At 39.2% G+C, this 144,179-nt stretch overlaps 1 protein-coding gene across 7 annotated transcripts; it reads right to left on the reverse strand.

Moving 5' to 3' along the window:
- Positions 1-13,810: 13,810 nt before the first annotated feature.
- On the reverse strand, positions 13,811-120,044 carry PIAS2 (protein inhibitor of activated STAT 2). 7 transcript variants are annotated; one of them, XM_030926004.1, is made up of 16 exons: positions 119,818-119,995; positions 108,335-108,423; positions 105,630-105,738; positions 92,324-92,798; positions 66,354-66,438; positions 58,050-58,100; positions 57,832-57,922; positions 49,182-49,316; positions 46,911-47,016; positions 46,239-46,312; positions 38,097-38,257; positions 35,637-35,770; positions 33,860-34,031; positions 26,230-26,369; positions 20,597-20,634; positions 13,811-18,024 (listed from the first exon to the last, which is right to left on the reverse strand). In XM_030926004.1, the coding sequence occupies exons 4-16, from the start codon at positions 92,793-92,795 to the stop codon at positions 17,842-17,844; spliced, it is 1,842 nt and encodes a 613-aa protein (XP_030781864.1). In that variant the 5' UTR covers positions 92,796-92,798; positions 105,630-105,738; positions 108,335-108,423; positions 119,818-119,995; the 3' UTR covers positions 13,811-17,841. The 7 variants fall into 7 exon arrangements, with proteins under 7 accessions (XP_030781864.1, XP_030781865.1, XP_030781863.1 ...); XM_030926007.1 differs by lacking the exons at positions 13,811-18,024; positions 20,597-20,634 and adding an exon at positions 21,013-23,739 and having other exon boundaries at positions 119,818-120,003; XM_030926005.1 differs by lacking the exons at positions 105,630-105,738; positions 108,335-108,423 and having other exon boundaries at positions 13,811-17,995; positions 119,818-120,044.
- Between the last annotated feature and the right edge of the window lie 24,135 nt (positions 120,045-144,179).

Genomic DNA, 144,179 nt, shown 5'->3' on the forward strand with positions numbered 1-144,179 from the left:
TTCATGACTAACCGTAAAGCTACAGTAAACAAAACAGTGTAGTACTGGCAAAAGGAGAGACAAACAGATCAATGGAATACAAAAGAGAGCTCAGAAACAGACCCCCATAAATACAGTCAACTAGTTTTGTTTCCATTTTTTTTTTTTTTTTTTTTTTTTTGAGATGGAGTCTCGCTCTGTTGCCCAGGCTGGAGTGTGGGGGCATGATCTCGAGTCACTGCAATCTCCACCTCCCAGGTTCAAGTGATTCTCCTGCCTCTGCCTCCTGAGTAACTGGGCCTACAGGCACACACACCACGACACCTGGCTAAGTTTTGTATTTTTAATAGGGATGGGGTTTCACCATGTTGGCCAGGCTTGTCTCGAACTACTGATGTCAAGTGATGCGCCCACATCAGCGTAAGGTTCTGGGATTACAGGCACGGGCCACTGTGCCCGGCCCTGATTTCTGACTAAGGAACAAGGCAATGGTAAAAAGATATCTTTTTTCTAAATGCTGCTGGAACCGGAAATCCACATGTAAAAAAATAAATCTACAGACTTCATACTCTACACAAAAATTAACTCAAATTGGATCAAAGTCCTAAATGTAAGAGTTAAAAACTATAAAACTCTTGGAAGAAACAATGAGGGTAAGTCTTCATGACCTCGAATTTGGTTGGCAGTGGATTTTTAGATATAAAACCAAAAGCATGAACAACAAAAAGAAAAAGGCAGATTTGGAGATTTCATCAAAATTTATCTGTGCTTCAAAGGATAGTGTCAAGAAAGTGAAAAGACGATCCAGAAAATGGGAGAAAATGTTTGCAACTACGTATTTCTTAATGAAGGCCTTTATCTACAATATATGAAATACTCTTACAACTAATAAAGTCAGATAGCCCAATTAAAACATAGGCAAAGGATCTGAATAGATATTTCTCCAAAGAAATATACAAATGACCACGCCGGGCACAGTGGCTCACACCTGTAATCCCAGCACTTCTGGAGGCTGAGATGGGCGGATCACTTGAGCCCAGGAGTTTGAGACCACCCTGGGCAACCATCTGTACCAAAAAATTAAAAAAAAAATTAGCTGGGCATGGTGGAAAAAAAAAAATTACCCAGGTGTGGTGGTGTACACCTGTAGTTCCATCTACTCAGGAGGCTGAGGTGGGAGGATCACTTGAACTCAGGAGGTGGAGGTTACAGTGATTGAGATCATGCAACTGCACTCCAGCCTGGGTGAAAGAGTGAGACCCTGTCTCTAAAAAAAGAAAGAACAAATACAAATGATCAATAAACATATGAAAAAAAATTTCAACATCATTTGATAAATGATCATTAGAGAAACACAAATCAAAACCATAATCAGATAATACTTCCAACCCACTAGGCTGGCTGTAATAGGAAATAGTAGTAACAAATGGTGAGAACTGAAGAAATTGGAACCATCACACATTGCAGGGGGGAATTTACAACAGTGAACAGTCACTTTGGAAAAGCCTGGCAGTTCCTCAAAATGTTAAACATGGAATATATATAACCCAACAATTCTACTCCTAGATATATACCCCACAGAAATGAAAACCTATGGATACAAGCACATGTAAAAGCACATGTATATGAATGTTCACAGCAGCATCACTTATAATAGCCAAACCGTGGAAACAATCCAAAAGTCTATCAACTAGTCAATGAATAAACAAAGCATGGTATATCCATTCAATGTTGTTGTTATTCAGCCATAAAATGGAATAAAACACTGATAGATCTACAGCACGGATAAACTTTGAAAACACTAGGCTAATTGAATAAAGCCAGTCACAAGACCACATATATGATTCCATATGTAGTGTTCAGAACAAGCAAATACCTACAAACAGAAAGTAGATTAGTGGTTGCCTAGTGTTGGGAAGTGTAGTTCAATGAATGGGGAGTGACTGCTAATGGGTATGTAGTTTCTTTTTAGGGTAAGAATAATGTACTAAAATTGATCATGGTGATGATAACACAATGCTGTGAAAAATACTAAAAAAGCAATAAACCGTACACTTTATTTTTATTTATTTTTTATTACACTTTAAGTTCTAGGGTACATGTGCACAATGTGCAGGTTTGTTACATATACATACTTGTGCCATGTTGGTGTGCTGCACCCACCAACTCGTCAGCAACCATCAACTCATCATTTACATCAGGTATAACTCCCAATGCCATCCCTCACCCCTCCCCCTTCCCCATAATAGGCCCCGGTGTGTGATGTTCCCCTTCCAGAGTCTAAGTGATGTCATTGTTCAATTTCCACCTATGAGTGAGAACATGCAGTGTTTGGTTTTCTGTTCTTGCGATAGTTTGCTGAGAATGATGGTTTCCAGCTGCATCCATGTCCCTACAAAGGACACGAACTCATCCTTTCTTATGGCTGCACAGTATTCCATGGTGCATATGTGCCATATTTTCTTAATCCAGTCTGTCACAGTGGACATCTGGGTTGATTCCAAGTCTTTGATATTGTGAATAGTGCCGCAATAAACATACGTGCGCATGTGTCTTTATAGCAGCATGATTTATAATCCTTTGGGTATATACCCAGTAATGGGATGGCTGGGTCATATGGCATTTCTAGTTCTAGGTCCTTGAGGAATAGCCATACTGTTTTCCACAATAGTTGAACCGGTTTACAATCCCACCAACAGTGTAAAAGTGTTCCTATTTCTCCACATCCTCTCCAGCACCTGTTGTTTCCTGACTTTTTAATGATCACCATTCTAACTGGTGTCAGATGGTATCTCATTGTGGTTTTGATTTGCATTTCTCTGATGGCCAGGGATGATGAGCATTTTTTCATGTATCTGTTGGCTGTACGCATGTCTTCTTTTGAGAAATGTCTGTTCATATCCTTTGCCCACTTTTTGATGGGGTTGTTTTTTCTCGTAAATTTGTTTGAGTTTTTTTTGTAGGTTCTGGATATTAGCCCTTTGTCAGATGAGTAGATTGCAAAAATTTTCTCCCATTCTGTAGGTTGCCTGTTCACTCTGATGGTAGTTTCTTTTGCTGTGCAGAAGCTCTTTAATTACATCCTATTTGTCAATTTTGGCTTTTGTTGCCATTGCTTTTGGTGTTTTAGACATGAAGTCCTTGCCCACGCCTATCTCCTGGTTTTCTTCTAGGGTTTTTATGGTATTAGGTCTAATATTTAAGTCTCTAATCCATCTTGAATTAATTTTCATATAAGGAGTAAGGAAAGGATCCAGTTTCAGCTTTCTACTTATGGCTAGCCAATTTTCCCAGCACCATTTATTAAATAGGGAATCCTTTCCCCATTTGTTTTTCTCAGGTTTGTCAAAGATCAGATGGCTGTAGATGGGTGGTATTATTTCTGAGGGCTCTGTTCTGTTCCATTGGTCTATATCTCTGTTTTGGTACCAGTACCATGCTGTTTTGGTTACTGTAGCCTTGTAGTATAGCTTGAAGTCAGGTAGCGTGATGCCTCCAGCTTTATTCTTTTGACTTAGGATTGTCTTGGCAATGCGGGCTCTTTTTTGGTTCCATATGAACTTCAAAGCACTTTTTTTCCAATTCTGTGAAGAAAGTCATTCGTAGCTTGATGGAAATGGCATTGAATCTATAAAATTACTTTCGGCAGTATGGCCATTTTCACGATATTGATTCTTCCTATCCATGAGCATGGTATGTTCTTCCATTTGTGTGTGTCCTCTTTTATTTCACTGAGAAGTGGTTTGTAGTTCTTCTGGAAGAGGTCCTTTACATTCCTTGTAAGTTGGATTCCTAGGTATTTTATTCTCTTTGAAGCAATTGTGAATGGGAGTTCATTCATGATTTGGCTGTTTGTCTGTTACCGGTGTATAAGAATGCTTGTGATTTCTGCACATTCATTTTGTATCCTGAGACTTTGCTGAAGTTGCTTATCAGTTTAAGGAGATTTTGGGCTGACATGATGGGGTTTTCTAAATATACAATCATGTCATCTGCAAACAGGGACAATTTGACTTCTTCTTTTCCTAACTGAATACCCTTTATTTCTTTCTCTTGCCTGATTGCCCTAGCCAGAATTTCCAACACAATGTTGAACAGGAGTGGTGAGAGAGGGCATCCCTGTCTTGTGCCAGTTTTCAAAGGGAATGCTTCCAGTTTTTGCCCATTCAGTATGATATTGGCTGTGGGTTTGTCATAAATAGTTCTTATTATTTTGAGATACGTTCCATCAATACCGAATTTATTGAGTGTTTTTAGCATGAAGGGCTGTTGAATTTTGTCAAAGGCCTTTTCTGCATCTATTGAGATAATCATGTGGTTTTTGTCTTTGGTTGTGTTTATATGCTGGATTGTGTTTATTGAATTGCATATGTTGAACCAGCCTTGCATCCCAGGGATGAAGCCCACTTGATCATGGTAGATAAGCTTTTTGATGTGCTGATGGATACGGTTTGCCAGTGTTTTGTTGAGGATTTCTGCACTGATGTTCATCAGGGATATTGGTCTAAAATTCTCTTTTTTTGTTGTGTCTCTGCCAGGCTTTGGTATCAGGATGATGCTGGCCTCAAAAAACGAGTTAGGGAGGATTCCCTCATTTTCTATTGATAGGAATATTTTCAGAAAGAACGATACCAGCTCCTCCTTGTACCTCTGGTAGAATTCGGCTGTGAATCCGTCTGGTCCCGGACTTTTTTTGGTTGGTAGGCTATTAATTATTACCTCAATTTCAGAGCCTGCTATTGGTCTATTCAGTGATTGAACTTCTTCCTGGTTTAGTCTTGGGAGAGTGTAAGTGTCCAGGAAATTATCCATTTCTTCTAGATTTTCTAGTTGATTTGCGTGAAGGTGTTTATAGTATTATCTGACGGTAGTTTGTATTTCTGTGGGGTCAGTGGTGATATCCCTTTTATCATTTTTTTATTGCATCTATTTGATTCTTCTCTCTTTTCTTCTTTGTTAGTCTTGCTAGCGGTCTATCAATTTTGTTGATCTTTTCAAAAAACCAGCTCCTGGATTCATTGATTTTTTTGGAGGGTTTTTTGTGTCTCTATCTCCTTCAGTTCTGCTCCAATCTTAAGTTATTTCTTGCCTTCTGCTAGCTTTTGAATGTGTTTGCTCTTGCTTCTCTAGTTCTTTTAATTGTGATGTTATGGTGTCAATTTTAGATCTTCCCAGCTTTCTCTTGTGGGCATTTAGTGCTATAAATTTCCCTCTGCACACTGCTTTAAAAGTGTCCCAGAGATTATGATATGTTGTATCTTTGTTCTCATTGGTTTCAAAGAACATCTTTATTTGTGCCTTCATTTCGTTATGTACCCAGTAGTCATTCAGGAGCAGGTTGTTCACTTTCCATGTAGTTGAGCGGTTTTGATTGATTTTCTTAGTCCTGAGTTGTAGTTTGATTGCACTGTGGTCTGAGAGACAGTTTGTTATAATTTCTGTTATTTTACATTTGCTGAGGAGTGCTTTACTTCCAACTATGTGGTCAATTTCAGAATAAGTGCGACATGGTGCTGAGAAGAATGTATATTCTGTTGATTTGGGGTGTGGAGTTCTGTAGATGTCTATTAGGTCCCCTTGGTGCAGTTGAGTTCAATTCCTGGATATCCTTGTTAACTTTCTGTCTTGTTGATCTGTCTAATGTTGACAGTGGGGTGAAGTCTCCCATTATTATTGTATGGGAGTCTAAGTCTCTTTGTAAGTCTCTAAGGACTTGCTTTATGAATCTGGGTGCTCCTGTATTGGGTGCATATATATTTAGGACAGTTAGCTCTTCCTGTTGAAATGATCCCTTTACCATTATGTAATGGCCTTCTGTGTCTCTTTTGATCTTTGATGGTTTAAAGTCTGTTTTATCAGAGATTAGGATTGCAACCCCTGCTTTTTGTTCTCCATTTGCTTGGCAGATCTTCCTCTATCCCTTTATTTTGAGCCTATGTGTGTCTCTGCATGTGAGATGGGTCTCCTGAATACAGCAAACTGATGGGTCTTGACTCTTTATCCAATTTGCCAGTCTGTGTCTTTTAATTGGACCATTTAGTCCATTTACATTTAAGGTTAATATTGTTATGTGTGAACTTGATCCTGTCATTGTGATATTAGCTGGTTATTTTGCTCGTCAGTTGATGCAGTTTCTTCCTAGCATCGATGGTCTTTACATTTTGGCATGTTTTTGCAATGGCTGGCACCGGTTGTTCCTTTCCATGTTTAGTGCTTCCTTCAGGACCTCTTGTAGGGCAGGCCTGGTGGTAACAAAATCTCTAAGCATTTGCTTGTCTGTAAAGGATTTTATTTCTCCTTCACTTATGAAACTTAGTTTGGCTGGATACGAAATTCTGGGTTGAAAATTCTTTTCTTTAAGAATGTTGAATATTTGGCCCCCACTCTCTTCTGGCTTGTAGTTTCTGCCGAGAGATCTGCTGTTAGTCTGATGGGCTTCCCTTTGTGGGTAACCCGACCTTTCTCTCTGGCTGCCCTTAACATTTTTTCCTTCATTTCAACTTTGGTGAATCTGACAATTATGTGTCTTGGAGTTGCTCTTCTCGAGGAGTATCTTTGTGCGTTCTTTGTATTTCCTGAATTTGAATATTGGCCTGCCTTACTAGGTTGGGGAAGTTCTCCTGGATGATATGCTGAAGAGTGTTTTCCAACTTGGTTCCATTTCCCCCCTCACTTTCAGGCACCCCAATCAGACGTAGATTTGGTCTTTTCACATAGTCCCATATTTCTTGGAGGCTTTGTTCATTTCTTTTTCCTTTTTTTTTTCTCTAGACTTCTCACTTCATTTCATTCATTTGATCCTCTATCACTGATACTCTTTCTTCTAGTTGATCGAGTCGGTTACTGAAGCCTGTACATTTGTCACGTATCTCGTGTCATGGTTTTTATCTCTGTCAGTTCGTTTATGGCCTTCTCTGCATTGATTATTCTAGTTATCCATTCTTCCATTCTTTTTTCAAGATTGCGCTGGGTACATAGTTCCTCCTTTAGCTCTGAGAAGTTTGATCGACTGAAGCCTTCTCCTCTCAACTTGTCAAAGTCATTCTCCATCCAGCTTTGATCCGTTGCTGGCGATGAGGTGCGTTCCTTTGTAAGGGGAGATGTGTTCTTATTTTTTGAATTTCTAGCTTTTCTGCCCTGCTTTTTCCCCATCTTTGTGGTTTTATCTGCCTTTGGTCTTTGATGCTGGTGACGTACTGATGGGGTTTTGGTGTGGGTGTCCTTTCTGTTTGTTAGTTTTCCTTCTAATAGTCAGCTGTAGGTCTGTTGGAGATTCCTTGAGGTTCACTCCAGACCCTGTTTCCTGGGTATCAGCAGCACAGGCTCCAGAAGATAGAATATTGCTGAACAGCGAGTGCTGCTGTCTGATTCTTGCTCTTGAAGCTTCATCTCAGGGGTGTACCCCGCTGTGTGAGGTGTGAGGTGTCGGTCTGCACCTCAGTTGAAAATGCAGAAATCACCCGTCTTCTGTGTCACTCGCGCTGGGAGCTGGAGGCTGGAGCTGTTCCTATTCAGGCATCTTGCTCCCAACTCTAAATCGTACACTTTAAATGGGTGAACTTCATGTGTTAGGGAGTTGAAATGTGTCACACCATTAGGGGGGAAAATATACATACATATATATGTATGTATGTTTGAATCCTGACCCTTCATTCCTCAGAATGTGACCTTACTTGGCAATAAGGTCTTCATAGGGGTAATCTAATTAAATGAGGTCATTAAGGTGGATCCTAATCCAGTATGACTCTTGCCCTAACAAACAGGGGAAATTTGGACACAGACAAACATGCACAGAAGGAAGACTATATAAAGAGACACAAGGAGAAGACTGCCACCTACAAGCCAGTGAGAAAACCTGGAAGACATTCTTCCCTATGAGTCCTTAGAAGGAAACAACCCTGCTGACACTTTCATTTCACACTTGTAGCCTGCAGATCCTGAGACAACACATTTCTGTTAAGACACCCTATTTGTGGAGCTTTGTAAAGGCAGCCCCAGTATATATGTAAAGCTATATATGTAAAGCTTTACGTGTGTGTATATATACACACATACACAGCAATCCACATACTGTGTATATATGCACATATATACATGTATACATACGTATGTATAGCTATACACAAATGTACTTTACATATATATGCATAAACACACAAAGGAACATGAATATATACATATACACACACATAAACAACTTATAAGAAAGCCACTTCAAATACAATGGAATAGTTAAGTTGCAAGTAAAAACTGTTCCAGACACCTGATTAGCAAAACAAAAAATCACAGCCCTCACAGAACTTACATTCTAGTGGAATATTAAGAGTTGAGCAAATCAAGGAATGTAGGTCAAGTGGCTGGGGGAAATGCCACTGACCGGCAAGATTATAGCTACATTTCCAGGGCAGAGAGAAGAAAATGGGTTCCCGAAGATAGAAAAAGACGTGTTGGCACAATAACCAAGAAATGGAAGACACTGTGTCAACTGCAGATGTTGAAGCTAGTAAAAATCAAGTCCAAGAGACCTGGCAATTAGGAGCACATTTGACTTCAACACAAATTAATTCCAGGAGTGTGATGGCAGCTGAGATTCTAGCACGTAAACTACTTGCCAGCAACTTTAGGAGATTACCCCTGCCACTCTGCTGCACCAATGTGACAAAACCCCAACCTTGAATAAATCCAGCCTCTGACTTCTTCCACAACTATGGCTTCAACAAGGGGCATTACTGAAGAAAGCTCTACCATTTAGCTATCATTGTAAGTCTACAGTGTCCAACTCACCTCTAGTCCATTCTCTGATTCTCCAGGATTGCTATTTGAAACTGGTTGTTATCCTCATACATCATCCTTACCTCCTCCTTGTTTCTGGAACCAATCACATCAATCACATGGTTCTCAGACATGAAAGTCAAACCACTAAGTAACTCTTTTAACTCTGCCGTTCAAATGACACACATGCCTATGTCCACACCCATCCCTTCATCTGCCTTTGATCTGGATACCACTGAAATTGTTCTTGATGAAATTAACAGATACGGCCTGGTTAAGAAAGCCAAAGGAATACAAAAATTATCATAATTCCTCACTTGTAAGATGCATATTCATCCCTCAACATTTTAATAGGATACATATTGAAGTACTTTCATTGACCAATGAAAGCAATGGGTGATAGTTTAATTAGCATTTTTCTTTAATGTCTTACAATCAGGTACTTAGATTCAATCAAATATGGTGTTGTTTTAAATGAAAGCTTTTTTAAAAAATGGACACTTACCTTTTTAGGTTGTATCAGCAGCTTTTAACTCCACTAACCACTTGCTTCTTGAAATACTCTACTTTTTGGCCTCTGTAATACATTATTTTCCTTCAGTCTCAGCTGATCCTTCTTGATCTCCTTGTGTTCCTTTTCCAGTCTTCTTTCTCACTCATCAACTCCTCTGGATGAATTCATCCACTTTGATAGTTTCAGTGCTACTACCCATCAATTGTGGGGTATGTCTATAGCTTGTCAAATAGCAGGTGGGCATGTCTTTCAGAAATCAGGTCAACTGATTTTTGTTCCAGTTCCAAAGTGTTGAGTCTAATAATGATTTGGGTCAGGTGGCTAGCCATAAGAGACTGAGGATAAATTATATTTACAATTATATTGTATCAGTGTGGGGTACCTGACCCAGATAAGGTGGTCCTGAATACCTAATCTAGAGTAGAACATATGAAGAATTTCTCCAGCCTTTTATACACAGTAGGGTGGGTCTACAAGGAGTTGCTTACACTTTCAGGTTTAATACAACACCTATTCCCACATTATTATCCCCACTGTGCACTGCTCTACCCACCCCTTGTTAATGGCCCTTGCCCCTGTAAGTTTTTGGAGTTCAGAAGGTGAGTATGCTGCCTTCCAACACCTCAGTATCCATCTCCTGTACCAACCACCCTAAACATGCACCTCTTTCTGTTTTTCTCTCTTGGTGAATGCTTACTGCTGAGGTATTATATATTCCAAAGGTATCGAATTTCCAGTCAGCATAAGTCAAGTGCAAATGATTATCCACCATTTCTTCATCCACCAATATTTACTGGGTACTTTCTATGCACCACATATCATGTTAGGCTCTGGGATGCAAGTTAAAAGTTATCACCCCTGCCCTCATGGAGCTTACAATCTAGCTGGGGAAACAGACAGTATGCAGGGATTATTTTACATATTAATAGTGTATGAACAGGGTACTGTGATAATAGGAAATACTTGCTTTTTAGATAGAATGATCAAGAAAGGCCTTTGAGAAAGTAGTTAAAAACTGGATTTGAAGTCTGACTCCTCAATTACCAGCTGCACGACCTTGGACAAGTCAGTCACTCATCTGCTCAGAATCTGTTTCCACATTTGTAATATGGAGATAATCATACCAAACTCAACAAATTCTCATTACTACTAATGATCATGAAAACTCTTCAATGCCTCATCACTGTTTTGCAAGGCCCTTCACGATCTATCTATGCATATTTCTCAATATTCCTTAGCAAACTTCCAGCAATTCTAAACATTTTCAGCCCTCTTTTTGGACAAGCTTTTAATCAATTCACATTTCTCCACATTACTTCTATCAAATCATTGAGGTGCCTCATTTACATGCTCTTGTAGCACCCTATACTTTGCCTTTTACCATTAACATTGTAATCTCCCTATTTCACACCTCTGTTGATGCTACTGGAGCACAACTTTGGTGGGGGCAGGAACCTGTCTTGTGTTCCAAGTGCCTGATACAATGCCTGGCACCTAATATAATCTCAAATACTTGATGACTGAGGCCATTTGTAAGCCAAGAAAAGCAGCAGTAGAGAGGTGAGAGACATGGAGATGAGAGGGGAAGTCTGACAGGGTAAGGTCTTGAAGATGACAACAGGAGACCAGAGTCAAAGGCCCATGTGGCTGGGTTGACCTTAAAGGCCGACCTCATTCTGAGACTGGAAATAAAAAAAGATGGAGGTGGTCATAGGTGGGGAAGAAATCATGCTGATGGACTGTCCCTTGTTTGAATTAAGCAGCAAAGCCATCTTCTGACAAGGAAGTGGTCTGAAAAGAGAGCAATAACATTTGTTATAGCTGATAAGAATGGGCAAAGAAACTATGCTAAGTCATGTCAGAGGATGGATAGGAGACTGAGATTTGTTCAAGGCTGCAATAATGACAGCAGTCTAAGCTGGACAAGTAGCAAAGAGGAAAACAGAAGGTGTGGTTCAGTAGAAGAAAATGTTGGAGGTAAAGTAACCAAAACCTCACAGACCAACTTGGATAAATCACCTATAGAATGCTGAAGATACTGAGAATAATGAACAGAATCAAGGATGGCAAGGAACGCTGTGAGCCAAAGCCTCCAGCAAATCAAGGGGAATGATCAGGCAGTTATAAGACTAGAGGCAGTTGATAGTATAACCTCTTAGCATGAGCTTCAGAGGCAGAGATTTTTGAGAGGCGTTAACGATGGAGTCGGGGGGAAGGACAGTAACCACTGTATCTTGAGATATGTAGAATGTGAACACAGCCCACGCTGGTGTGAGCTGTAGGGGACGGCAGGGCCTCAGGTGGCAGCCAAATTTGTTATGGGCAAGGCAGTGAAGAGAAAAATCAAAAGAAAACGCTAAGATGTAGCCAAGAATGGCCTAGGAAGCGATCAGCGACTAGAACATAATATAGAATGGAGATAAGTGAAGACAAAAATGGATGACAAGGGAGGTTTGTACTTTTATTTAAAAGACTGCAGAAAAACCAGGAATGAGCCTCGTGGATGCTTCCTTTCTGAAACCCCATGCTTAATATTCATCACTGTCTCCCATACCTGATTCATCTTCACTCTAAACTGCCTCCTGTCTCTGTAAATAGTGCCATTAACATCTAAGTTACCCAGGCTTGAAAAATGGATGAAAAATGGACTCAATCCTTACTCATATATCCAGTCACTGAATCTTGAGTCTTCCTCTGAAATGGCTTCAGCATCCACTCCTTCCTTATTCCTCTGGCTATCATCTGAAACCAGTTCTCATGATTTTAAGTCTAGATTACCATACCAGTCTCCTAGGTAGCACAGCTAATTAATGTCACTTCAGTTCAGGCAGAAAGCTTTTGGGGTAATTCTAGGTCAGACTCCCAAGTCCACTACTCATTCACTGTGACCTTCACTGTGACCTTGGAAAACCTATCTAAACCTGTTTCATTTGTAAAATGGGGAATAACACCACTTTCCTCTGAGGAGCTATTCCAAGAACGAGACATTCTTTTACCCTGTTTTACAACAGGGTAACACTCTTCGTCACTTAAAAGAATTACGCTTTGAGAACACAAAATAAAGCTTTTTTAAAAAGCCATTCAGAAATAGGAAGGTTTGGGAAATGATGGCATTTGCCAATCAAGAAAATGTTGTACCTCAAACATCTGAAGATAGCAATCTGTTTTTCCTTTCCCCACAGCTACCCTTATTGGAAACATAAGGGAATAGAAAGTGAAAATAGGCAATGTTTGCCTGTTTTTATAGTTTTTAGCCTTACCACTTTTCAGTTCGGGGACAGAATGCCTTTGGCTCAGTAGACTCTACTGGCTTTGGGGACCTCAGAAAGGCCATAATCGGGCCTACAGGAAGAGGAAAAAGAGCTGACCTCTAAGGGCAGACCTTAGGTACAAGTGGCTTTTTTAAAAAAAGTGACACTTTTGAACTAAAAATGGAAAATGTAGTCTGACAATATTTGTGCAACTTTACAGTGCAAGTAAAATCACGTGAAAAGCCTGGATAGCCATATGCAGGTGTTTCTGGAACATGTCAGATTATGTATATGTGTGTGTGTGTGAGTGTGTATAATTTTTTTTGGAGACAGAGTCTTGCTTTGTTACCCAGGCTGAAGTGTAGTGGCACAATCTCAGATCACCGAAATCTCTGCCTCCCAGGTTCAAGCGATTCTCCTGCCTCGGTATCCCAAGTAGCTGGGACTACAGGCGCCCTGCCATCACACCCAGCTAATTTATGTATTTTTGCTAGAGATGGGGTTTCACCATGTTAGCCGGGCTGGTCTCCTGACTTCAGGTGATCCGCTCGCCTCGGCCTCCCAAAGTGCTGGGATTATAGGCGTGAGCCTCCGCTCCCAGCCCATGTCAGATATATTTAAAACTAAGAAAGCCTGGGAAAATCTCTGCCAAAGATCTTCAAATCAGTTAACCCCGTTCCATAGGGTCAGAAGGGCAGAGTGTCTTAGTGCAGATGCCTGCATAAAGATAAAATATTTCATGTTCTTGGAAAATATGGCTAGACCACTCTTCTCATACCATCCAGCTGCAGTATAAATTAGCATACCCATGTGGAAAAGTGATATGAATCAACAACTACAAAAGTGTTCATATACCCTTGACCAGAAATTCCACTTCCAGTATTTATCCTAAGAAAATAATTTATGCACAAAGACATTCACCATGGCATTATGAGATACAATCTAAACTGTTCAAAATAAGGAAAGGTTTTATGAATCATGGTACATCCATAACAACGGAGTACCATAAAATTAATAATAGTTGACACAGTTTTTAATGACATGGAATAATGCTTGTAGATTGAGGGGGAAAACCCCAAGATACAAATTACACTGAGAATGATGAAACTATGTAAAAATATACAGAAGTAGCAAAGACACTGGCAAGGAATATGCAAAAATATCAAGTGATTTTTTTTCTGGTGACAGAATTATAAGCAATTGTTATACTTTTCTGTATTGTCTAAATTTTCCACAATAAGCATGTACTACTTACATAAACAGAAAAAACAAACATTATTCAACCAGGCAAGCATTAACGAATGGACATTGTATACAGCTTTATTTATTTCTTTTAGGAATTGCAGGTTCCTAACAAAGTGGGGGTGAGGGGGTGTTACAAACCAGTCACTTGGCAGGAACATTAGATTCCAAAAGCAGAGAAATGCTTAATTTTCTTCTACCTGTTTCACCACATTCATGTAGAATTGTAGTAAAAAAGATGGTGAATCAGGTTGAATCATCAATCTAAATGACAACTTAAAGCTCCCAAATCACATGAAGCCAGGACCACTAAATCTAATGTCAGACATGTTTAAACGGTGCACTGCTCTACATTTTTCTATGATGAAAAGAGCTAGAAAATAATGGTAATGTCATTATGACATTCCATGAAAATGGAGAAAATCTTGCAGGAAAAATTAAGAAAATAAAAATGTTTACTAAATAAAGAATGGTCTGGCTAAGTGCTTTTTTTTTTTTTTAAACCAACTGAAGGCCAGAGAAATGAAAGGCATACCTATGAATTAAATTAATGTTTTTAAAAAATTGACTTTACCTAAAATACAAACAAATGTCAACTAATGAATACTTTATTGGCAGAAAAAAAAGACAACTTGGTTGGAAATGGTGAGTGTCTTGGACTGGTCTGAAGGAAGAACATCTGAAAGGTCTGAATGTCAAAGTCAGAACAGTCTCTGGTCAATCCTACTTTGCTTAAAATCCAACATTTTACCTTTCTTCAAATTCCTCAAGACTAAGGAAAACTTGGTTTTATACCAAGAATTATGAATCAACCTATCCTCGCTATCCCTTACATCATATTTTCATTCTAGCTTTTCTGAAACACATTACCAGATAAATGCCATATAACCTAAATTCACCTCAATGCTTTCGTTTTGCCTTTACAATTATCTAAGGACAGATGCCAAGTTTTTATAACTTCAGGCTAGAAAATCCTGAAGTGGCTCACCTAATGGTCAGAAAGTGAGTGAGTGAAAACAGACCTCAGGCACAAAGCTATTTTCAGCACCAATTACACTGTGGGGGATTACCAGAGCAAGAAAAGCCCTTCATAGTTCTCAGTGAAGAAAGATAAAAACATTTTATTTTGGCCGGGCACGGTGGCTCATGCCTGTAAATCCCAGCACTTTGGGAGGCCAAGGCAGGCGGATCACCTGAGGTCGGGAGTTCGAGACCAGCCTGACCAAAATGGAGAAACCCCGTCTCTACTAAAAATACAAAATTAGCTGGGCGTGGTGGTTCATGCCTGTAATCCCAGCTACTTGGGAGGCTGAGGCAGGAGAATCGCTTGAACCCTGGAGGCGGAGGTTGCAATGAGCCAAGATTGCACCATTATACTCCATCCTGGGCAACAAGAGTAAGATTCAGCCTCAAAATAATAATAATAATAATAATAATAATAATAATAAAATTTGATTTTAGGAGACTGACAATTACAGTTCATTTCCTAAGATAATCTAGGTGACAGCTAAGACAACCCCACTGAAAATCCCTTGTATCTGGTTAAGCAGAAATCTGGGATAGCAAAATAAACTACTAGAAAGTTAGGGTCTGGATAAGAAACAATGACCATATTAAAGTCTGATGGCTCAGTAATCATGATGCTGCCATAAGGCCAAAATCATAAAGTACTAATGCTCAAAGACAGATACACAATGCAAGCCCCAACTTCAAGATGATAAACTTCAAAGTGTATTTTTTAAAATGCAAGTTGCCTGTATGAAATAAATTAAAAATTTATATGTAATTTCAGTGTAAAACACCAAACTGAACATTAAAACTGTCCACAGAAAACAGAAAAAAAAATCACAATTACAAAAGCACAGAGGTATCAGTTATAAGAACCAAGTAAATAAACTAATTTCTACTAATATTTTCATTTACTTTATAAAACTTTGTTGATTAAATTGGGGAGTCTCTGACAATCTAAAGGGTAACAAAATAACAAATATACATAATTTCTTTATTAATTATGCCACACAAATCAAGTTAAATTTTTTCTATCTGATTACAGAGTCAATAAAAATTGCATCTGTATTTAGAGCAGCAACATAAAACTTTATGAGAAAGAAATATTATATCTGGACCAAAAAACTACAACATGGTTTGGAAATCTAATGACTAAGAAGATAAAACTGGCAACTATGTGCAACTACTGCTCATAGATTCGGGTTTTTTCCCCCCACATCTTTAAAATAAGCAGCCCCCACAAAGGGATAATCTCTTGAATAAGGAGATGATGTAGCCAAAGAAGGGATGATATGGGAAACCACATGAAATTAAATCAACATAAAAAGAATACACAAAGGCCATGGAAACTTGAGAAAGTTACAACAAAAACAAAACAAAACAAAACAAAACAAAACAAAACAAAAAAAACAAAACCCAAGCAAGTACAAGTAAGCTCCTTGGAGCTGCACCAACTCTTAAGTAGTACATCCCTATTCTAACTGAAATTGATAAGTCCTCACCTGGGCACTTCAGTTTGAGAAATCAATTGGTTGGACTGGCCATTAAAATAAGGACTTCGTTTTTAAGGTAAACCTTAGAGAGAGAAAGCTAAACAGAAAAGTACTAAATCCTTGTGAACTCAAAAATGATTCAGGAAGTCAAATGAAGCAAACTATAAAACTTGGATGAAAATGTTTCTCTAAGAGTAAAACCCAGTTTTCTGTGTGATTTAAAATCAAAGCAACACACTACAGAAGAAAATTTTCAAAGTGCACCCAATATAACCTCAGAGATACCCTGGAGTGTTTGGGGTAGCATGGATTGAGACAGGAAGTGGGTTCAGGCTTATCTTCCCCAACCCTTCTTCACTTTAATTCAAACATTTGTAATTCTCTTTTGTCTTTTGTAGTTTCAGGTAAGATTTTGTTTTTAAAAAATGAAAAAAAAAATCTAATGCTGTCCCTTTTTCTAAGTTTGAAAATCACTGCTGAGACTGAAATTACATTGGTGAGAAATATGATCATCATAAATCTAAAACACATTTTCTATGTCAGTGCTACCAAAATACAAAGTTTCATCAAGTATTTCACTACTATTCTGTAAAATAAATGAGAAAATTAAGTTCTTGGGAAGAAATTAAATTTTGTTATTACCACCTCCCAAAATTTGCTCTTCTGCTGGCTCCAAGATATCAATATTTGATAGTGTGAACAAATTTCTAACAAACATTTCAGTCACACCGTACCCCAAAGACATTTCATTCAATGGCTGCATAGGGTTTCTTTTTTGAGAAGGCAAGCCTCAAATTTATAGAAAACTCTAGAATGAAGAATGTACAATTACTAAAAACATAATAACACACATTATGTCAAGGGCAGAATCTGCATAGTGCTCTTAAACATAATCACCAATGAAGAGTAGCCAAATCCCAGAACTTCACACAGCATTCATTAGCAAACAACGTCAAAGTGTAAATGATAAGCAGGAAAAAAGCCAAGTAACACAAATGCCGTTTTTCTTTGATGGGATCATGAAGAAAAGTGGAACTGCAGGACGAAAAGTGGAATCCAAGCTTTGGCCACGTACTGAAACTTCATTACTTCAATGAAACAGAACAAATCTCCATGGAAAGGACTCATTCAGTAAACATTAATTTCTTTCCATATATTTTTCTTTCCTTCACGTAGGTTAAACAGAAGTTGCTGTCATTCTAGAATCACTGATTACAATTTTTTTTAATTAGAAAAAAGGTTACTTGAATATTTACATAATTTTATTGCTCTTTAACAAAAACTTTTTTCATTGATTTGTAGACTCCATCCATTAACGTATGAAAGTGAAATCCATCTCTCAGGAAGATACAGTTATGGCTGAATGTATCTGATGCTGAGATACAGCATAATTAAGAAAAATCCTTGCATGTCATTTGGTTCTTGTTGCAGTCTTCTGTGTTCACCTCTCAGAAAGCAAAAGAATCCATTTGACTTTCAATAAATACCAAATTGTTAAAAAAAAAAAAAAAGTTTCCACAGACTAGAGATCCAAGAAAAAGCAGTTCTGATGAATGATTCCCAGAATCAAGTGAGTCCTCCTTTAGTCCAATGAGATGATGTCAGGAATGTTACTTCCACTGCTGGTTATGACCCCTGTCTCACTCCTGCTGCTGGATGAACTAACGTGAGTACTGCTTTCATGGGAGCTGGTGGTGGTGACAGACGTACTGCTTGCTGTTAAGGGTGAGGTGAGACTATCCAAAAACATAGGAGGACAGTACTGCTTGAAACAAACAATGATGCCAATGAGGAAGAGGCTACTTGATTTTAAATAAAGAGACTACAAATTATTAGAAATGCACAAGCAATATTCACATATTTAAATCCCGCTGGGATTTAAAAATTGCTCAAAACTTCACATCTTTGGGTGGAAGGTGGCATGAATTCAGCTATTTTACATTATTTAGAGAATGCAGCATATATTCCTGATTCTCTCTAAACTTGAGGAACTTGTTTGCTGACCGCATACAAAGGTAAAAGTATAATGTCAACAATAACTGAAGTCATTTAATACTAAATATTGGCCCTCCAATGACAACCCATACTTAATCTCAGAAAGAATTTGTTACCTAACTGTATTTAGTTGGGTGTCAATTTTGAAAGAACTGTTGAGCTTACACCGGCATTTTTGCTTAATAACATTTTAAAAAGTATTTGTTAGCCTTTCCCGGTGTGAATTAAGTATCAAACAGACCCTTTATGAAGGTTAAGGCTGACCAGCTGAATGATGGCGTTGGACTCCTTTGTACATAAACATAAAATACCTGTGTCATCAGAATTACAACATTCATTCTAAAACACAGACTAGACGGTAGCTAACTATCACAGGATCCTCAGGACAGAAAATTATCTCAGGTAATCACAAAGTTTTGCAATAAATGTTAAAGAAGATCTAATCTAATCTTCTCATGATGCCTGTTTAACACCCCTTTCCTAGTGCTCATATTTCACAAGTTCCCTTACAATCCTGGTTACTGATCCCATCACTGATCCAAACAAGTACAAACCTGAGTGTACTACTCTAATATTAACAGAGGAGTGAAGAGAGATGAGCCAAAAGCATTATATCAGTATAGAATATTTTATGTGAGAAATGACTGCACTGACTTTAGCAAAACAAGAGGTCTTAGTGATATCCTGCAAGAGATGTTTTAAGTTTGTCATTAGTTCAACTGTATGAAAGATCAGTAAGGATATCTGACTCACATTCCCCATTCTCAAGATTATGCAGCTTATCATTAGAGACACTGGATTACGGAAGAGGAATTTAAAAGTCAAGTTGTTTAGACTACATGATTTCCAAGGCTGGTGAATAAAACAGAAACAATAGTCCCAGGTTTAAGTTGCCAGTCAGAGGGACGACAACAAGTAAAATTCAGACTACCCTTCAAAAGAACAAGTTATTCAACGCTTTGGATAGATAACTGTTTTGGTTCATCAATAAAATGAATGCCACACACAGAGTCAAGGGACATTAGTTACAGGGAGAAGAATAGTTCTTAAAGAGCTTCCAAGAAGCTCTAAAGATAGTTGAATTGTCAGGTATTAAAACTCTTTTCTAAAATCAAATCAATTTCTAACTTTCCATTAAAATTGGGGGGTAAATCTAGAATAAAGCCAAGAAACTTACATTTTATTCCTGCTACCTCTCAGGCAGTTTTTGATTGCCTCAAGAAAAAGATACTCATTTATGAAAGTAGTCCTAGATGCTACAGTCCTGCCATCAACAGGCTCTGCATTGAATTCTTAGAAGTATTCAGACTGCAGCCACTTAAGTTCTAACCCTGCATCCCTTATTGTAGATACAATGACAAGAATTAAGGGATAATATGGAGGTCAAGTAGTAAAACCTAAGGATTCTATGGCAAACTGAAGGCCCCACCTCACCCTTCTACTACGGACTCACCAAATAAGTTAGACCACTGCTAAATATACAAAATAGAGCTATGAAATAAAAACCTCTAGGTTCCAAGATAATTTTTTGTAAAAGAACTGGTCACATAAAAATTAGCAATCCTTACATCTGAAGAATCCATTTCCTAGAAAAATACACAGATACCTTTGCTAGGTACCTCTGTTATATATACTGCCAGAAGGAGGTCAACACTGAATGACAAGAAATTCCTCAGTCTGCACATAAATTTCTGGTGCTGTTCATGTAATCTGATAGAGTACTGAAACAGGAGGCTGATACAGGACCTCTCCTCCTCTGCTCTGCCTCTGCTATAAGTCTGTCTGTGCAATCCATGCTCACTGTAAGGTCTTCATGTTGGGACTCTGGGCTACTAGGGTTTCTCATCTTCGACAGAGAAAACAGGGATGATTGACATATAGCAACTTTAAACTGGGGCCTCCCCAAAGTCCAAATTTGAATATCCTTAAAAACAATGAAGAATCAAGCTAATGAGTCAAGTCTGTCTAATCAGGTTTAGCTGTTGATTTTCTATGTACAGAATGTTTTAGCTAAAAAATAAAACTGTATTTGTAAAATTTTAACTTGCAGCCACCCAGAACTGTTTCCATTCATTCTAATCATTCAAATGCTTGTAAGAGATGCCAACTGATTAAGCTAAATAAAACAGAATTTAAAATTTAGATATTAAAGACCAAAATGATAAACTGAAACAACTTTATTCCTTCAAATAAACTGTGAAATATTTGCACAGTACTTCCTTTCCATCAATGTAAGTAATTCAGAGTTGACTGTCCTGATTTTATGCAACTGGTCATTTTTAGTTAGTATGACATAACCAACAATCAAATACAAATTAGTTGCTTAAATTCAGGATACATACCTGGGGATCAACTGGAATAAGGGAAAGAAAATCCAAACCTAAAACAAAAATGCTTTGTTAATAGTTGTCTCATATTTTAGGAGACCAGAATTATTTCCCTAAATCATTTTTATCACAAATCACAAAACATTTGTGGTAAGTGCTTACCACTCTGCCACAGGGAAGTTCTATACCATGATTAGTGACATTTGAAGTGTTTAAAACCCAAAGATGAATATATTCTCTGATAAAAAAAAAAAAAAAAAAAAAAAAAAAAACTAGCTCCCAGAGACTCAAAGAAGTACAAAACTTTTCAGAGAAGGACTAGTCAAAACAAATGTTTCCCCCTTTGCCACTTAAGAGAATGAGAAGCAATAAAAATGATGAGCTAATGATCTGGATTTGAACCTTTAAAAAAAGAAAAAAAAAAAACATACTTAAGCTCTTAAGATATTTCACATTTATTTTTCAGAAATACAGAGGTTCATCTAAGTATCACTTCTTAAACAGATGTCTATTTCAATGATAGCTCTCTGTCCCAGCGGTCCCCACATCAAGAGCAGTACATAGTCCAACGCTCTGCACAAAGCACACACTCAGGAATTGCTGCGCTAACACGGTTATCAAGGGTTACTGGGTTCTGAGCTAACGTAATTTTCTGAACCACAGAACTGTAATTGTTCAATGAGGTTTTAGAAAGAGGAATGTGTAAAAGATTGTCCAGTAATATAATTCTGACATATTCAAATAATAATAATAAATACAATTTTTAGGTCTGAAAAGTCTAGTAATAAACTTCAATGTCTGTTCACCTAGACCTCCCTGTGTGACTAAATTCTCTTTAATTATTTCAAAACTTTAAAAAAGAAACCATACGTCATTAAGACAGGCCAATTTCTATTCAATTCCACGATTTTTATGCTGGCATTCAGAGACACTCTGAATATAATCACCACACAGAGAAAGTCTGACATTATGCTTTTATGCAAAATAGACAATATCAGTGGGGACATTTAAAATATTTACTAACCAGTATGAATTTATAACTCAAAAAATTTAAATATATTATCTTATGATCTCCAAATAATGGTATTACAAAAATGCTTATCAAATGATACAAGCTATAGCACCAATCATTTGAAAGAAATCATTCCAATGATTTCTAAAGCCTTTCTGAAAATTGTTGCTACAGATTTTTTTTTTTTTCTTTTTCGGGAGACACTGAGTCTGCTCTGTTGCCCAGGCTGGGATGCAGAGGTACAATCATAGGTCACTGCAGCTGTTACCTCCTGGCCTCAGCCTCACAAAAAGTAGGGGCTACAGGCGTGTGTGACCATGTTCAGCTAATTATTATTACTATTTTTTTTGTTGTTTTTAGAGAGAGGGTCTCACTATGCTGCCCAGGTTGATTTTGAACTCCAGAGCTCAAGCGATCCTCCCATCTCAGCCTCACCAAGTACTGGGATTACAGACACAAGCCACCGCACCCAGCTTGCTGTAGGTTTTCATTTCATATGTCTGTCACTAGCTTTATGATACGATGGTTTGAGCCAATACTAAACCAAAGAGAATTACAACAAACTTTTTCAATGACTTCTCTATTAAAATAATAGGTGAGATATCTCAATAAGCAGACTTTGTCTTCATATTGATACTATTCAGTAAATCATCTCTCTGCTTCTGCCAAAGAACTCAAAATTTGTCTAGCCCTTGTAATACCTTCAGAGTTTTACATTTTCAATTTCTATTATTAAGTAAAAAAAGTTTATTGGAATGTTATTTATTTTGTTCTGCTTCAAATGGTATAACCATTTTCTTTTTACAGTACCTTCTATCTTTTTAGTTTTCGGTTTTCCTCATATTTATAATAGCTTCTACCTTTTTATAGTTTTTCAGTTTCATACATTCAATCACCTTTAATATTTGTTGTATCTCTCAGTTCATGTAACTGAAACCTTTTTATAACACTGAAGTATTGACGATGGTGTTGGAATATTGTGTACCGACGCCAAACCACTCAAAAATGCTCATTTTCTAGACGTTCAACTATTTCCATTTCATAATTTCAGTTAAAATAAATATGCAAGCTTGATATAAAACAGTTTGAAAATCATATCAAGCCTGTGTATTTATTTTAATTGAAATTAAAAATTGAAGCTCACTGAGGATCCTATTTTCATTATTTCCATTCCAGTTCTTCAGATGTACTGTAATTCTCTTTGATGATTTCATGTGTGCAGTAAATATAAAGTTTATTTAGAAAAGAATTAAGAGATTTACTTATCTGTATCTTGATACCTCATCCACGGAAAATTGAATGTGGTGACTTATACAACACCGTAATAAAATACCTAGAAATTTTTCTAAAATTTTGGTTGGAATTCTAGATTGTTTACCAAGCATTACAAGGGTGCTGTCTATATAAAATCTGTTTAATGTAAATATTTCTCTCACTGAAACCATTTTTTTCTCAAGTACTAACAGTGAAGTTTGGTATAGTATTTTAGATGCTATTCTTCCTAACAAAAAAACGAAATCATCTAAGTCTTCTTGCATTTTACATTTTAAGCAGAATATTAAAACTTTTATATGAAATAAAGTTTCATCAGTAGTGATTAAAATGTTACTGCCTTGTTTCATAAGTTTATTAGCAAAATGCAGTTCTTATTTCACCGTAAGTTTCAATTGCAGCATGTCATATTGATACATTTTTATGCCCTCCTAAGTATTTCATGGTTGAAAATGGTCAATCACTTTTAACTAAAAAGCAGGTAGTGTTAACACTATTTTATTAACACTGATAAAATTTTAATTTTAAAATTTTAAGTGTTTCACTGTGAAATTGACTCATTAGACTTTTTCCCTTATTGATGACAACACATTTTCCTTGAGTCATAAACTTTAACAAAACATAACTGCTACATGATTAAATACGTAAATGTTTAGCACTTTCAAATTTTAATGATACAACTTTTGAGCACCATTCGCACCTGACAATATGGTACTAGCAATAATAAGGCAGTCATATTTTTCCTTGAAATAATCAAGCTGTTTTCCACTCCATAAATACAAATTATTTGTTTTATTTTGTATTCACTGTTGCACAGTATCAGAAGATGTTCCAAGCTTCAGTTCATTATTAATATCATTTCTTCTTTGTTCTCCTGCAGATTCAGAAGATTCATGTTTATGTTTAAAAGGAATGTTAAGAAATGTATTAAAACTTTGTTATCTCTCCATTCTTGGTGTTCTATTTAATATTTTATTATAAATTATTAAGTTTATCAATACTAAAATTCTTCACAGTATGACTAATTACATAAAAATTATGCATAAAAATAAAACCAAATTACTAATCACAAAAGAGCACATTAACAATAAAATCAAAGTAAAACTAAACTATTTAGATATAGTAACTGCTACATAATTAATACATGATGATAAACTAGCAATTCTTCTAAAGAACAATAGATCCTATTCTATTCAGTTATCAATTGGTAAGAAAGCTTTTCAATAATAACAACCAGTATCACCATAATTGTTAATATTGGCTAAATATCAGCCTTGGATATTAGTCTTGTTTGCTCAATACCAGTCTTGAAACGCATTTTTACCAAATACCCAGTTTAGACATATTTTACTGCATTTTTCTCAAGTTTCACATTCCTAAAAAGAAATAAAGTCTTACTTTATGCCCAATTTTTGAAATAATGTAAATTTCCCCCAATTAAAAATTCATCTAGGTTCACAGAACTGAAAAACTAACAAGGCAAGTGATTTGTAAAGTGTGTCTATACTATTGCTAAACGGTAGGATCTCTTTAATGAACAGAAATGCTCATTATCTTTTTTCAGGATTAATTTTTAATTCAAGGTCTTTAGGAAACAAATCCTTTCGGAATGCTTGCTTATAACACATACTGAGATGACATGTAGACACTCTTCCAACTAGCCAATGTTACAGCCATAAAAGGCAGTTAGGAATTACGAATCTCTGCATTTCCATCTTTGTCCCTGACATGAAACCTCACATGTACCTTAGCATCAGACTTTGTATATACTTTACAAATACTTTACAATTTGTGCTAGCTGGGTCTACAAAGAACTTCTTAAAATACCAACTCCCAAATTACATATGGAGTAAATATATTTAAGAAGCAAAAAATAACTTTAAAAGCCATTTTTTCCGATGGGTACTATAAAATGTCTATTCTTTTCCACTAAATTTTATTCACATAATCTAAACAAATTTCAAGAAGCAAAATCATACTGAGCCAATCATCAATTGTTTTCAGTAACACAAATTTTCACCAAGAGGATAAGCATTGTGCTTAAAAATAAAGACCTCACTAAGGGGAGAAAAAAAATAAATCATAGGTCAAAATTAACTTCATAAATCTAGAGAAGAAAATTAGTAACAGGAGAGAATTGTATTCCACTAAAAGGGCCTTCCGAGAGAAGGGAAGTCATGAATGTACTGGTTCTAACTTGCTCAAATATAACTGACAGAAATGTCTGCAAAAGCAATGGCTATGGAGAGAGGGAAGAAGAGTAAAGGAGGGAAGTTTAAATTTTGTAATACGGCCTTGGTTGCAGAAGTCCTGATACTAAGGTAATTCAAGCAACCTTGATATTTTACAGTAGATTCCCCCTTATGTTTTGCCTTCTGTGATTGCAGTTACCTGTGGTCAACTGCAATCATAAAGTATCACATGGAAAATTCCAGAAATAAACAATTCATAGGTTTTAAATTACACACTGCTCTGAATAGTCTGATGAAATCTCATGCTGTTCTGGCTTCATCATGCTCCATCCCACCCAGGACATGAACTATTCCTCTGTCCAGTGGCTCCCAGCTTTGTCACTCAGTAGCCATCTAAGTTATCAGATTAACTATCTCAGTACACAGTGCTTGTGTTCAAGTAACCCTTATTTTAACTTAATAATGGCAACAAAGTGCAAGAGTAGTGATGCTAGCATATTGTTATAATTGTTCTATTTTATTAGTTATTGCTGTTCATCTCTTACTATGCCTAATTTAAAAATTCAACTTTATCATGAATATATCTTTATAGAAAAGAACAGTATATATAGGGTTCTGTAATATCTGTGGTTTCAGATATTTACTGGGGGTCCTGGAACTTATCCCCCATGGATAAGGGGAAACTACTGTACATATAAAAGATATCCCAAGTATTAAGCCCTGCTTTAGGGAAACAGATGGTAGACCCTATCTTTGTAAGAATAAAATCCACAGCTCATAGGAAAAATCAGCCCCAAACAACATCAGTATATTCTGAAGTTTTGATGAGCTATCAAGAAGAGTATGAGAAAATATGCTCCCTTCACCTGTGAGGTTCTACAATAGGTAAATGAAGAAAAAGTCTCTAAGTACAAATTCTCCAAAAGTGAGAATAAAATCTCTAACATTTACTATTCTACTATATTTCTTATCACCAGGAATCTATAGATTGCTCTGTAGTTAAAATAACAACTGGATGTGGTATATAAAAACAGGTAAGACCTTTACATGAAGCCTTCAAATTTCCTTAGCACTTCTATTGAAAATTTCAAAACTATATTGGCTTTACAGATTAAGATTAAAAATAATAAACTGATAAAAAAAACAAAAGAAAACAAAAACACTCCACATACCTGGCAAATCTGATGACATGCTTGATATTGGCGTGTGGTGGAATGGTACTGAGTAGTCTGTTAATGAAGGCGGAATAGCAGCAGGATCAACCGAAGTCACACTGGGCACCCTTACAGAAGATGGCTGATACATGAGAACCCTGTTTTAAATAGCATGGGAAATTACAAACAATCTGGCTGTTAGTTCACAGGAGAGAAGAGCTGCACCACTGGGCATTCTCAGTCGTTTGTTCACTAGTTTCAGCACGACTACATGGCAGCTACTCACTACACAGCACTCCACTCTCCTCTCCTCTCCCACAATAGTCTTCATTTTAACATGAACGTACCTTGGCTCTCAACAGCAACTGCGACATAAGAGCAAGTTGACATTCAAACACAATGTACAGTGCTGGAGTGAGATATAACACTTTCATCCACAAACAGAAACAGACATCACTTTTATTAATGTGTATGTCATAAGTATATGGGTACCAGTGATTTTATCTTTAAATAAATTTAAAACTAACATAGAAGATCCCTAAGGTTTGATTTAAATCAGGGAACCTTTAGAAGTGAAGCTACTTACTATAGCACAACCCAAATTTCTTCAAGTCTAACTTGAATTGTATTAATTATTTGCAATCTTTTCTGGGAATCATCTGAGCAAAATTACCCAGTCTTGCGGCCGGCCAACTTGATGGCAATAGGCCACAATCAGAAATGAGGATGAGTATTCAGGATTTAAAATATAATATCCAGAAATAAAAATGCTGGCTACCAAGATACCACCTACCAGGTAGGTGAAATCCCAAGATAATTTATGATTTTAAAATTAGCTGTTCATGCTACCAAAAATACAAATTAAACATATGTAATAAATACTTCACAACTGGTATTATATAAAAATATATACATATACTATAGAATTACTTTATAATTTCAAGAAGCAGTATAACTAAACATATTTTGAAAAAGTTCAAGCTTAAACAGAGATTTTTTTGCATTCTTTCTATTTAACCTGCATTTTCTCTTAGCCCAGGGTAAACAACTACAACTTCACAAGAAAGACATCCTTGAATGTATGCAGGAAACTGAGCATCGTTACTGGTCTTATGGTTGATGGTGGGAAACTTGAAAACAAGGGGTAAAACATTAAGGTTAGTATCCCAAAGCACTGCCAGTCAACTACCGTAAGCTTAATGACGAAGATACAGAATTCTGTAGCTGGAAAAGACCATTATGAAGACGAAGAAAATGTCTCAAAAACTTAAAGTAGAACCATGGTCACAAAGCTAGACTGGGATAACCTCTGGGCATAATTTCCCTTTCCTGTTATTGCTGATTATTAAATATCAGTAATAAGAAATGATGACAAATTGCGTGACATTCTTTGTACTCTGACAAGCTATTTCATAACCTCAATTTAAATGTCAAACCACTTAAATATGGATATCACTACAATGTGGAAAACAGTCATCTTGAGGATACATATATGGTTGAGTGGGCAACTATGTTAGTCTCAGAAAAGTGAATAAATAACACAGGTCAGAGTTTAGAAATCTTTAAAAACTGATCCATTTAGGAAGCTTATGATATATAATATTCTTGAGGCAATAACATAGCCTGGTATTTGAAAATACATTTTCCTGAGGTAGATAAAGATAGAAGGAAGTTATCTTAGAAAATTCAATCACGTGTCTGTAGGTTAGAATCGGAGATTTCTTGGCCTCCAGTGCTATTCGAAGACCTAAAACCACAAGCAGTATGTGAGCTATGTTAGAAAAGGCACACTCTGGAGGAAAAAGAGAAGTTGGGAGCAGATAAAAGAAGTTATATTGTATCTAAAGCTCGTCTTTTTTGGAGGTTTAAAAACAGTGGTCCTTCACAGGGATCAAAGGAGAAGAACAGGACATCATCACAAGTTTTTCAAATAACATGAGACCACCTCTCACACACAAGAGTTTTTACGAGAAATTGGAGGAAGAACACAGTGGGTAAGGAGGAGAGAGAGACTGGAGTATATATGAGTGCTGGGGAGGGGACTAAAGAAGTGGCTCTGATTATTCTGGCTGTCTCAAAGTATTAATATCTTATTGTTGTTAAAATGTTAACAGGAAGGCTTTTGAAGACCAAATATATATAAAGTTTCATTTAATTTAAAAAGTTTCTACTTAAAAGCACATTTAGAGCCAGGCAAGGCGGTTCACACCTGTAATCTCAGGACTTTGGGAGGCCAAGGCAGGAGGATTGCTTGAGCCAGAAGTTTGAGACCAGACTAGGCAACACAGGGAGACCTTGTATCTACAAAAAAAAAAAAAAAAAAAAAAAAAAAAAAAAAAAAAAAAAAAAAAAAAGCCACACGTGCTGAAGCATGCCTAAGGTCCTAGCTACTTGGAAGGCTGAAGCTGAGACTGCTTGAGTGCAGGAGGTAGAGGCTGCAGTGAGCCATGAATGCTCCACTGCACTCTAGCCTGGACAACAGAGCAAGACCCTGTCTCAAAAAAAAGTACATTTAACCTATCGTGTTTTTTTTTTTTCTCTGCCACTGAAAGAAACTAAAAGACTTTCTGGTACAAGAAAAAAACAATGAAAGTTAGAAAAGAATGTTAGAAAAGGCAGACTCTGGAGGAAAAAGAGAATTTGGGAGGAGATAAAATAAGTTATATTGTATCTAAAGCTTGTCTTTTTTGGAGGTCTGAAAACCGTGAAACATTCTCCCACTCCCCCTTCTCATCCTTTGCTATTTCACACTGGAGATTCTTTTATTTTGATCCTGATTGACCCTTCAACTTGAAATAGACTTACATGTAACAACAATAACAGAGCTCCCTTTCCTTCTCTGACCCCTTGACTTCCATCTACAGAGGAGTCAAGAGAATGTCCCTATACACTTGTCTGTCACAGTAACACCTAATAACTGTACGTGTCCTGTCACTTAGCAACATGAAACTTTACATGATTAAATAGCTACTCCTTACTTAGGCAATACCAAAAGGCTGACTGTCAAAACATGTGAAATGTGAAAATCCAATGGGGTAAAAATTAGTAAATCAACATCTAAAACCTCAGCAAACATATGAAAAGCTAACTATTTAGCGTTGGTTAATTCCCATTACCTGAATGTTGCAAACATTAATACAAATTCAACTTTACATAGAATGGCTTAAAGTAGTCATTAATTAGGATTATCAAATTACATACTGGTAGCAGGTTTTTTGTTATCAGAATCTTCACAAGGACCACATTCAGAAACAAAACGATTCTAAAGCCTATGCAAAAAACAGATATGAGTAACAGATTCCATGAAAAAATGTAAATGGCTATGGATGGTGAAATGATGGATGTAAAAATGTGATGCTATATGGTAATAAAAAGATTTAAAGCTTCTAAAATTTGTTACTACCTCTTCATAGGATTGGTAAACACATACAGATATGTGTATACATTATGCAAGTGTACATTTATATTTTAAACATTTGTAACTTTATCCATAATATCACAGCACAAAAGTGAATCGCTAGAATGCTGCTATATAGCAAATATTAGTATTTTGGATTATATGCTGGATCAGAGAATTGCATGAAACTCACATTTGGCTCAGACTTGGATGTCTGAAAATAGGTTGACAATTTTTATTTATAACCCTGAAGTTCACTGTATGCTCCCACTTTTGCATAAAAGTATAACAAAGATTCAATTTTGCTACCAATTCCTAGTGATTATTAATCTGCAGACATACCGATTTATCCTTTTTATGTTTCCTGTCTTTAGAATACCTTCTTATTAAGGCAAAGCAACCACTCATTTTCCAGAAGGGGCATAATATGCAAAATTATCTTTTCATATGGAAAAACATCAGAGGTTTTCTAAATGTCTTAAGATTAACATACAAGTTTCTTCTGACAGGTATTATTATAAGACTGCATTTAAAGACTCCAGTTGGTATGCAGAGAAAGGGAATAGGACTGCCATCAAAATGGCAATGATTCTCTCTAGGTGAGATACTTTTTGCTTTCTTCTTGGTGCTTTGTAAAATTGTTTATAAGAATAATTTTTACTAAAATAATATACCTCTTAAAAGATAGCTGCTGCCGGGTGCGGTGGCTCAAGCCTGTAATCCCAGCACTTTGGGAGGCCGAGACGGGCGGATCACGAGGTCAGGAGATCAAGACCATCCTGGCTAACACTGTGAAACCTCGTCTCTACTAAAAATACAAAAAAACTAGCCGGGCGAGGTGGCGGGCGCCTGTAGTCCCAGCTACTCCAGAGGCTGAGGCAGGAGAATGGCGTAAACCCGGGAGGCGGAGTTTGCAGTGAGCTGAGATCGGCAACTGCACTCCAGCCCGGGCGACAGAGCAAGACTCAGTCTCAAAAAAAAAAAAAAAAAAAAAAAAAAAGATAGCTGCTTACAGGCAGGCGTGGTGGCTTACGCACTTTGTAATTCTAGCACTTTGGGAGGCCAAGACAAGTGGATGGCTTGAGCTCAGGAGTTCGAGACCAGCCTGGGCAACATGGTGAAACCCCATGTTTACAAAAAAAAAAATACAAAAAAATTAGCTGGGGGTGGTAGTTCCAGCTACTTGGAGGGCTGAGGCAGGAGGATCGCTTGAACCCAGGAGGTCAAGACTGCAATGAGCTGCGATCACATCACAGCATTCTAGCCTGGGTCACAAACTGAGACCCTGTCTTAAAAAAAATTAAAAAAAAAAAAAAAAAGAAAAAGAAATGAAAAAATAGCTGTTCACATAATTTTGGGGCCGTAAATTAGAGTAAGTTTTCCTGATTTCTAATTCTCTATTCTTTCTCATTTGCTTACTATCTTTGACGGCCAAAAAATCCTCTGACAAACTTACACAGCATAGGAAAACCATAAAAATTCTAGATACTGAACTACAAGAAAGGATATGAAAAGGACAACCAAGAACAAAGCCACAAAGGTCTAAGAGTAGGAGGGAATCACAGAGATGATATAACCATAGCATGAGCCTCCACTATGACACTGTGGCAGGTGGCAGCCACTGTAAAACAGAAAATATGATTTCGGGACAAAAGATTAAATTTCCTAGTATTCAGAAAGCTCCAACAGAAAGTCTGTCCATGTATCTTTAGTTCACTGGACCTAAATCTGGTAATAAAGCACAAACTTAATCCAGCTAGTCAATGTCTCCCTTTTAAGAACTACAAGGTGGCTGTCACATAATTTCTTCTCCTGGTTTAACAGCTTCAGTCCTTAAGACCCAGTCATCCATCTTGCTCCAGATTCCACTATTCACCTTCCTGTTCCCCTGCTCTGGCCATACTTATTTGTTAATACCATTCTTAATGATCAGCACTGACTGAAATTCTCTGAGGGTCGTATAGCCTAAAATGGAACAAAACTGGCATGGTATGGATCTTGAACACTATGCTTATTTTATTAATGCTAAGAACAAATTGGTTTTAGTGGTGAACCCTTCAAACCATTAATTGAAACCTGACATTTGAAGAGTTTCTATCAGAAATGGCAATTAATTTACTGAAGGCCTTTCCAACATCCATGAAGATGACTACATAGTTGTCCTTATGACAAGATACATCTTATCAATGTATTTCCTAATATTAAAGCACTCCTAGGATAAACTACTTTGTCACATGTCATTTTAATATATACTTAAGTGATTTCCTAAGACTGAATTCAGAATTTTCATTTATCTTTCTACGTGAGTCTGTTTCTTAAGAGTTCTTCCGTGTGAGTATTAATGTGTATGTATGTCTAGGTTGGGTATTAAGGGCTACATCAGCTTCATGGAATGAACTAGGTAGCTGCACTTTATACAGACTTCTAAAATAAACCTTCAAGTGTTGCTGGTCTAGTTACAAATTTCTACCTTATACTTACCAATGTTAGTTTTTGTTTTCTTTTCAGCCTAGATGAGAAACCTTAACATTTATCTCTATAGTAGCTGACCACAGATGTAAACGATCCTTATTCCTCTGCATACTGAGGTCATTTCAGATTTTGTCGCCCACTGTGTATGTGCCATCCCTCCTGTTTCATGGACTCATCAAACATAGATAAAAATGTGGTAAAGGACAGAGGGTAGACCCTTGTGGCATGCTACCAGAGACATGCTCCAAGATCACAACGACTCATGAGTCAGCATCACTATGCATGACCTCTCAACCTGGCACGAATTCAGCCAACTACAGTATTTGCAACTCATGTTTTTCCACTATATTCTAAAGGATATCATTACAGAGTAAAATCCAGAAACATCACATCTAAGCATTCATTCCCCTGATACTCCACCCCAGTAACCATTTCACAATTAAATCTTCATTTTTTGTGTATTATTTAAATTATAGAGGTACCAGCCAATTTGTCTCAAAGGTGCAATAAATGATTGGCACAACAGGAAAAAAATCCACTTGAAACACTTCCTCATTTTGTTCCACACACACAAAAACCCCACCTCATTCTAATTAAATAGGTAGAAGTAAATATATGCCTGGAAATATTAAGTGTTTTAACAGTAAAGAAGACAGCTGAAAAGGTTTAATTCATAAAATTATAAAAATAAACAATGTTGCAAAAGGAGACATTTTATATAAAATGTCTAGAACAGGCATTACAGAGACAAAAAAATGACTGCCTAGATTTGGGGTGTAAATAGGAATAAACTACAAAAGAACATGAAGAAAGTTTTTTTGGGTGTTGAAAATATTCTACTACTGAATCATGGTGATGATTGCACAGCTCTATGTATTTTCTAAAATATCGCTGAATTGTGCAGTTACATACTTAAGATGGGTACATTTTATGCTATGTAAATTATACCTCAGTAAAGCTATTAGAAAACAAAGTGGACCGAGAGGCTAAAAAGATGACACTAGCACTCCCAAGTCTGAAAGAATGTGTTCGTGGACGGTCAGGAGAACTCTCCTGTTATCTCCTTGTATGGTCCAAAACCTCTCTGAAAAAGCAACTATTGCTAAATACCCAAATCTGATTTTAAATGCAGGTCAGTAATGGTTTCTGCCAGATAACTTATAGAGAATCCATGCTAAAATTCAGGTAGAATGCTATCTTACCCATCCATAGTTTGCCCTGGAGAGGGTGAGAAGGGAAAGGAATCAATTTTTATTGAGAAGTTACCACATGCCTGACACTGAGGCTTTCTTTCATCTCATTAAAATCTGAAAATAATCCTGTAATAGAGGCATTATTTAGCTCCATTTAACAGAACACAAAAAAGAGGCTCAATCAAATTAAGTATTTCATCTAAGATCACAGAACAAGTAAGCGATGGTGTGCCATAATTGGAATCCATACTTGTCAGATTCCCAGTTCCGCACTCCATTACACCAGACTTTCTCATTTGGTCTGAGATGCCAAATTTCCTTACAAACAGGTTCAAGAAAATAACAAAAAGTCTCAGGTAGGAAATAAATACCTCACACGCTCACTTTCCAAAGATGTAAATATTTTCTCCATCAAAATGTGCTTCCTACAAACAATGTGCTTACTTGAAAATATTCCAACTCAACAAAGGCAAACTAAAATAGATTTCTACAGTTACGCCATTTCCCAAAGAGACATTTATAAATCTACCCCAAGAGCAATTAGTTGCGAGTGTAATGAACAATAGTGAACTATAAATTAACAAACCCTTTGGTTGGGCTGCTTTGTGTTTCTGACATAAAGATGCATTTCCTTTTGGCAGGAGGGTCTTCTTCTTCATCAGAAGAGCTTTCTATTGTAAGATCAATAACATCTACTTTCTTCTTGCTTGCCTCACTGGCTACAGTCACTGAACAAGGCTTACTGAGGACGCTTGAACCTGCATGTAAGGAAACAAAAGGAAAAAAAAATCAAAGGTATAACACAAATAAACTCTAGGGGTAGAGTCTAGTATATTCAGTATAGTATATCCTGACAACACATAGCCAGTGGAGCCACCTACTCCAACCCATGGACAGATACCAACTCCCTAACTCCAGACCTCTGTCTGTAAAATGGTTGTTCACCTAGGGAGACAGGTGAGCACTATTCCTTGACAGAAGGTCAGAAGTCTCAAAGTCTCATTCAGACAGAATGTTCTTAGTTATGCCTCCAATACCACTGAAGGATTTGTGCAGCTCCTAATGCTCATCCTGTTTCTGCAGGTCAGCAGTCATTTTACAGAAAGATACGGAGAGTTAGGGAACTGGTCTCAGGCCATGGGACAAAAATGAGTGAGTTCACCAGCTATGTATTCTCACAGACATGTGGCACAGTTAGCTCAGAAACAGATATTTCCATTCTAGCAATCATGCTCATCATATCAAAGAAAGTACAAACTTTTCACCATAAGCCAGAACTGATAAAAACTTTCACCTTGATAAGTTGAAAAAACCCAAACCTCTCACTTAATTTACTCAGACATTTAAACTTTTCTTATGAATTATCTACTGATCACATAGGTCCATAGACTACCCACAAAGATAGTCTCACATACCACACATGTTAACTCACATTTTCATAGAAAAGTATGTTATTATCTGTAATGTATTTATTAAAAATGAAAGATAGTTGATAATGGAAAAGCAATACAAATTTATCAACTAAATCATTCCCCATTTTTCTCAAAGACGACAGAAATCTTGGTCACTGCACTCAGGTTCAGTACCAATCACAGACGAATAATTAATAATGGCATAAATTCTTTTCTTCCCCTTTCTTCTTACTCCATTCATTACACTGTTTGTTAGAACTTCAAATGTAATCAGAACAAAACTGAAATGCAGTGAATAGACTGTTAGATAAAAAGAAACTCTAAGTTCACGTGTGGGTTTCAATGAGATTGTTAGGTAAAAAGAAACTCTAAGTTCACTTGTGGGTTTCAATTACTCAAAATGCCCTCAGTTTCCCTACTTAGTGTGGATAGATGCAGGCAGCTGATGGATAAGTACACATTCTAGGTAATCAAGGCAATGTTAATATTCCTCCCCACAAAGAAATGGAAGGAAACAATTTGTTTACTTTCTGAGCAATTAACCTGTGACCATCCCCAAACCACCAAGGCCATTAATCAATGATGTAGCCCTCTAACCTCACCTCCACTTAGGGTTCCACCTACAGATACTCTAAAAACAATTCTGAAAAACTGTCCACATAAATTCATTTGTGACTTCGTTTTATAACAAACATCATATTTTAAAATGATTTTAGATGAATGTTTCCTTTATTCTACATAGGAAAAATATACTATGAAACAGTTGATAAGACAATATAAACTTCAGCACATTTCTTCAGGAAAGAATAAAAATCATTTGGGGGAAATTATATATAATCAAAAGATTGAGTCAACAAGCTGAATTCCAAACGTATAGTTCTAGGGGCCAAGATTAATGATAATGTTACATGAGTCTCACTGCTTTGCTCTCTGCTGCTGTTCTACACATACTTTCTATTTTTGTACACGGTTGGCTGGATACTTTCATAGCTTCTTTCTTCGGTCTCATTGGACACCAAGAACCATCTTCCTGGAATTTGATCTCATCCACATCAGAACAGTCATTGAGAATTTCCATAAAAAGCCTAAAAACAATTAAGAAGTACACACATGTAATCAACAGCTTTGCCTAAAGAGGAAATAAGAAAGTAACACACATTACCTTGAAAAGGTAAGTAATGCTAGCTGACCCCCTTTTCTTTTGGTAATGCAATACTTTTATACTTTACAACAATTATTACACCCCCTTTGTCCTGTTTTAAATCTGTAACAGGTGACATAATAGTTAAGCAACTTACTGAGCATCACCTGTGTAACTCAGTGAGTATCAATGGCTAGAGATTAGTAGATACCTGCAGCCTCCTAGCTGAGGCTGGCAGTAAGAACAGCCTCTAACACAGCACGCAAAACAAACACAAGCAGACAAAGGTTACTATATAGTAAAATAATTTATAAACTTTAACTTTGAGAAAAAAGGATAATGGGGTAGGGGAAGGATGACACGTGTGAGCCACCACACCCAAGAGTAGACATTTTTAAAGTAAGATTTAATATGTAAGGCTGCTAAGAGAGCTGAGAAGTGGACGATGTTACGCCTGTTGGCATGAGAGTGAGATGATTTACTAGGAGAGAAAAATAGCTTACTCCTCCTGGGAGGCATCTTGATAATAAATAGTAAAAGTCTTAAAGTTATACATTCCCTTTGAATATTTCTAAGAACTTGAAGAAAACTCCACAGACATATATACAAAATGCCATCTTCAAAAATGTTAACATCACAGGGCAATTTTAAATTGAAAAAGTAGAAACAAATACGGAATATCGAGAATTTAGTAAACACATCACAAAATATTAATGTGCAAAGGGGCATGACATATGTAACTCTCAAATGGTTCAAAAGAATTCTAAAAATAGTAATAATCATCTCTCTCTACATTCGCAAATGCATACACCAAAAATGTGTATATGCACACATATTAAGGGAGAAAGTGATACAACAACTGCAGTAGAATGTTAACAACTGAAGCTTCTGGGTCAAGGTTACATGGGAGGTACTTTGTGCTACTGTTTCAACACCTCTGTAGGGTTGAAATTTTTTCAAAATAAGCTAAAAATAAAAACTCAGCAAACGAAAACATTCAGAAAGGAATGTTAAAGTCCCATTCACTCTTCATTCCCCATTCCTCTCCACAGATAATACTCTTGTAAAACTTTTGTTGTTTATTTTAGAGATGCAACTCACTATGTTGCCCAGGCTCACCTTGAACTCCTGGGCTCAAGTGATCCTCCCACCTCACTTTCCTGTGTAGCTGGAACTACAGGCATGTACCACTGTGCCTGGCTTAAAACGTTTTCAAGTTGCACAAGTATCTTTAAAAATCTAGGATACTTTTCACTATATATTGAGTAAAAATCATATGTATATATTAATATAAATCATTACATAAAGTATCATTTCAGTCTTTTTTAATATGTCAATAACAAAGTCATCACCATAGGATGGTCCTGCTAATTTTATTTTCATCTTTTCATTAACTGTATTTTCTAAATCTTACATGGTATATGGATGACATGTGCAATTTTTAAGAAAGTATTATTTGAAAAAAGGTACTAAAAATTAGTTTATGCCATTTTCCAAATTCTGACATGCAATATGATATGAGAGATGATGCTTAGAGTTTGGACTCCAGTCAGAAATACCTGGGCACGAATTCCAGTTTTGAACTTAAGAGCTATATAACGTGTCTGTATTTACCCTATCACTTCCTCTGGTTTTTTGCATAGACCCTAATTGCTACTTCAAGAAATTCTAGGTAAGCAAAATGACATCACATCACAAAGCAAACTTTTCCCTATTTCCTGCAGGTTTTATAAAATATAATCTTGGAAAGCAAAAACATTGCCCTCAACACAAATCATATTCTAGAGATAAAAATGCCACTAACCAGCCGGGTGCGGTGGCTCAGGCCTGCAATCCCAGCACTTTAGGAGGCTGAGGCAGGCGGATCATGAGGTCAGGAGATCGAGACTACGGTGAAACCCCATCTCTACTAAAAATACAAAACTTAGCCTGGTGCGGTGGCGGGCGCCTGTAGTCCCAGCTACTTGGGAGGCTGAGGCAGTAGAATGGCATGAACCCGGCAGGCGGAGCTTGCAGTGAGCCGAGATCAAGCCATGGCACTCCAGCCTGGGCGACAGAGACTCTGTCTCAAAAAAAAAAAAAAGCCACTAACCACAGTTTAAAAAATAAGATTGAGTGTAATTATGTACAAGACAGAAAACACACAAATATCTGGATTTATACTAGAGTAGAATTTATTTAGAATTTAGTTCAGTAAGTTGTACTGAACAAAGGCACTGCCAACAGCTGTTGTATTAGTCCATATCAGCTGTTAAAAGGGATATGCTTACCCATCTAATATTAGACTTTCATAGGCAGCTTTTTTGTCACACACAGGACAAATCCAGGTGGGCTTCTTCTCATTCATTTGTAGATAAAGGGCAGCATCAAAACACTGCAGATGTGTACAAGTCACTGCACGGCATGGGATTGTCAGTCTCATTTTTCCTAACTACAGGACAGGAAACACAAGGAAAACTAGTTCAGAAAGGAGAACGAGCTCAGAGGGAAAGTGGTCAGTTGTAAAAGTCTGAAGATGTCATACAAGATGATGATAAAAATGAAAAAGAAATCCAAACCAGAATGTATTCCCAGGGAGATTAGAATATATTTTTATTCATTGATTGCCCTATGATTTTTGGAAAACTATTTCACTTTTTCAAAACAGGTAACATGTAAATCCAGATTCATATACACTGAAAATATGACTCCTCCTTACCTGGTCCCCAGTTTCCCTATTTAGAGAACCACTGTTATCCATCTTTTGCATGTCCTTCCATAGATGTTCTAAGCATAAACCAAGTGTGTATTTAAAGTATGTTCCCAGGAATTACAGTATACAATACACACTGTTTTCCAACTCACTTCTGTCATATAACTTGGTGACTACTGCAGCACACAAATTGGTATATAAAAAACTACCATTATATGAAGGTATCATAATTTATTTAACCAGTACACTAATGACTGACATTTAAATTGTTTCCAATCTTTTATCACTACAATGCTGTAATGAGTATTTCTAAGATTCCTATATTTATAATATTTATAATTTCTAGAAGTGAAACTTTTGGGTGGAAAGAAAAGGACATTTGTAATTTTTCTCACATTAACACATTATCTTCCACAAAAAGTACCTACTGGGTTATGTATACAAGTGTATTAACGTGCTTTGTTCCACTCAACCTTTCCAATATAGTGTTATTAAATTATTCGATCTCTGCCAATCTGGAAGGTGACAAATATCCCATTATAGTTGTGAACTACATTTCTCTTATTATAAGTGGTAGTTGAGCCTCTTCTTTTACTTCTAAGAGTCACTTGTGTTTCTAAGTTTCTACCTATAACCTTTTCTCATTTCCCATTTAGTTATTAATCTTTTACCTATTTGTAGGCACTCTAGATAAGAAATCAGCCATGTGTGTAATATGAACTGCAAATATATTTTTCATTTATGAAAATTTATTTTTATATAATCAACAGTGTTAATTTTTTAATATACTTTTGATTAACTCTACTGCTGTTAAATTCATACTGCAAATAGTAGTGGTCCACTGGCACCAAGACGTACACAACACCCAGATTTGGTCAGATCAGGTTTTCCTACATAATCCTTCAAACCTCCCCATATATTTCCCTTACAGAAAATATCACTATTTATAACCAGTCCTGCTATTTTGATTGAAAATTTGTTTCTCCCACTAGATCTTAAGCTCCAAAAAGATGGTCTAGATCTCTGCTCACCACTGAATGCCACTGTCCTAGCACAATACTAGCTCATAGTATGTGCTCAGTATTTGTTGACCAGATAGGAGAATGAATGGAGATGGACCAGAAATGGGGAAAAGAACAAACAGGAAATGAAGAAGATGGACCTTCTTTTATGCTATAAAGTTTAAAAGAATTCATGGCAAAATTAAAACATTCTTAGCTCTGCCTGAGAGGCAGGCTTTTTAGGATGTTCTTTATCTTTTGGTTCATCTGTAATTTCTAATTCCTCTAAAATGAACACCTGGTAATGTGGTAATTTAAAAAGAAAACAATTTAGCTCAATCATCAACACAGAAGTAACGTTTATCTAGTTCCACCTACGTGCAAGGTACAGTGTTGACTACTTCACATTAATCTCAAAAACACTTTTACAATTACGTAACAATTATACTAAAAGGATGGTATCATTATCATCCCCATTTTATAAATAAGGAAACTAAGGCACAAAGAAGCTAAGTAATCTAACACTACAAAGTTAGAAAATGGCAGAGCAGGTCTGACCTGGGAAGCTCCAGCCCTGCAGAGTCCACACTCTCATCACTGCTATACTGTCTCTACCTAAGTGTCTAACCAGAGTTCTAAAAGGGATCCTCAAAATTTCTGTGATTCGATCAAGGTATTTGGCACAATATAACTCATCACTTAGAACAGAAAAAAGTCGGAATAAAACCTGAGGCAGTTTCTCTTCTTATGATACATATTTCTATATTTTTCCTGCCTTTAAAAACAAATTATTTCTTAGACTCTTACAGTATGCCCAAGGCTTTTAAATAAATCTCATAAAATCTTCGTAACTCTATGACTCCAGAAAAGCTGGTATTTATATTTCTATTTCTGAAATGAAGATGCTGAAGCTACAAAAGGTTAAAACCACACACTCACTGAGACACAGCTGATGGAGCTATATCACAAATGATCCTCACATCCCAGAGACATCCCAGTTTTATAACATTACAAATGGTGTTAGTTTTTTAATTTAATTACCCTCCTTTTCCTCTTTTGCTAAGTTTTTGTTCTATTAAAAATGAATGTTGACTAAATACCTATTCAGCACCCAATGAGATAACAGGTTTTTAAAATCCTTTCAATGATAAGATGAGTAACTTTAACAGATTTTCCCATTATCCTTTTTTTAAATCACATGTTATTCTTTTTAAATAGTACCAACATAAACATTGGCTAGTTATTTAGAAAGTTTTCACCAATGTAAGTGAGTTGGCTTTTTTACACAATCACTGTGTGGAAACAACTCAATCACTAAACTCGTTATTAAATTACACTATACCTATTCAACAAAATGACCACAATGATTAAATAAGACCAATCTACACATACTAATATACTTAAGATACACTGTTAATTAAAAAACAGCAAGCCATACGACAGTATATATTTTCCAATAAACATATATATAATTATATAGAGAATTAAATCTAGAAAAATCTATCATGCTACTAGTAATGTTACTTCTGAATAGACCTTGCAAATTTAAAATTATCATTTTTACTTTTCGGCTGTATTTGAATAATTTAAAAGTAGGTATTATTTGTCAATTTTTATAATTTTTTCTTTAAAATAACGTTCTAACTCAGCCTACCACGGTTTTAACAGTTATCTGTTCTCATTTGGTTTCAAAACCCCTTTAGACTCTTAAAAATTAAGACCTTGTCAAGCCTGTAATCCCAGCACTTTGGGAGGCCGAGACGGGCGGATCACAAGGTCAGGAGATCGAGACCATCCTGGCTAACCTGGTGAAACCCCGTCTCTACTAAAAAATACAAAAAACTAGCCGGGCAAGGTAGCGGGCGCCTGTAGTCCCAGCTACTTGGGAGGCTGAGGCAGGAGAATGGCGTAAACCTGAAAGGCGGAGCTTGCAGTGAGCTGAGATCCGGCCACTGCACTCCAGTTTGGGCGACAGAGCAAGACTCCATCTCAAAAAAAAAAAAAAAAATTAAGACCTTGGCCAGGCACAGTGGCTCACCCCTGTAATCCTAGCACTGTGGTAGGCCGAGGCGGGTGGATCACCTGAGGTCAGGAGCTCGATACCAGCCCAGTCAACATGGTGAAACCCAATCTCTACTAAAAATACAAAAATTAGCTGGACGTGGTGGTGGGCCCCTGTAATCCCAGCTACTCAGGAGACTGAGGCAGGAGAATTGCTTGAACCTGGGAGGCAGAGGTTGCAGTAAGCTGAGATCACGCCACTGCACTCCAGCCTGAGCGACAAGAGCGAAACTCTGTCTCAAAAAAAACCAAAAACGGCCGGGCGCAGGGGTTCACGCCTGTAATTCCAGCATTTTGGGAAGCCGAAGAGGGTGGATCACGAGGTCAAAAGTTCGAGACCAGCCTGGCCAACATGGTGAAACCCCGTCTCTACTAACAATACAAAAATTAGCCGAGCATGGTGGCAGGCGCCTGTAATCCCAGCTTGGGAGGCTGAGGGAGAACTGCTTAAACCCGGGAGGTGGAAGTGGCAGTGAGCTGAGATGGTGCCACTGCACTTCAGCCTGGGAGACAGAGCAAGACTCCGTCTCAAAAAAAAAAGAAAAAAGAAAAAAAGAGAAAGAAAAAAAAATTAAGACCTCAAAGACATTTTATGTATGTGGGCTATAGTTATCAATATCTGTATATTAGAAATTAAAACATATTTTTAAAAGACAAGAGTACACAAGTACACATTCCATTAGCCATCAGAGCAATGACATCATCATCATCTATAGGTAACTCACATTAAACATCACTTTATGCTCATAAGAGAGAAAGAACACAAAAAGCCAAAATTATGTGTCAATATTATTATAAAAAGTTTTAACTTTGTAGTCCTCTTCAAAGAGTGTCAGGGACCTTCAGGTATCCATGGGCCACATTTTGCAAACCGCTGTTTAGGGATTGTTTTTGTCGTTTTCTTCTGTGCCGTTTCCATCTCTCCTGTCACAGCTTTAAAATTTCCACAGCATACAGAAATGAGAATATCCAGGACTATAAAAGTTGCTGAACCTAAATTTAATCCTACTCTAGTTGTCTTATAAGAACTAATGAGCATTTCCTAAGAAGGCATTTGTTACTGGCTAGCAAAATTTTGTCAATTTCCTAGTGACTATGGAATGTTATTAAAAGGGACCTTAATGTGCCATCAAAATAAATTCTAATTCTAATTTAATCAGATGAAGGTGCTTTTTTGAAATTTATTATTTTTATGAATGACGTGGCATCTAAGTAATGCAACACTTTTTTCCTATAAAATGTTAAGCTGGCATTATCCAAATTCTATTCACTGTAGACTAATTACTACCAATCTAAAGTAAAAGAGTCTTTAAGTTGAAAAGGCCCAAACCGGTGGTTTCCAACTATTTTCAGCAGGACTTTTTTGTTTAAAACATATTAGAATCTCAAGAGATAAAATCAAACCTAGCTTGCTTTTTCTCTCCCCCAGCTACTTAGCCCACCTCCGCAGGACAGAGAGAAAATCACTAGCTGAAATCACCAAAGTGAAACTCCTATGTAAAATTCAGATATTGTGTTCAGAAATATAATTATGCACACTCAATTAGATCCTCTTCAATAACTACTGTGACATTACCTTCCTTTAGTCCCAAAGACAGAGGTTTTAGAATTTGCTCCCACTATTCAGACTCACTTCTACTGCAAATCACCTTACGAAAATACTGTGAAATGTAATAAACACTTATTCTATAACCCTACATTATTATTTTCTCTTGTTTTTGCCAAATAACCCAGCGTTCACTTCTTATCCAAGTGCCTGGGGTTTATTTTTTTCCTTCTCCATTTCCCATTACTGCACCAGATCCCATGTTATCTCCATTGTTAGCCGGCTGGACTCCATTCTGCTTTCTCCAACTGATAATAGGACTGACTCTTTCTCAAACACTGCTTTCATCATCTAACTTCTGTCATCCATCCACCAAATCTAATCAACACACCTGTGTCTGGTATTCTAATTAATATATACCACATATTACAGTTTAGCTACCCAACTTTATGTTAACACTACTACTATAGCCCAAAGAGTACCATTCATTCTTTTCGTAGAAAGTGCTCTGAAAAGATCGACGAACCCCAAGGAAAAGCTCAAAAGACAGTCTCACAAATAGACCTGTTGTCACTTCTGAGCAGAGAGAAAAAAACACTTAAGAAACTTAAAACAAGATTTCAAAAACCTATTTGATCTGTTACTTCATTTCTTCAAGTAACTGAAAAGTTAATTTTCTTAAAATTGGTAATGTTTGAAAGGAACTGCTCCCTATTCTTACACAGAAGGAATCCTAACCTCTCTGATACGCTGCTTTCACTATTATTGAAAGTTTGGCTCATGAGATGGCTTATGCCTGTAATCCCAGCACTTTGGGAGGTCATGGTGGGCAGATCACTTGAGGTCAGGAGTTTGAGACCAGCCTGGGCAACATGGTGAAAGATCTCTACAAAAGACACCAAAACTAGCCAGGTGTGGTGGTATGTGGCGGTAGTCCCTGGTACTCAGGAGGATGAGATGGGAAGATCACTGGAACCCAGGAGGTCGAAGTTGCAGTGAGCCGTGATCATGCCACTACGTTCCAGCACGGTGACAGAGACCCTGTCTCAAAAAAACTTAAAAAGCCTGAGAATCCGTTAGTATGTTTGGCCATTGCACTTGGTTTTGGTTGCTCTCATGTAGAATGGCAGTCTGTATGAAGAAAAATATTTAAAAGATTCTAAGAAAATGGCACTGCATAACTGTAAAACTCCTTAGGTAAGTTGTGTAGAAGACTTTCTTCCTGATACAATAGTTTGACATCTAAAACATAATGGTGACATGAGTTTCCTCCCCTTATGGTGACTATATGTGGAATACAGCTGGCAATTAATGTTTGCTGAATATACTAGGGTTACATAATAAAAAATGGTCAATATCCAACCATTTTTTTAACCAACAAAAAGGTAATTTCACTTCTTTCAATCTACTATTAATTTTAACATGAGAGCGAAGAAAAAGAGAATAACCTGAAGACACTGAAAAGACCTCAAGCCTGAAGGTTTGCATAGAACTTGCGCTCAGAGGAAGTCGTGGGTCCTTCCGCATGCCTCCTAGAGCCTCTGCCACCACCTTCAGGGCTTTCAGGTCCTACCCTACTGGAACTGCACACCTCTTCCCTGCATTTGATAAGAGCACATTCTGAGTATCCAAGCAATCCTGATATCAAAAAATTCTATTTCAATGAAGGCAAGCTCATATTTTTAAGTTAATGAAGATTAAAAGAGTGATGCCTCAAAAAAAGATTTGCAAATACCACTTTCCAGAATAAAAGAGACGTACTTGTAATCAGGACATGTATATTTTAGCCCAATCTGGCAGCATGGTATATTGGAAAAAGAATAGGAATGTCAGAGCACTAGAATCTTTATCCTTGTTCTACCACTAACTGTAATCTGGGTTAGCCAACCTCGTTCAGTCTGTTTCTTCATCTACAAAATGAAGACAACTCCTCCACACAGGTTTGGTAAGATAGTTAAATAAAGAACATACAGTAGAAACTCAACAAATTATTCTCTTTTCTTTCTGACACAATTTCTCCCCATTTAAAAAACTGTACATTTCTCAAAATGGTGGGTAGTAATCAAACACCCACAAAACTACATTATAAATTCCTGATTCCATGACTTTTCTCACCAAGTTCTTCTTAACTGGAAAGGGTTCCCCTCCAATTCATTCAATGTTCCTGATCCTCCCATCTCCTCTTGGTAGTATAACAGCCTAACTGTAAATGAATCTGCTCCATTTTTATGGGAGTTGGTTTTATTTTTCAAACTGAATTATTAACATTCTAAGCAAGCCTCAATATTTTCTCCCACATTTAGCTCAGTGGCAAGTAAACAGAAGGATGTGAGAGTTGCTAACTGATTTCTCCCTCATACTTTCTATGTAAGGAGATATAAAAGAAAAATTATTGTGCAATTTTTTTTTTTTTTTTTGAGACAGAGTCTCGCTCTGTCGCCCAGCCTGGAATGCAGTGGCCGGATCTCAGCTCACTGCAAGCTCCGCCTCCCAGGTTTACGCCATTCTCCTGCCTCAGCCTCCCGAGTAGCTGGGACTACAAGCGCTTGCCACCTCGCCCGGCTAGTTTTTTGTATTTTATAGTAGAGACGGGGTTTCACCGGGTTACCCAGGATGGTCTTGATCTCCTGACCTCGTGATCTGCCCGTCTCGGCCTCCCAAAGTGCTGGGATTACAGGCTTGAGTCATCGCACCCGGCCTATTGTGCAATTTAAAAGACCATTACAAGGACATCCTACACATCCTAACTCACTAAACCAAGAGCATCAATTAGCATTTATCAGGCCCTAGTCACTTTATTTTTCAGTATCATTTATATTCTTATAAAAAGAGTCAGCTCTTAAAATATTTTTATTAATAGCTGTGTATTATCTACAACATTAATTATAACAGATTATTCTAAGCCTAAAGCTATCTTCCCTCTTCTTTGTATTCTTTGCATGCCCAAATAATACAAAGAATTGTGACTTAATCATGAAGATTCCTTAATGGGAAAAGACAAAAGTTCAGAATTCTATCATAATATATCATTTATTCCCACACTTACTTTTATAGGAAAGATAATCATTTATAAAAAGTCAAATTCCCCAGAATGTTTTGTTGCTTTACTTACAGGGCACATCAAGGATACCCGAAGGCTAGTTGTAGCAATTTCACTATCAGGATCTGCAGTAAGTTTTTCTTTAACTTTAAAGAGAAGAGAAAAAAAAAAAATTAAAAAAAATTAAGGGTGACAAAGAAATGGAATTATAGAAACATACAGCATCTTAAAACAAAATGTTAAATATTAATGTATTGAAAACCCAATCACACTCCCAATATAAGTTAAATAAGTATGAACATGCAAATTCTTTGTTTAAATTCTTAAAATTTCTTTTTAAAAGTAAAACTGCTGGTAAGTAAGACTTTCAAAATAGAAAGCTGTGTAAGACTTAAGAACAAAACAACAATTAGGAGAGGAAGCTGGAATGCAGCAGTACCCCGAGCCCCAGCTTTTCCAACACACATTCATCACAGTTTTTATTATGCACTATTGTTTGTTTCCAACAGTTACTAAATTTGTAAACAGAAAATATAAAAATATTCTTATACTTCCTTTGATAATTAAAAACTACTATGTGGTAATGTCTACAATTTTACTCACCAGTAATGTATATAAATTAGTATATACACAAGCTAACAAATATATAATATATTGATGTGAGCAATATTTAAAGCATTAAAGCATCTCATATGCTCGATCTTTTTTTTTTTTTAAATGCTTGGTCTTACAAACGTTACTTACTTAGTGCTCTGGAATGATCAGGGTTTCTAATACCTTTCATTTTTAATCTCTGTAATAACATGGCTGATGTAAGCTGCCGTACAAGATATACAGACATGGAGTAATTCTACAAACAAACAAAAAAAACCCTGCATTAAAGATGAGAGATAATATTCTCTTTGTTTACATGAAATACTTATTTAAGAAACTCTGGTTTCTAAAAATAATATTCAAAATAACTTTCATGGAATGGTCAATGACTGCAAAGGGGACAAAATTCACCAGGCTATTTCAGCGAAAATAAAAGCTCAATCATTTAAAAATATTTCTTGATCATTTATCACTTTAAAACATTCGCTGCTATGGGAACATAGGTTGGGTCAATGGTTTCCAAACTATGGTTCTTACTTAGCAAACCTGGTACCTTAGGGGACACCCTGAAAATGTACCCTCCTATGACTAACCAGAATCTTGCTAACCAAAATCATTCTGCTTTTATTGACTTTATGTAATGGGGCTCTCATATTTTCACTTAAAAGAGGAGTTCCACTGTAGAAACAAATTTCAAATGCCAGTGGTCTGAATTAACACTGCAAACCCAGAGTTCCAAAGTTCTAATTCTGGCAGAAGAGATCACCTGCTACATGGCCTTTGAGTAAATCACTCAAATGAACCAGTTAGCAGCTTTCTTCTGAGAAAAGCTTTGATAAATTAACTCCTGTACCCCAAATGGGTATTTTACTGACAAGCAGCAGCTACTATAGTATGTAAGACACATGAAGATATGATAAAAATTAAAAAGTCAATGCCAGAAAACAACAGTGTCCAATCCCATACCTGTTAGATCTGGCACAAAGGAACCTTCATTAGCTATTTATAGGGCTATGAAGAGATAACATATAATTTCACATAAATGCTAAAAAAAAACCCTATCTTCCCATTTTATTAAATATATTCATTCAATTGATTCTACAATAAACATAATACTCTCAATAGTTGCCAAACCAAGTATTTTAAGTATCTTTTAATGTTCTTTTAAATATCTAAATATCCAACTTATGGTGTAAATTTTAGGTCAATTAATCATTTTAATTATAAGGAAAGAGTATTATCCCCATTACATGGCAAAAGTTTTCAATGTCTACAATCATTTGTTCCAATGTCTGTAAAGTTACTCCCAGCTCTGCAATTACCTTGGTGGTAAAACAAAAAATTCTTGCTATAAATAATGCCTCAATTTCTCCATCCATAAAACAGGACTATTATTCTGTTGAGGAACATGTAATAGGAACACTGAAATTGATGCTTCATGTAATATTAACACTGAAGCTGATGGTGAGAAATTAACTGAAGTCTCCTTTCCATTCATTATTTCAGTTATATAAACAAGCAATTCTAAAATGTAAATTCCTTGTTGTATTAACTGGTATCTCATAATTGACATAATTCATTATAAGACCAAAAATCAGCCGAAAGTCAAGTTCATCAACTTGAAGGTGTAGAGAAAATATTATAATTCCAAATAAATCTTTTTATACAAATGTTCACAGATTATCTGAAATATCAGTTGTTTATATAAAGGCTAGAACAGATTATTTCTAATCACAACATGTGTACATTTAACCATTTCTCCCCCAAACTGATAAAACTTTCTTTGTTCCTCTTCATAAATATCTATCATCCAAAGCTTCTAGTTTATTAAAATACTCAACACAACATTACATACAATTGTGGTTAAACCATTACCTTAAGAAATATAAATATGTATATTTTCTTTCCAGGAAAATAAAGAGACAATATTCAAGAAAACTCAGAATTAAAGTTTTTAACTTTAAGAATCTCCATACTGGCCGGGCGCGGTGGCTCAAGCCTGTAATCCCAGCACTTTGGGAGGCCGAGACGGGTGGATCACGAAGTCAGGAGATCGAGACCATCCTGGCTAACATGATGAAACCCCGTCTCTACTAAAAATACAAAAAACTAGCCGGGCGAGGTGGCGGGCGCCTGTAGTCCCAGCTACTTCGGAGGCTGAGGCAGGAGAATGGCATAAACCCAGGAGGCGGAGCTTGCAGTGAGCTGAGGTCCGGTCCAGCCTGGGTGACAGAGCGAGACTCCGTCTCAAAAAAAAAAAAAAAAAAAAAAAAAAGAATCTCCATACTGCCGCCTCTGAACTGAAAATTACTGCTTTTTAGAGATTACAATCCACAAACAAAAAGAGCTGAAGCCAACAGCTTAAGAAAAAACACAGTGGGTGGGGTCACTGTCCTGCTACCCAAAACGGAGAGCTTTTACCTTCCCAATTTCTGATGCCCAAGAAATGGAAATTTGGTTTGGCACAGCTGAAGATAACCTAACTAAAGATGTAATATTCAAGGGGCGTCCAGGGCGCTTCTGTTCAATCCCATTTTTAGGTGGTGGTGCGTAGCCCTATAACCATAAGAAAGAAAAATTATTTCAAATTATCTGCAGGAAGATTAAACATTTTCTCCAAGATAGATACAGGATCCTGCCCAATTGCGGTTACACTATTTTTATTTTAGCCTAAAAATCATACAGCCCTTATTATCATTATCAACCCAAAACAGGAAAATAATCTTTGAAAAAAAGTTACAAAATATTTCACAAGTCCAGAAAGGTAGGAAAAAAATCCATGTTCCATCATTAAAATTAAAGATGCTGACATTTTGCCACACTGGCTATGAATAGTTTTCCTTTTTTATGGGACACCAAGCTTTACAGATAAAGTCACAACTTTTTATAATGATTCATCCTTAGCAATCCCCATTTCAAATACACGCATATATTGGGGGTGGGAAAGAAAGAAAGCGAACTGGGAATTGAGGGGAAAGAAAGAACAAACTAACAAATTTCATTTTTAAACTTTGGTGAGTGATAAAAATACTTTCCACTGCATTGTCTCTGGGTGGAACAGAAATGGTAATCTTTTAACCCAGGTCAAGGATAATCAGCATTTCAACTGTCATTAAATGAACTTGATGGCTATCAGATAATACTGCTATTTATGCTTTAATCTACTTTTATCTAGTCATCAATCATTTGTTTTAAATAGCAAGTATACTCATTTCTGATTCGCAGTGTATCCAATTCCCAATTACCACAAGACTTCACTCTGATTTTTCAGAGCCAAAATAATGTATTTTTTAGAAAATTAAAATGTCTTAGCTGCAAAAAATCTACATATTGAAAAGTAGATACCATATTTCACTAACACTAGGATGTCATTGATGTAATTTAATTATATACTATTGAGAAAGAGAAAATACTATGTGTATATATAGCAAAGAAATGGAAGCAAAATGAATTAACATATTCCCTTTTGGACATAAGGATCTTCTGAATCACTTTTCACTCCATCATTAATCCATACATTTTTCCACATAACACTCTCCTATGCACAAGTAGGAATTTTAGAGAAAAAAGTATCTTTTAAAACTGTACTTCATTCCACTAATGTCTCAGATTTCTCTGCAAGTCACTGACACCATTAACTGGATCTTATGAGAATCCATCAATGAAAAGTTTTCAGACAACAGCCAGGATTCATGCTTCTTTCTCAAAATGTCCTTAAATTATTTGTTAACTGAAAAGCCAGGAGTACAGCTAACTAGTCACGCCATGGCAATAACATCAAAGTTGTACAAGTGTAGGCAATGATAACACATCACAGCTGACACCTGGTCACCAGCAATTTTAAGACACTTCTGGATTTCAGCAATGCTAAAATATGCACCTTAGGAACAATGAAAACTAGTACTGGTAGTATCACACGGCAAAGAGGACCACACCCTGTCTACCACAACGTGGGAACTGTCTCATAAGGGGCAGGACAGTAATTATTAAATGGTAGTCCACATGGTAATGTGCAATCTATAACTTGCAAAAAATTTTTGAAAATAATTAAAAACGTTTGAGCAGGGGAGTAAAAGACAAAGAGAAGAACTTAAATAACTTGCACTAGAATACGGAAATGAAAGAGAGAGACAGTGTGTGTGAGTGTGTGTGTGTGTGAGAGAGCGAGAGAGAGAGAGTGTAGGAAGGTTATGCCCATCTCAAGCTGCTCAAGCGGAAAAAAAAAAGTTGCTCAGAAAAAAAAAAAAAAAAACTCCTAAGAAAAGTCCTCTTAAAAAGACTCAAAAAGTTGATTCAATGAGTAACAAGTACAAGGATTATCAATACCAGTATCTAGCTAATTCTGAACGAAACTTTGGTTTTGCCTGTTTTGGGCCTGGAAGATAATTCTGTCTGCTGGTATGTCCACTAGTAGGTTAACCAAATAAAAATGATACAGGGTCTGTCAGGAGGATAAAAATAACTCATGAACTAAAATGTGCACTCTGGAAATTAGAATGTAAGACATAACACAGTCTGACACAGTAGAAAAGGGCAACAGAAGCAGGGAGAGTAACACACATGTAAGAATGAAGTGTCAGCAAACTCAGAATCATCTTAGTCTCGCTCAGTGTAGAGCGTTTTCAATCTATTCTATATCCCATTTGAGTAGTGTGACTTTACTGGTAATTCTGAGTTATCTGATAACCTGTATTCTACCTCTAACCATCAGCACCACCCCCACCCAACCATCAATTTCCTGGTTATTGAGAATATATTAATAGTTGGAATTTTATAAAATATAAAGTTTAGCCTTCACACATATTTCTAACAATTTTCCATATTTAAAGCAAAAATAAAGTCAAGTTCATGTGACAGGGAACCAGTGGGGCAAATCTGTAAGCTTTCTAAGCAAAGGCTGCTGGACAGCACCAGCAGAAGACTTTGTGATGGTCCTGTGACACACTCAAGTAATTTTTTATGTTTCATGCTCTGATGACACCCTACCCTACTTGCAACTGTGACAAAAGTTGTCCACAATTATTCTACTTTAACATTTTCCTCCAAATTTTCTAATTACTACTACTTGAATACTTCTAACACAGATTTACTTTTTAACCTTATGGAAATTTTCAAACATACACAAGAAAGGAACAAACAGCAGGGACCCACCAACCAGGTTCAATAATTACCAACATGTTGCCAATCTTGTTTCAAATGCTTTTGGCCCCAAAGCTAATCTGCCCTAAAACACACACGCCACAAACATACACATTTCTTTTTGCCCTTGAGTATTAAACTCAAATTCTAGACATGCCATTTAACCCAGATATTCAACATGGATCTCTAATAAGACTTTAAAAACCCACAGTATTACAACCCCACAAAAATAACCACAGTTTTTAAAAATCACCTAATACCTTGTCTTTCGATTCAGATTTCCCAGGTGCCTCAAAATTTATTTTCCTTTTATCCTTTTATTATTGAAAATTTTAAACATATACAAAAATAGAGAAAAAAGTATAACACATATATATCTATCAGTTCAGTAATTTACTTACCCATGAACAATCTTTACCCAACCCCCACTCCAGATTATTTTAAAGCAAATCTCAGATATATTTTCTATTTTCTCCATATGTAGTTTAGTATAGTCCTTTTACAGCTTGAATCAGAATTAAAAACTAGAGCCCCACACCACAGTTATGTCTCTGAAGTCTCCTTTATTCTATAAACACAACCCCTGCCGTCTCCAAACACACTTTTTCCCCAATGCTGTTGTTCTACTGAAGAAACCAGGACTTTTGACCTGAAGAATGACTTTGCATTTTAGATTAGGTATTTTGCTTCCTCGAAGTATGAGATTTGTTGCTCTACCTCCCATATATTTTTAAAACCAGTAATTAGTTGTATAAGCTTGATTAAACTTGGGGTCAAAATTTTAGAAACAAAAAACTTCACAGAAAATGTTGCATACTTCATATGGTGCCACATCATAAGGCACAGAAGGTTGTTTGCCCTGTTTTCAGTAGTGTCAAGACTGATCAGGAGTTCAGGGGATGTCAGCCTGATCCCTCCACTATAAAGTTCCCCGTCAACTTTTGGCATCCATTGACGATAGCTACCTAGACCCATTACATGATTATGAATTGTGGAATAATGATTTTCTAATTCTATTACCCGTTTGATTGTATTAGCCAAAATGTTTCCATAAAGAGCTTGACCAAATCAACAGCTGGTCACCTTGAAATAAATGATTCTCTTTCTTAATCTTCAGAGCAGTCTGTTAGTGCAACCTCCAGTGGCTTATTTTAGTATAATTATTATAAACACACTTACATATTTGATAGTTTTGAGTCTACTATAATCATTATTCTTTCACATGTCAAAATTATCACTTCTCAGGTAAGGAGGTGCCTCTTCAAATTGGGGTGAGTGCACACAAGTATGTGTTTTAAAAGAAGAAATGTTGAGTTTATGTCAGTCCTGATTCACTGTGAGGCAGGCCATCAGGGTGACTAACACACAGCATCAGGAAACATAAATCCATGAGCTCAGAAATAGAATTTATAAGGTGAAGGGGGCCAGTACTGATAAGTCTTCTGGCTGCACCAAAAGGAACTACTTGGAGATTGTTGCCAGCTGAATTACAGCACATATCCTCTCTACACTCTTTGGGTCTTTCAAAGAAATATTCTTGTCAACTCTTCTTCCTTCCTTCAACCTTAGAGCTACACAAGTTTTACAGACATTTCTCACAAATCGTTTAGAAGAAAAATAATTCAGCTTCTTAAAATAACTCCTAAGCAAAGAGGGCCTTTTTCTTTCTTCTGCCCATTAAAAACATGGAATGTTCTCATCTGGCTGTCAGTCTGTAGAATGGCAGCCCTTGGAGTCAAAGATGGGAGATGGTCTCTGCAGCAGGTTCTTGTCTGTCCACACTGCATGTCCCCATCCCACAAGCCCTACTATGAGCTGCTGTCTTCCTTGCACCAAGGGAACCTGGAAAATGAATGCCTGAAGGTGTTTTGTAAAACTCAGCATCTTGATGTAGGTTAAAAAGCACATATGCTGCTTGTATCACTATTTGATCCTTAACAGTCTAGGGACACGTTGCCATTTTCAAAGTAATACCATTTCCCATTCCTATGTTTACTTTGTACATGCAGTACAGTGGTCAACTGCCACGGGTCCATAAACACTGGATGTTACCGTAAGATCATACACATAAGGACTTCCTCCAGGACATAGACAAATGCAACCATATTCAGAGCTCTAATGGGCAATTCATGACTGTGTCAAGCTTTTCCCTCCAGGATTCATGGTTCAATACACCAGGATCACTGGCAAGGACCACCTATCAAACTTCTTTTGTGGTTTGTTGATGCTTCTTAAAACTGGAACAAAGTCCCTGAGGCTCTCCATGGTGCAAGAGCTCAATATAACTCCTATAGGGCCACAGCAGCTTTCTTCTTCTGAGGCTGCAGCATACTCATGTAATTCTTAAAAACTGCAGAATCTTGTTTTACATTAAAAGACTCCATATTTCATTATCCCAATCAATAGCAATTGTGGATCAAGTGGTGGTTTAAGATGTTTTCCATCAGATGCACATGTGAATTTCTGTCAGTTGTTCTACAGGACTTTACGGAGCTAGGGTAAAAAGACTCTTTGGGAAAGGCAGGCATTTGATTTTCTTTGGGATGGCCCTATAAGGGTCTGGGCAAGTCCTCCCCATTGCCTTCTGTTTTTGAGATATGTCTTTGCAGTTCTCTCAATGTTTCATTTCTTCTCCTCCTTCACAACTGCCCATGGAGCTGCTGCAGGCCCCTAGCTCCAGGCATGTCAGACTCATTAGACAAAGGGTGTTTTGTGTAGTAGTCAATATGTTCATAAATAGGCTAATAGAAGTAATCAAGGGTTAGTGGGTGCTTTGGGGCAGAAATCAGCAGTAATTAAGTAACAATGCCCCCAGAGGAAGTACTCAACTGCCTAATTTCTTCTCCCTCAAAAGAACTGGAAGAGTAACAAACTCCAAGCCATCCTCAGTGGTGCTGTAGACCTACAGAAAGGTATCATCCCAAAATGTGACAATGACTGGTCCATCTAGAAATTCTGGTAACTTCTATGTTTACACATCTGTAGCCACCATATTTTCCAGAGCAATGCCACAGAGTTTAGGCACAACCTCACACAATTCAGATGCAGCTCCCATCACTGGCACAGTCACATGATGATACCGGGTAAGTCTTCAAGGTGAGTCCAAAGATACCAAGAAGCCCTCCGTTGCCTTATTTTTCATCACAGATAATGGGAGGGGCAAATAGCAATGAGAGTCAAAGGTCAAAGAAATCTTAAGAGCCAGGCGCAGTGGCTCACACCTGTAATCCCAACACCTTGGGAGGCCAACACAGGTGGATTGCTTGAGCCCAGGAGTTCAAGATCAGCCTGGGAAACATGGCGAAGCCCTGTCTCTACAAAAAATACAAAAATTTGCCAGGCATGGCAGCGCATGCTTGTAGTCCCAGCTACTAAGGAGAGTGAGATGGGAGAATCGCTTGAGCCTCTAAGAGGCTAAGAGTACAGAGTGAGCCGAGACTACACTAATGCACTCCAGACTGGGCAACAGACCTGAGAGCATTCTTTTTTTTTTTTTTAATTAAAGAATAGAAAAAATGAAATCTTAGCACATCCAGGGCAAAGAAAAATGGATATGAAAAGGTCATGGGACAGGTGCACAGGGATGTGTTTTAATCTGTTTTGCCAGGCTTTCTTTGCCATACATGTAGTATCTTTTTTTTTTTATTTCATTTTTTTCACATTTTTAAAATTTTACTTTATATTCTAGGGTACATGTGCACAATGTGCAGGTTTGTTACATATGTATACATGTGCCACGTTCGTGTGCTGCACCCATTAACTCGTCATCCATTTACATTAGGTATTTCTCCTAATGCTATCCCTTCCCGCTCCTGCTACCCCACAACAGGCCCTGGTGTGTGATGTTCCCCTTCCTGTGTCCAAGTGTTCTCACTGTTCAATTCTCACCTATGAGTGAGAACATGCGGTGTTTGGTTTTCTGTTCTTGCGATAGTTTGCTGAGAATGATGGTTTCCAGTTGCATCCATGTCCCTACAAAGGACATGAACTCATCCTTTTTTATGGCTGCATAGTATTCCATGGTGTATATGTACCACATTTTCTTTCAGCTCTAAGTAGGGCTGCTTCTTCCCTTGGTTCAGATCTTTGTGCAAACCAGCCAAATAAAAGATAATGGCCAGGCACGGTGGCTCATGCCTGTAATCCCAGCACTTTGGGAGGCCGAGGCAGGCAGATCACAAGGTCAGGAGTTCGAGACCAGCCAGCCAACATGGTGAAACCCTGCCTCTACCAAAATTACAAAAATCAGCCAGGTGTGGTGGTGGGCACCTGTAATCCCAGCTACTCGGAAGGCTGAGGCTGGAGAACTGCCTGAACCTGGGAGGCAGAGGTTGCAGTGAGCTGAGATTGCGCCACCGCACTCCAGCCTGGGTGACACAGCAAGACTCTTACCTTGGGTGGGGGTGGGAGGGGAGCGGAAAAAAGAAGATAGCTTCTGAGAATCTGGTTGCTAGTAGCCGGAAACCTGACAAAATAAATGTCCCACCTGGGGAATCATGTATGGGCCATGTAAGCAATCCTCCCTGACCATATCTACTCAGCCTCTGCAATTCCCCTTCACTCCCAGGACTGTCTCAATGGATTTCAGTCTCATACGCATCTTTCATAAAGAGTCAGTCAGTGACGCAGTGTTGCTCAAGCCCTTCAAAATTCACAAAACAAGTATTTCTCAGGTCTCTAAGTCCACAGGCTGTGTATGTGACAAATGAGCCTCCTGACAACCACGAGAAGTCAGATGCCTCTGTCTACAAGACCACGGTCAGTTTCAGTCATGGACTTTCTTCACTTTGGGGCTCAATTCTTAGCACTTGGCTCTGTAGAGCCCAGAGTCCTAGATCATATTGTCTGACTTGCTTGGCTACTCATGAGTACTGCTCACATATTTAGTCCAGAGCCCAGTCTCGTGTTCAGCAGGGATATTACACAGCTTCCTCATTTCCTCAATAGTTGCAGAGTGTCAGCTCTGGTGAAATGACAACTGGGGCTAGTCATGAGTCACTGCTCTCTTAGGGATTCACTTACAGTAAACACACCTCCAGTTTTATAATGCTTGACGAACATGCCATGTTGTGCTATTTTTTTGATTATGGTTTTGCTGGCCTTCTTAAGGAATGGTACCAATTTAGTAATGTATCCAAAATGGAAACCAATACATAGTCCAGTTCTACGTTTTTTATTTTATTATTTTAAGACTTGACTATCAGGATTTGAACAGTCAAAAGCCATCTATTAGGCCAGAGACAGGTTGTATGCATTTACATTGTATACATCCTAGGTGCTGAAGCCCATGTACTCTCTCACTGCTTAAATGTGTTGTCAACCAACTATCATTGCACCCACCCACCACAAGTGAATGCATCATCAAGGCCCAAGCTGGGAATTCTTGATCTCTGTAGTTAGCCACTCTCAGCAGCTTCTGCTTTTCCGCAAGCCATCCACAGGCAGGCCCAGCTAATCTAGACATCCCACACATGCTGTCCTATACATGAAAGTGCCCAAGTCCTTCCCTTCAACCATGCTGTTTGATATGATCCCAAGAGTATTTCACAGCATCCTTGATTTCTTAAGTAAGATGCTCCAGGCTTTAGCCAGGAGCAGTGGTGCACAAGTGTAGTCCCCACTACTTAAGACGCTGAGGTGGGAGGACTGCTGGAGCCCATAAGTTCAAGTCAAGCCTAGGGAACATAGCAGAACCCTGTCTCTTTAAAAAAAAAAAAAAAAAAGATATTCCAGGCTCATCTTTTCCATCTCCTTCCGATCTGAAATAAGCCATTTATTATTTATCCAAGGTGGCATGGGTTACTCTAGTGGAAAATAGTATTTAATCTAGATGCTAAAACTGTTCACTCGTATTCAGTTGTCACTGTTTCTAGGCCTTGTCAGTGTTTATATTAAACTTATATGCAAATCTGGTGAATAAAAAGCAACTTACAGGCAAAGGAAATAGCTTCCCATTTACTTTTATACATAGACTATTTGGATAGTTATCTTCTTGAGGGCAACTTGTCTCTGCCAGGCAAAGTCTGCATTAATAAAAGAAAAAAGTATTCTTAAATAGCGTGCTCAAACATTCTCATGTTTTAAAATTCAGAACTACATGCATATAGTAAGCAAGTATAAAACTAAGATAACAGAAAATTTCAAACTCACCTCAACTGAACTTGGACTGTATAATCTCTCCTACCACCTGGCAAAAAATCCCTGTTGGAAAGAGAAAGAAAATGGGTTAAAAAAGCACAATAAGAATTCTCAGAACAGTCTCACCAGGAGGAAAAAAAGGAAAAGCATTATTTGTATTTTTCTTATTCCCTGAAAGGTGAACAATAGACTGCCAATAATACAAGCCTTAATCAAAACACTGTAATGATGATAAACCTGATTTGCTTAACTTCTAGCCATGTCTTTATGGCAATTTTAAGGTAGTTTCAATGCACAGGAACTTTGATGATGCAAAATTTATTTCAATAAACATCAAACTTGGTAACATGCAAGGAAGCAGACTAAGTTCAGAGAGTTTTAATCAACAAATCTATTTGCTTAGAGCATTCTAATCACTTGAAGACTTTTTTTTCTTTTCTTCTTGAGACAGAGTCTCGCCCTGTCACCCAGGCTGGAGTGCAGTGGTGCAATCTCAGCTGACTGCAAGCTCCGCCTCCCAGGTTCACGACATTCTCCTGCCTCAGCCTCCCGAGTAGCTGGGACTACAACGCCTGCCACCACGCCCAGCTAATTTTTTTGTATTTTTAGTAGAGACAGGGTTTCACTGTGTTAGCCAGGATGGTCTCGATCTCCTGAACTTGTGATCCGCCTGCCTCGGCCTCCCAAAGCGCTGGGATTACAGACGTGAGCCACTGCGCCCAGCTGAAGACTTTTTTTTAAATATAAAGACCTATTCACTGGATATTCTTATTGATGTCAAGTACAGCCTAAGCATTAGTTTTTATAGTTACTAGGGGGATACTAATATAGACCCAAGATAAAGAATTAGTGCCTAGAGTCTCAGCATCTCCATACCATGCAACTTCATAATTACGTATCCAATTAAAGATACAGAACCTCTTACAATTTCTAGATGAGAATCTAATGGTCCCATGTAAAATATATTTCGTACTGAACCCTCCAAACTCTTGCCACGCAACATGGAGTCCACAGGGAAGCAGCACTGTTATTCCTTAGGAGCTTGTTGGAAATGCAGACTCTCAGGCCCCATCCTAGACCTATAGAATTAGAATCTGCATGTTAACAAGATCCTCAGGTGACATGCATACACATTACAGTTTTAAGAGTTATTATCCTCAGCCATTGTCATAAATCTTGGACTCTGTCAGAGAGAAGATCACTAGAGTATAGTCCTTTCTTGAGAAGACTGGAGTACACTGAGCCCTCATGGTGCTCTAACTGGGCCAGTCTTTTCACTGTTCCCAATCCTCGAGCTCCACTGGAAGGCATTAAAGCACAGCAGTGACAACCACCTTAAGTTCTACAGTCCCAAGCTGTACAACATCGTGCAAATCACTTAACCATTCTGTGCGTCAGTTTCTACATCTGTTAAAGATGGAAAATTACTGCACCAACCTCATCAAGTTGATGTGACAATTAAACATGCTAACAACACATGTCAAGTGCCTAAATATAAGATGTGCTCAACACATGGAAGCAGCTGGCTGCTCTGACTGTTTCCACTGCTCCCACTGTTCTTACCAAGAGCAGCTATCTCAAATGGCTATTCAAAACATCCCCATATCCTTGACAATACTGACCTCTTCTGAGCAACCCATATCACTCCACTTATGCAAATCAAGAAACATTTCATATTCTGGGCGCTGGAGCTTCAAAGATAAACATAACACAGTATTTGCTTCAAAGGATTTATATGCTAAGCAGGTAAGACATACAACACGTAAAATAAAATATGGTAAGTGGTACAGTACATTATGAAAAGTAAGTGCTATAGAAAAAGGGAAAATTTTTGTCTTGAAAGTTCAAGGTCGTTATCATAATTAGTCCAATCTAACTAGAAAACAGAGTTTTTTCAGCAGTGGTTCTGCCTACTTCTGCTTAGTGGCTCTACTAGGCACATGAGTAACTGTGGGTATCTAGTACAGTAATTTCCAGCAAAATAGAAAGGCCAGAGATACAGATCAGAAACTTGTTAGCTGGGAAATATGATGTGAAGAAAGAGAAATGACAAGAGATGAGCCTAGAAAGATGGATGGAAGCATAAAGGGTTTTGAACAGCTCACTAAGGAGTTATACTTTATTCTGGCAAGGGAAATTAACAAAAACTGGAAAATACAATGTGCTAAATATCTTCACAAACATTATGAGTAATGACCAAGGCATTTTCTGACATTCATTTTCTGCCCATCATTGTTCTAGGAACTTTTACATATTGGTTCATCAGATATAAAAGAAGCATTTACTATATGCTAAGTACTGTAATGGGTTTTGAGATGATAAAAATGAGTAAAAGATGCTGCTTTCATTAAGAAGGCTGCAAATGCAAGCAATGAAATAAATGCAATGATGCCTTAACAGAAAATAAGTACATGGCAAAGTGAGAAACAAAGGAAACATTAAAGCAAATCTGGAAAGGCACCACAGGGGACGTATGACCTGAAGTGGCCCTTGACACATGGCTCAAGAGGTTTGCCAGGCAGAGTAGAGAGAAAGAAGACGGCAAAAGTGCAAAGATGTGAACACTACGGTTAGCCTAGGAAACACAAACGGGAAAGCCTAGTCAGAGCACAGGTTGTTAGAAAAGCGTAACAGGAGGTAAGATGATTAAAAACAAAACAAAACAACAAAAAAGCAGAGCAAGATGCTGAAAACAACTGCCAGGCAATGGAGTGTGGACTTTATGAGGTACCATTAGAGTGTGTTTAAAGCATCAAAGGGAAAAAAACTGAATGGGCTCATGCCTGTAATCCCAGCACTTTGGGAGGCCGAGGCGGGCATATCACAGGGTCAGGAGATCGAGACCATCCTGGCTAACACGGTGGAACCTCGTCTCTACTAAAGATACAAAAAATTAGCCGGGCATGGTGGCAGGCGCCTGTAGTCCCAGCTACTCGGGAGGCTGAGGCAGGAGAATGGCGAGAACCCAGGAGGCGGAGCTTGCAGTGAGCCGAGATCGTGCCACTGCACTCCAGCCTGGGCCACAGAGCAAAGACTCCGTCTCAAAAACAAACAAATAAAAAATAATGGTAAGACTTGATGAATGACTAGATGTGAGAAGGCAGGATAAAGGAAGGGAAGTTTCTAGGAGGGTATCCGGGTTTTGGAATGCTGCAACTGAAGAGATGGCCATGCTACTCACCAGGACAAGAAGAGGCAGAGCAAGTTACAGCATCAATCTTCCAAACCACCCAGAGAGGTGGTGATCATTATTCCAATTTTACATGCTGAAAAAGTGAGGTTTAGTCACCTGTTTAGGGGCATACAGACCTAAGTGGTTGGCTCAGAATTCACTCTCTACTTAGTATTACTCTAAAGACCATACTAGCTCCCTCAAAGGCAGAGTTGCCTTGCTAAGTTTTAAATATTCAGAAAGACATAAAAGAATCAATGAAGGGCTGGGCGCGGTGAGGCCGGTGGATCACGAGGTCAGGAGATTGAGAACATCCTGGCTAACACGGTGAAACTCTGTCTCTACTAAAAATACAAAAAATTAGCCAGGCGTGGTGGCAGGTGCCTGTAGTCCCAGCTACGCGGCAGGAGAATGGCGTGAGCCTGGGAGGCGGAGCTTGCAGTGAGCCAAGATCACGACACTGCACTCCAGCCTGGGCCACAGCGTGAGACTCCGTCTCAAAAAAAAAAAAAAATCAATGAAGTGCAGCAAACTGAGAGGATGTTGTAAATGAAGAGTGGCCTATCACAAAGAGCCCTCTGTCCAGGCAGATTCAAATGCCATTAATGAAATGAGTAATGCAGAAGGAAATATACTAAGCAAAAATCTCCTTGAGGCCAGTTTGTTTTTCAACTTTGCATCTTTGGTGCCTGGAATATTGTCTGGTCCATGGTGGACAGTTAATAAATGTGTGCTGAATGAATGAATAAAAGAACAAAAGACAAGCAGGTTTGATGGAAGGCCAGTTCAATTTTAGATGTGTTGTGCTTGATGTCCTTGTAGGTCAAAGGAGAGGCACTGAAAAAGGTGTCTGGAGGGAGGTGTTGGTAATTTCGCAGCCACCAATATAAAAATAATAAAACACATTAATGAATATTATCATAGAGTACCAAGAAGAGAATCCCAGATTGATTCCTGAAAATGGGTACAAGAAGCCAGTGTGAGGAACTGAGAGAGCATGGTTAAAAATATACTAGCACCAAATGGAAGGAGCAGCGCTAAAGCCAAGAAGAGAACTGAATCCAATGTTCAGTCTTCGCAATATGTAACAGAAAGAAAAAACTTAGACAAGAATGTATTCAAGCCTCTAGTCTAGATCTCACTACCACTACAGGCAAAGGGGAAGGAGCTAGAAACACAGCTGTGGTTTTCAAGTTGGCTGCATACCAGAACCTGGGAAACTTTAAAAACCCCTGATGTTTGGGTTCAATCTTGAGATTCTAATTTAACTGATGTGGGATAAAACCTTGGTATGTGAAGTTCCTAAATCTCCCCAGCTGATGCTAATATGCAGCAAAGTTTGAGAAACATGCGGAGAGAAGTAGTTAAATGACACGAGAAGCATCATCCGAATCCAGAATGTAAAATATGCTAGAGACAAATAAATCACTTTTTCTGAAAAGTAGTGTTATAAAATAAAGTCTAATGAGAGAAACCAGGGCTCCTTGGAGAACTGATCAATTCCACAGTTGTGGCAGAGAAAATACAAGATAAGCCTGGAGCATTTTTGGTGCAAGAAATTAAAGAGTGCTCAAAGTGGGTTTCAGGGAGAGAGGTATATCAATAGGGCATAGGAGCCAACCTCAAAGAACTTCTAATAGACAAAGAACAATTTGAGCAATATAAATTATTGTAACATTGGAATATAACCCATAGAGCACCCATGAGTCCACACTGTTATAAATGAATAAATGGGCTGGGAATGGTGGCTCACATCTGTAAACCCACACCTGTAAACCCAATAGTTTGGGAGACAGAGAAGGGAAGCTCACTTGAGCACAGGTGTCTGAGACTAGCCTGTGCAATACAGTGAGACCTCATCCCTACAAAAAACATAAAAATTAGCCAGGTGTGGTGTTGTGCACCTGTAGTCCTAGCTTCTTCTGGAACTGAGATGGGAGGATCGTTTGACCCCAGGAGGTCAAGGGTGCAACAAGCCATGATCACCACCACTGCACTCCAGTTTGGGCAAGAGCAATACCGTCTCAAAAAAAAAAAAAAAAAAAAAAAGGCTGGGTGCAGTGGCTCACACTTGTAATCCCAACACTTTGGGAGGCCGATGCGGGCGGATCACCTAGGTCAAGAGTTCAAGACCAGTCTGACCAACATGGTGAAACCCCTTCTCTACTAAAAATACAACAATTAGTCAGGCATGGTGAAGAATCGCTTCAACCTGGGAGGCAGAGGTTACTGTGAGCCCAGATTGTGCCACTGTACTCCAGTCTGCGCAACGGAGCGAGACTTTGTCTCAAAAAATAAACAAACAAAAAATAAACAAAACAATAAATGAAAGAAAGAAAAGAAGACAGCTCCTCCTCGTAAAAATAAAATAACCCCGTAAAAAAGATTAAGGACAATTGAAAATCATCACTGGAACACAAGAATGTTTCTGCTAAAGTAACTGCTAAAGCCAAGATTCACAAGTGAACACTAAATTAATCTGCAAAAGTTTGAGGAAAAACAGAATACTATGTGCCTAGATTCAAAGTTATCTACGCAAAATATTTATCATTAACAAAGGAACAAACAGTAACTTTACAGTGCAGATACCTGGCAGCTGGTATCAGCCAAGAGATCAAGGTTAACATCACCAAAAATAAGATATCAGTATTATGTTGCCTGATATGATACCCTGAGAAGGGCACATAACTTGAGGTATTCTTGCCAAAAATGCACAACCTCCATCTAATCATGAAAAAGTATCAGCCATATCCCCAAATGAGAAAGAGTCTACAAAACACCTGACCAGTTGTGAAAGACAAAACAAAACAAAACTAAGAAACTGTAGCAGATTGAAGTAGAGTAGGATGACTCAACAATTAAACGTGATTTGGGATTGTATCTAGGAACAGAAGACGTTCGTTGGCCAAAAAACTGGTGAAATCTGAATAAAGTCTGTAGTTAATAGTACTGTACCAATGTTGATTTCTTGGTTTTGATCACTGTACTATGGTGATATAAGATTTAATATTAAGGGAAACTGGGATAAAGAATATACGTCCTATTTCTGTAATTTTTATCTAAATAAAAATTACTACAAAATGCAAAGTTTTTATGCTGGGCATGGTGGCTCACGCCTGTAATCCCAGCACTTTAAGAGACAGGTGGATCACTTGGGGCCAGGAGTTCAAGACCACCCTGACCAACATGGCGAAACCCCGTCTCTACTAAAAACACAAAATTTAGCCAGGTATGGTGGCGCCTGCCTGTAGTCACAGCTACTCAAGAGGCTGAGACAGGAGAATCGCTTGAACCCAGGAGGCAGAGGCTGCAATGAGCCGAGATCATGCTACTACACTCACTCCAGCCTGGATGACAGGGCGAGACTCTGTCTCAAAAAAAAAAAAAATTATGTCATTAAGCACAGAATTTCCCAAACTTACTTAACTGAAACAATCTTATTTTTGAAAAACTCCTATTATCATCTCAAAGAGTGTTCTAATGAATAGTTGAAAAGGAAGTAAACAACTTGAATTTACTCAATTCCTTGTTCTGCTTTTAACATTACAGTCCCAAAAAATCATTAACCTCCAGAAGCCTTAGTTTCATTATGCTGAATCTTTTAAGAATGCAACTTTAAAGAGTCATATAAATAATATTTTGTTAACACTAAAGGTGTGTGTGTGTGTGTGTGTGTGTGTGTGTGTGTGTGTGTATATACATATATATATATTTTTTTGAGACAGAGTTTCGCTCTTGTTGCCTAGGCTGGAGTGCAGTGGTGTGATCTCGGCTCACTGCAACCTCTGCCTCCTAGGTTAATGTGATTCTCTTGCCTCAGCTTCCTGAGTAGCAGGGATTACAGGTGCCCGCCACTACGCCTGGCTAATTTGTTGTATTTTTAGTAGAGATGGGTTTCGTCATGTTGGCCAGGCCGGTCTTGAACTCCTGAACTCAGATAATCTACCTACCTCAGCTTCCCAAAGTGCTGGGATTATAAGCATGAGCCACTGTGCCTGGCCTTTTAAAAAACATTTTTAATTGGAAAATTAAATTCTACAGATTTCCTTTTCTTTCTTCCAACATCTCTTAGTTCATCTGCTCTTTACAAATGGGTCTACCAATACTTTTCATATATCTAGTAATTTTTTGGTCAGGATGACTATACAGCTCACTTTACCCATAATTGCCTCAGTTTATGTTCTTATTTCAGAATAATTATTAGTAATGTTTACTTTCACTCTCAAAAATGCCCCAGTTTGGAATGATAAAGCTTATGGTCACCCTGTCTTTGGGCTATTATAAATTCTTTTTATATTGTTTTACCTAATTTTTTTTTTTTTCAGTCGGGGTCTCACTTTGTTGCCCAGTCTGGAGTGCTGCAGCACGATCACAACAGCTCACTGCAGCCTCGACCTCCCAGGCTCAAATGATTCTCCCACCTCAGCCTTCTGAGTAGGTGATGTTAATTTCTGTATTTCTTGTAGAGACAGGGTTTCACCATGTTGCCCAAGCTGGTCTGAACTCCTGGGCTCAAGTGATACTGTCACCTCTCAAAGTGCTAGGATTACAGGCATGAGCCACCACGTCCAGCCCAGGAATAAATTTTTCATTTAAAAAATTATTGTCAAATGTAACAAAAAGTAATCTAAAAGACATTGAGGTTTTATTCAAAGGTTAAAAATTTTTTCTAATACACAGTATTTACTTAATATTTGGCTGACTTTAGTCAAAGTATACTACCCTTTCATAAAAGAAACAGGTCAACTGTTATGGACTGAATTGTGTATCCCCAAACATATATTGAAGTCTTAACCCCCAATGTGACTGTATTTGGAGACAAGGCCTGTAAGGAGGAAATTAAGGTTAAATAAAGCCACAGGGTAGGTCCCTAATCCAATATGACTGTGTCCTTACAAGAAAAGAAACACATCAGAGATGCACTATTACAGAGAAAAGGCCATCCGAGATGTGCAAGCCAAGGAGAAAGGCTTCAGGAGAAATCAAACCTGCCAAAACCTTGATCTTGGACAGAAGCCTCCAGCATTTTGAGAAATAACAGTCTGTTGCTTACACTGTTCTCAGTCTGTGAAATTTTGTTATGGAAGCCCTACAGGTGAATAAACCAATATTCATGAGAAATACATTCCAAATATTCCTCTTACCTGGATATGCATATCTCTCTAACTTGTTGAGGTGTCAAAGCAAAAATAAAAAACTTCTCTTGAAATCGCTGAATACTGCTTTGAACTGGGAAGAAAAAAAAAGAAAGATAATATTTCAATAACAAATCCAACACTACAACCACCTGCAATAACCAGGCATTTTTTTATGAAGCACCTGCCTAATTCTGAAACGTTATGGTTAAAACACTCCAAAATCAAGAAGTACTAAACTGCATTCATCTTGGAATCATGAGTAAAGTCACTACAAAGGGATTTCTTTAACGTTAAGTATGTAACCTCATTCTTTATTCTAAAATACTAATGCAGGCTGGGCGCAGTGGCTTATGCCTGTAATCCCAGCACTTTGGAAAGCCGAGGTGGGTGGATCACCTGAGGTCAGGAGTTCAAGACCAGCCTGACCAACGTGGAGAAACCCCGTCTCTACTAAAAATATAAAATTAGCTGGGCGTGGTGGTGTGTGCCTGTAATCCCAGCTACATGGGAGGCTGAGGCAGGAGAATCGCTTGAACCCAGGAGGCAGAAGTTGCAGTGAGCCAAGATTGCACCATTGCACTCCAGTCTAGGCAACAAGAGTGAAACTCCATCTCAAAAAAAAAAAAAAAAAAAAAACCCACAAAAAAACAACTAATGTACAGTAAAAATGTAACAAAACCCTTCAATATTACATTTCATTCTTAACTATAATATTATCTAATGAAAGGAAGTAAAAATGCTCCCCAGGAGAACTCGATCCAATAATTAAATGCTTTTTATTTTTCTTTGTTGTATTTTGCTTTTGGTGCCCTATATTTACCACACAAAACACTCATATGAGAAAATTTTGAATGTCAAAACTTTTAAGTTTTGAAGTTATTAAGATACATAATAATTTGCATATGAAAGTCTGCCCAGTTAAAAAATATTACTTAATGAAGTCATCCTTATGTATATTACCTGAAATGTATTTATGACTTCACAAAAGCCTATAATAGGTTAATAATGAATTATTCAATAATGTTCTAGTGTCCATTAAAACAAACATAAAATTTAATATATATATATAGAGGCCTCAAGTCTTTTGCTTCCTAACAATTACAACATCACCCAAGTAAAGGCAAAATGGGGACAGGCACAGTGGCTCACGCCTGTAATCCCAGCACTTTGGGAGGCCAAGGCACATGGATCACCTGAGGTCAAGTGTTGAAGACCAGTCTAGCTAACATGGTGAAACCCCATCTCTACTAAAAACACAAAAATTAGCCAGGCATGGTGGCATGTGCCTGTAATCCCAGCTACTCCAGAGGCTGAGGCAGGAGAATCACTTCAACCTGGGAGGTGGAGGTTGCAGTGAGCTGAGATCGCACCATTGCACTCCACCCTGGGTGATGAGGGAGACCCTGTCTTCAAAAAAAAAAAAAGGCAAAATGGTCCTTGTGTATAATACTGTCCAGTTTTCCTGCTACATGAATATAAAAAATATGCCAATTGAATATCCAATGTCAAAGAGGTTCAACCACAAGTCACATCAAGTCAGAAAAATATTAATTCCCTAGCTAAGATATTCTTTTCTTTAAGCACAGGCAGTTTATTGTATCAATTATTCTCCTAGAAATCATGTCACAAAATGGTTCATATTTTTTCAGGACACTTTAAAAAGGAGGGAAGAGGGAGATGCCGTTTATGATGAAGGCCAAAAAGTAAAATAAAACTTTGGATTACAAACATAATTATGGAGCATCAAACACAGAAACATAAGTAAGCCTCTTCATTTCTCCAGTTTCTATTTACTCCTCAACCCTTTTTTTCTTGTTCAGACTCCACTTTTCATTCTCTATCTGTGGCTAAGATCACCAATGACCCCTTAATTGCCAAATGTAACAACCTATATTTTGAGATTACAAGTAAACTTGCTGCATTTTAATCTTAATTAATGACATGAGCATCCAGTCTCTTGAGCCAGAAACCTCAAAAGGTCTAACGTAAGTACAAATGGAGAATTAAAAGAAGAGAGTTCAAAATGAGGCATTAAAAAATAAAACTACTTGCAGAAATAATGAATCAATAATCCTACCTTTGATGGAGGTGAAAAAAGGATTTACAAATCAAATTCCATGTAAAATAATACAACGAACTACCTAGTCACATCATAATCAAACTACTGAAAACCAACAACTATAAAATCTTGAAAGGAACGAAAGAAAAAAGAAACAAGGGAACAATACAAACCAAGGCCACTTCTCATCAGAAGCAATATAGGCCAGAAGGTATCTTTAAAGTGGTGAAAGAACAAACTCAACTGAAAATTCAATACCCTTCAAAAGCAGAGTGGAAGAATAACTTTTCAGATAAACAGAAGATATAAGAATTTGTTGACAGCAGACATGCATTACAAGAAATGTAATACAAAATTACCAGGATTATTTAAAAACATATAAATTCAAAACTGGATGTCTGGGAATGAAAATCTGACAGTAAATAAGTGTAAAATGTAAAACAGTATGCTGTATTTTCTTTTTGTAATTTCCTTCAAAAGACTGTTGAAAGCTAAAGTGATGGCATTGAAAGGCAGGATTTCTAACACAGGGAGGAAATACGAGAACAGCAAAAAGAATGGAGGGGGTAGATAAAGGAAATTATCTCTCCAACAATTGTATTTCCTGCTTTTTTCTGATAAACCTGATTAACTAAATCTCCCTGAAGACCAATCCACTCTTAGCGTGCCAAAAGCAGCAGGTATCTATACCTGTAAAGTTGGGCACAAGACCCTCTGTGAATTCATCAGGATAAATGCCAGTATTTGAGGCTCTGTCTGAATGACTGGAGTCAACCTATCCTTAAAAGTTTCCAAAAACCATGAACCTTAACATTTGGAATGAGAATGGTTCCATAGTCATGCTGTACATGTATGCTCGACATGTACTTTTATATCAAATTGTACTTACATGTTGCACATATGCAATATATATGTACAATTTAGAGAACTGGCAGCTTAATGTTAGTAGTCTGTGTCATAATAGACATATTCTTGGTGTGCCTTTTATTTTTCTGATATATCTTTGACTTTACCTATATTTGCTGTTGAATTTTCAATCCAGATTATAATCTCAAATAACCACCCTGTATCTACAGAAAAATGGATTTGTGTCATTGCTATATACTATAACTAGACTCCAGGAACTTACAGCAACAAAAAATAGCGTATATGCTAATACAAATCTAATGTGTATTAACATTGACAGTTTTTAGGTAAGTCAATTTTATGATAGAACAGCAGCCAAAAGCATACCAAACTTTCCATAAAGTAAATTTGTTAACTAAATGGTCATTTTAACATAAATCATGAGAAAGAATGCAGGATGCAAAGTAAAGTATGCAGGTTTTGCAGTTTATTTTCTCCCCATTGTCTACAATTTGGGAATCAGAAAACCAATTCTGCAGATCCCATGAATGCCTTTATGTTAAGAGCAAATGAAAGGAAAAAAGATCATGGCTCAAGGGCATGAATTAAATATGGCTTTATTCAAAACCTTTCCTTTTGCAACAACTCTTCATAATGTAGATTCTATTTGCCAAATATAACCACATTATCTCCCATGTGTCCTCCTTTTTATGTAAACTTGACATTCTTCCAATTGAGTAGTGGTGTCTTTATCACCCTCCCTTTGAATCTGAATGGTCTTTTGTAATAGCATCAACCAACAGTGTACAGTTTAAGTGATGCTATAGAGCTCCAAGCCTGAACCATAAAAATACCACGCACATCTTCCTTGCTCTGTGGGGACACTCGTTCTTGGAACCTAACTCTCATGCTATAAAATAGCCCAAATTAGACCACATGAAGAAGCCACATACGGGTATTCCAGCCAACAGCCAAGTTAAGTCCAAGTCATCAGGTGGCATAGTTGCCAAACGTGTCAGGGAAGATGCCTCCAAGTGATGTGAGCTTCTAGCCAAGTGCACCTCAAGCATATGTCCTCTCAGCTAAGGCCCCACACATCTTGGGATAAGAAGCAAGCCACCCACACACTGCCCTTCCAATTCCTGACCTAAGGAATCCACGAGCTTGTCAGATACAGTAAGTTCCTCTTCAAAGGTTTAATTTCTGACTTCTCTATTCTTTGTTCTTGAGCTCTACTTCCTTGTCTCTTCTCCTAAGCTATCTGCTCTGTAAACAACTTCTCCTGCCAGTGCCAATCTGTAACTCACATCTCTTTCTTATTTGGAAAGAGTCCTCTTTACTCCTGGCTACCCATTCTGTCAGCAACCCCTACTGCTGAAATAGCTCTCCCTGTCGAAAACTACCCTTCCCACCTTTGCCGCACCCTGACATGCCCAAACATGCCTTGTACTGTAACAGAAAGCCTCTCCCTTCCCGCCTACTTAGCCATATTCAGTGTTAAATGGTAGCCAATAGGGTCAGTGTAGATTGTGCAGTCCGAGTCCAGCCAATGGGGACAGGACACAGAACCAGGGATTAACCGTGTTAGGGATAAAAACCCCTTCTCTCCTTTGTTTGGTGTGCTCTTACTGCTGCCAGAAGTGCAATCAGCACCCTTCTGCAGAAGTAAATTTGCTTTGCTGAGAAATGCTTCGTTTGGGTGCTTGTTTTCCTTGTCACTCCAAGCCCTTGTTTCTAACAACTTGGGGGCTCATCCGTGATTGCCTTTCTCATCCGGGAAGAGGTCCCTGACCATCTCTCATGAGGAGATGCATCCCACTGTCTCATCGTGGTGTCCTCAGGGATGAGGGATCAGGACCTCCCCCAGCATGACGAATAAACCTGGACTCTCAGCAATGCGGGTGAAAAGGATCCTCACATACCGTGGCGACCAGGTAACTCTGTGCACAAACCAAGGTAAGAAAAGTCACAGGGGCAACAAAGTATTTCCTTGGTAGTTGGGACATCTTGGAGGTTGAATGTGTGTGAATGAAATGTATAATTAAGCACAGAGCAAGTGCAGAGTCTGGATCTGCAGTTACGTGGTCACCTCACACGGCTTATGGCAGATTCCGGTCGTAGGGCTTATGCTGACACACTGATGCTAAGAGGGACTTAAATTCCCACGACGGAAGCAGCCAGAGAAGGACAAAGCGAAAGGAGAGGAGTGCAAGACACCGCCAGTTGTGGGGGCAGGGGGATTAAGCCTCTGGAGAAAGGAAGGCAAGAAATCTCTAATATGAGGAGGAACTGAGCCTCAGCAAATCTTTAGAGAAGGGAAGGCAAGAAATCTCTAACACAAGGAGAGATTGAGCCTCAGCAAACCTCTAGAGAAGGGAAGGCAAGAAATATCTGAGGAGGGACAGCCTCAGCAAACCTCTAGAGAGAGAAGGCAAAAAATCTCTAATACGAGGCATTGAGAGCCTCACACCAAACCTCCAGGATGGGAAACACCCCAAGTAAGACAAGAAATAAAAGAGATAAAGCTAGTGATGAAAATAACATTCCCTCTGGTAGTCCCTTAGGTCTCATGTTAAAATTTTGGAGGGATAGTGAAAGGACTAAACATAAGAAAAAACAACAAATGATAAAATGTTGTTTCATTTGGACCACAGAGCTCATCCTCAAACCCTCAGCTTTCTGGCCAAAGTTTCGGTCAAATGTTTGGATTTGTCACGTTCTAATAGACTATGTCAATGACAAGAGTCCCATCTCCCAAGAGGAAACAGATTATGCCCTGTGTTGGCAGTAGGGACCCATCCTTCTTTACCTCCTAAAAGCTATAGGAAGTAAGCTAGAAATCATTTCCTCTGAGGAAAGTAAGACCTCTACCTCAAAACAATCCACCAATGCATGAGACCCACTAGACCACCTACTTCCACCAAATCCCCTACCCCAAGCGGGTGCACAGGACCCCCTTCACTCAATTCCTCCTCCGTATAACCCTGAGTCAATGTCTGCCCCAATGCCCCATGCCCTCCCTAACCACACGTCTGAGTCTACGCCTCCTCTAGGAAGGCTCTAGTGTGAGACAGAACAGTGTAAAAAGGATATTCAGAACTTCCCTTTCCCCTCTGCCTCTAAGGAATCAGCCCCAACTCTTTTCCCCTTAAGGGAAGTGCCCCTTGAAGGAGGAGGAATCAGCTTCGTAAATGCTCCCTTAACGAGCTCAGAAGTTTGAAATTTAAAAAGGAACTCAAGGCCGGGCGCGGTGGCTCAAGCCTGTAATCCCAGCACTTTGGGAAGCCGAGATGGGCGGATCACGAGGTCAGGAGATCGAGACCATCCTGGCTAACACGGTGAAACCCTGTCTCTACTAAAAAAATACAAAAAAACTAGCCGGGCGTGTTGGCGGGCGCCTGTAGTCCCAGCTACTTGGGAGGCTGAGGCAGGAGAATGGCGCAAACCCGGGTGGCGGAGCTTGCAGTGAGCTGAGATCCGGCCACTGCACTCCAGCCTGGGCGAGAGAGCGAGACTCTGTCTCAAAAAAAAAAAAAAAAAAAAAAAAAGGAACTCAAGTCATTATTAGATGACCCATGTCGGGTAGCAGATCAAATTGATCAACTCTTAGGGCCACAGCTGTATAGTTGGGAGGAGTTAATGACCATCCTGGGCATCCTCTTTTCAGGGGAAGAAAGAAGCATGATCCATAGGGCTGCTATGGTAGTCTGGGAACGTTCCTATGGCAGACCAAAAATTTCCAGCCCGAGACCCTCAATGGGACAATAACAATGAAGCTCACCAAGAGAATATGAAAGACCTCAGGGAAGTGGTAATAAAAGGAATTCGGGAATCAGTACCTCAGACCCAAAATATTTCCTGAGCGTTCAATATACAACAAAGAAAGGATGAAGGACCTATGGAATTCCTAGAGAGGCTGAAAGAGCAAATGAGACAATATGCAGGCCTAGATTTAGAAGACCCTCTTGGGCAGGGAATACTCAGGTTACATTTTGTTATAAACGGCCAGATATTGCTAAGAAATTACAAAAGATAGAGAATTGGAAAGACCGGACTCTCAAAGAGCTTTTAAGAGTAGCTCAAAAAGTGTATGTGAGAAGAGATGAAGAAAAGCAGAAACAAAAAGGAAAAATTATGTTACCCACCTTCCAACAGCGGTTCCAAAAGACAAGGCCCACAGATACTACTCTCTGTTACCTAGGGACTCCACCCTAAACAAGGCCTACAGGAAGCCAAAACTTACAAAGGGTTTAAGTCCTCACATGCTAAACCATATAAAGGACATAGAGAGACGAGACCAGGTAACCTCGGAACAGGAAGGGAGGGAGGACAAAATACATGCTTCAAATGTGGAGGAGTAGTCATTTTAAGAGAGAATGTCCTGAATGGGAGAAGGAGAAAGAAGTCATTCCATTTAAGGCCTTTGAAGAAGAATAGGGAGTCAGGAGCTGTATTCTTTTTATCTTGAATCCTACCAAGAGCCCTTAATAAATTTAGAGGTGGGACCCAAACATGAAAAGTTTATAACCCTTTTAACAGATTCAGGAGCAGCTCGCTCCTGTTTGTTTCCCTTTATCTAATGTCCCTTGCTCCTCAGAAGAACTTTTTGTCTTGGGGGTCAAAGGAGAAAGGTTTAAAGCAAGAATCTTAGAAGACACAGAGGTCAAATATAAAAACTCATCAGTCCGCGTTCCATTTCTGTTAATCCCTGAGGCAGGAACTAACCTATTAGGAAGAGATTTAATGCTAAAAGTAGGTATAGGCCTACGTGTCAGTCCAAACGGATTTCTCACCTCATTAAATCTACTTACCACTGCAAATGAAAAATATATTCATCCTGATGTATGCATGAGAGAAGGAAATCGAGGAAGACTTCAAGCCGCTCCAATACATATAAAGTTAAAATCCCCAGAGGAAATAGTAAGAAGAAAGCAATATCCCACTCCCCTAGAGGGCAGGATAGGCCTAAAACCTGTAGTCGAAGGTCTCATTCAAGATAAGCTCCTTGAACCTTGTATGTCTCCTTATAACACTCCAATATAGCCTGTAAAGAAATCAGACGGGTCATACTGACTAGTGCAAAGCCCCAGAGCTATTAACCAAATAGTCCAGACTACCCACTCTGTTGTTCCCAACCCTTAGACTATACTTAGCAAAATACCATATGACCATCAATGGCTTACAGAGATAGACTTAAAAGACACCTTCTGGGCATGCCCCTTGGCTGAGGACAGCAGGGACATATTTGCTTTCAAATGGGAAGATCCTCATTCTGGGCAAAAGCAATAATACCAATGGACAGTCCTTGCCCCAAGGGTTTACAGATTCACCTAACCTCTTTGGTCAAGTCCTAGAACAGATTCGAGAACAAATTTGTACCCCAAAACACATATGCTTACTCCAATACGTGGATGACCTGCTTATATCTGGTGAAGCTATAGAACAGGTGGCTGTCTTCTCCACACACTTTCTTAACTACTTACAAGGGAAGGGGTTACGAGTTTCAAAAGGAAGGCTCCAATCTGTGGAACCCAAGGTTAAATATTTAGGACACTTAATAAGTAAAGGCAAGTCAAAGATAAGGTCCGAACAGGTCGAAGGAATCACGTCCTTACCTTTGCCTAAAACCAAGCAAGAGCTCAGAAAATTTTTGGGATTAGTTGGGTATTGCTGACCATGGATTAATATGCCCTAAAGATGAAACCCTTATACCTGAAGCTCACCCAGGAAAAGCCTGACCTTCTCCTATGGACTTCTGATGAAATCCACCAGGTTGAGGAGCTAAAACACCTACTCATCACTGCCACTGTCTTAGCCCTTCCTTCCCTAGAAAAACCATTTCACCTTTTCATTAACACAAACAAGGGGACAGCTTTAGGGGTGCTTACTCAAGAGCATGGGGGCCACTGACAACCTGTGGCCTTTCTATCAAAAGTTTTAGACCCAGTAACCTGTGGGTGGCCCAAATGTATTCAATTGATCACGGCTACCGTCTTGTTAACTAAAGAAAGCAGGAAGCTAACCTTTGGGGGAAACTTGGTGCTGACCACACCCCATCAGGTTAGGACAATCTTAAAAGGCAGGAAGATGGCTCACCGACTCAAGGATTTTAAAGTATGATGCTATCTTACTAGAAATAGATGACTTAATATTAACCACTGATAATTCACTTAACCCAGCAGGTTTCCTGACAGGGAACCCAAATCTAAAAGGACCTGAGCATAAATGTTTAGATTTAATTGATTATCACACAAAAGTCAAGGCCGATTTAAGAGAGACCCTTTTCAAAATAGGACATCTATTCATAGATGGCCCCTCTAGGGTAACTGGGGGACAAAGGCATAACCGGTATGCGGTGGTTGATGGAGAAGTTCTTGCAGAAGTAGAGTCAGGAAGATTGCCCAATAACTGGTCGGAGCAAACATGTGAGCCGTTTGCATTAAATCAGGCTTTAAAACATTTACAAAACCAAGAAGGGACTATTTATACTGATTCTAAATATGTCTTCAGGGTAGCCCATACCTTTGGAAAAATTTGGACTCAACAAGGTCTCATTAATAGCAAAGACCAAGACCTTGCCCACAAAGAATTAATCACCCAGGCATTAGATAACCTTCAGTTGCCAGAAGAAATAGCTATTGTCCATGTTCCAGGACACCAGAAAAATCTTTCTTTTGAAAGCCAAGGGAATAACCTTCAGACCAAATAGCCAAACAAGCTGCCGTTTCCTCTGAAACGCCTGTTTTTCACCTCACTCCTTGCCTTTCTCCCCCTACTGCCATTCCCATCTTCTCCCCTGCTGAAAAGGAGACATTAATAAAAATAGGAGCCAAGGAAAACTTAGAAGGGAAATGGGTGTTACCAGATCAAAGAGAAATGCTATCTAAATCTCTCATGAGGGAGGTTTTATCTCAGTTGCATCAGGGAACCCATTGGGGACCTCAAGCTATGCATGATGCAGTTCTTGGAGTCTATGGATGTACAGGAATTTAGCAAAACAAGTAACAGATAATTGTCTAATATGCAAAAAAACTAATAAGCAAACCCTAAGAAAACCCCTCAGAGGAAGAAACCCTGGTTTAGGGCCATTCCAAAGCATCCAAATAGATTACACCGAAATGCCCCCAATAGGTCACCTGAAGTATCTACTAGTAATACTGGATCACCTTACTCACTGGGTAGAAGCTATTCCCTTTTCAAGTGCAGCTATCAGTAATGTAGTTAAGGCATTAATCAAAAATATTATACCTAGGTTTGGATTACTAGAAAATATTGATTCAGATAATAGAACCCATTTGACTGCATATGTCATTAACAAGCTAGCCCAGGTATTAGAAAAAAGATGGGAATACCATACCCCTTGGCACTCATCTTCATTAGGAAAAGTAGAAAGAATAAACCAAACCCTAAAAAGCCACCTAACCAAATTAACCTTAGAGACTCGACTACCACGGACCAAATGCCTTCTTATTGCCTTACTGAGGGTCCAAATTGCCCCTCAGAAAGATACTGGCTTATCTTCTTATGAAATGCTATATGGGTTGCCTTATTTACACTCCACTGCTGACATTCCTACGTTTGAAACTAAAGGTCCGTTTTTCAGGAGCTATATACTTGGTCTGTCTTCCACTTTCTCCTCCCTCAAAACTAAAGGCCTTTTGCAGAGATGCCACCCTTGGAGTTCCCAGGATGTCAGCGTCAGCCTGAGGATCACGTTCTCATCAAAAGCTGGAAGGAAGGAAAACACGAACCAGCTTGGGAAGGACCCTATCTAGTGCTAACTACAGAAACCACTGTCTGCATGGCCAAAAGGGGATGGACACACCACATGTGAGTGAAAGGAGTGGCTTCCACGGCCAGAGAAAAATGAGCTGTCACCCCAGGGCCCACCCCCACCAAATTAACTCTAAAAAGGGCTTAATATTATTTTCCCTTTTCTTTCCAACAGAAGGTTACCTTGTCATCTACGTGACTCAAACTAACCATCCCTTAATCCTTCAGTTCGACCCTCATTCAGTCATCTCATGTGGAGATGAACGAGCTCAAAGGCAGCTATCAAACGTAGATAAGTATCTATGTCCATACTGTAGTGAGTCAACAAAGTATAAATATGGATCCTTAAAAAGTTCCTGTGGTGACTGGACAAATGTTTGGTGGACCATCCAATATGGAGGATGGACAGCCAGGCCCCCTTCTTCAAACAAGTTGCAAGGACTGAAACAGAAACTCCAACTTATTCATGGTCCCACCCCACCAAATTGTAAGTCACTGCAGTGTAACCCCTTATTGCTAATTATAGATAATCCCCAAACAGTGGCCCAAGAACCCTCCATATTCGAATGGTATGGGTTAGGAGCACATGTTACAGGACAGGACCCTGTAGGAATCTTCTCTCTAAGGCTGGCTAGACCATCAGTTAAAAACAATAAAGAAATCCAGACCCAGAGTCCGGAGAATGTATGGGACCTAACACTTTCCCCAAACATATCATGCCCAGCATTCTCCTCCCATCTCCAGAACCACCCAACTAAGGTAACGGCTGTGAAGGTAAAAGACTTAAGGCAGACTATAGCTCTAGAGACGGGATACAAAGACGCAAATACCTGGCTGAAATGGATTAAATATTCCATCCGCACTCTAAACAAAAGAGATTGTTATGCTTGTGCGCACTGCAGGCCAGAGGCCCAGATCATCCCCTTTCCACTCAGATGGTCCTATAGCCGACCAGGCATGAACTGTAAGGTAGCTCTCTTCCAATGCCCCACAGCCTGGGGTAATGAATTATGCTGAGCTCTCTCTCGGCTATTCCCTGAAGTTCGGCACCCTATGGGTCAGCCCCTGAGGGCCATTCAGCTTCTGTCTCCCCATGTCAATTTTACCTCATGTCTCTCACAACAAGGGGAAAACTTAGCATTTCTTGGAGACCTAAAGAGATGCAGTGAGCTTAAGCCATTCTGAGAGCTGACCCATCAGTCTGCCCTGATCCATCCCCAAGTGGATGTATGGTGGTATTGCGGCAGACCATTACTGGATACTCTGCCAAGTAACTAGAGTGGCACTTGTGCTCTGATCCAATTGGCCATCCCGTTCACCCTAGAATTTCATCAACCAAAAAGGATAAAGACAAAGCATCATAAAACAAGAAATGGCCCTCATGGGTCCTTTGAGCCTCATGCTAATATAGATGCCACATGAGTCCCGAGAGGAGTGCCAGATGAATTTAAGGTGCAAAATCAGATAGTGCAGGGTTTGAGTCCATACTATTCTGGTGGTTAACTGTAAATAAAAATGTAGATTAGATAAATTACATCTATTACAACCAGCAACGATTTGTTAACTATACTAGAGATACTATTAAAGGGATAGCTAAACACCAGCCAAATGGCTTGGGAAAATAGAATAGCATTAGACATGACACTAGCAGAGAAAGGTGGAGTTTGCGTCATCATTGGAACTCAATGTTGTGCTTTTATACCTAATAACACTGCTCCCGATGGAACCATAACAAAAGCATTACAAGGTCTTACTGCTTTATCCAATGAACTAGCTAAAAATTCAGGAATAAACGATCCCTTCACTCATTTTTTTTTTTTTTTTTGGGGTGATGGAGTCTTGCTCTGTTGCCCAGCCTGGAGTGCAGCGGTGCTATCTCGGTTCACTGCAAGCTGTGCCTTCCGGGTTCACGCCATTCTCCTGCCTCAGCCTCCCAAGTAGCTGGGACTACAGGCGACTGCCACCAAGCCCAGTTAATTTTTTTTCTGTATTTTTAGTAGAGCGGGGTTTCACCATGTTAGCCAGGATGGTCTCGATCTCCTGACCTCGTGATCTGCCTGCCCTGGCCTCCCAAAGTGCTGGGATTACAGGCGTGAACCACAGCGCCCGGCCCCCTTCACTAATTTAATGGAAAAATGGTTCGGCAAATGGAAAGGACTTATGTCCTCAATCCTTACTTCTCTTGCCATTGTAATAGGTGTGCTTATTCTTGTAGGATGTTATATCATACCCTGTGCCCAAAGCCTAGCACAAAGGCTTATTGAAACAACTCTCACTAAAACCTTTTTCAATCCCCCCACCACCTTATTCAGATAAGCTCTTACTTTTAGAAATCCAGACAGAACAAGAGAGTCAAGAAATGTTAAAAATATTTGAAGAGGAAGAAATATAAAAATCAAAAGAAGGGAACTGTCAAGTATGGTAAGTTGCTCTTCAAAGGTTTAATTTGTGACTTCCTTTTTCTTTGTTCTCGAGATCAACTTCCTTGTCTCTTCTCCTAAACTATCTGCTCTGTTAACAACTTCTCCCACCAGTCCCAATCTGTAACTGACATCTCTTCCTTATTTGGAAAGCATCCTCTTCACTCCTGGCTACCCATCCTGTAAACTGCCCCTACCGCCGAAACAGCTCTCCCCATCAGAACTACCCTTCCCACACATGCGGGAACATGCCTTGTACTGTAACAAACAGCCTCTCCCTTCCCACCTAATTAGCCATATTCAATTTTAAACAGTAGCCAATCGGGTCAGTGTAGATTGTGCGGTCTGACTCCAGCTAATGGGGACAGGACACAGAACCAGGGATTAACCGTGTTAGGGATAAAAACCCCTTCCCTCCTTTGTTTGGTGTGCTCTCGCAGTGGCCAGAAGTGCAAGCAGCACCCTTTTGCAGAAGTAAATTTGCCTTGCTGAGAAATCCTTTGTTTGAGTGCTCATTTTCCTTGTAACTCCGAGTTCTTGTTTCTAAGAAGCATAATAAAATAACTGCTTTCACCACTATGTTTTGGAAAGTATATTATATAGCAACAGTAAATGAAATAATGCCACAATTTCATGAATTTTGGCATAATCTTATCAATTCCAAATATTATATTCAGATTCATTTTTAATTACTACATGAGTAGGCTACTAGTATGATATAATAGTTATGACTGCTCTAAATCTATGGATCCTTTTTTCCTCTTTATAAATTTTTAAACTTAACTAGACCAGAATGTAACAGTCCTATATCCTAGCCTTACCCCTACTGGTTACTATCAAAGTTATTTAGGAAATTTACAAGTCTCTCTACTCCTCATTTCAAATGGGAGTAACACTTTTCTCATCTGCCTTAAGATTGTTTTGTGGACTCAATGCAGTAACATGTGAACGCATTCTGAAAACAGTTAAGATACTACACATGTAATATATTTTCACTTCTGGAAGTCCTCATCAAAAGTCTATGCTTTTTAAAAGATACCAAAATTTCAGAAAAAAACAAGCAGTTCAACAGATATATTTGTTACCTATTTCGTAACAATGACTTTATCTTGATAAGACATTTAGGTCAAAAATTAATATTTTAATGCGCCTAAATGTTAAATATACTTAATATAAAACCTGCCAAGTCATCCCCCACTATCACCCCCTGCAAGTAATATATTGACACCTTTTAATAAACTGGTTTATATTTCAGTAAAAATGCTTCCTAGGCTAGGTGCAGTGGGTCACTCCTGTAATCCCAGCACTTTGGAAGGTCAAGGTGGGAGGATCACCTGAGGTCAGGAGTTTGGACCAGCCTGGCCAACATGGCGAAACCCCATCTCTACCAAAAATACAAAATTAGCCATATATGGCGGCCCATGCCTGTAAGCCCAGCTACTCAGGAGACTGAGGTAGCAGAATCACTACAACCCGGGAGGTGGAGTTTGCAGTGAGCCGAGATCACACCACCGCACTCCAGCCTGGGTGACCAGAGCAAGATTCCATCTATAAAAAACAAAAACAAAAACAAGAATGCTTCCTAGCAGTTACTGCCCAGGTTAACAGGGGCTCATAATATGGCTAACACAGGGAAAAGATAAACCAAGAGGTTTTATAGGTAGCTTTGTGGATTAAAATGGCTCAGTCTAGCCAATCTAACAGTAAAATAATTCATAAAGTAACAATGAACGAATCAGTTTAATTACTCTGCATTTCCTAAGATCCTGAGCTATCTGGTTCTCATCACCTACCAGCTACTGTATCATCACCAACAAAAGAATGTCTTCTACCACCAGCAATGCTGCACTAAAATAAAAGGGGGTAGGGTAGGAGCAGGACTTCTAAAACTCAACAACTGAAAACAACTCAGTTTAAAAAGGGACAAAGGACTTGGACAGACATTTCTCCAAGTACATACAAATGGCAAATATGCACATGAAAACATGCTCAACATCACTAATCATTAGAGAAATGCAAATCAAAACTACAATGCAATGCCACCTCACACCCATTAGGATGGCCACTATCAAAAAAAAAAAAAAAATAAGTGCTGATGAGGACAGGGAGAAAATGGAACCCCTGTGCACTGCTGGTGGGGAATGTAAAATGGTGCAGCTGCTGTGGAAAACCCAGTTTAGTGGTTCCTCAAATAATTAAAAATAGAATTACCATATGATCACGTATCCCACTTCTGGGTGTATACTCATAAGAATTAAAAAACAGAATCTTGAAGAGATGTTTGTATACCCACAGTCATAGCAGTATCATTCACAATACCTAAATTGTGGAAGCAAGTCAAGTGTCCATTTGAGAATAAATGAATAAAACATAGTATACACATACAATAGAATATTACTATGCCTTAAAAAGGAAAAAAAAAAAATCTGACATGTTATAACATGGACAAACCTTGAGGACATTACGTTTAGAGAAATAAGCCAGTCAGAAGAAGACAAATAATATGACATGTAAATCAAATAATAAGAGATATAAGTATGATTCTACTTATATGAGAAATCTAGAGTAGTCAGAATCTTAGAAAGCAGGATGGTGGTTGCCAGGAGCTGGGGAAGAGGGAATAGTGAATTACTGTTAAATGGGTATAGAGTTTCAGTTTTGCAAGATGAAAAGGGTTCTAGAGATAGACGGCAGGGATGGTTGCACAATATTAATATATTTCATGCCACTGGATTTTAAAATGGTCAAGACAGTATGTACTTTACCACAGTAAACAAAAAATTGGGAATGGGCACGGTGGTTCATGCCTATAATCCCAGCACTTTGGAAGGCTGAGAAGGGATGATCACTTGAGCGCAGGAGTTCAAGACCAGCCTAGGGAACACGGCAAGACCTGGTCTCTACAAAAAAAAAAAAACGTAAAAATTAGCTGGGTATGGTGGTGCACACCTGTGGTCCCAGCTGCTTGGGAGGATCACTTCAGCACAGGTTAGGCTAGAGTGAACTGTGATCTCACAACTGTACCCTGCCTGGGTGAGAGACAGAGAGACCCTGTCTCAACAAAACAAAACAAAACAAAACAAAACGAAACAAAACAAAACAAAACAACTGGGCAGGGCAGGGCACAGTGACACACACCTACAGTGACACACACCTATAGTCCCAGCTACTCAGGAGGCTGAGGCAGGAGGTTCACTTGAGGCCAAGAGTTTAAGGATGCAGTGCACAATAATCATGCCTGTGAATAACCACTGCACTCCAGCCTGGGCAATATAGTGAGACCCCCATCTACCAAAAAAGTAAAAAATAATTTTTAAAACTTGGGACAAAAAATTTAAATTTGTTTAAAAATAAAGAGGGGCTGACCCTCAAATATGTAGAAATAAAAATACACACACAAAAAGAACATTATCATACAGTTGTAACAGAAGAAATATATAAAGTCAATATAGGCTCTCTTCTATATTAGCAAACTAGCTCATTTTTGATAACATGTTTCTTAACATGTTGGAACCAACAGGCACACACAATGCTTTCAAGAAACACTTTACAACTGCATCTATATAGCAATATTCAACTGTTTACACAGTTTTCACTGAACACTGCTTTAAATTATAATACCATTATATACACCAAAGTTTTTCGAATTTAACCAGATTTAAATAGAACACAGCAAACCTTAGTTATGTGTAGGTGATTTATCTATACAGAAATTATCATTTTATTAATAATCACCAGTGATGCTTCCTCTCCATTTTTACTACCACCACCCTATCGAAAGCCTATTATAACCTTCTACAAATGAAACAGCAGCCCCAACTCCTGCCAGTCTCCCATCAGTGAGGAGTTAGTCCACCTTATCACTTTCAACCCCCTTCCTCTGCCCAAAAATACTTACCAGTCTCCGATCTCTGAGCGACCCCAGGCTCTTTCCTAGCAAAGCTACATTTCCTCAAGCCCCCTCCAGGGCTTACGCGGTTCAAACGGCTTACTTTACCTGTGGGTGTGTACCACTTTATTTTCTATTTTATTCTGATTAAATAATTAAATCTGATTAAATTAGAAAAATTTTGATGTAATGGGATAATAATTTAAAGCAGTGTCGTGAAAACTGTATTTGTAAACAATTGAATATTGCTATATAGATGCAATTGTATTTTATTCTATTTATTTCTAAAATAAACCATTTTATTTTCTACTTCTGTGACCACTCACAGTTCTCCCCTTTCTTGGCATTTCTTCTCCTATAAATTCTGCCAATCCAAAGTAGGTGCATTCATCCTTCAAAGCTCCCTCAAGTCTCACTACAAGCAGCCTTGACTGAATTCCCCATTCATTAGGCCAATGCAGTAACTGACCTTTAGATGTACAACTGATAGTGCTTTATCATGCAAACACATATCTACTTGCTACTTATTTTGAATGTGAACATTATCTCCCTAACTGGGTAACAAACACCTTAAAGCCTATCTCACACTTCTGGCTTCTCCACAATTAAGACTACATAGCTGCTGGGCACGGTGGCTCACGCCTGTAATTCCAACACTTTGGGAGGTCAAGGCGGGCGGATCATGAGGTCAAGAGATCGAGACTAGCCTGGCCAACATGGTGAAACCCTGTCTCTACTAAGAAGACAAAAATTAGCTGGGCTTGGTGGCACATGCCTGTAATCCCAGCTACTTGGGAGGCTGAGGCAGGATAATCGCTTGAACAGAGAAGGCGGAGGTTGCAGTGAGCCAAGATCCCACCATTGCACTCCAGCCTGGGCGACAGAACGAGACTCTGTCTCAGTGGAGAGGGGAAAGGCTACACAGCCATATCCAAATTAAGTCCTTATTATATACTTGTTACCTGAGTTAATAAAAATAATATATAAATTAGAATATTCTATTTTAATAGCTTTAACATTAATGTGCATATCATTTGAATGCTGTTTAATCATATCCAGAAGCTTAATGAGTGTGTCCTAATGTTCTTCAGAAATTTAAGGATAAAAACAGATTGATCCTAATTAATTTTTCACCTTTCAAATTAGCAAAAATTAAAAGACCAACAATTCAATGCTGATGAGGGTATAGGGAAAACTACCTCCACACACACAAATGGAGTACAAATTGGTGCAATGCTGTGGAAGCTACTGTCGAATTTCTCTCTAACGGTGAATATCAAAATATTAAATATTCATATTTTGACCCAACAACTTCACATCCGGGCATTTATCCTTTGTATATATGTGTACAAGTATTCAGAAACATACGCAAAAGTTGTTCATAGCTGCAATGACTGTAAAACTGCAAGAACAATGCCTGATACATGCTATACACAAAAACACTTCTGAATGAATAATTTAAACAGTGAAAGCCATTGAAGATGTACATCAAAAGAGTACTGGGTAAGTTATGGTACATTTATAAGATAATACAACTACTACAATAAATCTGCTGTAATAAATTTTCAGGAAATTCTGTTAAGAAAGATTGTCATGGTGCAAAACTCTAGGGAATACTATTCACAGATACTACAAACAGAACAGTGTCCCCACTCCCTCAACCAGACTCTGTGCAGTTGGAAAAGGTTTTAAAATGAAAGAGAAGAGACCAGCCTGGCCAACATGGTGAAACTCTGTCTCTACTAAAAATACAAAAATTAGCCAGGTGTGGTGGCACATGCCTGTAATCCCAGCTACTCGGGAGGCGGAGGCAGAAGAATCGCTTGAACCCGGGAGGCAGAGGTTGCAGTGAGTTGAGACCGTGCCATTACACTTCAGCCTGGGCAACAAGAGCAAATCTCTGTCTCAAAAAAAAAAAAAAAAAACCAAAAACCTTAAAAAATTGAAGAGGAAAACAAGACTGCCCATGAGAGCACATGAGGACAGTTATTTAAGGAAAGAAAATGGAAATTTTTGCTAGTTTGTTTTTAGATTAGGGCATTATCCATTTTGTTAACAGTAGAACCTTAGCTACAGAGTACTTTGTTTAATATTATTGTATATACTCATGTTTTCAAGATACCACAATTTTTCACTTCAAGTGATAAAAAATTTTTTATATCAATCCTTTTGAATAGAAATAATCCCAAGCTGCAAAACTATATACTAATGTATCTTCTTAAATAGAATATACTCACTATGGGCCACGGGCAGTGGCTCATGCCAGTAATCCCAGCAGTCTGGGAGGCTGAGGCGGGTAGATCATGAGGTCAGGAGCTCGAGATGAGTCTGGCCAACATAGTGAAACCCTGTCTCCACTAAAAATACAAAAAAAATAGCTGGGCATGGTGGCGGGTGCCTGTAATCCCAGCAGACTTGAGAGGCTGAGGTAAGGAGAATTGCTTGAACTTGGGAGGCGGAGGTTGCAGCGAGCCAAAATCAAGCCACTGCACTCCAGCCCAGGTGACAGTGCAACACTCCATCTCCAAAAAAAAAAAAAAAAAAGTACATAGTCATTATGGTTTTTTGACATAGGGCTACTGGTTTCAAAATCCCAAGAAGTTCTGTAATGACATTTTTGACCTCATGTCTATTTTTCCTGCCATAGGTCTTCCAGTCTCTCCCTTGTTGTTAACTAATTTCTACTCAACAATATGTTGATGGCTTAGAAATCATTTAATCAACTGTCTATAAATTAAAATACACAGCCTTGCCTTAGAACATTAGGAATATGTGGTCTGATACATAGATATGATTGTATCTCTTTTGACTTCTGACGATTTTTAATTCTCAGTTCCCAAAAGTAAACAAGTTTCTCCATAGCATTATTCTAAATATGTGATTTTCACTAAACTTTTATTTTTCTAAGTAGTTTCTTTTTTTTTTTTTTGAGACGGAGTCGCGCTCTGTCGCCCAGGCTGGAGTGCAGTGGCCGGATCTCAGCTCACTGCAAACTCTGCCTCCCGGGTTCACGCCATTCTCCTGCCTCAGCCTCCCGAGTAGCTGGGACTACAGGCGCCCGCCACCTCGTCCGGCTAGTTTTTTTGTATTTTTTAGTACAGACGGGGTTTCACTGTGTTAGCCAGGATAGTCTCGATCTCCTGACCTCGTGATCCGCCCGTCTCGGCCTCCCAAAGTGCTGGGGGTTACAAGCTTGAGCCACCGCGCCCGGCCAATTTTTCTAAGTAGTTTCATCATAAAACCTAACCATTCAAAAAGTAACCAACTTCTGAATGCAATGCCATTGCCCTAGATGCTGTGGCTCTAAAAATATTCAATTAAAGGTCATCATGAGAAATGATTAAATTTTTTCCACTTTTATTTGGTAAACTATATGGTATTTTACTGACATTTTAACTTTCTACCTAAAGTCTATGAGATAATTTATTATATCCAATTGTTTCATCAATCTGACATCTTAAGATTATACCTTATGAAAATCACTTTTTTTTCTCTTTTGGGAAGACAAGATAAGAAAATGTTTATAAAGACAGTGATAGGGGACGGGCGCGGTGACTCACAACTGTAATAATCCCAGCACTTTGGGAGGTCGAGGCGGGTGCATTATGAGGTCAGGAGATCGAGACCAACCTGGCTAACATGGTGAAACCCCGTCTCTACTAAAAATACAAAAAATTAGCTGGGCATGGTGGCGGGCGCCTGTAGTCCCAGTTACTTGGGAGGCTGAGGCAGGAGAATGGCGTGAACCTGCGAGGCGGAGCTTGCGGTGAGCCGAGATCGTGCCACTGCACTCCAGCCTGGGCAGCAGAGTGAGACTCCATCTCAAAAAAAAAAAAAAAAACAGTGATAGGTAGGATTCCTGAAAAACATTATTAGTTTTTAGTAAAAGGGTAGAAAGTGTATAAGCCATGAGGCTATGTGTATTTCTGGCATTCTAGCTGAAGCTATAAGCAAAATGCAGGGAGTTTAGTTACTCTTCAAAACAAAATATCTCTGGCATTATTTTATCTAAGCCAAATGAGATAGTTTTGAACACCAAACATGAAAAGTTTTATTTTAGTAAATTTATAATGAGCATACTATTTAATTTTACTGAGGTTAATAAAAGAGAAATTCTGTGATGAACAGAGCAAAGTAAGAAAATTTCTATTTCTATTTGTGAACAAAGTAGGAAGGCAAGGAAAGAGAAAAGGACAAGGCCTCTCCCATGTCTCCCTCTTGGAGTACCACTGAGCAAAAGCCTACTACAAGCATCTTCACTTACTTAGTCCTCAGTCTTCTGTCCATATCTCTAAAACACATTCCACTGTAACCACTACCCTGCAGACCCTCTTATCCTCTCTGTCCTGTGCTTAGCCATATTCCTGAGGAGCCTCATGAAGTAGGGCTACTTAAGCATATCACTAGTCTGAATCTTTCTCAGAATAATAGAAAGTAATAAATTTGCTAGTCCTTCAACATAAATAAGGAAAAACAATTTTTTTAAGTAATAAATTTACAATTAACTGCTGGGGCAGAACATATAAATGAGCCACAACATTGTGCATGATACTGTCCAATACCATGATAAAGGAGGAATTACAAAACAAATTAGGGAAATATTTTAACTAGATAAATCAACTCTTTAAAAACAAGGCTAAAGATGAAAGTAGAATCATAAAAGACAGACAACTGGGTAATAAGCATTTAAAATACTTGCTCTTGTTGGCCAGGTATGGTGGCTCATGCCTGTAATTCCAGTACTTTGGGAGGCCAAGGCGGGTAGATCACCTGAGGTCAAGAGTTCAAGACCAGTCTGGCCAACATGGTGAAACCCCATCTCTACTAAAAATACAAAATTAATTGGGTGTGGTGGCATGTGCCTGCAGCCTCAGCTACTCAGGAGACTGAGCAGGAGAACTGCTTGAACCTGGGAAGTGGAGGCTGCAGTGAGCTGAGACGGCACCAATGCCCTTCAGCCTGGGCGACAGAACAAGACTTTGTCTCAAAAAAAAAAAAAAACAAAACAAGTAAGATAATATAGAATAAAATACTTGCTCCTGCTACTAATTTTAAAAATAAAAATTTAAGCAAGATACAAGTTTTCATCTAAAAATCACAAAGATCTGTTTTTAATAGCACCCAATAAAGGCAAAAAGTAACGAGATATGACAGGCATTCTCTCACTTTGCTTGTGGAATTTAAACTGGCACTAAAATAATTTGGCAATATGTTTTCAAGAGTCTAAAATGTTCTTATTACTTGATCCAATCATTCTACTCAGAGGACTTTGTACAAATAATAAAATGTGAACAAACACTCAATCCTTATTTCAAAGTGAATGTAATAAAGAGATAAAATGCAATACTCCACTTGCTTGGATCACCAGTTTTACTCACACAAATAAAGCAAAAAGCAAAAAACTGAAAAAAAAAAAAAAATAGCCACCTTGCCTGCCCCTAGTCAGGCCACACTAACCCATTTACTAGCTCTACCCCTTACAACCTTCTGACTTAACCAAGACAGACTGCAGTACAATCCTGTAAGACAGGGAAAAAGCACACTGATACGTTTAAGAGTTTTCACATGACTGAAAATAAAAAGGGTTTTCCCAAGAAAGAAAGTAATCTTCCAGATTGACTATGAAATATTACTTCTCCATTTATTTCATAAAGAAATCCAAATATATCTGTAAACAATTTCATTAGGCAGTAAGAATTATAACACAGCAAAGTAAAAATTTATTAGTCACATTGTAGGCAAATTGATGGGCATTAAACAAAAGCTAAAAAAATACATGTCAAACTCCCTGTGCCACTTTAGAAATAAAATTAAATATGGCCGGGCGTGGTGGCTCAAGCCTGTAATCCCAGCACTTTGGGAGGCGGAGACGGGCGGATCGAGGTCAGGAGATGGAGACTATCCTGGCTAACACGGTGAAATCGTCTCTACTAAAAAATACAAAAAACTAGCTGGGCGAGGTGGCGGGCACCTGTAGTCCCAGCTACACGGGAGGCTGAGGCAGGAGAATGGCGAACACCTAGGAGGCAGGGCTTGCAGTGAGCTAAGATCTGGCCACTGCACTCCAGCCTGGGCGAAAGAGCCAGACTCTGTCTCAAAAAAAAAAAAAAGGGAATAAAATTAAATATAAAAAGTTTATTTCTTAGAAAATCAGTTTAAAAGCTACATTAAATGGAAAATAAATCCCCTAAAAAATATTAAAAGTATCAAAACACAAAATCAGGATCAATAAATAAGACTTGTGTCTATTCCCATTCACACAGAAGCAATCTGAGTTCTACACCGTAAGAATGCTTGAGGTAAGTTCTAGCCAGAGCAACTAAGCAAGAAAAAGAAATAAAAGGCATACAAACAGAAAAGAAAGAAGCAAAATTATTCCTGTTCACAGATGGTAGGCTCTTATACACAGTAAACCTTAAAGATTCCACACAAAAAACATATTAGAATAAATGAATTCAGTAAAGTAGCAGAATACAAAGTCAACATGCAAAAATCAATTGCATTTTTATAAACTAATAATAAATAAGATGAAAAAGAAATTATGCAGTTTTTACAATAGAATCAAAAAGATAAAATATTTCAAAATTAACAAAGAAAATGAAAACCTGTACAATAAAAACTACAAAACATTGCTTAAAGATATTAAAGAACACATAAATAAATAGAAACACAGCTCATTTTCATGTACTGGAAGACTTAATTTTTTTTTCCCCATCAGTCTGTGTGGGAAAAGAAAGACTTAATATTGTTAAGATATCAGTACCACCCAAACCAATTAACAGATTCACTGCAATTCCTCAGAAATAGAAAAACTCATTCTAAAATTCATGTGGAATCTCAAGGGTCCCAAACAACCAAAACAATCTTACAAAACAATTAAAGCTGGAGAATTCACTCTTCCTGATTCCAAGACATATCACATAGCTACGGTAATCAAAACTGTGGTACTGGCATAAAGACAGACATCTAGACCAGTGGAATAAATCAACAGTCCAAAACCTTTTTGGCACCAGGACCAGTTTCATGGCAGACAATTTTCCCACAGACCAGGGAAATGGTTTCTGGATGAAACTGTTTCACCTCAGATCATAAGGCATTAGATTCTCATAAGGAGCATGCAATCTAGATCCCTTACACAAACAGTTCACGATAGGGTTCCTGCACCTATGAGAATCTAATGCCGCTGCTGATCTGACAGGAGGTGGAGCTCAGGCTGTAATGCTCGTTCTCTTGCTGTTCACCTCCTGCTGTGCAACCTGGTTTCTAACAGGCTGTGGACTGGTGCCAGTCGATGGCCTGAGGGTTGGGGACCTTGGAACAGCTAACCTGGAAATAAAACTTCACATACACAAATACTTTTTGACAAGTGAGGGAAAGGACAGGCTTTTCAACAAATGGTGGGGAAAAACTGGATATCCACAAACAAAAGAACAAAGCTGGACACTCACCTAATACCATATACAAAAATTAACTCAAAAGAGATCAGGCTTAAATGTAAGACCTAAAACTATAAAACTCTTAAGAGGAAAACACAGGGCAAAACCTTCACAGCATGAAGTTTAGCAATGATTTCTTGGATATGACACCAAAGGCATTGGAAACAACAATAAAAAATCAACAAATTGGAATTTCATGAAAAAATTTTAAGTTGTACATCAAAAGACACTATCAACAGAGTAAAAACAGCAAGCCACAGAATGGGAGAAAATATTTGCAAATTCATATATCTGATAAGGGATTATATCCATAATATATAGAGAACTCCTAAAACTCAACAATAATAAAACAAACCAATTCAAAAATGGGCAAGAGACTTGGCTATACATTCCTGAAAGATACATAAATGGCCAAAAAGCACATGAAAATGTACAACATCACCATCATTACAGAAATGCAAATCAAAGCTGCAATAAGATACCACCTGACACTCATTAGACACTTCATTAGAATGGCCACTATTTAAAAAAAAAAAAAAGGGGAAAATAAAAGTGTTGTTAAGGATGTGGAGAAATTGGAACCCTTGTGCACTGTTGAAGAGAATGTAAAATGGTGCAGCTGCCATGGAAAACAGTACAGTGATACCTGAAAATGCTAACAACAGAATGACCATGTTATCCAGCAATTCCACTTGTGAGTATACAGCCAGAAGAATTGAAAAGCAGGGTCTCAAAGAGATACTTGTATACCCATGTCCACAGAATTATTCACAATAGCTAAGATGTGGAAGCAACCCAAGTGTCCATCAATGGATTAGCAAAATGTGGTATCCTATAACACGGAAATATAGAAGTAAAACCAGAAGAAACGGCTAAAATAATTAAGGTTGTTGCCTCTTGAAAGTGAGACTGAGGGGTGCAGTGAGTAAAAGATTACTATTTTTCTTTAAAAGTGTATACTATTGTATTATTTAGCCTTTAAAGGGCAGAAAATTCTAACATAAACTACAGCATGTTAGAACCTTGAAGACATTAAGTTTAGTGAAATAAGCCAGTCACAAGAGAAATACTGTATGATTCCAATGATATGAGGTACTTGGAATAGTCAAAATCACAGACAGTGGAAGCAGAATAGTAACTGCCAGGGGCTAGTGGGAGGGGAGGAAAGGAAAGCTATTGTTTAATGGGTACAGAGTTTCAGTTTCAGAAGATGAAAAGAGTTCTGGAGATGGATGGCAGTGATGGTTGCACAACATTACCAACATATTTAACACCACTCAACTGTACACTTCAAAATGTTGAAGATGATAGATTTTATATTATGTGTATTTTACCATAATAAAAGAATTGGAAAAGAAGAAAGCTCAAATGATATGAAATAAATTTTCTGTTAGATTTCAGTCATGGTTGCAGAATTTTTATCTCTAAATTCAAACACTGGGCATTGATGTCTCAATTTTATTATATTAACAGCACATCATTAATCAATAGTTGAAGGTCTCTCATTTCATTTACTCTCTTGTTCAGAAGAAACTGAATTCTCTAACACTTACCTAAACTCGTGGGCTTGATGAGAACATCAAGGACATCATAAAAGGGCAGATTTTTTAACTGCACATCAGGATGGACAGGAGGAATTGGGGGAGATGGCTGCTGCATCTCAAATGTGGGCTTAGTATCTTGAAGCAGCACAGAACCAACAGGAGAGGATGGTGAGTGAGGTGTAACTGAAGTGGAAGGCAAAGAGTGGATTCCAGCCACGGCCAAGTCAGGTTCTACAGGTGATGAGCTACCATCCAAACTGAAAACCGATGATTTGATTGTGGATAAATCAGAAAGTCCTTCAAGAGTTCGTGGATATCGGCGTCTATACAATTCTCGGATTTTAATCTGAACCGCAGGGCTGCAGCCACTCTTCAATAAATGCAGCGCCCTCATCAGGAGGTCATGCTTGCGTCCACTTTTATTCCGTCCAGCAAAGCCTAGTAATACTTGCAGTTCAGAAACCCTAAAACTAGAAACCATATTCTAAAAGGAAAGAAAAAAAACATAAGCCAAGTCACCCTCAAGCATACAAAAATCCTATCTAAAATATAATGTAAAATGTGATTTTTCCAGCATTCTATCAACTGGCATGTGCTAGTAACAGCATTTCACATACCACTTAGAATCATTACCATTCATAAGATAATCCCGTAAAAATTACATTCAAGTTATGGTGTTAATTATATTTTATTGTATGAGATCTTAATTTTGTAATCTATAGTCTATTGTTTTCTACTAACCACTTCATTATCTGATTATGCTCTAATGTAAACAGATATTTGCTTTATGACTATAAAATCTATCACCAATGAATATACTCATTTTCAAAACCAACCCCTCCCAATATGCAATGTAATGTAATGTTTGTTACAGAATTATCACCAATTAACCAAATAAAAAATCACAATGTTAGATGTATAACTTTTGATGCTGAGTAGTAAATCTATAAAAATCAAGTCAGAACTCTGATCCAAAATGCAATGAATTTTTTACCCCAACTCAAACATTAAGGAACAAACAACATAATGAAAATATTTTAAAATATTAAAGCTAAAAATCACATACATCTTATATAGCAGTCAGTCAAACTTCTAAAACGATTGAAATTCCCAGCTGGGTATCCAAATGACAAAAACACCTTTGAAGAGCAAGGAAATGAGCAGTCATCAATCTTAAAGAGCAACATTTCCTCCACGCTACTCTACTGGCTTGTGCTTGGGTGTAAAACAAAGGTTATAAGCAGTTTCTTTCAGCTTCATATCACACCTTCTATTTTTTCAGCAAAACTTAATGAATATTTTTAATTCCTTGCAGCCTCAGGAATCCACCTACTTAGTGATTTCCAGTCAATTCTGAACTCAGAGGCAAGTCACACTTGGGTCAGATACCACACATGCACCATCTAGCAAGAAAGAGGAAGAACACCTGGAGCTGACCAAAGCCGTCAGAAACGTACCCAGGAGACCTACCTGTGGTTTGGTGTCCCATCCCACCCTCATCACTCCTCCAACCCGGCCCGTGCTACACACTCCACAGTCACTTAGGATTCCTTTTCAACCTGTTTGTCTCATCAGTATAGTGGAAATGTGGGGCAGTTTCTCTGTACTTTTAAGTCTCAGGGACAGCCCAGAAGCAATTGTTTAAAACTCTATATGGTTTTTAAATACTTGTTGGTATAAATACTTGCTAGTTTACTAAAATGCAAACAGATTTAAATATACCAAAGTAATCCATATACACTGTCATAACTGTACTTTGTGTACTATATATGTCTCCATATTTCATATTGTACAAGTGAGAGGATATTAAATTGTAATCCTGGCAGGCCATTTTATACTCTAATTCAGTGCTGTCCAACACAAACTAATAGAAGACACACATTAAACCTTCTGGTAGTCACATTTAAAAAACTGAGGCCAGAACAGTGGCTCACACCTGTAATCCCAGTGCCTTTGGAGGACAACACAAGAGGATCACTTGAGCCCAGGAGTTTGACACCACACTGGACAACATAGTAACATCCTGTCTCTACAAAAATTTAAAAATTAGCCAGCCGTGGTGGTCAGTGTGCCTGTGGTCCGAGCCACTCAGGAGACTGAGGTGAGAGGATCACCTGAACCCAGGAATTCAAGGCTACAGTGAACTGTGATCACGCCACCATACTCCAGCCTGGGCAACATTAAGACTGTCTCAAAAATAATAATGATAATTTACATTAACACAGTTAACCCAATGTATCAAACCTATCTTTTCATCTCAACATGCAATCAATTTTTGTAATTTAAAAATAATCATTTTTTAAAGTGTCAGTGGTATAGTTTTTCATACTAAGTCTTCAATATCTGGTGTATATTTTACACTGACAATACATCTCAATTTGGATTAACCACACTTCGAGTGCTTAAGAGCCACATGTGGTCACTAGCTACCACACACTGGACAGGGCAGCTCTAAGTCATACTCTAACTAGCAACACATACCACAATGCCATGGTCACTGTATTTCAATTTGCTTTATTTCCTCCACATGCAAGATGAAGATTTTATTCATCTTACCTCTACAGTGCAGACAACAAAGAATGAAAACAAGAAAACTTTTGGCCTATCTCATAACAAACCAGTCACAGCTTACTCAACATCTCATGCATTAAATGGAAGACAACAGCTTCTTGGGAAGGGTTTACCCAAGCGAGTAATACGATGCATCTTTCCCTCAATCTTAGTAAATACTTCAACTGATTGTGGAACACTAACAATAAAAAAGGCAATCACACAGATACAATATAACTATGATTTTTTCTAACTCAGAATTCATTACTTTGCTTCACTCCTTATACTTACTGTCAGATATTCTTCATTTTAAGGGAAGCTGTTTTACAGAAATGACAAAATAAAGCACAAAGTCACCCTACCTAAGCTTGACTCTCAAAAGGAATTTCTAGGAGGTCTCATATCTCATATTTCTAGTGATAACATTATTTGACAAAGGATGTTAATGCAACTGGCTCTATCGACTACTATAAACAGACAAAAAGTAAGAGATAAGGGCTTAGACTATGAATGTGGAATCACAGAATTCTGAACAGCAGATGGAACAGTCTTTGCATTACAAAATGCTGCAAAGATAAAGTACTGCTGGAGACACAGCCAAAGGTAATGAAGTCAACAGGCCCCTGTGAAAAACTTCAAGCCAGCAATCAGCAATTGTTCAAGCCCAAGTACTAAGACTTTGGACCCTGGGAAAGTCATTTCCTCCCTCTGGTCATCAATTTCTATTTTAAAATAACCAGCATCCAAAAAAAATCCCTCTCCTTGGCCGGGCATGGTGACTCACACCTATAATCTCAGCACTCTGGGAGGCAAGGTGGGTGGATCATTTGAAGTCAGGAGTTCAAGACCAACCTGGCCAACATGGTGAAACCCCGTCTCTACTCAAAATACAAAAATTAGCCGGGCGTGGTGGTATACGCCTGCAGTCCCTCCTACTCGGGAGGCTGAGGCAGGAGAATTTCTCGAAACCAGGAGGCGGAGGTTGCAGTGAGCCGAGATGGAGCCACTGCACTCCATCCTGGACGACAGAATGAGACCCCATCTCAAAAAACAAAAAACAAAAATCCCTCTCCTTTATTTAGCACTTACTGATAAAATAATCTCAAAGCAGCTTACCAAGTAAAATTCTATGAATATGTTGTTTGGCAAACCTTACTGGATCCCACTTCCTCTAGAAGTAATACCTATTTTTTCTTAACTTAGTCTTCCACCAAGTTTCGGGCCCTTCCTCCAGTGACTGGGTGTGGTGAGCAGAGAGGGTTGCCAGAGCCCTCATGGGGGTTAAGGTTAGTCTGCTGACACTACCAAGAACGGATTTCAGTTGTTTTTCTCCATCAACCTCTGATGTCGGTATCTTTAGTCTAATTTTTTCCAAGTGGTTTTTCCACTCCACTGTGCTGCCTCTCAAAGGCTCCCGAGTCAGCCCACTTCAGTTAAAACTGCTATGTGTTCTACAGAGGAATTTCCCTACAAGAGAAATGTGTTGGCATAATGAATTGTGTAAAAAGATACATAATCTAAATTGTAAACAAAAACTAACATAAATTAAGACCAGAGTTTTATATCAACCTTGTTCCTTTATCAAATGAAAATAAACACAGAATTATTAAAAATTTTAAAGCTGGGATATTATATAATTGAAACACTACACACAAGCTGAAGGTGCTACCTCATTAGGTAGAAAATACTCATTAAGCTGGGCACGGTGGCTCATACCTGTAATCCCAGCACTTTGAGAGGCTGAGGTGGGTGGATCACTTGAGGTCAGGAGTTTGAGACCAGCCTGACCAACATGGTGAAACTCCATCTCTACCAAAAATACAAAAAAATTAGCCAGGTCCCACCATGGTGGCAGGTGCCTGTAATCCCAGCTACCCAAGAGGATGAGGCAGGAGAATCACTTGAAACCAGGAGGCGGAGGTTGCAGTGAGTCGAGACCATGCCATTGCACTCCAGCCTAGGCAGCAAGAGGGAAACTCCATCTTGAAAAAAAAAAACACAAAAAATCTCATCAAACAGATATACATGATAGTTACATGTAATCACCAGTGAATAAAAAGATTTCCCTGAGATTGCTCTTCAATTCTAAAACATGAGATAGAAACTGCAAAACAGCCTAGAATTTGGGGAAGTGCTAATAAGGTTAGAAATCACGGTAAAGGTCAATATGAGCTCTGTAGATTCCCCATCTGCTATGATGTATATAATACAGGAGGAGACGAGAAGCTGCTGAGGGCAACTGACAAATTGCATTATTAATACTGCCTACTCCAGTTAAAATATTAAAATAATCTACCTCAGGCCGGACACAGTGGCTCACACCTATAATCCCAGCACTTTGGGAGGCCGAATAGGGTGGATCATCTGAGGTCAGGAGTTCAAGAACAGCCTGGCCAACATAGCAAAACCCCGTCTCTACTAAAAATACAAAAATTAGCCAGGCATGGTGGCTCGCACCTGTAGTCCCAGCCACTAGGGAGGCTGAGGCAGGAGAAATGCTTGAACCTGGGAGGTGGCGGTTGCAGTGAGCGGAGATCACACTACTGTACTTCAGACTGGGTGACAGAGCGAGACTCCATCTCAAAAAATAATCATCATCATCTACATCTTCATTTATAAGTAGGAATAAAGAAAAACTACCAGATTAACATAATCCCTCAAAAAAGAGTGACCAAGCTAATGCCATACATAAGGGGAACTATGTGGCAAGCCAGAAAGATACCTCAGTTCCTAACTACTTACTCTTTTCAAAGCACTGCAGGCCCCAGTTCCTGGTCCTGTATTCCTGGTGAAATCATGTAATGCCTATAATTAAATCCACTTTTATTTCAGAGACTAATGGATTTCTCCCTTACAAGAGAATGATTACAATAACACCTAAGCTAAAGAAATCAAATTGAGGGCCGGGCGCGGTGGCTCAAGCCTGTAATCCCAGCACTTTGGGAGGCCGAGACGGGCGGATCACGAGGTCAGGAGATCGAGACCATCCTGGCTAACACTGTGAAACCCCGTCTCTACTAAAAAATACAAAAAAAAAAAAAAAAACTAGCTGGGCGAGGTGGCGGGCGCCTGTAGTCCCAGCTACTCGGGAGGCTGAGGCAGGAGAATGGCGTAAACCCGGGAGGCGGAGCTTGCAGTGAGCTGAGATCCGGCCACTGCACTCCAGCCCGAGGGACAGAGCGAGACTCCGTCTCAAAAAAAAAAAAAAAAAAAAAAGAAATCAAATTGAAAATCAACTATTAAAAGAAATAAAGAAAATGCAACATTCCAAATTCAGGGAAAACATCTCCCTAAATGTTCCTATTATTATACAACAAAGATTTAAAATAAAGTAATCAATTAAGGAAGCAAAAAAGTAACAATAAAATAAACCGAAAGGGCTGGGGAAGAGTTACAGGGTAAAAACAAAAACAAAAACAAAAATTAATTAGAAAACAAAATGCAGTGAAGTTAGACGCACAAAAGGGAAAGTAAACAAATGTATGGTCTTATAAACGAAAAAAAAAAAAAAGACCAAAAAACTAAACAAATTTATTTAAACCAAGAAAATAGCACATACAAGTATATATTCTAATAACTTAAATACAGACAAAAGTGGTTTCCTAGAAAAATATAAATTACTCCATCTGATTCAAGAAGAGGTATATTGTCTTGCCCTCCCTCCACATCCAAAAACATCTACCCAAACAGGACAGCTTCATGAATAAATTCCACCAAGCTTTCAAGGAAAGGATGGAATTCTGTTCCTTAAACTGTTCAAGAGAATAAAAGCCAGGGAGTCAAATACATACATGTTAGAAGACAAATATAGAAAAATGCTGAACACAAAACACAAAATTCAAAAAACACGCAAATTATTGGTTTTCAAACTTCAGCAGGAGAAGACCACCCTATCCAACCAAACTTTTAGGCAAAAGCCTATTAAACGGTGGGCCTAGTATACCATCCATTCTTTCTCATTTCTCAACATGGACCATAAGAAGTCTTTGTGTAACACAATTTATAAACCAATATTAACACATCAATATTTCCTGTGAGTGTAGGCACAAAAGTCCTCAATGTACCCAATACAGTTTAATCTACCAATATAAGAATGGTTTAATATAAATTAAGTAAATTACTTGGTTAAGATGATTTCTATCCTTACAGTCACAAGATTGAATATTTATGTATAAAATTATACAGTATATGGAGTTTCCTTTCAAATAATTTGAGGAAAGTAGGTGGGGACATATACGACAAAAGATTGGAGTTGACAACTTCTGAAGCTGTGTACTGGGGACACGAAGAATTTTCTATCATTGTAAATTTAAGAATGTTCCGATAACTTAAAAGTTTGCTTGAACAGGGGAAACTGGGTGTGGGGCACATGGGGACTCTACTATCTTCCTAAGTTTTCTGTAAATCTAAAAGTACTCTAGATTTCATTAAACAAAAACTGTTAGTCTGTTTGAAGGTAAAGTAAAACAGTGATTATGGTATAAATACTATTTTCCATAAAAGGAACCCAGACTCTTTGGGGAAATGGGTGATTGCAGGTCTGGGGCAGAAAATGCACAAGATGAGCCTAGAACATTTTATCGTACCAGAAAACAGAGAAGCTATCAAAGACCACAGGGGACTTGTCAGAAGGGCAAAGAAAGCATCCAGAATGGGCTCCTAGTAGCCTAAGATGAGAAAATTAGAGCACCAAAAAGAGTTACAACTGCATTGGATTCAAACCGATTAAATATAGTAATGTTTCATTTTATTCATAACAATACTTTAAAAATCACTGATCTCCGTTAAAGGATGTTAAGGGAAAAATTCATCATTATTCTGAAAACTGATAGAGACAATGCAAAAAGATTTTTGGTTTGAGTAGAAAAGCCATATGATTAACGGGCTAAATGCTAGAAGAGCGTTTGATAAAATTCTATTCATTCCTGATGAAATCTCTCAATAAACAAGAATAGAAGGAAATTCTGTTATCACAATAACTGGTATCTGTCAGAAAGCAATAGCTAATATGCTAAAAATGAAACACTAAATCACAAAGCTAAGACTTCTAAAACGTATACTATGTTCTGTCATTTGACAGTATTCCAAAAATTCTAGATAATACAAGGCAATATAATTTGAGGGGGTTATTTTGAGACAGGATCTTACTTTATTGCCCAAGCTGGAGTGTAGCGACACAACCTTGGCTCTCTGCAGCCTCAACCTCCCAGGCTCAAGTGATCCTCCCACCTCAGCCTCCACAGTAGCTGGGAGGTCAGCCCAGCTAATTTTTACTTTTTGTAGACGGAGTCTCCCTATGTTGTGCAGGCTGGTCTTAAACTTCTGGGTCCAAGTGATCCTTCCACCTTGACCTCCCAAAGTGCTGGAATTATACGTGTGAGCTACTATACCAAGGCAACGTAATTTTTTTTTTTTTTTTTGAGAGAGAGAATATCACTCTGTCACCCAGGCTGGAGTTGCAATGGCACTATCTTGGCTCACTGCAACCTCTGCCTCTGGGATTCCTGTGCCTCAGCCTCCCAAATAGTTGGGATTACAGGCACAGACCACCACACCCAACTAAATTTTGTATTTTTAGTAGAGACAGGGTTTGCCAAGTTAGTCTTAAACTCCTGGCCTCAAGTGATTCACCCACCTCAGCTTCCCAAAGTGCTGGGATTACAGGCGTGAGCCACTATGCCCAGCAAGGCAATACAAATTTTTTAAAAGTAACATTTACTATTCACAAATGACAAGACTCTCTATATTAGAAATATAAGAGAATCCACTGAAAAATTCAACCCAACAATATCAAGGCAAAACATTGAATTTTCCGTATATCAAATACATTTTCAAGTGACTGAAAAAGACTACTGAAAAAACCTAAGTAACACAAAAACATAAAATGCAAAAGAATAAATTTTTAAATTTTGCAAGAGGTACATTAAACTACAGAATAAAAGCAGCTTTGAGGCCGGGTGTGGTGGCTCACGCCTGTAATCTCTTTGGGAGGCTGAGGCAGGTGGATCACCTGAGGTCAGAAGTTCGAGACCAGCATGGACAACACAGTGAAACCCCATCTCTACTAAAAATACGAATATTAGCCGGGCGTGGTGGGAGGGTGCCTGTAATCCCAGCTACTTGGGAGGCTGAGGCAGGAGAATCGCTTGTATCTGGGAGGTGGAGGTTGCAGTTAGCCGAGATTACACCACTGCTCTCCAGCCTGGGTGACAGAGTGACACTCCATTTCAAAAAAAAAAAAGAAAAAAAAAGCTTTGAATAAATTAAAGAGACTGCATCACACATGTTACTAAAAATACTCAACACTGAAAAGGTATCAATTGTTTCCAAGTTATAAACATAAAAAAACTCCAATGACTGGTTAATGAGTTGGAGAGTTTAACAGACCAAAACCTTAATAAAAAATTAAATAAAACAGATGATATGGCAGATGAATAAAATGAACAAAAACAAAGGGGTAAGGGAAACAAAAAGTGAAGAAATAGAGGATTTGCCATTTTAAAGGGGGAAGGCCTCACTGAAATAGTAATTGAATAAGTAACTGAAGCAGGAGGAAAGCACTCTATGGATATCTGAGGAAAAGCATTCCAAGGCATTCCATAGCAAATGCAAAAGTCCTGAAGACAAAAGCAGGCCTGACACATTCAATGAAAGTGAAATGCAAAAAGCGCACCACTGCTGAACCAGAGTAATCTCGAGGAATGAGCATTTGTCGTTATTCGAGACAGGGTCTTGGCTCAGCTGCCCAGAGTGCAGTGGTGCAAACACCGCTCACTGCAGCCTCAACCTCCTAAGCTCAAGTGATCTTCCTGCCTCAGCCTCCAGCGTCACTGGGACTACAAGCATACACCACCATGCCTGCTAATTTTTTTATTTTTAGTAAAGATGAGATTTCATTATGTTTTGCACGCTGGTCTCAAACTCCTGGGCTCAAGTGATGCTTCTGCCTTGGCCTCCCAAAGTGCATAAGCCACCATGCTGGGCCCAGAATGAGTATTAAGACCACAGAATGATGTTCGTTTTTCACAGAAAACAAATGTGGGGAGGGACGTAGTCAACTAAACAAACCTTTACTATATGAAGTAACAGTATCAAATTTGTGAGGTTAAGAAAACACAGATCTCATCCTGAGAGCATCAGGAAAAATATAAAAATAAGTAAGACAGAATGAAAACGCTGAGCAATTAAGGCATATAAATTGGTAGTAGGGTGCAAGGGTGTACTTTGGGAGGCCAAGTGGACAGATCACTTGAAGTCAGAAGTTTGAGATCAGTCTGGTCAGCATGGTCCAACACCAACTCTACTAAAAAACACAAAAATTGGGGGGGCATGGTGGCTCACACCTGAAATCCCAGCACTTTGGGAGGCTGAGGCAGGCGGATCACTTGAGGTCAGGAGTTTGTGACCAGCCTGGCCAACACGGTAAAACACAGTCTCTACAAAAAATACAAAAATTAGTTGGGTGTGGTGGTGGGAGCCTGTAATCCCAGCTACTCAGAGGCTGAGACAGGAGAATCGCTTGAACCCAGGAGGTGGAGGTTGCAGTAAGCCGAGATTGCGCCACTGCACTCCAGCCTGGGTGACAGAGCAAGACTCCATCTTTAAAAAAAAAAGATAATATAGGCAAGGCACAGTAGCTCCAACCTGGTAATCCCAGCTATTTGGGAGGCTGCGGGAGGAGGATCACTTGGGCCAGGAGTTCAAGACCAGCCTGGGCAACAAGTGAGACCCAGCTTCTGCCAAAACAAACAAACAAAATAATGTTTTTAATTACCACGGCTTGGTGGTGCTCACCTGTAGTCTTGATTATTTAGGAGGCTGAGACAGGAGGATACCCTGGGTCCAGGAGTTTGAGGCTGCGGTGAGCTATAATCATGCCAGTGTTCCCAGCCTGGGTGACAGAGTAAGACCTCATCTAAAAAATACATAATAGAGGCTGGGCACAGTGGCTCACACCTGTAATCCCAGTACTTGGGAGGCCGAGGCGGGTGAATCGCGAGGTCAGGAGTTCGAGACCAGCCTGGCCAAGATGGTGAAACTCCATCTCTACTAAAAATACAAAAATTAGCTGGGCCTGGTGGCAGGCACCTGCAATCCCAGCTGCTCAGGAGGCTGAGGCAGAACTGCTTGAACCTTAGAGGCAGAGGCTGCGGTGAGCCAAGGTCGCACCATTGTACTCCAGCCTGGGTGATAAGAACAAAACTCTGTCTCAAATAATAGAAAAAAAAAATAATAAAGAAGAACTAACAACAATTCAATATAATTTCTTCCAGAAAACAGAATATGAGAGAACATTCCCAAATTCATTTCATGAAACTAATATTACCATGATACCAAAACAAAGACAACACAAAAAATTAAACTACAGGCTGGGTGCAGTGGCTCATGCCTGTAATCCCAGCACTTTGGGAGGCTGAGGTGGGCGGATCACCTGTGGCCAGGAGTTCGAGGTCAACCTGACCAACAAGGAGAACCCCATCCCTAAGAAAAATACAAAATTAGCCATGGCACATGCCTGTACTCCCAGCTACTTGGGAGGCTGAGGCAGGAGAATCGCTTGAACCTGGGAGGCGGAGGTTGTGGTGAGCCAAGATCATGCCATCACGCTCTAGCCTGGGCAACAAGAGCGAAACTGTCTCAAAAAAAAAAAAAAAAAAAAAAATTAAACTACAAACCAATATTCATCATGAATATAGACGTTAAAATCCTTAAGAAAATATGAGCCAATAAAATTCAGCAACATATAAAAAGAATTAAATACCATGGTCATTATGCACCATGACCAAGTGGAGTTTATTCCAGTATGCAAGGCTGGTTCATTATATGCCACTGCTGCTCAGCATTTTCACTGTCTTATCTATTTGTTTTGAGATCTATAGAATACATCATATTAACAGTTACAAAAAAACAAATCATATTATCAAATCAATCAATGTGAAAAAAGCATTTCACAAATTCAACACCTGTTCATGAGTTAAAAACCCACAAAAATAAGAACAGAGGAGAGCTTCCTCAATTTGATAAACAGGTCTACCAAAAAAAAAATTAAGCCAATATTATACTCAGGGGTGAAAGACTGCTTTCCCTCTAATAATTGGAACTGAGGCAAAGATGCCTACTATCACCACTCATTCAACATAGTACTAAAAGTTCTAGTTAGCAGAATAAGAAATGGAAATAAAAGGAATAAGAGTTGAAAGAAAAAAATAAAACTATATTTGTAGATAGAATGATTGTTTACATAGAAAATCTCAACAAATTTACAAAACAACTCCTAGAACTTGTGAGTTCAGCAAGGTCCCAGGATATAAAATCAACACACAAAAACCAATCCCATTTTTATACACTAAAAATCAACATGTGAAAACAAGTTAAAAACATCACCATTTATAACACTCCAAAGAAAATTAAAATACATATGTAAAAACGTAACAAACATGTACAAGACTTATATGCTGAAAACTACAAAACACTGAATAAAAAAAATCTAAGAAAATCTAAAAGCTGGGCACAATGGCTCACGCCTGTAATCCCACCAGCACTTTGGGAGGCTGAGGTGGGCGGATCACTGAAGCCAGGAGTTCCAGACCAGTCTGACCAACATGGAGAAACCCCGTCTCTACTAAAGATACAAAAAAAATTAGCCGTGCATGGTGACACATGCCTGTAATCCCAGCTACTTGGGAGGCTGAGGTAGGAGAATCGCTTGAACCTGGGAGGCAGAGGGTGCAGTGAGCCGAGATCGTGCCATTGCACTCCAGCTTGGGCAACAAAAGCGAAACTCTGTCTCAAAACAAAAAAAAAGAGGAGAAAAGAAAATCTAAATAAATAAATTCTTCACAGACTGGAAAACTCAACACAGTAAAGACGTCAACTTTCCCCAAACCGATATATAGGTTTAATATAATTAGTATCCAAATTCCAGCAAGATTTTTGTAGATACAGATGAGCTTATTCTAAAATGTGTATGAAAAGGCAAAAGAAATATTAATAGAAGAGGCAAAACAATTTTTAAAAAGGACAGAGGGAGATGAATCAATCTATTCCATGTTACAACTTAGCTAGGATTGACAGACTGCGTGGTTATTAGTGGGCAGGTAGACACACAGATGAAGCGAACAGAATACAGAACCTAGAAATAGACATACACATATATATCCAAATAATTGTTGATAAAGGTGTAAAATTAACTCAGTGGAAGAAAGACAGTCTTTCAATATATGGTGCTGGATCAACTGGACACCCATAGACAGAAAAATGAACTTCCACTTAAGTCTCATACCTTATACAAAAGTAACTCCAAATGGATCACAGAGTCTAATGTAAAAATAAAACCACAAAACTTTTTTTTAATAAGCAGGAAAATCTTCAGGATCTAAGACTAGGCAGAGTTCTTAGATTTGAAACTAAAAGCAAGATCCATAAAAGGAAGTATGACACACCACACTTCACGCAAACTAAAACTTGTGTTACTGAAAAGACTCCTTTAAAAGTATAAAAAGACAATCAACAGATGCAAAGAAAATATTAACATTTGCAAACACGTATCTGACAAAGGACTACTATCCAGGATATACTTAGAACTCTCAAAACGCAACAGGAAAAGAAAAAGAATTCAATTAGAAAAAGGACAAAAGACACAAAGAGACATGTCATGGATGGGGATATTACAGATGGCAAATAAGCACACAAAAATATGTTTAGCATCATTAGCCATTGGGGAAATGCAAATAAAAACCTCACTGAGATATCACTAGATACCTACCAGAATGGCTAAAATGAAAAACACTGATAACACCAAATGCTGGCGAGGATGCAGAGAAACTGGATCACTCCATACATTGCTGGTAGGGATGTAAAATGGTACAGCCACTCTGGAAAACAATTTAGCAAGTTCTTTAAAAACTATACATACAATGACCACACAACCCAGCAACTGCACTCCTGGGCATTTATCTCCGAGAAAGATGTGTGCATAAGTTTACCAAAAAAACCTATGCACAAATCTTTATAGCACTTTTATTCATAATTATCAAAAAACTGTAAACAACCTAGATGTCCCTCAACAGGTGAATGGTTAAACAAACTATAGTGAAATCATATCGTGGAAAGCTATTCAGCAACAAAAAGGGATGAGCTGTTTATACACAACAACTTGGATGAACTTCCAGAACTATGCTGAATGAAAAAGCCAGACCCAAAAGGTTACATACTGTGTGATTCTATTTATGTAATATTTTTGAAAAGATAAAAATCATAGAAATGAAAAAGATGAGTGAGCGCCAGAGAGTGAGGGAACTGGATGAGACAGGAACAAGTGTGACTATAAAATGACAATACTTTGGAGGGAGGGATCCTTGTGGTGATAAAATGGTCTATATCTTGATTGTGTTAATGTCAATATCCTGGTTGTGATACTGTACTAAGGTCTTTAAGAAGTTAACTCTGACAAAAACTAGAGAAAGAGTACACGGAATGTCTCTGTATTATTTCCTAGAAATGCAAGTGAACTGACAATCATCTTAATTAAAAGTTTAATTTAAAAACTATAAGGAGTAAGACTATCAGACTAGATTTTTAATTTTCTTAAAATTCAATGGCATTATATTCGAAAGAGATAAAACTGAAATAAAAGGACACAAAAATGTAAGGGTGAGGCAAAATTTTTTAAATTAGGCAAAACTGACAAAAACAAAAATAATCTAGAAGGCCAGACGCAGTGGCTCACGCCTGTAATCCCAACACTTAGGGAGGCCAAGGTGGGCAGATCACCTGAGATCAGGAGTTCAAGACCAGCCTGGCCAACATGATGAAACCCCATCTATACTAAAAATACAAAAATTAGCCGGGCATGGTGGCGGGCACCTGTAGTCCCAGCTACTCAGGAGGCTGAGACAGGAGAATCGCTTGAACCCGGCAGGCGGAGGTTGCCGTGAGTCGAGGTTGCACCACTGCACTCCAGCCTGGGTGACAGAGCAAGACTCCATCCGTCTCAAAAAAAAAAAAAAGAGATGGGGGTCTCACTATGGTACCCAGGCTGGTCTCAAACTGTCGGACTCAAGTGATGCTCGTGGTCCACCTCAACCTCCCAAGGTGCTAAGATTACAGGATTATGGTTCTTTCATGTGCTAGTAATAATGTTAAAATACGGTTTAAAAATCAATAGAACTACAAAGAAAAATGAAAAATAAAACAAAATTCTAGTAAAAAATTAACTCTGCTCTTAATAAAAAATAAAGATAAGAGATTTGAACAACATAATTAACAAGCCTACATACTGGACATATATAAAACTGTACCAAAAACCAGGCAATATTCTCTTCATGTACAAATAAAAATTATTCAAATGGATCACATTTTTAATAGTCTAAACATATTTCAAAGAATTGGCATTATACACACCAACTGGCATCACACACAAACATGCTGCCTAACCAAAATGCAATTACAAATCAATAGCCAAATCAACTACAGGAACTCTCATATGTTTGGAAATTAAATTTTTAAATAGCTCATAAGTTAAAGAATTCACAGTGGAAAACAGAAAAACACAAGTAAAAATAACGGAAATATTACACACCAAAACATATAACAAGGAGGCAATACACAGACATTTTATGATCTTAAACATCTAGGTTAAAATGCTGAAAATTAATGACAGGCATCCAACTTAAGAAATTAGAATAAAAGAACAGAACTCCAAAGGAAATACAAGAAAAGAAAAGAAGAGCAAAAATTAATGAAACAGGGGAAGGATACACTAAAGAGCATAAACAATATCAAAAACTTGATTCTCCGAAAAATCTTTAAAAACTGGCAAAATTTTGGCCAAAAATTATCAAGAAGAAAAGAAGGCATTTGAAAAAAAGACAAGGGGATATTAACTACAAGTACCTGAAAATAGGAGATTAACATCTAAATGCTACAAATTCAAGAATGTGGACGAAATGAACTTGCTATAAAAGTATGAACTACTAAAACAGGTTTGAAACTTGAAAATATGAACAGTCCTACAACCAAAGCAATTGAAGCATTCCTCAAAGAAAACAATAGTAATAATTTTATGAGCAAGTTCTACTAAATATTTAAGAAACAGATCTTTCTAATGTTACATAAACTCTTCCAGAAGAGGAAAGGTATATTTTTTAATTATAGGCTAGTTGTACTCATTATGAGAGACAAAAATCCTAAATTAAATATCTCCAAACTGAGTCCAATGAAAAAAAGGAACAGATAGATCAGGGTTGAATTTATATCTGCAACACAAAGTTTGTTTAAATATTGGGAAAAAATTAATATAACTCAGCATGTTAACAGATTACAAAAGAGAAATACATAATTTTCTCAAAAGATGCAGAAAAAGCTTCTGATAAAATTCATGATTTTTTTAAATTAGCAAACTAAGAAAGGGAACATCCTTAACCTGAAAAGATTATCTATAATAAACCTACAGCAAGCATTATACTTAACTGTGAAACTTTGAAAGCATTCCCTTTAAAATCAGGAACAAGATCAGGATGCCCCCATCACAGCTTCTATTCAACATTGTACTGGAGATCCTAGCCAGCACATTAAGACAAGAAAAAGAAAGAAAAAAAAAGGCATAAGAATTGGAAAGGAGGAAACAAAGAGGTCATTATTCACAGATAGGACTGTCTGCATAGAAAAATCCAAAAGAAATCTAAAGATACTTTATCACAATTAGGAGTATAGCAAGGTTGTTATGCAAAGCCAAACTGTACTTCTATACACAGCAAAGTATAATTATAAAAAGTTAATATTTATGATTTGCTATAAAAATAATGTTGTCAGAAATAAATCTAACAAAATATTTGCAGTACTTTAACTGAAACTAACAAAATTTTACTGAAAGACGTTGTAAAAAACCTTAAAGAAATGGAGATTACAATGATCCTGGTTAAGAAAACTTAGCAGCAAAATGTAATTCTCTCCAAACTAATGTACAGATTCAATGCATTTCCCATCAAAATACCAACAAGACGTATGTGTATGGGAGGGAGGTATATAACATGAAAATATGATTCTAAAATTATGTGGAGAAGCAAACAATCAAGAAGTTCCTTGAACAACCACAAGCCAGGAGGACTTATGCTACTTCTGTGTCCCTCAATGACTGACTAGACTGTTTCAGACCAACTCTTCCTGTGAGAGCTTAACAACCGAATATAATATTAAAAAACAAAAATCTGTTTGAATGCAGGAAGCACTACAAAGGCAGTAAGGACCTGAGACATCAAGACTCTGAAAAGAAGGAGAGCTTGCAAAGCTGAGTTTCCTGATGCCTTCCCTGGAGATATTTGCCAATGGGAAAGGACAATGGAGAGGTTAAAAGTCCAGCAGAACTCTGAAAAGACTCAAAAGGCAGGGGAAAAAAGAGAAGGTATTTACAAAACATAACCAGCAAGAGATGGTTTTTCCAAGATGTATAATGAACTCCTATGAATCAGTATGGAAAAGACAGATGTCCCAATATAAAAATGAGTAAAAGACTTGGCAAGCCACTATACAAAAGAAATCCAAATGGCCAATGAGCACATTCAAAGGAGCTTGACATTATTACTTATTAGGGAGATGCAAATTAAAACCACTACACATTCACCACACTGTCTAAAATCAAAAGGGTGGACAAGGATATGGAGCAACTGGAACTCTACTATATCACTAGCAAAAAGGAATGAACCAACTACAACTACAGACACCACTAGGGATGAATCTTGCAAATGAAACACGAAAGAAAGGCAGAAACAACAGAACACATATACAGAAACAGAATACAGTTGACCTTTGACCATTATCCAATAACAATAACCTGTGTTATTCAAGGGTCAACTGTATCCTGTCAACTGGTTTGAACTGCGTAGGTCCACCTATACACATTTTTTTTCAACCAAATGCAGATAAAAAATACAGTATTTGCAGGATGTGAAACCAACATATATAGAGGGCCCACTTTTCCTATACATGGGTTCTGCAGGGCCAACTTCAGGACTTGACTACACATGATTTTAGTATTGGGAGGGTGGGTCCTAGAACCAAGCCCCCAGGTATACCAAGGGGCGACTGTATATATACTGTACAGGTTCCATTTATATAAAGTTCAAAAACAGGCAATACTAATCTGTTAAAGTTAGGGTAGTAGGTCGTTTCTGGAAGAATGAGGTTAGCTACTGGGGAGGGGAATATTTAGAGTGCTGGTAATGTTCTCTTTCTTGACCTGCCTGATGATTATTTTGAGAAATTTCATCCAGTTATAATTTCATGATCTGTATACTTTCTATGTGTATGCTATATATCAAAAGAAGTTTGGTTTTTTATTATAAAAAATATTATCTTACACAGAGATGGGGTCTCACCATGTTGCCCAGGCTGGTCTTGAACTCCTGGCACAAGTGATGCTCCCACCATGGCCTCCCAAAGTGCTGGGATTACAGCCTTGAGCCACCTCACCAGGCAAGAAGTTTGTTTGTGCTAGCAGCATAATCATCTTGTTTTAGTCACTGTAACTTTTTAACAATTTCTATAAAAACAGACTAACGGCCCGGAGTCCAGAACCCAAGCACAGATGAATGATGGCATCCAAACCAGTGAAGAAAAAAATTTGCACGAAAGGTGATGGAACAATTTATCATTCTTTGAAGAAAAACCATGCATCTTGGTCACCACTTCACACTGTATACAAAATCAACTCCAGGCGTATTAAAACCTTAAATGAGAAAAGTTAAAAAAACAAAAAAACAAAAAAACTATGCCTTACACTTTTACAATAACAGAAAATATCTTCAAGAACTCTGTTGAAAAATTTCTTCAACAAGGTTCAAAAGCATTATCCATAAAGAAAAGCCTGATAAATGCAATCACATAAAAATTAAGAACTTCTACTCATCAAAAAATGCATAAAGCTGGGTGCAGTGGCTCATGTCTGTAATCCCAGCACTTTGGGAGGCCGAGGCAGGTAGATCACCTAAGGTCAGGAGTTCGAGACCAGCCTGACCAACATGGTGAAACACCGTCTCCACTAAAAATACAAAAATTAGCCAGACGTGGTGGCAGGTACCTGTAATCCCAGCTACTCAGGAGTCTGAGACAGGAGACTCTCTTGAACCTTGGGGGCGGAAGGTGCAGTAAGCTGAGATCATACCGCTCCTCTCCAGCCAGGGAAACAGTGAGAGTCCATCTCAAAAAATAAAAATAAAAATGATTTAAAAGTGAGCCCAATTGAAAGGAGAAATTTGCACCACATACATCCAACTATTAATAAGACTATTAATAAATAGTTTCAATAAAACTATTAAAAATAATTAAATATAAATAAATATGCTAATTAAAAATAAAACTATTAAAAATAGTTTAATAAAACTATTAAAAATCAGTAAGATAATTTTTTTTAAAAATCTAGTACAAACATGGGCAAAAGACATGAATATGAATCTGAGAAAAGGGAAGAATGGCTAATCAGTATAGTAAAAGATGCTCAAACTCATTAGCAAAAGAAAATGAAAACTAAAAGGTGGTATTTTATACTTATGGGTAAAAACATTTTTTTTTGAGACAGGGTCTCACTCTGTTGCCCAAGCTGGTGTGCAATGGCATGATCACAGCTCACTGAAGCCTTGACTTCCCAGCTTCAGGTGATCCTTCCCACCTCAGCCTGCCAAGTAGCTGGGACTACAGGTGTGGGCCACTATGCCCAGCTAATTTTGTTTTGTTTTGTTAGAAATGGTGTTTCAACATTTTACCCAGGCTGGTCTCAAACTCCTGGTCTCAAGCCATCCACCCACCGTGGCCTCCCAAAGTGCTAGGATTACAGGCGTAAGCTACCATGCCCAGCCAATAAAACCTTTTGAAGTGTGACAAAAGTAGATGTTAGCAAGAAAGCTGAGTAATGAAACCTCCTGCATTGCTGGAGAGAACAAACACTGACACCACCTTCTTTGGAAGATAATCTGACATGATCCAATACTGGTGAATGTGCACATATTCTTATTAAATACCAGCAATTCTATTCCTAGAATCTCTACAGTGAAACATAGAAATATTCACATTAAGTGAGATCAACAAAGATTACAATATCAGTGCAGGTCAAGGTTTTTCCGCAAGATAAGTTTGGCGAAAATTTACAATTTTTTTTTCTTCATTTTCAAACATTTGGATTTAAGAAATATGGATGGCCGGGCATGGTGGCTCACACGTGTAATCCCAGCACTTTGGGAGGCCGAGGCGGATGGATCACCTGAAGTCAGGAGTTCAAGACCAGCCTGGCCAATATGGTGAAAACCCATCTCTACTAATAATACAAAAAAATTAGCCGGGCATAGTGGTGCATGCCTGTAATCCCAGCTACTCGGGAGGCTGAGCCAGTAAAATTGCTTGAACCTGGGAGAAGGAGGCTGCGGTGAGTCAAGATCACACCATTGCACTCCAGCCTGGGTAAGAAGAGCGAAACTCCATCTCAAAAAAAAAAATAAAACATAAATAAATTTTACATATGCATATATATTGAAAGTATAAAGACAGACAAGGAAAGACGAATACAAAACTCAGCACAGTAGCTACTCTCACTGGTGAAGGCGGGCATGGCTGCAGCGGATATGATCAAGAAAGGGCACTGTGCTAAAGTTACACTAATGAACTAGTAAACTGGCTAGTAATTACATGTATGTTTGTTTACAGACACCTTACCTGTTACAAACTTTTGTACTTATCAAATAACTTAAATATTTAAAAGACAAAAATTAGTATAGTATACCTAAATACAAACCCACTATTAGAGTCACCAATTCAGAGAAGTGTCTCAAGAACTCTAGAAAAATTAGCATCAGAGAAACTCAAGGTATTTTCCCATAAATCAAGGACAGGTTGCTATTTAAAAAGACAAATGAAAAAGATGACAGAAGAGCTCTTATAAATTAAAGATAACTACTGAAATAAATTGTACAGAAAAGTTCAAAGACAGAATCAAAGAAACCTTCCAGAATGTAAACAAATGCCATAGATTGTTGACTACAATTGTAGATTACAATCTTCTACAAGGGAATAACCATTGGATCTGCAATGGACCTCTCATTAGCACACCAAGTATTTTAAATTTCCACAGCAAAGCTTTCAAAGCTCTGAGGAATTTATAATTACACATGTAAACTTTCAATCAGGAACAAAGACAAGCCATTTTCAACATTCAAGAACTTAGAAAGTTTATCACCAGCATATCCTTCCAGAAACAACTATTGAAGACTGCATTCCTGTAAAATAAAAAAGGTATCTAAAAGAGAAAAACATGGGATCCAAATAACAATAGATCTAACCCAGGAGAACAATGTGAAGTAATCCCTGGATGACAGCTGGGTAACAGGTCTACAAAGCTTCCAAAATTAGAACAGGCAAGCCAAGACTCCAAAAAGTCTACCAAGAAAAGCTGAATGGTTACAAGATGAGAATCCATTATAATACTAAATTTTAAAAATAACTTCAGTGAGCCTTCCTCATTCAAGCAGGACTTTGTTATATTTCTTTTTCTTTTTTTGAGACGAAGCCTCGCTCTGTCGCCCAGGCTGGAGTGCAGTGGCATGATCTTGGCTCACTGCAATCTCCGTCTCCCAGGTTCAAGCAATTCTCCTGCCTCAGCCTCCTGAGTAGCTGGGATTGCAGGTGCCCACCATCACGTCTGGCTGATTTTTGCATTTTTAGTAGAGACAGGGTTTCACCACGTTGGCCAGGCTGGTCTCAAACTCCTGACCTCAGGTGATCCGCCCACCTCGGCCTCTCAAAGCGTTGGGATTACAGACATGAGCCACTGTGCCTGGCTGATTTTGTTATATTTATTTTTTAAGGATCACAGGTTTAACAGAAGTAAAGTTCCTCTATGGCTCCACAGTACTTGGTTCTACAGTAACCAATACTCATGTCAACATACATATGTTGACATGATGACAAGAGTGGCCATTAGTACTTAATTTCTAGAATTTTCCTGTAGAGGCACAGAAAACTTTAGAAGAGTTACAAAACATTATATAAACGCTGTAAATCTTGACAATGTAATAGTACTAACAAAAAACAAAGTCTGGGGCCAGGTGCAGTGGCTGATGCCTGTAATCCCATCACTTTGGGAAGCCAAGGGGGGGTGGATCACCTGAGGTCAGGAGTTTGAGACCAGCCTGACCAACATGGTGAAACCCTGTCTCTATTAAAAATACAAAAATTAGCCAGGCATGGTTGCAGGTGCCTGTAATCCCAGCTAATCACGAGGCTGAGGCAGGAGAACCGCTTGAACCCAGGAGGCGGAGGTTGCAATGAGTCAAGATGGCGCCACTGCACTCCAGCCTGGGCAACAAAAGCAAAATCCCGTCTCAAGAAAAAAGGAAAAAAGAAAACAAAGGCTAGGAGGGGAGGAGGGAAAAACAAAGGCAAGGTTTGGCTTTTAAATCCCAAAAGGAAAGGGATGGGTGTTATATCCTTTTCTGAAAGACCAGGAAGTGAGGAAATATAGTTGTCTCTCAGTATCTGTAGGGGGTTGGTACCAGGGTTCCCTGCAGATACCAAAAACCAAGAATGCTTAAGTCTCTTATATAAAACAGCATAGTATTTGCATATAATCTATACACATATTCCTATGTACTTTAAATCATTTCTAGATTACTTACAATACCTAATATACTGCAAATGCTATGAAATAGCTGTTATATTATAATGTTAGGGAAATACTGACAAGGAAAAAAGTCTGTACATGTTCAGTACAGATGTAACCATCCTTTTTTCCTGAATATTTTTGATCCAAGGTTGGTTGAAACCAAAGATAAGTCATCCACAGACATGAAGGGCCAAATGTACTGTCTAAAAGCGATAGGTCAATAAACAGAAATTTATAATAAAAAGTTAAAAATAACAGCAAAATTAGGAACAAAAATGTAACTGGTAGAAATCAAGGTCTAGGACAGGTGGAAAAATGACCTAAATTTCTTATCTACCAAAGAGTTAAGAAACATTTTTTTTGAGTTGAAAAAAATAGAGAGAGAAAGGCATGGTATAATATTTTTAGACTTTTGGAACAACAATGAAATACTAAAAACAAAACAAAAAATGGTTAAAAGCATAACGGGAGTGGAACTTAATGGAAAAGGGAAGATTTTCACTATTTTGAATTTTTTCAGTACTGTCTGCACAAATATTGCTTTCATTTAAAAAACATGAGAAATGGAAATGAGAGAATAAAAAATGTGACATCAGGTGATCCACCCGCCTCAGCCTCCCAAAACGCTGGGATTACAGCCTTGAGCCACTGTGCCCAGCCTATTTCACTTTAAATTAAATATATTTTGTTTCGAACGTGCTTTCATAGACATGATCTCAGGGGAAGCCTTGGAAATTTTTGTTGCGTCCCATAATAGCTTTGAATCATATGGAAGATTCTGTTATATCTATCATATCTACTAGTTTATATCCCTGCCCAATAAATGGGGAGAGGAGCATGATGAGGACCTCTAACCTCAAATCCCCCATTAACTTCCCATTCTCCCTCTGCATCCTAACAGCACTTGAAGTTATCAGGATGGTGACTCCTGGTAGGTGTAAGGTAACCAAACATTTAAGCCTTCCAGACAGAAAACCTTCTGTTACAGAATTACTTAAGCTTCTTAGCATGAAAGACCCAAATCTGATCTTCAAATTATGACACAAAAAAATTTACCCAGTTTGGTAAATGTTCTGGTTTACCCAGTATCTATTGATAAAGTTATCGCCGGCTCTCAGGCCAAATGTACAACCAGATTCTCACATGCACATTCACTCTCATTCTGAGACACACACAGAATAAATTCTCAATGCATGAAAAGAAGGGGATGAAGAATACAGAAGGGAGATCCTTTAAAAGAACATTCACTACAACAGATCCCCCTCCTCTCCACTGAGTGATGAGAAGTAGGGAAAGTAGATTAACCAGGTTAAAGTGTAGCAGGGACCTTTTTGTGAATGACTGCCACCAGCAGATCACAGTATTGGAAATATGCAACTGGAAGGGAACTATAAGGGTAAAGAAAAAGCTGCTCTGGTTAAAGAAGAGGTAAGTGATTCCAGGAACTCAACTCCTGCTCTCCTCCATCCCTGCGCTTAGCTCTTCTACAGACTTGTTTGAGACAGGGTCTCCCTCTGTCGCTCAGGCTGGAGTGCAGAGGCAGGATCAGAGCTAGCTGTAACCCAGAACTCCTGGCCTCAAGCCATCATCCTGCCTCCCAAAGCGCTGGAATTATAGGTGTGAGCTACCACACCCTGCCCTCCAGACCATTTTTGAAGGAGGAAGCAAGGCGGCAGTGACAGAAGTTCAGGCCTCAAATCTTATCATCTTGTCCCATATTAATTCACAACTCATTAACCCAAAATCTGTTCATTCACTAATTCAAAATCTGTTCATTCACAAACTAATCACTCCTTCAACTCCTAACAACATAGACGCCATAAATAAGCAACTGGCGAACTAATTTTTCTTTTTTTTTTTGAGATGGAGTCTCACTGTCGCCAGGCTGGAGTGCAGTGGTGCAATCTCCGCTCACTGCAAGTTCTGCCTACCGGGTTCATGCCATTCTCCTGCCTCAGCCTCCCGAGTAGCTGGGACTACAGGCACCCGCCACCCCACCCGGCTAATTTTTTGTATTTTTAGTAGAGATGGGGTTTCACCATGTTGGCCAGGATGGTCTCGATCTCCTGACCTTGTGATCCGCCTGCCTCGGCCTCCAAAAGTGCTGGGATTACAGGCGAGAGCCACTGCACCCGGCCGAATTGAGTAATTTCTTCTCTGGTACCTTGAAAGTTTCTAATATATAACACGTTATTGTAATCATCTTTGACTACACAGGCCATATTTTCCCTTTTCAGAGAACTTCCCCACTTCCTTTCCTTCAATCCATCAGGATAATCTGTTGATTAGGTTTGTGTGCTCTGACTCTAAGTCCCTGGCTATAGATGATTAGAACAGAAGTAGAGCCTGACCTAAACTCAGCCAATCAGATTCTCTCTCCCAGAAGAACTGGAAGAGAGGTAGGCTGGTATTCTGGTCACCTGGACTGAAAGGCAACAAGGTATAGAGCTGCCATATTCTGCTATGACCAGCCAAGATCTCTGGTACCAGCTCACATAGCAGTCTCCAAAACTGACCCCCTAACAGTTGCCTCATCTATTAACCAACCCACCTCCATCCCCGCCACACACACACATACAAGTTTAAAAAGCAAAGGCACAAGGGTCACCAAACCACACTGAGGATGACCTTTCCCAAAATTCCCTGCCTCCAGTATAGATGCAGCACTAGCCAGGATGTGAACTGCTCTGATTATACTTGTCCAAAATGAGTGGTTTTTGGAAGGGTAATGGAAATCTTCTCTGTGGCATATCAGCAGCCAAATATGTGGCATCCAGATCGGCTGACCAATTTCTCTACTGCCAAGAAGTTAGCCAACAAACTAATGCCCATAATTTTTCCTGGTCCTATAATTTACTTGACCATCACTAATAAATATATTTTGAACCAAGGACCATCATTCTGAGAATCCAAGATTTCTTTCTTCCCCTTTTCTTTCTATTCAGTTTTTCAGTCTGTTTTTCTTCCTTTATTATGTCACACAAGAAGGATGTTACCAATCATTTAATTTAGGATCAATCACAGGATGATGGCTAGAAGCTCCACCTAGAGCCCAAGGTACCAGAACAAAGCAATGTAGCTCGGGCTCTGAAAAGCCCAGACTCTAAAGCTACATGTCTAAGATTAAAAATCTCAGCTTTTCAAGTCTCAAGCTGTGTGATTTAAGTCAGGTTAACTTCTCTGTGATTTGTTTTCTTCAAAAAATTGTGAGAATTAAGTATAGAAAAAATGCTTAGACCAAAACCAGGCATGGAATAACCACTATATTAAAATGGGTATACACCATCATCATCATTATGGTCTGTAATGGGATGTAGGGGCGGGATACAGTTCATATTCAAGTGTAGGGTAACATGGGTCTGCACACAGCAGTTAAGGCAAAGAAAAGCAGATGATGCTTACTGCATGTGCCCAGCCTGTACCCCTCCCTCCTCTGAAAATTCTCCCCAGTTAGTCTCTGTTGGGCACTTCATAGGAATTGTGGGAGAGGGGCCATCTTCTAACAAATGCAAGAAGTAAAGACAGCTGATTTACAGGAAGAGAGGATGAAGCTGATCCACAAAACAAGAGAGAGGAAGACAAAGGAAGAGAAAAAAAGCTTCTTTGGTTTCTACCACTTTCCAGTTGCTAGTTGCACTCCAATCTGAGCACTGACTGCTTTTACTCTGCTCTATAAAGAGCGAGTAAATTCTCCGCTTTACATTAAGCTTTGGCCAATAACATTCACAAAAGTCTAATAAAAATCCTGGAAAGTTTTCATTAACAACAACAAAAAAAAACTTAGAAAACTTGTACACATCTGTTACTACACAAAAATTAAAACTAGATGGCAGGTAAAAATGAATATAACTTCAGAGTTCAGTCTTCTCAACCCATCCTAAATCTAACGCATGAATTTACAGAGGTGAGGCTCAGGGTTCCTTGTTTCAAAAGCTCCACAGGTGTTAAAAGCTCTACAGCTGGGTTTCTGAGCCACTAAAACCCTTACACTTATCAAATATGAACACCCTTTACCTAATCATGGTTCTCTGCATAAACTACTACGGGGCATAACATGTATTAATATGTGTTTACTGGGAACTTAATAATTATTTTTGAAATAGGAGGGAATATGGCAGGCACTGTGCAAACTCCAACAATCTCCGTTTAGAGCATAACATACATTCTTTTGCTCATGTCCACTAAGCAGGTAACCAGCCAACATCCTTCCCCCATCCCATCCCTTTGCGGAAAACAATAAATATACAAAACTGAACCTTTTACCGGATTCCTCTTCCTTATTTGAAAAAGAAATCGTAACATCGTAAGTGTTACACAAACGAGTTGTAGTAAATTTAATTTCAAGTTTACACTCACCTCTACTGTAAAATACATTTTTTTAAAAAAATCAGGGTTTCCGTCTGTAAACGTCTCATTTAATGTCGCCAGTAATTCAGCGATACACACAAAATAAATCCATCTCATTCGTCACAGTTTTGTTTTAGTTAAGGACTTTGAAGGTTATCAGTCTGGGGGGGAAGTCTTTTCTCTTCTACCCCCGTCACAGCCCTATTCCAAACCTCTGCTATACAAAGGTTATCAACAATAAAGTTATCTTGTTTTAAGGCTAAGAAGAAAAAAACATTTTTCCTCAGGAGTAAAAGGGGTGCACAAACCTCACAACATAGACTTTGCAGATTTCTTACTACAGCACTAAGAAAACATCGAGGTTTAAGGCCGATTATTGAAGGCAGGATTCCCCAAACACCAGGCTCCTCTCGAAGATGTTAGGAGGCATGGGTGGGAGAAGGGGCCTTTTCTCGTGACAGACCTGACTAAACAGTAGCATCAGCCATAAGAAGAGAGATTCCTAAACGCAACTTTACCTTTCAGAAAACAGTCCTCCACCAAGTGAGTAGCATGCAGACTTGCGAATCGCCACAGACACGTACACCCCGGTGAAGGTGGGAGATCAAACGTTGCTTCCCACCTCGGCCCTCACTGCGAACCGGGATGTCGGGTCCCCATGTGACCCTCCCGGAGGGCTCCCCGGTCCCCCGCGCCAGGTGTGCGGACCACGGGCAGCACTCAGGGGCCGGCTCGCCGCGGGCCAGGCCCGCCGCCCCCGCATCGCCCGCGCGCCCTCCGCCGGACCGCTCCCCTCCCCCGCGCGCTCGGCGCCCGTTCGTCCGCGGGCCGGGGCTCAGGGCTCCGCCAACCGGCCCCGGAGGCACGAGCAGGCTGCGGCCGGCGACGTTGCGGTTTCCCCACCTCCTCTCCCATCCCCTCCCCCGCGGCCTCCGCTCTCCACTCCCGCGCCCCCGCTTACCCTCAACTCTTCGAAATCCGCCATTTTATACCACCCGCGGGCGCCGCCGCCGCTGCCGCCGCACCCACTCCCGCTGCCGCCAACGACGCCGCCGCCACCACGGCCGCCGCCACCTCCACCACCATCCTGCACTGGGCGCCGCTTAAGACGCCGCGGCCGCCGCCGCTACCGCCGGGCCAGTCACGTGAACGGCGCGGGAGCCCCGCCCCCCGACGCGCCGAAGCCCCGCCCCCAGCGGTGCCCCCTGCCCACCCGCGCGACCGCCTTCCGCCCGCGCCTTCCGTCCGCCAGGCGACGGCTCCCGCCCGCGGCTACCCCGGCGTGCTGCCCAGCGGCCTGGCCCCGCGTCTTGCCTTCCCTCCCCGGCGGAGGACCCTGCGGACTGCCTAGAGCTGGGTCGCAACTGAGGCGTTATCCGCGGGCCTGGACTGGGGAAGTGGCGGGGAGGAAAAAGAGGCGGCCGGGACGCGTGTCAGGAGCATTCAGGAAGATTCTTACGTTACCCTTCTCGCGGTGGCTGTGGACGGAAAAGCCGCCTCAAATAAAACCATCCCCCAGAGTAGTTGTGGCGGAATTATCTAAATATCGGTAAGCTATTGTTCCCATCTAATGGTGAGGTTGTGTGACACCTTTTTGAATTGCTAATGTCCTCCAAGTACCAACCTTGCCGAGTTTTTCTGACTTTCAAGGACACCTGAAGGTCACGGACTGCAGAGTTGGGAGAGTTAGGGTTGGAGAAATGAAATAAGAGCGCTCAGAAGGGCCATGCTAAAAAGTCAGGGAAATCTGATAGCTAGGAAGGAGTCAAACACCAAGGCAGAGTAAGTAGATAGAAGCTTGATGGCCCCCCCGTAATGTGCAGATAAAGGATGAGGGAAGATGCTGATTCAAGACTGTCAGAAAAATCGCTGGATGGTGTCCAGGGTTCAATTTCCTTGAAGAATTGGATGGAACCCACCCACGAAAGGTCTTTAAAACAATGTAACTTTTAAGGCCCTATTTAATCAGCTTCGTACCTACTGCTTCTTCCCACTACCCCTCGTTTCATCCGCACTGCACTTCCAGGTCTTCCTTCCACTGCCCTGCCCCCGTACCCCACAAGTTTTGTTTTGTTTTGTTGAGACGGAATTTTTCTCTTGTTGCCCAGGCTAGAGTGCAATGGCACGATCACGGCGCAATGTCTGCCTCCCGGATTCAAGCGATTCTCCTACCTCAGCCTCCCGAGTAGCTGGGAGTGTACTTTTGGTAGAAATGGGGTTTCTCCTTGTTGGTCAGGCTGGTCTCGAACTCCCGACCTCAGGTGATCCACCCGCCTTGGCCTCCCAAAGTGCTCGAATTACAGGAGTGAGCCACCGCACCTGGCCTCCCGTCAAGTTTTAAGGCCTCTAAATGTTGATCCTTGAACCAAGAATAATTTCCCACTCTGTTCCTAACTCCTATTCATCCTTCAGGTTTCACTTTAAGTGTCACTTCCTCAGGAAGACCATCCTCACTCACATCCCACATTTTAATTCAGATTCCCCTGTTATGAGCTCTCCTAGGAACCTGAACTTTTTCTTCCTGAGATGTCTCCATGGTAATTATGTAGGTATTTGTGTGATTGTTTATTTGATATATATATGTGTATATATATACACACATACACATATATTGTTTTGGCCGGGTGCAGTGGCTCATGCCTGTAATCCCAGCACTTTAGGAAGCCGAGGCAGGCGGATCACTTGAGGTCGGGAGTTGGAGACCAGCCTGGCCAATATGGTGAAACCCCCATCTCTACTAAAAATGCAAAAATTAGGCCAGGAGCGGTGGCTAATGCCCGAAATTCCAGCACTTTGGGAGGCCGAGGCAGGCGGATCATCTGAGGTCAGGAGTTGGAGACCAACCTGACCAACATGGAGAAAACCGGTCTCCACTAAAAATACAAAATTAGCCAGGCCTAGTGGTGCTTGCCTGTGATCCAGCTACTCGGGAGGCTAAGGCAGGAGAACTGCTTCAACCCGGGAGGCAGAGGTTGCAGGGAGCGGAGATAGTGCCATTGCACTCCAGTCTGGGCAACAAGAGCCAAACTCCATCTCAAAAAAAAAAAATTAGCCGGGTGTGGTGGCACATGCCTATAATCCCAGCTACTCGGGAGGCTGAGATAAGGAGAACTGCTTGAACCCAGGAGGCGGAGGTTGCAGTGAGCTGAGATGGCGCCATTGCTCTCCAGCTTGGGCAACAAGAGTGGAACTTTGTCTCAAAAAATAGAGATAAATAATTGTTTTAAATTCTTTTATTAAAAAATTGTAAACCCACTAGACTATAATGGCTGATAAATGCCTGACAAATAGTTGGCCTTGTATTTGTTTAATGAATAAAGGAAGGAATGAACGATGTCCAGGTTCTAAATCTGTCCACCATTAACTTTGTGAGCTTAGCTTGGCTTATTCTTACTCTTGATTTATTCGTCGTAGACCTTGATTTACACCTCAGTAGAATTTAACATTGTTTAGTAGACATTAAGTGAATGTCACTGTGCGAGGAGTTTTCAGGGAATAGATGAATAGAGTACAATATAGCCCTGCCACGGAGGAGCTTACACTCGTAAAGGGGACCAGCATAAACACAAAACAGTAAGAGGAGCAAAGCAAAGCCCCACTGAAACTTACCTGCAGTGTTCGTTGCAGTTGCTTCTCAGCATTCATTCTGCCCCTTCCTCAGTGTGTAGCAGCTCCTGGGTGGGTTGGGTAGGTTTGACTGCAAAGAGTTCTAGGTGCTGCCCTAGACTGGCCTGAACCATTAAGGACTGTTAAAGTCATTCTGGCCACAGTATTAGATCACACCTGGGCATATAAATCTAATTAGTACTGAGCATTTATAGGCTTTGCCAAGTAGATCAAGTGTGGACCCATGCCCTAAGGTAGGCCAATCAGAGGGAAGCCTAGGACATTTATTCACTGATTAGAGATAAGACTTTCTGGCATGTGGAACACTCGCCGTTTTGCTACAGTGAAGAGCCAACCTGAGAACCAACCCTTCTCGTGAGCAGAAAGATCACACACACAAAATCTCAGCATTGACTTTGATACTTACCCTTCCCCTGTACTGGCCAGTTTTCTTGAGCCAATGCCTTTCTTGTAAGGTTTTAGGTTGTTTGACTTGAGATTTCTATTAGTTGCAATGGAAAGAATTCTGAAATAGGGTGCTACTTTGTCTTACCAGACCAGATGATTAATTTGGCATTTTTTCTAATCTATACTCCCTAATAATCATTCAATATATGTTCAAAGGAACGGCTGAGTAGTAAAGGGTAGAAAGGGCATGTCTCTCTTCACTGTTGTGATCATTTCTGCTCTTGTCTAGCTTTATATATCCTCATTAAAAAGAAATCCCTGCACTTACTTGAATCCAACTTCCTTATAATGTGGTAATGTTGTATACCCTTAGAGGGGAGTGGAGAAGGAGGGAGGTATAGTAATCACTCACAAAAGGCCACATATCAAAGTACCAGTTCCAGCCACATGCTGAACTCTTCTACCAGAGGAATTGTATTAAATATATCCTTTTTCTTTGTTACATTCCCAATGAAAAATGTTATAGTGCTCTTTATGGACTGAACTTCCAGGCAATTACCTGGCTAGGCCACCCCCTTAAAATGGCTCCAATTAGAAGACTCATTATAAGTACTGTGATTAAAGTGTCCTAAGTTGTTTTGTTTGTTTTTTGAGACAGAGTCTTGCTCTGTTGCCCAGTCTGGAGTGCAGTGGCATGATCTTGGCTCACTGCAACCTCTGCCCCCGAATTTAAGCAATTATCTGTCTCAGCCTCCCAAGTAACTGGGATTACAGGCGCACACCACCATGCCTGGCTAATTTTTGAATTTTTAGTAGAGATAGGGTTTCACCATCTTGGCCAGGCTAGTCTTGAACTCCTGACCTCGTGATCCACCTGCCTTGGCCTCCCAAAGTGCTGGGATTACAGGCGTGAGCTACTGCGCCCGGCATAAAGTGTCGTAAGATTTTAATATATGAAGTCAAAAATCTCAGCAGTAGCTTTTCCATTTACTAGCTGTGTAACTTTAGCCAAGTCTCAACTTAATTTTTCTCATCTGGAAAAGAAAAATGACTACACCTATCTCAGGACGAGATACCTGATCTGATAGATCAGGTATATGAGTGTACTTTGTAAACTTATAAAGTGAAAGATGGTAAATTTTCTGTATCTAAACAGCTGACTAAGCTGATTTTGAATCTAAACAGCTGATAAACACATACCCCCCCCAAAAAAAGCACTTCATTAAGAAACATAATTAAGAACCACATGATATATCCTAGTAATTTTAGCAAAGAGTATTCCAACCTGGTTGGACCAACCTTGTAACATTGAGTTTAGTTCCAAGCACCTGTCTTCTTAATCCTTTCACATCCTATCTCTGAACCCATTAGACTTTACCGATTTTAATATCTTTCTTTTCCTTCCAACTGATTACTTCCTCTCTCCCTATAACAGTGCTCAGGCCTCCCAGATGTTTTCCAAGCCACTTTTCTTCTTTTGCTAAGCATATATCTATTTATATCACATTTTCTAACTCCTATACACTTTGCCAATACTGTCTTAGTCTTAGACTGTACCAAACTAATATCAAGGAAACTGAACAATGAATTAAATTTTTTTTCCTTGCTTTTTTTTTGAGACAGGTTCTCACTGTGTTGCCCAGGCTAGTAGAGCTCGGTGGCATGATCACAGCTCACTGCAACCTTCACCTCCCAACTCAAACAATCTCCCTACCTCAGCCTTCCAAGTAGCTGGGACCATGGGCACACCACTACCTCTGGCTAATTTTTGTATCTTTTGTAGAGACAGGATTTCACCATGTCTCCCAGGCTGTTTCAAACTCCTGGATTTAAGTGATCCTCCCACCTTGGCCTCCCAAAGTGTTAGGATTACTGGCGTGAGCCACCGCTCCCGGCCTCAACTTTTTATTCTGAAAACCTTAATCACAAATTTGTTTCTTCTCCACTTTCACTGCATCACTTGACTAGCCTTTAAAAAAAATAATAATAATAATTAAAAAATAAAAAGTTGAGGCTGGCCGTGGTGGCTCACGCCTATATTCCCAGCACTTTGGGAGGCTGAGGTGGGTGGATCACCCGAGGTCGGGAGTTTGAGATCAGCCTGACCAGCACGGTGAAACCCCATCTCTACTAAAGAAACAAAATGAGCCAGGTGTGGTAGCACATGCCTGTAATCCTAGCAACTTGGGAGGCTGAAGCAGGAGAATCGCTTGAACTCAGGAGGCAGAGGTTGCAGTGAGTGGAGATCACGCCATTGCATTCCAGCGTGGGCAACAAAAGTGAAACTCCATCTCAAAAACAGATAAATAATAAAAAGTTGAAACATGAACTTCGAAAGCATAGCAGAATGGTCACCTGTATAAAATTTATAATTTACATATAGTTAAATCCTTATGTCTGAAGTAAACACTTCAATCCATATAAAAAAATTCTTATCAAGATACAAAACATTTTCATCAGTCCCCAGAAAGATCCCTATTCCCCCTTCCCAGTCAAACCTCCCACCAGAAACAACTTTTGATCTGATTTCTTTTTTTTTTTTTTTGAGATGGAGTCTCACTCTGTTGCCCAGGCTGGAGTGCAATGGTGCAATCTCGGCTCACTGCATCCTCTACCTCCTGGGTTCAAGCAATTCTTCTGCCTCAGCCTCCCGAGTAGCTGAGATTACAGGCATGTGCCACCATGCTTGGCTAATTTTTTTTGTACTTTCAGGGGTTTCACCATGTTAGCCAGGCTGGTCTTGAACTCCTGACCTTGTGATTCACCCACCTCAGCCTCCCAAAGTGCTGGGATTACAGGTGTGAGACACTGTGCCTGGCCTTGATCAGATTTCTAATACTAAAATTTACTTTTTTATATTTTAACATTACATATAAGTGGAATCATACAGCATATGCTCTTCTGCTTGGCTTTTTAAATTCAGCATTAATTATATGAGGTTGACATGTTGCGTATTTCAATTCTTTTTTTTTTTTTTTGAGACAGAGTCTCACTCTGTTGCCCAGGCTGGAGTGCAATGACGTGACCTCAGCTCACTGCAACCTCCGCCTTCTGGGTTCAAGTGATTCTCCTGCCTCAACCTCCCAAGTAGCTGGGCCTACCGGTGTGTGCCACTATGCCCAGCTAATTCTTGTATTTTTAGTAGAGACGGAGTTTCACCATGTTAGCCAGGCTGGTCTCAAACTCCTGGCCTCAGGTGATCCACCTGCCTCAGCCTCCCCAAGTGCTGGGATTATAGGTGTGGGCTATCACACTTGGCCACAATTCATTTCCTTTTATTGCTGAGTGGTAGTCTATTGTACGAATAGACCCCAACTTATCCTTTCTCTTGTTGATGGACATTTATGTTGTTTCCAGGTTTTGATTATTATAAATAAATGCTATCAACTTTCTTATACGGCACATTTTATAGATAAATGATTGTATTTCTCTAAAATAAATATTTAAGAATGGAATTGCTGGAACATAGGGAAGATGTATGTTTAACTTTTTAGAGTTTCAGTCTTATCACCCAGGCTAGAGTACAGTGATGCGATCTCAGCTTATTGCAACTTCCGCCTCCCAGGTTTGAGTGATTCTCCTGTCTCAGTCTCCCGAGTAGGTCGGATTACAGGTGCATGCCACCACGCCCGGCTAATTTTTGTAGTTTTAGTAGAGACAGTGTTTCACCATGTTGGCCAGGCTGGTCTTGAACTCCTGACCTCAGGTGATATGCCCTTGTCAACTCCCAAAGTGCTGGGATTACAGGCAGGAGTCACCGCACCTGGTCCTTGACTTTTTACTAAACTGTCAAATATTTATCCAACTTTTCATATTCTCACCAGCAATGTATATGGTTAATAACTTTTCAATGATCAAATATTTTTGCTTAACATTTTCTTTAACCTTGAAATTATTTGATAATATTGAATATCAGCCCTTCTTTGAAATGCCTCTTCTTGATTTCATGATAGAACTCTGTTGTCTTCTTTCTATTTTGCCAAATTATCTCTATATGCTTCTTTTTACATATCACTAATGTTTTCAGTTTCAAATATCTTCTATTCTCATAATTTGTCACTACTGTTAAAATTTATAGACTATGAGTTAAATGACCTAGATTCCAGAACAGAACCTTCTTCAAGATATCTGTTTGACATAGATTCATAACATACACTAGTAGGATGAAGATAAATCTGCTTTTAGAGGAAATTTATGTCCGGTGAATGAAGTTAGAAAAAGAAAAGCAGGCCAGGTGCAATGGCTCACACCTGTAATCCCAGCGTTATGGGAGGCCGAGGCGGGCAGATCTCCTGAGGTCAGGAGTTCGAGACCAGTCTGGCCAGCAGGGTGAAAGCCCGTCTCTACTAAAAACACAAAAATTAGTGGGACATGGTAGCACGCACCTGTAATCCCAGTTACTCAGGAGGCTGAGGCAGGAGAATCGCTTCAACCTGGAAGACAGAGGTTGCAGTGAGCTGAGATCGTGCCATTGCACTCTAGCCTGGGCAACAGAGCAAGACTCCATCTGAAAACAAACAAACAAACAAACAAACAAAAAAACTACCTTTGCCTGATTCTGGCATCAAAGTTATAACAGTCTTGTGAAATGAGTGAAGAATGCTTTTTTTTTTTTTTTTTTTTTGAGACAGGGTCTTGCTCTGTTGCCGAAGCTAGAGTGCAGTGGCGCAATCTCGGCTCACTACAGCCTCTGCCTCCTGGGTTCAAGTGATTCTCATGCCTCAGCCTCCTGAGTGGCGGTGCATACAGGCGTGCATCACCATGCCCAGTTAGTTTTTTTATTTTTATTACAGACAGTGTTTCACCACATTGGCCAGGCTGGTCTCAAACTCCTGACCTCAGGTAATCCACCCTCCTTGGCCTCCTAAAGTACTGGAATTATAGGTGTGAGCCACCTTGCCCAGCCCTTTCATTTTTTAATTTATTTTAGTAGTTTGTATACATTTCTTCTGTGTTCTCATATTTATTGGGAGGAAACTATTCTTTTATTTTAAAATTTCTGCAGAATCTATAATTATGGTGGGCTCCTAAATGTACATTTTGTTCTTGTCTTCTAATGTTTTTCTTGAAAATTCTTGGTAGAGATTTGTCTATTTTATAATTGCTTTCAAAGAGCAACATTTAAACTATTTTTTTCTCTATTTTATTGTTTTTTCCATTTAATTATTTTCTACTGCTATCTTTATTTCTTTTATTCTACCTTTATTCCCTCCCTCCCTCCCTTCCTCCCTCCCTCCCTCCCTTGCCTCCCTCCCTCTCTCTCTCTCTCTCTCTTTCTTTCTTTCTTTCTTTCTTTCTTTCCTTTCTTGACAAAGTCTTGCTCTGTTACCCAGGCTGGAGTGCAGCGGTATGATTTTGACTCACTGCAAGAGTTCAAGTGATTCTCCTGCCTCAGCCTCCTGTGTAGCTTTGACCACAGGTGTGCACGACCACACCCATCTAATTTTTTGTATTTTTAGTAGATGGGGGGTTTCACCATGTTGGCCAGGCTGGTCTTGAACTCCTGACCTCAGGTGATCCGCCCACCTCAGCCTCCCGAAGTGCTAGGATTACAGGTGTGAGCCACCGCACCCTGCCTTTTAAAATTTTGAATTCTATTTATTTTTTAAAAATGTTTATTTTATTTCGATTTGTTTTTTAATTTATTTTGAGATGGAATCTCCCTCTGTTGCCCAGGCTGGAGTGCAGTGGTGTGATCTCGGCTCAGTGCAACCTCTGCTTCCTGGGTTCAAACGATTCTTCTGCCTCAGCCTCCCAAGTAGCTAAGACTACAGGTGCATGTCACCATGCCTAGCTATTTTATTTATTTATTTATTTATTTAATTATTATTATTATTTTTTTTTTCTGAGATGGAGTCTCTGTTGCCAAGGCTGGAGTGGCGTGATCTCAGCTCACTGAAACCTCCACATCCCGGTTTCAAGCAATTCTGCCTCAGCCTCTCAAGTAGCTGGGATTACAGGTGCCTGCCACCACACCCACTAATTTTTGTATTTTTGGTAGAGACGGGGTTTCACCACTTTGGCCAGGCTGGTCTTGAACTCCTGACCTCAGGTGATCCGTCCGCCTTGGCCTCCCAAAGTGCTAGGATTACGGGCATTAGCCACTGCGCCCAGCCAAGGTAGTTTTTAAAATCTCACTTATAAACTACAAATTTACTTCAGGAATGGAAGGATGATCTCATGTTAACATATGTGTTATATAACTTGGTAATTTGATCCAACTCACCATCTGAGGACAACCAAAAAAGCTGGATTAAAAAAAAGTAGAAGCAAATATCTAATATAAGGAATTATCTGGCCAAAATCTAGATGATGATATTCAAGGAAGTTGAGCCAAGCATTTTTTCTGAAGGAATTTACCAATGCAAAGGCAAAATTGACAAACTGAGTTGTGAGTTTTTGCAAGATTATGGGGCAAGAGAAAAAGAAATCTAAATCTAGTGCCCATAGGAGATGAAGAGGTTAATAAACATGCTTCATATTTAATATGAGGCCCCATAGGGTAAAAGTAAATCAGAGGTAAATCAGCACTTTCACAAATTGCAGTCTGGTTTTATACCAATCAGGAAATCTGAAACCCAGAGTGTTGAATAAACTAGTCCTAGACTGGCAATCCATAGGTACCGGGCATAAACAAACAAAAATTATCTCCATAAGAAGGTATCATCAGCCTAAATGTCAAAATAACTTATAAATAATTTGCTCAAAAAATGACCAGTATTTAGTAAAAAATTAGCAGACCATACATGGAAACAAACATTTTGAGTGAGAACTAATAGAAATACCAAACAAAAAGAAACCTACCAGAGCAACCAGAAAAAGACTGCAATGAGAGTATGCTTACACATGCACATGCTTGAAAAAAATAACCTAATAGAAACTCTAGAATTAATAGGTTTAAGAACTCAGTGTGTAGATTTAATAGCATATTGCACACAGTTTAAGATCATTAGTAACCAGAATACATGCTACAAGACTACTTAGGGCCGCAACACCCACTGACTGCCTGTCACGTAGGAGGAGAGATGAAGGCACAGGAAGCCCAGCAGGAAGTGAGCCCTGCGGCCATATTTTCCTGAGGAAGCTGCTGACAAGGTGACCCAGCCAGCACAGGTATTTTAAAGAGCTGCCGCCACCTCTTTGGGGCAGCAAAAATATCTCTTCTGGAGCCTTCAAAGGCTAAATGGACTATATTGTCCAAGCTGGACTCATACTCCTGGGCTCAAGCAAGACTTCTGCCTCAGCCTCCAGAGTAGCTCGTACTACAGGCATGTGCCACTGCAACAGGCTAGTTTTATGTATTTAAATAAATTTACACTGAAAAAGGAAAAAAAGAGGCCGGCCGGGCACAGTGGCTCACACCTGTAATCTCAGCACTTTGGGAGACCGAGGCAGGTGGATCACGAAGTCAGCAGTTCGAGGCCAGCCTGACCAACATGGTGAAACCCCATCTCTACTAAAAATACAAAAATTAGCCAGGCATGGTGGTGTGTGTCTGTCATCCCAGCTACTCAGGAGGCTGAGGCAGGAGAATCGCTTGAAGCCGGGAAGCAGAGGTTGCAGTGAGCCAAGATCGCACCACTGCACTCCAGCCTGGGCAACAGAGCAAGACTCCATCTCAAAAAAAAAAAAAAAAAAAAAAGACCCTCTGGACCAGGAGGAACTAAATGAACTATAAATATCTGTTGAGGATGCCATAGTTGAGACTTCTTCCTTGAGTGACTTAAATTTACCAGTAAAATATAACAATTTCAAGTTTGTATGCACCTAATAACATGGCCTCAGTGTATCATACAGAACCACAATGAGAAACAGACAAAATCCGCTTTTCTGTGATGGAACATTTTACCATACCTAGCTCAGTAACTGAGCCCCAAAATCAAACAACATCATTAAAGATATAGATTTTTGAAGTAACATGATTAACCCAATTTATATATTAATGTTCACAAATGTGTTATTTCAAATGCACATGGACTGTTTGTAAAAGTTGAATATACTCTGACAATAGAGCAAGTGCCCATAAATTTTAAAGAATTGAAATCATATAGAGTATGGTCTGTGTACAATTAAGCTAGAAATCAATAATGAATAATTACCAGAAAATCTTAATTTTTATATTTAAAAATTAAGAAATACTTTTCTACATAACCTAGGGGTGTTGGACATGGTGGTATGCACCTGTATTCTCAGCTATTCAAGAGGCTTAGGTAGGGAGATCAATTGAGCCCATAAGTTTGAGACCAGCTTGGGCAACACAGTGAGATTCCATCTCAAATAAATAATCTAGGGGTCAAAAGAGAAATCACAATGAAAAATTTAAAACTGTTTACCTGAATGATGATGAAAATACTACATATCCAAATTTATGGGCCAGACACAGTGGCTCATGCCTGTAATCCCAGCACTTTGGGAGGCCGAGGCAGGTGGATCACTTGAGGTGAGGAGTTTGAGACCAGCCTGGCCAACATGGTGAAACCCCATCTCTACTAAAAATATTTAATTGGCTGGGTGTGGTGGCGGGTGCCTGTAATCCCAGCTACTCAGGAGGCTTAGGCAGGAGATTCGCTTGAACCTGGTAGGCAGAGGTTGCAGTGAGACGAGATCATGCCATTCCACTCCAGCCTGGGCAACAGAGCAAAAATTCTTCTAAAAAAAAATTACTAGATATGCCATAAAACAATATTAAGTGACTATAAACCAACGTGGGAGGTTTGTGAGGAACTGCTAAAAATCTGTGTTTCACTCACCTCTCTATCAGAAAGGCTGTCCTGAGGCAGTTTTTCATCACTTTCCAGGTTCTGATGAGGTGTGAGAAGCCACTCTAAGAGTATGAATTCTGGATATGGTCTGATGAGAATGGTACTTTACCTCTGTGATCTTCCTAAATCGCATAACCCCAGTTTTTCTTGAGAAAACCATAGACAAATTTCAATTGAGAGGCATTCTACAAAATACCTGTCCAGTACTCCTAAAAGTGTAAAGGTCATCAAAAACAAAGTCAGAGAAACTGTCACAGCCTAGAGGACACTAAGGAGATGTAATAGCTAAATGTTTTTTGTTTTTTAAAATTTTTATTTTTATTATTTTCTATTTATTTTTATTTTTTATTAGATAAATGTTGTATGGTATCCTGGCTGGGATCCTGAAACAGAAAAGAACACTAGGTACAAACTAAAGAAATCTGAATAAAGTATGGGCTTTAGTTAATGATAATGTATCAATGTTTGTGTGATCTTTTTCACCAAGCCGCATATATAGATGCTTCTAGATTCCCTCCAGCTTACCAATGTAACACAAATTTTATCATTTCTGAGTTCTATGACCTGAAAAAGTTTAGGAAGCACTAACCTAGAGAAACTCTTATACATGTACATGTGCACTAGGAGACATGTACAAGGATATTTATTGTGTCACTGTTTGTAATCATGAAAAAATGATAACTGAACCTGTCCATCAACATGACAGTAGATATTGTGATATATTCCTGCAAAAGAATGCTATGTGGGCCAGGCTTGGTGGCTTGCACCTGTAATCCTAGCACTCTGGGAAGCCGAGGCAGGAGGGTTACTTAAGCCCAGGAGTTAGAAACTAGCTGGGGCAACATAGGGAGACCCCGCTTCATACAAAAATTAGCTGTGCATGGTGGTGCACACCTGTAGTCCCAGGTAATTGGGAGGCTGAGGTGGGAGGATCACTTGGGCCTGGAAAGTTGAGGCTGCAGTGAGCCATGTTTGTGCCACTGCACTCCTGGGTGACAGAGCAAGACTGTCTCAAAAAATTTATAAAAATGCTTTGTGTAGAATAAGAAAAAAATGAATAAACTAGAGCTACATATAAAAGCATGGGCAATCTCAAAAACAAAAACAATATTAAATGAAAAGATCAAGTTGGAAAAAGTTATCTACTCTTTATATACATTTTTCAAAAAACAAATGCTGTATATTCATGGATATATACATATGTGATAAAAATTCAAAACCTTACATGTGAATGGTGACTATCAAAACCAGGACATCTGGTACCTCTGGGGGATGGGAGTAGGATCTGTAAAGGCTATTTTGGGGATTCCGCTATACTTACACAGTTTTCTTCCTTTAAAAAAAAAAAGATCTGAAGCAAATATAGCAAAATGTTAGGATTTGATAGACCTGGAAGGTGAATATACCAATGTATTATTCTCTACACTTGTATGCTTAAGATATTTTATAACAAAATATATACAAAATATATCCTAACTCTGATCATTCTTCAATACTTCCACTGCTGCTGCCACCATTTCACCTGGATAACTTGCAGTAGCCATCTATCTTATCTCCTTGCTTTCTCTCTCATTCCATATAACATCCAGAATAATGTTTTATAAATATAAATTAGATCTCACCATCCTCCTATTCACAAAATTTCAATGGGTTGACATTACTCTTAAAAATAAGAATCAAATGCCTTATCACATTTTGCAGTCCATTGTTTCAACTCCCTTTGTCCCTGGTTCACTTAGTATCACTATCCTTCCTCCAGTATCATTATCTATCCTCTCAAACTGCTTGATTTTCTTTATGGAATATGTCACTACCTCAAATTATATTAATTCATGTATTATGGGGATGATAAATTCCTGCACCCCCAGTCCTTCACTAGCATATAAGTTCCATGAAGGCAGGGACTTTATTCTCTACTCTATCCCCATTGCCAAGAACATTGTTTGACTCACATCAAGTATGAAATAAGTATTTTCAGAACAAATGAAGAAATGAGGCCAGGCATGGTGGCTCATGCCTGTAATCCCAGCACTTTGGGAGGCCGAGGCAGGTGGATCACAAGGTCAGGAGATCAAAACCATCCTGGCCAACATGGTGAAACCCTGTCTCTACTAGAAAGACAAAAATTAGCCAAGTGTGGTGGCTCCCACCTGTAGTCCCAGCTCCTTGGGAGGCTGAGGCAGGAGAATTGTTGAACCCGGGAGGCGGAGGTTGCAGTGAGCCAAGATTGCACCACTGCACTCCAGCCTGGGTGGCAGAATGAGACTCCGTCAAAAAAAAAAAAAAAAAAAAAAAGGAAGGAAAAGAAAAGAAAGATTTATTTTCATTCAAAAAGAGAAGGGAAGTCATCTCGTGGTAAAATATGGCAGAATCAAATGTATAGAGGTTGAAAATTACAGGGTATTCTATTAACAGTAACAACACTAATAGCCAAAACCCATAAAGTATTCATCATGTGCCAGGCATTTCCAAGCACTGGAATCACATACTTTTTGGAGTGCATATCAACTTCATTTTCCTTCTTATAGGCCCTGCGGACTTATTCATATCTGAGATCCTGCATGCTAGCCACAATTGATCTGATTTGAAAGCAACACTGATTGAGAAAAGTCCATCCGTTAGCCAGAGACAACATTCTTTTCCTTGCAAGTTTGAGCTGATTGATGTGTAGGCTAAAGAAGTTTGAAGATGAGTCATACTAATGGCAGGACACTTTTGAGTGAAGGGAACAGCTGCTGAGGCCCCTGAAGCTACACTGGTCTCTGCCCTTTCTGAAGCCTGTTGCTCAGTGTTTCCTTGGCTTAATGACATAGGTTACCCTGCTATCCTTCCAGTGAAATACACCCCCTTCATTTTTAAAACTAACAGAGCTAAGTCTCTTTGTTTTGTTAATTATTCATTCTCTTAAAAAGAAAAAAAGCAAACGATCTCTAAATCAAGGAAACTTGAGTAAGGCAGTCCTTTCCACTCATTGTCTCATTTAATCCCTACCACATTATGAGAGATTATTACTGTTCCCATTTTGCATATGAAGAAACAAGGTTTGAACAGATCCAATACCTTTCCTAAAATCAGGAGTTAGTGATGGGGCAAGATTCCAGCCCTGGCCTGTATGACTTCAGAGCAGAGCTCTGAACTGTTATGTGGGGCTACAGGAAGGCCGGTAATAGGACTGCAGTGGAGATGAAGTTGGGAAGACAGGGCCAACATTGTGATACCATTCAGGGTAAATTAGAAAATAACACAGTGATGGGGCAAAAACCAGATTTCACTCTATCTGTGGATAAGATCCAATAAAAGCTCTTTAGTCTTATATTCCAACAATCTTTGGCAGAGAGGATATATACCAACACAGAATGTCGGTGTGATTAAAACGCTCTCTCTCTCTTTGACAGAGTTGTCAGTGTTTAAAGAATGACAGGATACATTTTTTAGAAACATAAAAAAAATGGAGTTTTAACAATATATATTCAGAGATGGCTTGTAGTTGAGTATCACAAGGTTTGCAGTTAGGCAGGCACATTTCTTGTCGTTCTTGAAAACTCCCTCTCATTCTTGCATGCCTAGAGAAGCTCTGCTGAAGACAGTTTGACATAAATGAGGCTGTGAATACTGAATTCCAAGGTAGGGAGGGGACGAGGAGAGAAAGGGTTTGATGAATTAGCGTATGATTTGAAGAGAGTTAATAAAACAAAAAGCTTATGATTAGCCATAATCCCAGCATTTTGGGAGGCCGAGTTGGGACAATCACTTGAGGCCAGGAGTTTGAGACCAGCCTGGCTAACATAGCGGGACTCCTGCTCTACAAAAAAATTTAAAAATTACCTGTGTATGGTGGCACACTCCTATAGTCCCAGAAAGTTGGGAGGCTGAGGTGGGAGGATCACTTGAACCCAGGAGTTCCAGGCTGCAATGAGCTATTATGATGGTGCTACTGTACTCCAGCCTGAAAGAGCAAGACCTTGTCTCCAAAAACAAAGTTATTTAAAAACACTCAGAATTCCAGCATTTTGGGATGCAAGGTGGGTGGATCACCTGAGGTCAGGAGTCTGAAACCAGCCTGGCCAACATGGCGAAACCTCATCTCTAATAAAAATACAAAAATTAGCCAGGTGTGGTGGCAAGCACCTGTAAACCCAGCTACTGGGGGTAGGGATGGTGGGTCTACTGAGGCAGGAGGATCGCTTGATCCCAGGAGGTGGGGGTTGCACTGAGCCGAGATCCTGCCACTGCACTCCAGCCTGAGCAACAAAGCCAGATTCCATCTCAAAACAACAACAACAACAACAACACCCATTCAGAAATCACCTTACAAAACATCCTTGCTGTCACAGAAATGATAAGTGGAATAATTGGTTTTCTCCAACTAAAATTGGATTGTATTTTTTCAATACTTTAAAAAATAATGTGCCTTGGAGGTGGGGAAGGGTGGGGAGGAAAAGCAAAAAATGAAAATAAAAATAATGTGCCTTGGGAAACATAGGCACATGGGGAAAATAGGCTTGAGCTCTATTTTCATATCCACCAAATAGTATACTTTTGTTTCTTTTTTTTGAGACAAGTCTCACTCCTATTGAGTTATTGGGACTACAGGTGTGTAAATAATTTCTTCAAAAAAAGTTCTGCTTTCTTCCATTTTGGAGTCAATTTTGCACACATTAGAATGCCTAATGTTACCCTAAAAAGACTCTTTATTTTTGTTTTCCAGCTGTCACATCTAAAGTTTTGGTGTGACAAAAGGAATAGCACTCGAATATAAAATTTTCTTTTTAATTCTCAGCAAGTCAAGTTACTTCTATAGAAGAGTGCCTACCCTTACAGGTGGAGCAATGGTGAGCGCACGCTTGGACAAGGGAGGGGAAGGGGTTCTTATACCAGATGCATGTGACCCCTGCTGCTGTGTCCTTCCCCTATTGTCTTGGGTTAGACCGCACAGGCTTAACTAATTCCGATTGGCTAATTTAAAGAGAATGACAGGGTGAGTCATTTGGCGGGAGTCAGGGCAGAGCAGGTAGGGGGTAATCTGAATGAGTTAGGGTGGAGTAGGTAATTGAAAAACATTGCTTTACGAGGAAGTTAAGTTTAAAAGTAGAAGGCAAACAATTGAACATACTAACGTATTAATTCTTTGAAAAGAAATTTAGAACTCATATCTAACACACCCTTTTGTTCTCCATATATTTCATCTTGGATAGTTTCTACTGTTACATCACCAAGTTCACTGATCCTTTTTCTGCAATTCTAATCTGCTATTAAGCTCACCCCATAAATTTTTAATTTCAGAAGTTCATTTTGGGTCGGGCGCAGTGGCTCACACCTGTAATCCCAACACTGTGGGAGGCCGAGGCAGGCGGATCACGAGGTCAGGAGATTGAGACCATCTTGGCCATCGTGGTGAAATCCCGTCTCTACTAAAATACAAAATTTAGCCAGGCGTGGTGGCGTGTGCCTGTAATCCCAGCTACTTGCGAGGCTGAGGCAGGGGAATCGCTTAAACCCGGGAGGTGGAGGTTGCAGTGAGCTGAGATTGCACCACTGCACTCCAGACTCCAGCCTGATGACAGAGCAGGACACCGTCTCAAACAAACAAGTTCATTTTGTTCCATTATAATATCTTCTATGTCTCCTCATTATGCTCATAGTTTTCCTTTCTTGACCACAATAATAGTTATTTTATTTATTTATTTATTTATTTTTTTTGAGATGGAGTCTCACTCTGTCGCCCAGGCTGGAGTGCAGTGGCCGGATCTCAGCTCACTGCAAGCTCTGCCTCCCGGGTTTATGCCATTCTCCTGCCTCAGCCTCCCGAGTAGCTGGGACTACAGGCGCCCGCCACCTTGCCCGGCTAGTTTTTGTATTTTTTAGTAGAGACGGGGTTTCACCATGTTAGCCAGGATGGTCTCGATCTCCTGACCTCGTGATCCGCCCGTCTCGGCCTCCCAAATAGTTATTTTAAAGTCCTTGTCTGCTGTTCTATCATCTCGGTAATTCCTGGATATGTTTCTAATGATTTATTTTTCTCCTGTTCATTGGTTGGATATTGTTGGATGTTGGATCTTATTGTTGTGAATAAGATGTTGTTGAGTACCTAAATTTTGTTTTCTTCCTTTAAAGAATGCTGGGTTTTCTTTTGTTAGGCAGATAAGTTGCTTGCAGATTAACTCTATCCTTTTGAGGCTTGTTTTAAACCTTGTCAGGGTTTGGTCAACAGGATTTGGAATAGTACTCTGACTACTCCAACTATGAATTTCTCTCAGGCCTGTGTGAGTAATGCTAATTTTTCTACTTGCAGCTCTCTGGAAGTTGTTCTTTCCACGTTTTTTGATATGTATGGTCTCATGGACTCTCATCCTTTGCACACACAAGTTAGAATTCATCCAAAGACCCAAGGAGACTCCTATACAAATTTCTAGAAGTCTTTTTCTGTGTACTCATTCTTTTCCAGTAATTTTGTCAGGCATTTGAACTACAGCAACTCAATCTTGAATAGGAGTTGGGTAAAATGAGGCTGAGATCTACTGGGCTGCATTACTAGAGGGTTAAGGCATTCTAAGTCACAGGATGAGATAGGAGGTCAGCACAAGATACAGGTCATAAAGACGTTGCTGATAAAACAGGTTGCAGTAGAAAAGCTGGCCAAAATCCACCAAAACAAAGATGGCAATGAGAGTGACCCCTGGTCGTCCTCACTGCTACACTCCCACCAGCACCATAACAGTTTACAAGTGCCATGGCAATGTTAGGAAGTTACCCTATATGGTCTAAAAAGGGGAGGCAAGAATAATCCACTCCTTGTTTAGCATATAATCAATAAATAACCAAAAAATGGGCAGCCAGCAGCCCTCAGCGCTGCCATGCCTACAGAGGAGCCATTCCTTTACTTTCCTAATAAACTTGCTTTCACTTTATGGAGTCACCCTGAATTTTTTCTTGTGCAAGATTTAAGAACCCTTTTTTGTATCAGGTCTGTATCAGGACTGCTTTCTGTTAACAATTTGTCCTGCAAGTTTAACCTGATTCAGCATCCCCAAACTTCTATCTCTCAACTTAGTGAAGCTAACATGCTCTATTTTTGTTCCTTCATCCTGTACTAACGTCTAAAAAGTACTTCCACACAGAAATCTAGCATGATTGCAGGGCTCACCTTAGTTGTTTTTCTTCCCTCTTGTATCTCATTTCTGTGATGCCTATTGTCTTCTTTGCGAAAACTATTTATCTTGTTTAGTTTGTTGTGTAATGGTCTAGTTTTCTAGTTGTTTTGAGTAGCAGATCCAGTCCAGTACTAGTTATTTGATATGGCCAGAGGAAGAAGCTCTTTGAAAACATTTCTGGGCCGGGCGCGGTGGCTCAAGCCTGTAATCCCAGCACTTTGGGAGGCCGAGACGGGCGGATCACGAGGTCAGGAGATCGAGACCATCCTGGCTAACACGGTGAAACCCCGTCTCTACTAAAAAATACAAAAAAACTAGCCGGGCGAGGTGGCGGGCGCCTGTAGCCCCAGCTACTTGGGAGGCTGAGGCAGGAGAATGGCGTAAACCTGGGAGGCGGAGCTTGCAGTGAGCTGAGATCCGGCCACTGCACTCCAGCCTGGGTGACAGAGCGAGACTCCGTCTCAAAAAAAAAAAAAAAAAAAAAAAAAAGAAAACATTTCTGTAGCAAATTTCTTTCTTCAAAATGAAATCTTACAGAATAAGGAGTGAAAAAGAGAATCAGTTTTTTGTTCAATAAATATTTCCTGATTCCATTAGCTATACTAAGCATGATGAAATAATAAGTTTTTAAAAAGTGCCCTCAAGGAATTTTCAGTCTAGTACTGTTTTTCAAACTTCAGTTTGTGAACACTAGAGGATTATTACATAACAATGAGCATTTTAAAGAAGAGAAGCAGAGAATATCAAAGGGCATCACAATAGTAAGCGTAAGTATTTCAATAAACTTGAGTTCAATTTGTTATATACCTATATCCTAGGTCCTCATGTAAAATGTATTTCTTTTTTTTTTTTTTTTTGAGACAGAGTCTCACTCTGTTGCTCAGGCTGGAGTGCAGTGTCATGATCTCGGCTCACTGCAACCTTTGCACCCCCAGTTCAAGTGATTCTTCTGCCTCAGCCTCCCGAGTAGCTGAGACTACAGGTTAATGCCACCACACCTGGCTAATTTTTGTATTTTTAGTAGAGATGGGATTTCACTATATCGGCCAGCATGGTCTCGAACTCCTGACCTCTTGATCTGCCTGTCTGCCTTCCTTGGCCTCCCAAAGTGCTGGGATTATAGGCGGGAGCCATCGTGCCCAGCTGTGAAATGTATTTCTTATTGTGTTACTTTTTTTTTTTTTATAAATTGAGACAGAGTCTCACTCTGTCACCCAGGCTGGACTACAGTGGTGTGATCTTGGCTCACTGCAACCTCTGCCTCCCATGTTCAAGAGATCCTCTTGCCTTAGCCTGCTGAGTAGCAGGTAATACAGGCATGTGCCACCACCCCTGGTTAATTTTTGTATTTCCAGTAGAGATGAGGTTTCACCATGTTGGCCAGGCTGGTCTTAAACTCTTGACCTGAAGTGATCTGCTTGCCTTGGCCTCTCAAAGGGCTGAGATTATAGGTGTGAGCCACCCTGCCTGGCTTTGTTTTTGTTTTGTATTTTTGTTTGTTTGTTTTTGAGACAGGGTCTTGCTCTGTCACCCAGGCTGGAGTGCGGTGGCATGACCACGGCTCACTGTAGCCTTGTCCTCTGGCGCTCAAGTAACTGAGACTACAGGCGTGCCACCATGCCTGGCTGATTTTTTAAATTTTAGTAGAGACAGGGACAAACCCTGTCTCTACTACAACATACTGTTGTCCTGGCTGGCCTCAAATTCCTGGGCTGAAGTGATCCTCCTCCCTCAGCCTTCTAAATTGCTGGGATTACAGGTGTGAGCCACCGCACCTGGCTAAAATATATTTCTTAATATGCTTCTTGCTTAGAAAAGTTTGAAAGCTAATGATCACGTGGAGGAGATTCTCTAGAAAAACTATCTTAATTTTGGAAATAAGGCAAAAAGGAACACAGCATGTTTCTTCAGTGTTCTACTGTTTAGGAAGCCCAGTCAAGGATCAAGCATCATTTAAGAGTTCCAGTCACTGGGCGCACTGGGTGACACGCCTCTTATCCCAACACTTGGGAGGCTGAGGCAAGTGGATCACCTGAGGTCAGGAGTTCAAGACCAGCATGGCCAACATGGTGAAACCCAGTCAAGGATCAAGCATCATTTAAGAGTTCCAGTCACTGGGCGCACTGGGTGACACGCCTCTTATCCCAACACTTGGGAGGCTGAGGCAAGTGGATCACCTGAGGTCAGGAGTTCAAGACCAGCATGGCCAACATGGTGAAACCCCGTCTCTACTAAAAATACAAAAATTAGCCAGGCGTGGTGGTGGACGCCTGTAATCCCAGATATTCAGCAGGCTGATGCAGAGAATTGCTTGAACCCGGAAGGTAGAAGTTGCAGTGAGCCAAGATCATGCCATGGCACTCCAGCCTGGGCGAGGAGACTCCATCTCAAAAAAAAAAAAAGTTCCAATCAAGTATTATTTGATTATCTACAGCACCACCATCCAATAGGACTTGCAGTGATGGAAATGTTTTATATCTGTGCTGTTCAGTACAGTAGCACTAGATACATGTGACAATTGAATACTTGAAATGTGTCTAGGGTAACGGAGGAATTGGATTTTTGATTGTATTTAATTTGTTAAAATTTAAATGAAAGTGGGCAAAAGTAGAGGAATGTATCTTTATTTGACTTCGAGACTTACTCTTAATTAAGGACTCTGACTTAGTCGAATAATGTTGACTAACAGATTTGTGTCCCTCAGAAAAGACAATTTCAAAGGTTATAGTTTCATTGCCTTGTAAGACATTAACAGGTTTTGTATCTAATCTAGCAGTCTTATAAAGTTGGCCCTCTGTATCCACGGGTTTGGCATCTGGGGATTCAACCAACTAAGAATTGAAAATATTAAAATAAAAATAAATAGTACAACAATAAAAATTAATACAAATAAAAATGCAGGAGAGTGACTATTAACACAGAATTTACATTGTATTATGTATTAAGTAATATAGAGATGTTTTCAAGTATACGGGATGGGTTGGAAGCAGTGGTTCACACCTGTAATCCCAGCACTTTGGGAGGTCAAGGGGGGTGGATCACTTGAGGTCAGGAGTTCGAGACCAGTGGTTCACACCTGTAATCCTGGCACTTTGGGAGGTCAAGGGGGGGGGTGGATCACTTGAGGTCAGGAGTTCGAGACCAGCCTGGCCAACATGGTGAAACCCCATCTATACTAAAAATACAACAATTAGCTGGATGTGGTGGTGGGTGCCTGTAATCCCAGCTACTCAGGAGGCTGAGGCAGGAGAATCACTTGAACTAGGAAGGCGGAGGTTGCAGTGAGCTGAGATCACGTCACTGCACTCCAGGCTGAGCAACAGAGTGAGACTTTGTCTCAAAATAAATAAATAAATAAAAATAAAAAATAAAGTATATGGAAATTAGCTGGGCCTGGTGGCATGTGCCTGTAACCCCAGCTACTCAGGAGACGGACGCAGGAGAATTGCTTGAACCCAGGAGGCAGAGGTTGCAGTGAACCAAGATTGTGCCACTACACTCCAGCCTGGGTGACAGAGCAAGACTCTGTTTATTTTTTTATTTATTTTTTTATTTTTATTTTTATTTTTTTTTGAGACGGAGTCTTGCTCTGTCACCCAGGCTGGAGTGCAGTGGCTGGATCTCCGCTCACTGCAAGCTCCGCCTCCCGGGTTTACGCCATTCTCCTGCCTCAGCCTCCCAAGTAGCTGGGACTATAGGCGCCCACCACCTCGCCCGGCTAGTTTTTTGTATTTTTTAGTAGAGACGGGGTTTCACCATGTTAGCCAGGATGGTCTCGATCTCCTGACCTTGTGATCCGCCCGTCTCGGCCTCCCAAAGTGCTGGGATTACAGGCTTGAGCCACCGCGCCCGGCCACTCTGTTTAAAAAAAATAAAAAATAAAAAATAAATAAATGCATAAAGTATACAGGAAGATGTGCGTACTTATATGCAAGTAGTATGACATTTCATATAAGGAACATAAGCATCCCCAATTTTGGTATCAGTGGGAACCGTAGAACCAGTTTCCAGTAGATGCTAAGGGATACTATACTAACATTGTTTTCTAAAAATGTCTGTAAATATTCAGTTCCTTATAATATTCTTTAAACCAGCTTTACCATCTTATTGGCTCCCTCATTAATGAGTTAGGCAAAATCATTCACAGGTGTTCATTCATATCAAAGAATCACACTTTTCACTTTTTGAAAGCCATATGTCCAAAAACAATGTGATAAGTGCAATATGAAAGTATGTTGTGGAATCAGGAACTAATTTGTTCTCTGCCTAAGCTTCACCTAAGATAAGTATAGTTGATTGTTAGGAGAAAATGCCATTGAATTATCCAAGAAGGTGATTTTTGAACTGTCTTAGCAGGCAATACATTTTTCTTTTTCTTTCCTTTTCTTTTTTTTTTTTTTTTTTGAGACAGTCTTGCTTTGTCGCGCAGGCTGGAGTGCAGTGGCGAGATCTTGGCTCACTGCAAGCTCTGCCTCCCGGATTCACGCCATTCTCCTGCCTCAGCCTCCCGAGTAGCTGGTACTACAGGTGCCCGCCACCACGCCCCGGCTAATTTTGTGTGTGTGTGTGTATTTTTTAGCAGAGACGGGGTTTCACCGTGTTAACCAGGATGGTCTCGATTTCCTGACCTGGTGATCTGCCCACCTAGGCCTCCCAAAGTGCTGGGATTACAGGCGTGAGCCACTGGGCCCAGCCGATATAGACTTTTTCTTATGCAGCAGGGATGAGAGTGGTCCTTCAAGCCAAAGAACTACTCATCAGTCATTCACAAGCATTGTAAGCAGTTCGCTTGTGTTAGAGTGGGGTTGCCTGTATCCAGGTGGGAATTAGAGGTGAGCCTAGACAGGAAGGGTAGAAGCAAGGCATAGTGAAAAGAGCACTGGCTTCAGTCAGGAAACAGATTTGCATCCTAACTCTACCTAGAGCTACTTATTAATAATTTGGCTTTTTGAGCCTGTTTGCATAACGTAAATTGGGGCATTAATAACTTCTCCATGTTGTGTTAGGATTATATTAGATAGCCAAGTAAATCACATAGTACATTGGTGCTGTAGATGTTTAATAAATTACAGTTATAATTATTAATTAGAAAGTGGTCAACAATTTCACATGGTGCCATGTTGGAATAAGATAAATAATATTAAATAATCTGTAATCGGATTTCCCAATCAGGAAGTTATTGACGACTCTGGCAAGAACTGCTTCAAAGGAGCAGGACCAGAATGTGTTGAGAAATGGACGGAAGGTGAGGAAATGAGGAAGCGGATAGCTAGTCCTTTCAGAAACCTTGCCCTGAATGGGAGAGAGGTGATTCAGTTCAACACTTATGAGAATCTTTTTTGTAGATTGAGGAGACTTGAATATTTTTGTATCCTGCAGAGAGAAATGGATGAAGA

The sequence above is a fragment of the Rhinopithecus roxellana genome, chromosome 21 (assembly GCF_007565055.1).
Source record: "Rhinopithecus roxellana isolate Shanxi Qingling chromosome 21, ASM756505v1, whole genome shotgun sequence".
Classification (NCBI taxonomy): domain Eukaryota; kingdom Metazoa; phylum Chordata; class Mammalia; order Primates; family Cercopithecidae; genus Rhinopithecus; species Rhinopithecus roxellana.

What these genes read in the sequence shown, in the direction of transcription:
- PIAS2 (XM_030926002.1), bottom strand. Translation starts at nt 119,841, where the DNA reads ATGGCGGATTTCGAAGAGTTGAGG. An exon ending in GGGTATCCTTGATGTGCCCT is followed by an intron (nt 38,258 to 46,238) that starts GTAAGTAAAGCA and finishes CCTGTCCTGTAG; the next exon opens with TTAGGAAAAATGAGACTGAC. An exon ending in CAAAGCAGCCCAACCAAAGG is followed by an intron (nt 26,370 to 33,859) that starts GTTTGTTAATTT and finishes TATTTAAAACAG; the next exon opens with GGTTCTCATGTATCAGCCAT.